Raw genomic sequence first — 144,179 nt, forward strand, 5'->3', positions numbered from 1 at the left:
AATCAATTGATTTCCTTTACGGCATCATTCGACTAACTTCATTCAGCCGTGTTGAGCATAGTTTGCCATTGAAACAAGCAGCAAACATAAAACAGCATACTACAGAGTCAACCCGAACTTTGGAAAACTGTAACAATGAAGGAATAACACAAGAGGATGATTCTATTAAATGTCCATTGCACTAAATGTTTATTCTCATGTGTTATATGAAATCTTTCGTTTTGCATGTTATGTGTGTAAATTACTAAAAAACTTAACTTCCTTCCAAGCCAGCGCGGTTGCCGGTGGATTCATTTCCTCTAGAATTCACAAACCAATTCATTCGTCTTCTGTACATGTTAACTTTGAGCACATTTTTAATGTTTTCAGTAGGTTTATTCCGTCTAGGTTTGTTTAGCTTTATGTTGTTTATGGGTTTAAATTTACCTTGCTTCAATAGGTGTTTCTCCTCTATCGATCCCCTTCGGTTGCGTCTCACGCGTCGCGAATTTATGTGTTTGTAAAACAACTTGATTTTTTTTGGCATGATTTTCTCGATTTTTTTCGTACGAAAATAATTAAAAATGTTAGTGTCAAATAAATTCGTGGGACGCGTGTCGTGTTACCTAATACAAATGTTCGCTATACCCCGATCGGTAGTTGATGGGGGAAAAATCTATGTACAGAGTTTATTTTTTGTTCGATTTTTGCGTTCTCATTTTTGTATAAAATGCATTTACTGTAATTAACCGTCACCTGTATATGACACAATGCAGAGCTGCCATGGCCATGCATTGGAAACTGTTCTTCTTATGGGGTAGAATTTATCGTACTTCTAACTTAGGTAGGACTTAACCTTCATTGACGGTGTTCACGTTGGATAGCCTTAAACGAGTGCTTTAAGATAAACATAACGTGTGGTGTGAATGCTAGGTTAGCTAACTGCTGGCAACAAGGCTGATTTATAATTAGGAAGGAAAAAAGTGGAAAATTATCTGTACAGCTAAAAAAAAATAGGTTGATCACGTATTTTCCCTGGAGTAAGGAAAGCGACTGAGGATGCTAAAATCACAATATAATGGGCGAAAAATCCTACTAAAGATGTAATCCAAAAACGATGCTTGAGCAATACGCAAAGACGCATGATCGAGTGGGAGTCGATAAACGTGTGAATGTGCAAGTTAAAGATCGAGAACCGGTTGTCGTGTTAAACATGAACACCCCTCGCTCCGGACAACAAATCGTTTCCCTATACATACTTCCATAATTATAGTATGTCTTCCCTTACACGTGATACATAGACAGTCTGCTAACCAAAGCAAGCCACTCTGTCTTAACTTTACCTTACCGCTATCCCTTCTCGCATGAACTGACGTAGTAGCAGGGGTATATCCGGTCTACTGTGGACCAGTTTTAAATGCAACATAAATTCCTTTCCCCTTCCTTCATGGGTCTGCAACCTGACGTGACAGGCGCCATTGTTGCCTAAAAATAGAAGATCACCTGAACTTGAATACTGAGGGTGTCTGTTACTCCCAAGCAATCATCTTTTTGGTTCCTTGTGTAAGTGCAACTGATCTGGCAATACTGGAGTAGTATCCAAGGGCGGCAATTCAAGCTCAAGCAGATCCAATGCAAGTATGATAGATGCCTATGCCCTAACGATAAAATCATCAACGTTAGGTCGGCCAGAAGGAGGAGTTCATATTTAACTCAAGAGCGGTCGCGCATTCAACCATTGTCGACACCACCTCGCTCAAGCTGTGCATGAAAAGCGAACTTTTCTCAGGGTGCGTGTACTCAGTACACGCATGCGACCGATCTTGGGTTAAAACTATTGAAAAGTTCAGTACCAAAATGTCGTCATTGCATATGAGGCATTGGAACCCCTGCTTGAGCACTGCTGAAGCATCCATAATCGATGAGGTGGAGAGCAATGTCGGGTGCAATCAGACTATGGACATGCCTTATATCAACTGTAGCAATTCGCAGTAGACAGGATGTGCTGGGCCCGATCCATCTGACAAGCCAATCGGGCCCTCTGCCACTATAGAAGATGGTGTCTCCATCCATGACGATAGCCTGGGTGCAATCAATCGAGTTGACGGAATGATTGACGGAATGAGATTTTGAAGGCCAACAATGCGAGTGATACTGGCCTGAAAAGGTGAGTGGGTTAATGGCGCACGCTGCTCCCGTCCCGTAAAACTGTGGCAGACCTTAAAGTACGTTCTAAAACCGTCGGCTGGTTGTTCCAACTAAGTGGGAGTAGGTCCAGATGCCTTTACGTAACTTGCGCCGATCCGCAAAGAAAGTAGGAGACCAACATAAACTTAAGTGAGAACAGTGTAGGCAAAAGCCTGTTCCGACGGCAGGCACTGGTTGCTCCAGTGCAACATGTGAGGTGATTGATGGCCTGGGACTAATCGAAGCCATGGATCGCAATAGGGAGTACATCCCGAAAATGCAGGTGCCTGCTGAGCAACTCGATATCATCATTGAGTTTTTTGAGTGCAAAAGTAATATCAGTAAGGACCCAAAAACAAGTCTGCTGAAATTGCGATAATCAGTCATAGCTGCAAAGCAAGACTATGAGAAAGCCAAGGTACAACTTTGCAAGGTATAAGGCAAAAAAGGCACTAAGTGGTGCCAGACTGAAGTGTTTTCAGTGACAGAAGACGGTGTCCGTGTCTTAAAAAAAGTGGACCTCGTGATCGTGCGGCTAATGTCGTGAGGCATTGTGTCATGGGGTGTAGGTTCTATTTCTACTTCAGACAATGAAACTTTTCGTCAAGAATGTTTCTCGGATCTGCCACTGGAGCATGCTTGTCCGTTGTCTAGTGTTAAGTTATAGCCTGTGCAGCTTAATGGTTGAGGACGGTGTTCGTGTCTTTTTTCCTTCACAGGCAACGCGAATTGATCAGATGATATTATTCGATACGCGATGCAAAAAAGAGGAATTCCGAGGATGGGCCAATACCACATACGGAAGGTGCGAACGGCCTATACAACCAGTTTGGATTCAGGAAAGGTAAATCTACTCTGGACGCTATCCAGTCGGTCGTTCAACAGCTGATGTGGCAATCGAGCATAAAAGAAGTGGCATCCGTTACTGCTCGGTTGTCACTCTGGATGTGAAAAATGCGTTCAACAGCGCAAGCCCACGCACTTCGTCGCCTCAAGGTATCGGGGCAGTTGTGTAAGCTTCTAGAAAGCTTTTTTGATGGTAGGATTCGACTGTATGACACAGCGGAGGGGCAAAAAGCGTTCAAATTACCGCGGGAGTACCTCAAGGTTCAACCCTGGGCCCGCTGTTATGGAATGCGATGTACGATGACGTACCGAGGCTGCCCCTCCCGACGGGTTTTAGGATTGTTGGCATCGCCGACGATATCACCTAGGTGTATATCGTCCCCTTAATGCTACAACTAGATAACTCGAAAATCAAAATTTTGAGATGTGCAACTTTGAAAGTATGACCGTTTAACAAGGTGATGGTTAATCGCAGAGATTATGATTGAAAAATAATCTTTAACTTGTGTATTTTGAATCACACGCTTAAGACCTGTGGATATTTTGCAGATCTAATTAAGAAAAATGTTTTGACATATTGAAGTCAAAAATTTCAAATTTCGAGTTATCTAGTTGTAGCATCAAGGGGACGATATGGTGAATCAATAGAGGAAGTAGAGTTGACAGCAGTGCACTCTATCTCCATAGCTGAGGAAAGGATGAAGTCTAGGAAATTAGGACTGGCTCGTCACAAGACTGAGGTGGTGGTGGTCAATAAACGCAAGTCCGAGCAAAGAACAATTATCTCGGTAGGTGATTGCACCATAGAGTCCAAGCGATCCCTTAGGCATCTTGGGGTAACGATTGATGATAAGGTCAGCTTTGCTAACCATATAATGGCGCTTTCGAAGATTAAGTCTAACAGCTATGCTGTAATTGCCAGCAAACGCAAGCTCCTGGCAGTCGTGGTACTATCCATACTAAGGTATGGAGGACCAATCTGGTTATAAGCGCTTAGAACGTGCAGAAACCGAAAATGGATGGAAAGCAGGTTTAGGATCATCTGCTTAAGAGTAGCAAGTGTATACCGAACGGTTTCTCAAGAGCCCATGTGCTTCATAGCCGGGATGACGCCCATCAGGCTCATCATCGAGGAAGATGTGCAATGATTCAACCAAAGAGGTAACAGAGGAATCCACGACGCGTGTTAAGAGGCAACGCTCAGAAGTTGGCAGGAGGAATTGGGTAACTCCACTAAAGGTAGATGGACCCATCGGCTAATACCAAATGTGTCAGATTAGTATAACAGAAGCTATGGGGAAGTGAACTTCCACCTGACGCAGTTGTTGTCAGGACAAGGTTGCTATAGACAGTACCCACATAGATTCGGGCACTCAGAATCTTCTGCACGCCCCAATTGTGCTGATATGGAGGAAACAATGGACCGACAATATAATAGAGAGAATGTGTTGCGGATGCCGAGTGCTGGAATGCAATAACTACGGCTGTCACTCACATTATGTTAGAATTTCAGCTTCTATGGCGCGCCGACCAAGATTTGGCAGCAGAGGCTGACCCCCTGTAGCATTGTTTGAATCGGCTAAAAGAAGCAGTTTACCTAAGCTACTTCTGCTACATATGTTAATGTGGTTCCGGGAAGACAAGGGTCTGAGGCCAAGGGAAATGTGTGCTCAACAAGTTATTCCAAATAGAGTACCCTTAAACATATGGTCATTGGCCCCTCAAAGCTAAATCCGACCCTGCAGACAATCCGGATCAATTGTGCATGCTCCTATGGAGGCAGTAACGAAATCAGAATCGTGTCCGGCTCGTGTATTGCGATTACGAGTAGAGTATCGCTCATCAAAAATGCTTATGCTCACGAGTTCATTTAACCAATTTAAGCCATTTTTTCCATATCCAAACTCCCAGTGTTTTCTTGTGGAAGTGCAGAGGACTCCTCGGCTTCCATAAAGCAAGTTACATGTCAACATTTCCCTCCCATCCCCAAATTGACCTGCATTCGGATGCAGCCGGCGCCGTTATTGTTTGTAATAAGGTGAGGGTACTTACAAATTGAGGATGCTGCTGATCCCGAGTAGCGTCTGTTGATACCCGGTGTAAGAACAGCTCTTCTTGCAATAACGGAGTAGCAACTGCGGGCGGTCAATCATGCTCCTGCTCAATTGTTGTAAGAGTATTTCCAAAGTAGTAATTGTCCAAGAATTCAGACAGAGTTTTGAAATAACAGATCTTCCATGAATGTACGTCATCCTTATTACCAGCAATTCACCTCCCCAAGCATAATGTCTGAGCAGTAGAGTGTCAACACAACTGTGCACGGGGTTTTGGGCAGTATTATGTGTGTAACTATTAGCTAGCTTTGCATTCTCACTTACTTCTACTGATTGTGAACATTTTTTGTTTTGCTATTGATTTTTCCTCGCCTTCGTCAGTGAACGAGATGAACGAGAAACCAAAGAGTAACCTGTCATTACCTAAACAAGTGTCGTACAAACTCAAACATCAACCAGAAATTTGATTTCACTAACCCATACAAGATATCGATAGTCACACTTGGCACCTGAGGTGGACCCTTCAAAGAGCCAATCATTTGAAGGGACTACCTCTCTGTGTGCTTCCGGTGGCCGGAGGTTTGTTTCCCAAAACTTCGCGCTTAGCAATACCGTTTCCTGGGAGGGGAACTTCAACAAAAGTCTACAACAGTAGTCTGTTGAGTGTGTGTGTCTGAGATATCAATTTCTCTATTATGGACTAACTTTGCTTGTTAACTATGAGAAGTTTCAGTTTTGTATGTTAAAGTTATTTTGTTTTGTAGTGTTTTGTTTCTTGCATTTCTTCCTAGTATTCGTTTCAATTGTTTGCGAAAAGTTCAGAAGTGAGTGTTTGTTATGTCTTTTTTTCTGGAGAACGTATTTCGACTCGGTTGCTTAAAACTTACCGTGTACTCCCTACAAATTAAGAAACTCTACACGTGATGTGAGTGTTTTACGATTTTGGAATCATCGAACCGTCCTATAAGGTCGTTGAGATTTCACGTTTTGCCTCTCTGAACTTTTTTGTGTGTTAATGTATGTGTAAGTTCGTGGCTTAAGCTTTTACCGTTGGTTTTAGTTCGAGTAAATTATTTTTAACTACACTCAGCAGTTGTTTGCTGTACTATTTGATACTTGCTTATTTCCACTTTACTTGTATTAGTTTAACTTCAATTCATTCAATGATATAAAATCTAACTACATATACACCTATAGTTTACGAAAATGTTCTCCTTCTCCAATATTGTGTCATATAAAATACATACACGCTTGTTATTTTTTTTTTCTCAGTTACTCTGTCATATTTATCTAGTGATTATAGGAAGTTTCCGATCGATCTATGAAGCTTGGCTAGAATGTTCGTCGCAGCCAAGTTCGAAGATGCAAGATTTCAGCAATCTTGCTAGCTGCTCTCACTGGATTTTGCTGCAGTATTTTAGCATTCACTTATTGGGAATTTTGGTAGAATTTCCTGTAGATAAGACACTTCATTATCAGACCGGTGCAAGCTGATTGTTCTTTTACTTAGTCTGCTTCAATTCGATTCTGCTTGATTTCTGATCATCGTTTTCCAGTACAATCCAATTTGTCTCTCTCACGCCGCTTATCTGTTGCGCATAGTGTTGCCCTAATACACTTAGTTAGGAAGATTTTGCATTTGCTTCTCAATTCCAAAATTAGATAGTTTAAAACGCTACCGTTTGATTTTGTTTGCTAAAGAAAGTTGACATCTTGCCGTTCGATTTCCTTTCCGGAAGAAGAATGCAGGAGATAAGATGTCTTGCAGTGGCACCGCCAACAACGCAATTTACTGGCCTAGAAAAGTACGGCAATTCATGTTTTGCAGTAAATAAACCAAATCTAATTTCTCTTAGTTTTGTAAGTGTATAAAAATGTTTGCAAATTTAATGTCTAACTAAATCTCGTTTTCTTCATTATGTCGCTTTAATCTCACTTAAAAATAACTATCATTTCAATTCATCCACTACTATCGTTAATAATATAAAAAATATTAACTATTTTGCAAGTTCGTTTGTCTTCTGAACTCCATCTTAAGGTTTAGCTTACCAAATTTCACTAGGACTGATTTCCAACAAAATTTATTTATATGTACACCAATTTGCTGCCATAATTTTGCATCAACAAACTACGCTACGTCTTAAGTTCTGATTTGCATCAATCACATTGCACTCGTATTTTTACTTTTTGCTTTTATTATCCAAAATCAAATGTCTTACCAAAAAAAAACTCCCTCCCTTTATGTACAACAGCAACGTTGTCGTCGAGACTGCATCCAGCCCCAAAAAACAAGCGGTTCTCGAAACAAACTTTTGTTTAAAAACTAACTTATTCCTTTGAAACCCCTCTTCCAGCCCCTTCGTTTGTCGTATAAAAAGTTTTCCTCTTTTAATAAAAACTACATTTTGTTACATGGTATTAACATTAATTTGATTGTTATTGACATTCTTTCCCTAGAGAAAACCGAAAATCAAATGGAAAACATAAAACGAACAATCAGTAGTACATAACGCTGTTGACTCACGTGATGGGTTCCGCCGAGAATACGCTCCTCTGCAGTATAACACACTGCTGGACTGCAGATGACGACGATGGCGTGTCCGTTTCTCCGGGGAGTTGAATTGAGCAATTGGCAAAAGCAGAACCGGACGAGGAAACCCTTTTTCCGCTCGAATGATCTGTCCGGACACGCAACGAGGTCAACCGCCACCGTCAGAGCTGTTTCCTCTGTTTTTATTTGACTGACACCATGCCGGGGAAGGTGTTGAGTTTCCGGCAGGCAAGGAGTCCACCACTGGAATAACCAACAAACGCGTTTGCTAGCTACTGAATGAGATGCGAGTGGAGCAACTTTGGTTTTGTTCGGATGTTGTCTGTTGTTTCTCTCTCACGATTTTTGTTTTACTCGGTTTGTTGAATGGGCGGTAGCGGCGAGATTCTACCATTTTTCTTTCAATTCAGTTTTCGGGGGGTCTGCTCGCGAGTTTGGTGAGGATTGGGTTTTTCTCTCTAATGGTCATCCTCGTTGACCAGGGTTCGCATCCAGTTCAGAATGTACTTCCAAACGGCGGATGCGAACCCGGGCGGATGCTATACATTCTCACTCCCCATTTTGAGCAACTCCATCTTCTTCTTGGCGATCTTGGAGTACATGGCGTCGATCGGTTGGGTGTTGTCGTACAAGCTAGGTGCCTGCAGGATAATCAGCGCTGTACCCATTACGCACGCTATCGTGAATATCCATAGGAACAGGCGATCCAGGACGAGTGCTACGTATTTCCAGTCTTCTTCTATCTGCAAGGAAAACGAGAAGGAATAATATGATACAGCTATCCTTTGATGTAGGACATAAATCATCTACGTGGTTTTGATGTAGGACGGTTTCGGAAGATTCCATACAGAATGGAACCGCGTAGATTATCCCTTTCGGGATGGACCATATATGAGTGATTATTTCAAAATTTACCTTATAAACTCATCATCTCGTAGAACAAAACTTTCTTTATTTTGGCTATTCTATCAATCTATGAACTATTTAGGGTCAAATTCAGACCAGCACAATTGTGCTGGTCCGTCCCCAGGGCGGTCGATGTTCGAAAAAAAAATAAGAAAATTATTTTCTTTTTAAATTGTTCCAGTCATACCTTTTTGAAAAATTTTTGACCCGTATTTTTTATTTCGTCATTAGGGTGCTCTTTCGTGGAATAGGGTGACCCAAAAGTTCAAAAATAATTTTGTTTTTTTTATGTGCATTAAAATTAAAAAAAAATTTAATTTTTTAATTACATGTGATTAATATATGATTTTTTTTATAAATGGATCGAAAACAATGTACGAGATATGAAAATACTTCATATTGTCTCTAAGATTCAAAGCATTAGGTGACGATGACGTTTCTCGCTTTAATTCAAGAACTAGTCTACGTCATACAAAAAAGGGTAAACATACATGTGTGAAAACTTATTGTCACAACCAAACCATCTTGGTTTTGCTATGTTTGTTTGTATCCTCAAAAATTGTATAAGATTTTCTCTCAAAAATAATATATGGAATAAAAATTGAAATTGAAAATAATTATAAAGCTCCGAATTGTTTAGTGGAATACTTATAAATAAATGAAAACTGAATTTAGTACTGTACCATTTAATTTCACCAGAGTTTGTATCTTTTGACAGATACGCGTTATTTGACCTCCACTATAAGGGTTCGTTCAAATATTACGTAACGCAACAGGGGGAGGGAGGGGGTCTTACATAGTGTTACGATCCATACAAAAAGTTAAAATTTTCCATACAAAAGCTGTTACGTGGGGGAGGGAGGGGGTCTAAAACAGGCAAATTTTGCGTTACGTAATATTTGAATGATCCCTAAGGCCGTTATCAGAGTCATGTACTAGACTCGAAAAGTAAGTTTATTTTTTTAGAGACATTTGGACCCTTGCCCGACAGCTTGGACGTTGATTACCAAGACGCATTTTTAAGCGCAAATAATTACCATCAAATTTCTTCTTCTTTCTGACGTTACAGAAGCCTGCTTCTCAACTACTTATGAGAACTTCCACAGTTATAAACTGACAGCTCTCTTTGTCAATCGACCAATTTTGCATGTGTATATCGTGTGACAGGTACGATCATACTCTACGCTCAGGGAAGTCGAGAAAATTTCCTTTACGAAAAGGTCCTCGATCGGCTTCAAAAACCCTTTTAAAAACGGATTGTCAAAATCAGGTGATTAACCATATTAAAGCATGAATTTCTTTTTGAAATTGTTACATATATTTCAACTATTTGAAAAATTAAATGATTTTTTTTTTCGAATGTATTCAATTATTTGGAAATTATCAGATTTTAGAATAAATAAACTGACAATGCACATTGGTCCACGGAACGAAATTAAGTGGAATAAATTAATAACTTGAAGAACAAAAGAGATAGAGTTTTGGTGTCTTCTGAACATTTGTTTGTCTGGTCATGGCGCGTTATATGCAAAAGTGTCCTAAGCGCCAAATTTCATAGCTATCGAAATTCGCTCTCAAACTTTTTTATTTCAAAAGATAGCGTGACAAAATGTTCTACAATATTGAAGATTATAGAAAATATGAAAACTTTGTAGAACATCATTTTTTTCTATATCTGATAGTTTTATAGATATAGGTCACTTTAGAACTTTTTGGTCAAAAATCGGTTTTTCCTCAATACTAACGAAAATATCAATTTTTCAAGCCTACTATGTTCTGAAGAGTTTTAGATATAAGCAAAATACACATTTTCTCTGAAGACGTCATACCTCTAAAATTTTCATATGAAAATATACAAGCGTTTTTGCAGTTTTTTCACCCACTTTTCCAAGCGTAACATTTCAAAATGGCGCAAGTGGAATCAAAAACTTTTCCCGTTACTTGAATAAGCATATTTTCAAGTGTATTTTAAGAAACTTCGGTGATAGTACATTTTGATTTTCTCTAATAAATGCGTTTTGAATTATTCTTCAATTTTACTTAGAAAACAGATTTTTTCTGACGTCTGTTGATACCTATGCAATTACAGTAGAATATTTTATAATATATTCATAAAAATGAAATATTTTAGGTGCAAACAAGAATATGTTTATCATGTCAATTTTTATGAATATCGGTAATAATTCAACTTTACAGAAAAGTTCGGCCTTTTAATTATCTTGACTTTTCATTATAGAATTCTGTTTACACTAAGTTTCATGGTAACGCCACAAATGCGGTCCAAATTATGCATATTGCATATGCATGCTCCTTCAAAGTGTGATAACATAAGGGTCATCCAAAAATGACGTCCATCAATTGGGGAGATGGAGGGGATCTATGAAAGTGTAACAGTGCATGCATAAGGTATTGAAAAAAGCGTGACAGCGGACGAAGGGGGGTCCGGAAATCCCGAAAAACGATGGACGTCATATTTGAATCGTCCCATACCGTGTGTGTCATCTAATCCTTATGGTGTATTCGGTGCACTTATTCCTTGTAATGTAATGTAACAAGTGCAGCGAATGAATCGGAATGATCTGATGCGGACGTGTAATTATGTCACACTTTTCTACACCCTGCAAATTGTGTGACCGTCCACCGTACGACGGGGAAGTACGCAATAATTTGTACAATCACGATCATTTATCAATAAATTACTGATTTGTAAGTATCGTGCCACTGCCTTTAAATTTCAAGTTAAGAAATATTCTACTTGCATCATCGTGATTTCAATCAACATCGTCAGTCTTAAACTTTTTTGGCTGAATGGTGTAAAATTGTATATACTAGAATATAAATTGCTATTTTGATCCTCTCCCACTTCTCTAATACATATGATTGGAACCATAAATAAAACTGCTTCTTTTCATGTTGGATAAATACAGTTTATACACTAAACGTCATTATCCCGCACTTAAATTCGCAAACATGCACTTAAACCACACTTATGATGTCACGTTTTATAAATTATTTATTGGTAAAGAAAATAAAATTTGAGTTTTAAAATTTTTAGTTCACTTTTTAATCATATAAGCTCAAAAATATTCAAAATCTATCATTATTTGCTTGTATCAGTCATGTTCGAAAGTTAATATTAAAATGATAATAAATCTTCGAGCTGTTTAGTTAATTAGATAAAAAAAAAACGAATTTGGTAGTATTCCATTTAATTAGACTAGTCGAGTCTAGTACACGACACTGAAGACGGCAGCTGAGGTCGAAATACACGTATCTGTCAAAGGATACAAACTCTAGTGGAATTAAATGCTACTTATTAAAAGCCAAACTTCGAATTTTAAAGTGCACAAGACAGGAGAATCTGACAACAGTTCGCGTTGAAAATCAATCAAATTACTTCCTTGCTGGTGGTGACCAGCAATGGGATAAGTTTTCAACGTGGAGTGCTGTTTGGCTCTCAAGTCTTGTGCTCTTGAAAATTTGAGGTGTGACTTCATTATATAATCACCTTAAATGCGGGATTAGTAAAGGTTGTATATAAACTTAAAAAGGTATCGAAAATAAGTAGTTTTTGATATTTTTGAGATTTTGATCAAAGTTTTATTTTCCAATGTTATATTTATACGGAGGCCGAGTGCATATAATTGACATAGTTAAGTATTGTCTAGTTCAAAAAACACTTATACAAATTAAAAAAAAAGGAATGCAACTGCATTTGCATTGTCCAATCTAGTGAAAGCTTCAGCTTATATTGGCAGGACTTCTTTCAATTTTTTTAAATTCGTCGGTATTTTATAGCAAAGAACGAATATTTTTGTAATTATTAATGATATGAATAAAAATACCAATACTAAACTACTTGTTCATCCCAAGAATGATTCAGTATTAATTTATGTATTAAAAAATGTTCGACTGTAATTGAATAAGAATCTCAAGAAGTTGAAAAATCTGTTTTCTAAGTAAAATTAAGGGATAATTCAAAACACATTTATTAGAAAAAAAAAAAAAAAACAAAATATACTATCACCAAATTTTCTTAAAATGCACTTTAAGATATGCTTATTCAAGTAACGGGAAAAGTTTTTGATTTCACTTGCGCCATTTTGAAATGTTACGCTTGGAAAAGTGGGTGAAAAAACTACAAAAACGCTTATATCTTTTCATATGAAAATTTTAGAGAAATGACGTCTTCAGAGAAAATGTGTATTTTGCTCATATCTAAAACTCTTCAGAACATAGTAGGCCTGAAAAATTGATATTTACTTTAGTATTGAGGTAAAACCCGATTTTTGACCATAAAGTTCTAAAGTGACCTATATCTCTAAAACTATCAGATATAGAAAAAAATGATGTTCTACAAAGTTTTCATATTTTCTATAATCTTCAATATTGTAGAACATTTTGTCGCGCTATCTTTTGAAATAAAAAAGTTTGAGAGCGAATTTCAAATGCTATGAAATTTGGCGCTTAGGACACTTTTGCGTATAACGCGCCTTGACCAGACAAATAAATGTTCAGAAGACACCAAAACCCTATCTCTTATATTTTTCAAGTTATTAATTTATTCCACTTAATTTCGTTCCGTGGACCAATGTGCAATGCTTCTAAAAAGACAATCCATACGACAGCTGCGATCAGCAGACTTTTTGGTTTGCAATGAATTTTTAAAGTTGCGCAATCGGTGTGATTAGGATGATAGGAAAATGTAGAGCTCAGAGGGACGATTCAAATATGACGTAAATTGTTTTTCAGGATTTCTAGACCACCCCTCCCCCATCTTTCACGCTTTTTGAATACTTAATTTTTTTAACCTAATACCTAACCACACTTTCATTGACCCCCCCTCCTCTAAATGATGAACGTAATTTTTTAATGACCCCTGGCCATACTCGTAAGTTTTTTTTTATAATTTCTTTATTAGTATCATTCCAAACATTACATTCATTTCTTATATCTAGGTGTTCTGTGTTATTAGACAACACTATCATCCTAATTTGGTAAAACAAATTTAAGATTTTATTAACATTTTGTTAACAACATATTATATTACATTTGCCGTAGCAGTTCAGATTTTTTAATGGTAAGTTGATTTCACCTGCTTATAAGAGAAAAAAACGCTTTGAATATACTTAACCTAACTTAACCTAAACATATAACGCATTAATCGTGGCTATAGAAGATTGTAACGATTTTTGCCTGAAATTATTTATTATTTTATTTGACATTTGTTCCAATGTTTCAACATTGGATATTCTATGTAACTCATTGGTACTATACCAGGGAGGAAGCCTCAAAATCATTTTCAAAATTTTATTTTGAATTCTCTGCAGAGCTTTCTTCCTGGTATTACAACAGCTAGTCCATATTGGTACAGCATACAACATGGCTGGCCTGAAAATTTGTTTGAATATCAAAAGCTTGTTCTTAAGACAAAATTTTGATTTTCTATTAATAAGGGAATAAAGACATTTTACATATTTATTACATTTGGCTTGAATGCCCTCAATGTGATTTTTGAAAGTTAAATTCTAATCAAGCATGAGCCCTAGATACTTAACTTCATCTGACAAATTTATTGGAATCCCTCTCATCGTGACAACATGTCTACTTGAAGGTTTCAAATAAAGAGCTTTTGGTTTATGTGGGAATATTATTAGTTGAGTTTTGGAAGCATTAGGAGAAATCTTCCATTTTTGCAAGTATGAAGAAAAAATATCCAAACTTTTTTGCAATCGACTACAGATGACACGCAGGCTTCGACCTTTGGCGGAGAGGCCTGTGTCATCCGCAAACAAAGATTTTTGACATCCCTGAGGTAACTCAAGTAAGTCAGATGTGAAAATATTGTATAATATTGGTCCCAAAATGCTGCCTTGAGGAACACCAGCTCTTACAGGAAGTCTTTCAGATCTGGAGTTCTGATAATTAACCTGAAGTGTACGATTTGACAGATAACTTTGAATTATTCTAACAATGTATGTTGGAAAATTAAAGTTTTTTTAATTTTACAATCAAACCTTCATGCCAAACACTGTCGAATGCTTTCTCTATGTCTAGAAGAGCAAGACCAGTAGAATAGCCTTCAGATTTGTTGGAACGGATCAAATTTGTTACACGTAAAAGTTGATGTTTGGTCGAATGTCCATGGCGGAATCCGAACTGTTCATTGGCAAAAATTGAATTTTCGTTGATGTGGGCCATCATTCTGTTCAAAATAACCTTTCAAAAAGTTTACTGATGGAGGAAAGCAATTTTTATCCGGTTTTAAAATTGGAATAACCTTAGCATTTTTCCATTTGTCAGGAAAATATGCTAATTGAAAACATTTGTTGAATATATCAATTAAAAATGATAAGCTACTTTCTGGAAGTTTCTTGATGAGGATGTAGAAAATTCCATCATCGCCAGGAGCTTTCATATTTTTGATTTTTTTAATAATAGTTCTCACTTCTTCCAAATCAGTATCCCAGGCATTTTCGAAAACGTTCTCTTGATTGAATATTTTCGAAGTCTTGAGTAACTTGATTTTCAATTGGACTAGTAAGTCCTAAATTAATATTGTGCGCGCTTTCAAACTGCATAGCAAGTTTTTGAGCTTTTCGCAATTAGTTAGTAATAATTTGTTTTTCTCTTTTAATGCCGGTATTGGCTTCTGAGGTTTTTTCAAGATTTTAGATAATTTCCAAAAGGGCTTAGAGCCAGGGTCCAATTGAGAAATTTTATTTTCAAAATTTTTGTTTCTTAATTGAGCAAAACGTTTCTTGATTTCTTTCTGTAAATCCTGCCATATAATTTTCATAACAGGATCACGAGTGCGTTGAAATTGCCTTCTCCTCACGTTTTTAAGACGGATCAAGAGTTCAAGATCATCGTCTATAATCACGGATTCAAATTTTTCACATTTTGCAATTGCAATGCTCCTGGCTTCAACAATGGAATTTGTTAAAGTTTCAAGAGCATTGTCAATATCAAGTTTAGTTTCTAAAGAAATGTTAACATCAAGATTAGAGTCAACATACGTTTCATATATATTCCAGTCGGCTCGTAAATAATTGAAAGTGGAGCTGATAGGATTGAGAATCGCTTCATGGGATATTTGAAATGTAACAGGGACATGATCAGAATCAAAATCAGCATGAGTAACTAATTGGCTACAAAGATGACTAGAGTCGGTTAGAAGAGGAAAAACATGTAGGGCTATCAGGGTATTGAATTGAGAAATATCCTGAAGAGCACTCATCAAATAAAATTCTGCCGTTGGAATTACTTTGAGAATTATTCCATGACCGATGTTTGGCATTAAAGTCACCAATGACAAATATTGACTTACTGCGAGTCAATTTTCGCAAGTCAGTTTGGAGCAAATTAACCTGCTGTCCAGGGCATGGAAAAGGCAAATAGGCAGCTATGAAAGTATATTTACCAAGCTGTGTTTCAACAGAAACACGTAAAGTTTCAAAAACTTTAGTTTGAAATGACGTAAACAGTTGATGTTTTATACGCCTATGAATGATGATTGCAACTCCCCCATATGCCCCACCAAGTCGATCGTTACAAACAAAAAAGTTAGGATCTTTTTTTAGTTTGGATCCAGGTTTTTAATAAGTTTCGGTAATAACTGCTATATGCACGTTATTAGCTGTAAGAAAATTAAACAGCTCGTCCTCTTTACCATTAAGAGAACGAGCATTCCAATTTAAAATATTTACATTATTATTTGGATCCATTAGAAAAACGTAATCCAACAACAATTTGATTTGTAAATTTTACACCTACTTGGACTGCTTTGCTTCAGTCATAGTGGTGGCTTTGAACATTGCATCAATCATTAGATTCAATTGTTCAGTTAAAAAATTAAAATCAGAGGCAGACATATCACTTGAAGTGGGTATATCTGATGATTTCCCATTGGAATTTTCTTGAGACGAAGAAGCGGAATAGGAGTTACCTGTGGCGGTAGGGTTTTTTTTTTCTATTAGATTTGAAACAAGTAGAATGGGTACTCATAGTACGAAAAGGGAGGAGTTCATATTACCTGCTACGATATCAGCAAAGGATTTACCGTGGGTAGATACATTCGAAATTGAAAGATTCGAACGGCTACCCGACGGATTAAAATTTGAGAGAATTCGTGTACGCACAGCACGAAGGTACGATGCGCACTTTTGATTGCCAATGATTTTCTGAAACCGGAGGTAGCAATTTTGCTACCATTAAACCATCTTAGATTCCAAAATTTTCTCGTGTACCAGAACCGTGTCTTACTCATAACCAAGATTTTGGAAAACATGGTCCTTGAGGTAATCCTGCAAGTAAACCTTCGAAACCGTTTTACATGTAAACTGCCCAGATGAAGTATGTCCCAAAAAGAAGAATTCCAGAACCGCGTTTGGATGCTGGACGAAAGGTCAAGGGTTCAACATCCTGACCTACCCTGTCATCGATATCATCCTATCCCGACCAAGGAAGTATCCGTTATTGTAGCCTCCAGCGGTATTCACACCCAAATTTGCCATCAAATTTATTTGCAGTTCATTTTTGGTTGACCCGACCCGAACCGCAATGCTGCGTTCCGTCGCCCATGTCAATAATGATGAACCCAAAGCTTATGTTTTATGAAAGGGGTGATAAATTGAACGCCTAATTGAATACGAAATCGGGTATATCGGGAAAAAGTGCTGTCGTAAGAATCGGTGTCCTTTATTTATTTACTCTTTTAGCGAACGCAATGAATTTCAGGTGTATGGGGGAAAAAAGTGCCGTGTACTCGTGTGCCTAGACGAGTGGAACGAAAGGCATTTTCTTGAATCGCATATTTTCCCGTCACGCCCACCTGGCTGCCAGAAGCGGCACAAAAGGATAAGTCAGAAAAAACGCATTAACCCGGGAAGAATATACAGGAAATCGAATTAAGACGGAAGTTCTATTATCGGTGTTGCTTTCATTCCTTCCACGGGAAATGGGAGTTGAAAAATTGAGATACACCGATCCCTTACGGATTTCTTCCTTTCCTACTCCCCCCCACCCGTCAATCCATAGTACATGAGCGTGTTAAGGGGAAGGGGGCCGTCGGAGAAAATCAAAATCAACATGTTTGCTTCAGAAGTGAATTAATGTTTAGATTTTTAGGAGATGGTTATTAGTATGGGACAAAATGTAGTTAATCGCTCCAGTCTAGTTTTTGGATTGCATTTGGGTCCCATAACAACTGTGCAAAATTTCAGTTGATCGATGAAACTATAATTTAGCGCCAACCATTCAATGTTTGTATGGGATTTACTTTGAGAAAACTTACTTTTACAAAGAAGAATCACCAGAGGTCGCCTATTGACCACTATAACAATTCTGAAAAAGACCTCGATAGATATTTTTACGATGAAGAATATTGACGAAGACCCCGAAGCAATCCGACACCTGTGAAAAAAGTTATTCAATGAAAACCAGTTGGCAAGGTGACGTTGATTAACATGTAAAGGAATAACAATAGTAACATAATTGGGCAAAATTTCCGATCACTGCTTAATAACTTTTTTTTTTTTTTTCAAAATCTTCGTCAATGTTGTTAATCGTAAAAATACCTATCGAGCTCTGTGTTCAGATTTTTAAAAGAGGTCAATGGACGAACTCTGATGATTCTTTAAAATACTTTCAAAAACGGTGGTTGCGAACACTATGAAAATTTTACATATAAAATCCATATGGTGGCCAAATTCAATATGGACGCCTAATATTTTTATTTTTGCAAATGAAGCTCCTCCACGTCCAAAACCATGTTATTGTGAAGGGATTGTTGAACAAATTTCTGAGTTATGGCAGTTTGAGTGAGCCATGAATTGTCAAAAATCGAGGGGTCCTCAAAAACTATTTTAATCATAACTACCGAGGGGTTTTTTCAATTGGATCAGTTAAATGCAGTTTCTTTACTTACTCGACAAGAGCTTTCAATTAGCATAAATTTGAACAAAAGACCAAGTGTATATAATGGGCCAGTTTCAGCGCGAATGACTCCTGGATGAATATTGGTGATGGTGAAGCTCGCTCGCCCTGATGGAAGTACTGTCAACGCCCATGCCCCAGTATACTTACACTCTCGAATTTATCCTTATTCCTAACGTGTTGAGCTACGAATCTCGATGCTTCTATCGTTTTCTCCATCTCCCGCAGCAAGGGTTTCTCGAACGTTGGGCTCACGTCACCGCAACAGTTCGGACTCATGTCCCCGTTGCTGGTTGGACTGAAGAGATCGTCATCTCCTCCGGGTAGTGGCAGTGCTGGTAGTGGTGGCTCGCCAAAACATGGCCCAACTCCACCCGATGCGGCCACGTCGAAACGTGACGGTGGCAGTGCTAGCGGAGAGGAAGGAATGGAAACTGTTTAACGTGCTGGATTAATAAATTTTGCTTCCGTTTGGGGTTTAATTGATTGTTAACGGTAGTTCATGGTTATGGGACGAGTTTTGTATGGAAAATGTGCTCAACTGCGTTACTAGCAGTTATTGTCACGAATATTTTATGGAAAAGGTATGGGAAATTTGTTGACATCGAAGAATACATTTCGTGAATTTTAATGTATAGTAGATTAATAGCATTTTAAAAATAAAACGAAAAATACGGAGCGTTATATACAAAAATTATGAACAAATTCTTGGTTGATTTCAACATGTTTTGTTTTTAATTATGAATCGTGGTTTACGGCTAACCAGCCGAGTGGAAGTTTAACAACTACCGAAAAGCTAAACATTACATATAACTTGCAATTGTTTAGCTTTTCGGTAGTTGTTAAACTTCCACTCGGCTGGTTAGCCGTAAACCACGATTCATAATTAAAAACAAGTATTTATCGAGCAACGGACTCATGTTCCGCAACCGGTCGTTTGAAAACGTCGCGACCCATTGGAAGCCCACACAATAGAAACCTAGAAACCTCAGCCAGCTAGTGCAGTGTGCTATTCCTATACCTAAAAAACAATGCGCTCTCGGGCTAGGCATATATATATATATATATATATATATATATATATATATATATATATATATATATATATATATATATATATATATCTATATATATATATATATATATATATATATATATATATATATATATATATATATATATATATATATATATATATATATATATAGAAAGCGTTGTGTTTGAATGGGCATCTAATTCTTCCGAAAGAGGTACACTTTGCGGAAAAGGACCACGTGATTATTGAGCTGAAATCGAATTCAGGTTAACTTCTGCGTTCATGAGTCCTCTCACGGCGTAGTGGTAACGCGCCCCAACTAGAGATCGGGGAGTCGTGAGTTCGATTCTCACTGAGAAGACGTGTAACTTTTTCGCAAATCTTCACATCAATTTGTCCATCTAATCCAATTGCAAATTATATGTAATGTTTAGCTTTTCGGTAGTTGTTTAATTCTAGCCCATCCACCAATTTGCGAAGTTCGGTTAAATTCCTTAAAAATGTTCAGCCCCCGACCAGTCGCCCTAACCTTTGGCAACACAAAAACAGCTGACGTTTTATTGCTTTTATACTGATATGTAACCTAATCTTTTCAAATCAGTTTGATCACGTTCATTTAGAATTTTCTAAAACAATGATCTGATTGACGTGAAAAATATTAATTATTGGTTGATTTGTCTACGTTGTATTATTTTTTTTTGTAATCGTTGAATCAGGCAAATTACGATCATTGGTGCCTGCCAGATTTGGCTAGACTTTTGATTTTAAATACGCCTGACATTTTCAAAACTGTAGTGGCAACCCTGCTTGCATGTTGAGCAGACTGCCTTTTCATCTTCCTCCGCTTCTCTGTCTCCTTCCGTCGTTCATCCTCTTCTTCCCTTCTCGCTTTCTTCTCCTCCTGACTTCCCCCGGTATCGGAGGTTGTCACCAGTACCGGTTGAGGAGACATCCGCACTAATGGTGCCACGACTACTGGCGGATATGGCAGGGCAGATCTTCGTCTTCTTTCTTTGTCAGGCTGACCCGAGTGCCGAGGTCGGTCAAACGATTCCGGTTGAGGGTTGACATCCGGTTCATTAGCGCCCGGACGATCCAATGCCTAGTACTGCTCTCTGCCTCTCGTTTTGCTACTCTTTACTTCAGTTTCTTTGCTTACGATTATGTCTGCCTTGAAGTCCTGAAGTCCTGTCCAGAAGCAGCCGCCGCCACGCTTCATTCCATGTTGAACCTCAGGCAGTCGAAGACAACGTGTTCCAGTGTTTCCTTTCTTTCACTACACACGGGACAGAGCGGGGACAGCGTGACGTGGCCAAACCGATGCAAATACTGTTCGAATCAACCGAGACCTGACATGAACTTCGTCAGGTGGAAGTTCCTTGTTTACCCAGGTCGACACATTCGGGATGAGTCTGTGGTTCCACCTAACTTTCTCAGAGGCATCCCATTCTTGCTGCCACTTGACCAGCGAGCCGATCCTCGCCAATTTCCTTACCTGTCTAGTGCATGTCCGCTGATAACACTTGATGTCTTCTTCCAGGGTGATGCAAATCGGAATCATCCCGGTGATCTCTGACGATATCGTTTTGTATGCGCTTGCTACTGTCATGGTCAGGAGCCGGAACGTGCTACTGAGCTTGTCCCGATTGCGCTTGATCTGTAGTGCCCACCCCAGGCCGGAACTCCGTATTTCACTAGCCTACTGCTTCTTGGGCCATGAGCGTTCGGCATGATCCTTGTAAGGTCGCATTTACCGCCTTCTTACATGCATAGTCGACGTGGCTGTTGAAGATTAGCTGATCGTCTATCATCACGCTCAGATGTCTGAGCGACCGCTGTGATGCTATGAAATGTCCCTCGACGGTAATCTCAACGTGTTGAACCGCTTTGCGATTGCTCACTAGTAACACCTCCGTGTTGTGGTGGGCTATCTTCAGCTGGACTCCAATCATCCCGTTCTCGACCATGACCATTGCCTCCGTGGCTAGCACTTCCACTTCTTGTTAGGACGACATCATCATGACGATCTCGACGCCCATGGGTAACTCCAATGACAGGACCCCGTCGTACATCCCATTCCACAGCCTTGGACCTAGTATGAACCCTTGCGGAACTCATGTTGTTACTGTTAACTCCTTTCGGCCGGCGTCGGTTACATACACCGATACCCGATTCTCGAAGTAGCTCTGCAGAATCCGGCACAGATAGTCAGGAATCCGCATTCTATGCAGCGCTGTGGCGGTATTGAAGGCGTTTTTAACGTCGTAACTACGGCGCAGTAACGATTTCCTCCATGTTTTTGCTTCGATGCCTTCTCGTCCTTCTCCAGGATCGTCCGAATTGCATCTAAAGTCGATTTTCCCTTCCGGAACCCGAACTGCCGTTCTGAGAGTCCATGCTCGCTATCCGTACATTAAGCCACCCTGTTTACGATGACCCGTTCGAAGAGTTTCCCCAGTGTATCCAGCAAGCATATAGGCCTGTATGATGATGAATCACCGGGTGATTTTCCTGGCTTTAGTAGCAGCTCCAGCTTCCCGATATCCGGGAAGTGGCCTTTGTGCAGACATTTCTGCATCACCTTCCGGAACATATCCGGGTACTGTAGGATCTCCGCTCTAAGTGCCACATTCGGTATTCCATCCGGCCCGGGCGTCTTTATTACCTTCAACACTTTCGACGCTGCTACAAGCTTGTCATTGGAGATCTGACGATCTTCAGCGTTTGCTCTTCCCTCGTCGACACATGATGTGGGTGACCACTACAGGTGTCAGATCATGCGTTGGGAAAAGACCCTCGGCAATAACCCTCAGCTTTTCAGCACACGTTTCATCCGGCATTGACAGACCCATGAATTTTGCCATGACCACTCCATAAGCGTTCCCCCAGGGGTTGGCGTCAGCCGCTTAGCACAGCTCTTTGTAGCACTCAAACTTTCTTAGCGTCATCTCGCGTTCGAAAGCAGCTCTGGCTTCTTGGAATACGACCTTTTGATCCTCTTCGATTCCTACGTTACTTGCTGTCTGGTCACGCCTCCTGGCTTTAAGACAAGCAGCGCGGAGGGCGTTAATTGCCTCGTTCCACCGGTACTCGTGACTTCGATCGTTGCGGGGCTTCCGTTTTCGTGGCATCGTTTTCGAATCACATGCCCTTGCCATCGCTGTTGTCAGCCCAACCGCATCCAAGTTCAGGGCACGCTGTCGGTGCGCCTCAACGAAGAGAACTTTGTCGAAAGCCTTCGTCTTTGTCGTTGCTTTGCTAGAGCCTCCAGTAGGTACATTCCATTCCATTACCCCACTCCAGAGCCCATGCATTGAAGTCACCTCCAACCAGCATTAGTTTTCGACCAACTAGCTCGTCGGTCAACTCTTCCAACATTAGACTTAATTCTTCGAGCATCCATCTTGGAGGCGCGTAGCAGCTGCAAAAGTAGGTTTTGGCGACCACGAACGTTTGAGCTGGCCCACTTCCTGGATTGGAAACCTACTCGTCACTCGTATCGCCGCTGTGCTTGTGGTATCCGCCAAACAATTGACGTTATTGAGGCGTACTCGATACGGTTCAGCTATTATCGCAACGTCGCACTTAGTTTCTGTTGTCGACTGTCACAACACTTGCTGTGCGGTGCCGCAGTGATTATGGTTGATCTGCGTCACCTCCGTTACTGTTAGGCTGCGATCGCCTTTTCGTACGCACGGCAATTGATGCTGCTCGTCGAATGGGTGTTTCCTCCTCCCGTTGAGCAGAGCAAGCACCTTGTTCAATTCTTGCAGTCTTTCCCAAAGTGACCTCTTTCTTTACATTTCCTGTACACGTGTGACGAGTCTCATTGGGCATATCAGCCAGCCAATTATCACCTTGCCTTTCTCCACCAGTTTGTTCGCCGTGTCAACTGGTAGCCGAATCGTCGCTGACAATGTGCTATCGTACGTAACCACTAGCATTATTATTGCTGGGAAAATGCGTTTAAGTGTTCCTAGCTGCATTTTTTAATCTTTCCAAATAAAATCTAAAGCTATAAAAGGGCTGTTCCAGATCATCTTCCGTCGTCTGTCACCCATATTAGGTCGGCTCGGCTCCATGAACAGACCTTGACAACAGACCAGATTTTTTTTAATACAAAAAATACTCCAAAAAATCCGGAAGCACCTGATAAATCAATTCAATTTTGATAATAACAAATAACTACTGTCAGTTCACCTATTAGACGCTGCCATCCACTATCCTATCACAGCATTTTCTCAGTCATTTTTAATGGATTGAAGCTGACTTTTTGTTCGCGTATGACACATAACATGAATTTATTGCCTATCGAATTTCACGTAAATCTTTTGAACGATGGCTGAGAAATTGCTGTGGGCTTAAAGTGGGTGGCAGTGTTTGATAGGATACCTAACTGTATTTGGAAACCGATTTTGAAAGGGCTTAAATTTTCATTATTATTGTTAATTTTTTCGAGCTCAAAGTGATAAATTTAATAAGGAGATAGCGTATTAGTTCAACTCAACCAAATGATACATAGATATGATTATTTTTCAACAAACGTTACCTTAAGGAAAAGTAAAATGTTTATATTGTAGAAACTTCATTTATGTTGTTTCCCACGGTCACTTACCAGGAATATCGAAATCCGTGGTGTACTCCTTCCCGCAGTAGCTGACGTATTTTTCCACATCCGGTGGCACCTGGAACACGTCCGTCAGCACTTCGGGCGCTTGCTCCTCGTTTTCGGATGGTTCGTCGTCTTTCTTTGGCCTCTCTATACATAACACCCTAGGCAATAGTTCTATAAAAACTCGATGCACCCATGGTGCCATTTTGTGCGTAACGGGTGACCTGTGGAATGATGGAAAAGTGGACAATGTCAGAGGTTGGCTAGCCAGCTAGCATTTCGTTGTTGACGCTTACCTAAAATTAACGTTCAGTACGGCGATGGTAACAACTACGGACAATGTGACTAGCATCATCGTGAATAATAAATATTTGCCTAGCAGTGGAACCGTTAGTGACGTTGGTGGAATGATTTCAGCCAGCAGTAGAAAAAACACAGTGAGCGACAGTAATATACTTATACATAATGATATCTTTTCGCCGGAGTCACTGGGCAAATAAAACACTAGTACGGAGAGAAACGATATCCCAACGCAAGGTATGATTAAGTTCACGGTGTAGAAAAGTGTCTTTCTTCTTAACGTTATATTAAATATAATATCCGGATATGGTTCTTCACAACAACTATAAAATTTTTCATTTCTAACGGCAGGCACCTTCATAATGTCCCATTCAACTGATATATAGTAGTCTTGCAGGTCTATTCCCACGTCTATGTTATCGGAGTCAGGCGTCTGCTGGAGATGGCGGAGATCCACCTGGCGAGGAGAAGCAAACGAAGTATGGATTAGCAGCAGAACAAATAAAATTTTCATTTTGAGGATAATATCCTGATAAATTGGTGCAGTTAACATCACGATTGCGTTACATGTGTTTTCAGTAATGTTGCTTATAATATTGATCACTGAGTATGGGCAGTATCCCTTGTAATGGTGTAAAATTAGAGACAAAACTTCGATATTTACGTCCATAAATTTGCCCAAAATTTCATGGCTGCTACAGAAAAACCTACTACGTTAGTGTTTCGTGAACTATCGAGAATATCGAGTTATGGAGAGTTGACTGTATGTACTGAGAGATCTATATTTAAAACATTATATCTGAGTAACGAAAAACCAAATTTTGTGCCCAGAATGTGTAGCGAAAGGTAAACCCATCATAATTTCTTCTTCAATAAAACTTAATTTTATTACAGTTTTACGAGGAATCTTTCATTTCACACCGTAGAAAAACAACTAAAAATAAAGATATCGATACAAACTTCTTTTCAAGCACATAGGGAAATTTACGGCTTCGGCACCATTCGACTATTCTCTGCTACTAAAACCGAATTCACAGCATTTTTCTAATCATAACACTTCAATATACATTCACATATATTTTCAGTTTATAAGCTCCCCTGATAAGATTTCCGAGACTAAAAAAATATTTTGCCAGGGTTGTCATTAATTGAAATAAATGCAGCTCAAATGCGGCTGATTTCAGCTTCCCGATAATAGAAAACCAGATTAACGCAGTTCTTATGAAAAAGTAAAAAATAAAATAATACTTTAAATTGTACTGTTTTTGATAATGAAAAAGTTTTAGGAGCTAGTGATTTAATTGTTTGTTATGAAAATAAGAGAGTAAAAAAGAAATCAACAAAGGTACAAATGATTCAAACTGCCATAGACGTAAATTACCCTTATTGCGGAGCATAATCTTGACTTGTAAAATATGTCCTGGTACTTGTTGTTCTCGATCAATTGTCCTCAATTAATGCCAAACACATCCGTATGTATAAATCATAACCCACCCATTTATATTTCTTGGTTTACCGTGGAACTCAAACGAACCAGATCGATATATGTCCAATAAATTATACTCACCAAATAACCATCGTACGTCCAGGATCCGAATTTCATAAAACATGTTTGCTCGTCAAATGGAAAGTACTCAACATCGATCTCACAAAATGATTTATAAATGGCAGGTGGTTTCCATACTACTTTACCCGTATGATGTAAAATTGCTTTTGTCATTATTGTCACCTCATAGTTTCCATCCGCACTGTTGGGAGTCGTCGGTTCGTGATGCAGGAAATTTTCCAGCGGAAAGGCACAGCATAGGAAGAAAGATTGAACAAACATTGGAATTAGAAGGGGCCCCGCTTTGATCATGACCGGTTTAATTAAAATCAACGTGGTGCCTAACAAGCTTCGGTAACGGTTGCCGTTACTCCCTCTGCTGGCAGCTAAGGATTACAGGGTGTATATATATGGTAGGAAGGAACTACACAGGTGCAAATACTCACTTATTATACAGTACAATATCTGGCAGCCAAATGTGTTCCGATGGTACGTGGAGCTGGTCCACCCCGCCATAGTCATCTGGGTTCCATTTGAGCTTGTAATCGTTCCATTCCTAGAAAAGAGAAAAAGTGTATCAGTGTATGAATTTTGGAAAGGTTTGTTTAAAGAGGCAGAAAATTGTAGAAATCCAAAGATGGTGGCATTTCCGAAAGCGTTGGTCACGTTATACAGAAAATTTATAATGTTCAAAATGCTACTCGCTGCAAACTTGTTGTAATGTAACCACGGTGTCCCGCCAGACCGCTACCATGAAAAAAAGTTGTCCATCAAAACTCAGTACATGGCTCGATTCCTGAGGTCATTCTGCACCACTGCTGGGCCAATTTTTAAAGAACCCTTAGGAGGAATCTAAAGAAGTCCAAATTAGAAAATTTTATTCTAAAATTAACCTTTCGGTTGTCGCGTGAATTTTTATAACGCGAGTAGTCGCGCGTTGTACTTTGTACAACACCCTAGGTTTTGTGAATATTCCAGGAGTATGACCACTAAGAAAGATAACGTCTTCGGCAAAATCGTTATCTTTCTTTCTTTTTTTTTTCTTTCGGCAAGGGTTATTCTGTAACTAGGAGGCGCTAGTGAGCATAAAACTTTTGTTTTGCAGATCTCAGGATCGTGATCACTTTGAAAAATGTCGTCTTCGGCCAAGTTGTTCGATAATCCAAGGACTTTCATTGTAAGAGCTAGTTGATTCAACATTTTAAATATCTCAGGAACCTGATCACTTAGAAAGATGGCGTCTTCGGCAGAGTTGTTCAGTAGTTCAAATGTTTTCTTTGTTTAATACATGAAGTTCGAGATTTGGTAAAATAATGATAGTTCCTGAGCTTCTGGACAATTTCATGCTCACTAGTGCCGCGTGGTGATAAAATATTCTATTTATTGGCTAATATAATGATAGTCCTTGAGCTACCGAACAACTTTGCCGAAGACGCCATCCTTCTAAATGGTCAGGATCCTGAAATATCTTCAAAACAAAAGTAAAAGTTCCATAACCACTAGTGCCACTTAGTGGTCAAATTTCGAATTAAATGAGGTGTCATCAGATAGCGCTGCACTGCACTGGAGCAAGTTGGTAGGGTTCCGTTTTTTCGGCACGTATAGCGTTCCGTAAAACCGTACTACACGCTTGCGGAGTGCTTGCCGTTACAACGCCATCTTCGATTGAATTGACAGCATACGAGCTAAAAGTAACATGTCACTCATTTTTAGGGAGTCCAGAAAGCAATTCTCTTGGAGAGAAAAAAATACGCTCCTCATTTTAATTACAAATAGATAATGAAATCATTCTCATTTTTTACTGAAAATTCATTATATTATGATTTAGAAAGATTAGAAGCAAAAGGGTTTAAGTGACAAAAACCTTATTTTAAGAAAATCGATTTTGATTTTTTTTTTCAGGAATATTTAATTTATATAAACTGTATGAGAACCAAATTCAAGCCAATCTTCTACGAGTTATGATACTTTTCCTACTGAACGGAAAAATCTCCTAATACTATATTGGAAAGCTTAAGAACGGTAAACTTTGCATTCGAATCTATGACAAAAGGTCGGGAGGACAGAAGGTCGAAAGACAAAAACTCGAAAGGACAAAAGGTCAAAGAACAAAAAAAGAAGAGACGAAAGGTTAAAAAATATTTTTTTAAAGCAGGAAATATGACCCACTTAATTAGGGTCCTAATAGCCGTAGCGGTAAACGCGCAGCTATACAGCATGACCATGCTGAGGATCGTGGGTTCGAATCCCGCTGGTCGAGGATCTTTTCGTAAAGGAAATTTTCTCGATTCTCAGGGCATAGAATATCTTCGTACCTGCCACACGATATACACATGCAAAAATGGTCAATCGGTAAAGAAAGCTCTCAGTTAATAACTGTGGAAGTGCTCATAAGAACACTAATCTGAGAAGCAGGTTTTGTTCCAGTTGGGACGTAACGCCATAAAAAAAATGTCTCACCAAGCAAATCACTTTCGACTTTTTGTTCTTTTGACTTATCGTCTTTCGACCTTTTGTCCATGAACCGTCTACTGCCCCTCAATTGGTCAAGTTGTTAGAATTAGAAATATTTACAATTAACTTAACTTTCTAAACAGGCTTAAGTATGTTTTTGCATGGTTTACGTTTAGTTTAAAGTTTTTTTTTTTTAATATTTTACCATTTTTAAGTAAAAAAATAGGTATTCTTCCTCACTAAATTTTTAAAATAAGACTACTCCTTATTTTTTTCAAATTTGTTAGAAAAAGAATATTGAACTGTAAAAATTCAATCTTCGTTTGAAATACAGTAGAAGCTCGTTATGTCGACAACTTTTATAGCGACAAAAGCTCTCTATAGCGACATTTTTCGGTCCCTCGGAAATAATTTAGATGATATAGCTATTCTCTATAACGACTTTTTCTCCATTACGACGATCCCTTGCGATGTCGTTATAACAAGCTTCAAATTAAAACAAGCTTCGACTGTAACAATATCTCCTCGTGTAGTAAACAGTCAGACACTCCCCAGACAACCAGAATGTACGCATAACAAAATCACCTTTTGCATTATGTGATGCTTTTATATGCAAAGTTTCACCTATAAAATATCACGAAAAGGCGTACAAAAGTGGAGGCGTTATATGTACATGCATATTTTATAAGACGAAAAACAACATATAATGCGAGTGCGTAGATTTTATTGCGAAACAAACTGTACTCTTATGCGACCTAATTTATGATAATAAAGTTTATTTGACAGCTGCTACGGATTGATTCGACTAACTTTGTGAAAGTATATAGGACGAAATGGAATGTAAAAATGGAATAGTGCGGGTTTGATGCAACTTGTATAAATAACCGACTTTGCTCGTACACTGTTACTTCTGGTTGTCTTTCCGGTATGGGCGTTTGATATTTAAAGCATAACGGTAACTAAACACTCACTTCCCTTCAAGTGTTACGTAATTTGTGTACGATGCCTTAGTGTTAGAGTTGTTATCTTGAAGAAAGTGACATCAGAATAAATGCAGCTAAATGATTTTTGTAGCTATTACCTTCTATTCTTTCTCTTCTTCATCGGAAAATCCTTACAGAAAAAGTACCTATTTCTGGAAACATATATCTCGCTAATTTTGATTTTTAACTAAAAAATTGTTGCGATGAATTTGTGGTGAAACTGGCAACACTGAGGTGTTTGCATATAGCTTTGTGAAAATGTATTGAATTGGATTAGTTGTAGATTGAAATAGAGTAAGAAAGGGTGGCTGGTTTAATCCTCGAGGGTAATTGTAGAAGAAATTCGAATGTAAGTTGTTTTGTATGAAATACGTATATTTTGTTAATAAATTTTAGCTTTAAAGCTGTGTACCATAAACACTGCTGTCGAAAGGTTTTTCATTCAAACCAGAGGTAACGACTCTGTTCCGTACGGAACGAGCCGTAAACATGTGCGACTCAAGGTGTATCCGAATGTGGCCCCTTCTCGACCCACCCTGACTACGCCACTGAGTGTACGAGTATCAACAATAAGCGTGAGTACCATGTGAGTTACCAACAGGAACTCAAATGCCGTGAGTTCCCTATGAGTGTATCCCCGACGAGAGTTCCAGTGAGTTCCGCCAATGAGTGCTGTTCCAGAAGCTTCGAGAATGAGCATCTTCGAGAATGAGAACCGTCGAAACTTCTAGAATACGAACGCACTGGTATAAATATGCGACCGCTCCACCATGTGAGTCAGTCTTGTTTCAACCCGCCGCGAAAGTACATCGAAGTGAAGTGGTCCAAAAGTGAAAGTACAGTGAACAGTAGTGTAAATAGTGAACAGTAGTGTAGTGTAGTGTAAATAAAGTGTACTGTGGACTAGCAGAATCAGTGGTGTTATTCCTTTCATTCCGAAAAATGCAGTCCACCCCGACCCGACCGGAGTTGGCCACGGTTAACGCGCCAACATAGTGGTCCTTCGAGCCGGATCCAGCGCCGCCCGCCGTAGGAAAGGAATCGACACATCCGCCGCTCGACGAGAGCTATTCCGGCACGCTTGCGTGGTGACCCAGACCAGAGCGTGTATTCCAAGGAAGATTCTACTAGTCATCGCCGCCGACACGTCCGCTTGGTGCCTTCACCAAGACGTGTACCACCCGCCCGAGGAAGTGATCAACCACCGCCACCGCTCATCGTGAGAATTTCCGGCACGTTTGCCTGGTTGTGCGCCCAAACGTGTATTTTCGTGAGGAGTTGGTTGTTCACTATTGCCGCCAAATCCGACACGTTCCCGTGGGTTCCAAACCACAACGTGTAGCTGTTCACTATCGTCGCCACTAATCCGACACGTCTGCGCGGTACCCATACCGGGACGTGTTCAACCGAGGATAGTAGTATCCGTTTCGTCGTCCAATCCGACACGTTCTCGTGGTGCTTTGACCACAACGTGTACTGCAAGAGGTACCCATACCGGGACGTGTTTCGCCGAGCAGAGTAGATTTGTCTCGCAGCCGCCAATAATCCGACACGTCTGCACGGTACCCATACCGAGACGTGTGTCGCCCAGGAGGGAGACATTCGTTCCGCTGCCCAATACAAATCACTGACACGTTTTGTGACACTTTCCCAAAGCGTGTAGTAATAGGAGGAACCGTAACCCGACCATTCGACACGTCTGCGTGGTGCTTGGACCAGGACGTGCATCCGTCACCGTGTTTGTTCGACACCCGCCAAACGCCGAAGAATCCTAGTACAGAGTGACTATTTCTACACGACATGAATCCCAACGCAATGGAGTTTCGAATTCCATCAGAAGGCGCTATGCAGCAGAGTATCACGCTGAAAATGAGATCCACTAAGCCGAACAACGCCGCTCTGATCGACCCAAACGCCGATTGGAAGACAACCGTTGATCCGAACACGTTGAAGGAGTTTTCGTCGCTATCACGCCTCCAAACTCACGTGAGCCTGAAGCTAGAGCGAGTACAAAGTGCACTTGCTGCCGTCACGGATCAGGTGAGCATACCTCGACTCAGGACATACTTAAAGAACGTTGAGGACGCTCACGCCGAGTTCTGCGCCGTACACAGCAAGGTGATAATGATAGTCTCAGACACCGCTCTACAACGCCAGGAGGAAGTATTCGCCGATTTCGAAGACCGATAAAATGTTGTACGCACGACGATCGAAGACCTGACAGTCGCCCAAGGAAAAAGTCCCGCCAGAGGTCCGAATCCACAACAACAACCGTTCAACGACCCGATCCGTGCTGTCGATGAATATCGCGCCGACTGGACGAAGCTTTACTTCCTAGCGCCCGTAGTACAGGAGAAGCCAAAGAAGATGAATTGTGAAAACCCGCAGGACAACCACGAACTAGCGAACCACGTACAACCGAGGAGCCATTTGATTGAGCACACAATTCGAAAGTCATCCGATCCACACCCGAAGCACTTCCAAACAACAGCTGAGGATTGTAATCGATACCAGGTTCCAGATACAAATTCACCAATTAAGGAAAAGCACGAAACTCAATCCAACCCAACCAACCAACAGATACTGAAGCCAGCAAACACACTGCAGTCATCGAGCAAGAGTCCAGAACAGCAACAGTTCCAATCCGAGACTATCCAGCTAGACTTCTGCCAATACGACCGACAGGAAAATGCACCAACTTCGAGCCAAGTTTCTGACGCATCGAACTCCAGCATAGAGCGTCCAACCTCTCCAACGATTGAGCAACATATCATAAGGAAAATACCAACCGACTCCGAGGAACCTGACCAACAGGATGTCCACTCAGCTGACAACCTCTCCGAACGAAAATTCCGCTCACCGAATCCCGTTCAATATCCACCTAGTAAGAGCGATGTGATAGAATTCCGACTTCTCCGACCCAGGTTCCACACGCCGAAGAGAACAAGCATGAAGCATCAGGAACACCTTCCCAAGCCCAACAACCTACTGTTGAAACTTCGTGTCAACCGGGGGGAGTATGTTCCGTACGGAACGAGCCGTAAACATGTGCGACTCAAGGTGTATCCGAATGTGGCCCCTTCTCGACCCACCCTGACTACGCCACTGAGTGTACGAGTGGCAACAATATGCGTGAGTACCATGTGAGTTACCAACAGGAACTCAAATGCCGTGAGTTCCCTATGAGTGTATCCCCGACGAGAGTTCCAGTGAGTTCCGCCAATGAGTGCTGTTCCAGAAGCTTCGAGAATGAGCATCTTCGAGAATGAGAACCGTCGAAACTTCTAGAATACGAACGCACTGGTATAAATATGCGACCGCTCCACCATGTGAGTCAGTCTTGTTTCAACCCGCCGCGAATGTACATCGAAGTGAAGTGATCCAAAAGTGAAAGTACAGTGAACAGTAGTGTAAATAGTGAACAGTAGTGTAGTGTAGTGTAAATAAAGTGTACTGTGGACTAGCAGAATCAGTGGTGTTATTCCTTTCATTCCGAAAAATACAGTCCACCCCGACCCGACCGGAGTTGGCCACGGTTAACGCGCCAACAGACTCCTCAACAATAATTGAATCAAATGATTGACGCAATGTTTAAAACCACCACTATGGCTGAAGTAGTCCATGTTGATGTAAAATTTACCAATATAATACAACGATAACATTTCTCTAATGGATTCAAATATGTTTTTTAAGATTTTCTTATTTGAATTTTTTTGAATACCGTAAAACATGGTAACTTTGATAGTTTTTTCGAAGAAAACTTCAATATTTGTGCAAGCTGTTTCAAAGAATTACAATTTATATATTTAAAACAAGTATTGACATCCTAGCTATCGATTGCACTTGACAGATTGCCAAAAGATTTATTCTGAATGGATATATTATTTTCCATATAGTCGAAAGTCGGTTTTCTGTTTTGGGGTAACTTTGATAATGTATAAATCGAACAAAATTGAATGAACTACGGGAAATTTATAGGGCGTTGCATACCTCTAGGCGTTTAATGCTATATGGGAATTTTTGACTTAGATTACAAAAATGGTTCCAGTTTGTAAACATTGTTTTCGCTAAGAGATTTGAGGCCTTCCTTAGCCGAGTGGTTAGAGTCCGCGGCTACAAAGCAAAGCCATGCTGAAGGTGTCTGGGTTCGATTCCCGGTCGGTCCAGGATCTTTTCGTAATGGAAATTTCCTTGACATCCCTGGGCTTAGAGTATAATCGTACCTGCCACACGATAAACGAATGCAAAAATGGCAACATTGGCAAAGAAAAGCTCTCAGTTAATAACTGTGGAAGTGCTCATAAGAACGTTAATGCCAAGTAGAAGAAGAAGAAGAAGAAGAGATTTGAGACCGAATTCATGTTCTACTATAACTAGGTTGTCATGGACAAGTGGCGAACTCATTATGACTTTATCAAATAGAGTAAGGTGGGGCAAAAGTTCGACCTTAGTGGTATAATCAAAGTTTCCAGGAAAACAATAGCAGTTAAAACAAAACAAATACCATACAGTGAACCTTCAACATATTGGCTATAATTTTGCTGAACAAACTTGTGTCAAAATATTTACTCATTTTTAGTTATAACAGTTTCAAAATTGATTGTCTTATTCGAACTTTTGCCCTACTGGTGGAGCAAGAGTTCGAATCTAGTGTGGGGCAAAAGTTCGCTGACTAAAACACAAAATATCGATCCTTTTATGACAGGCATACCTTACACCGGCCATAAACTTAAGTTTAACGAGAAATACATACTAAATTTCCTTAAAAAAACTGTCCAAACCCGAGCTAATTGTAATATACTCAAAAATAGCAGTTTTTCGAAAAACTAAGTGGAAATGTAAAATTTTGGTGACAATTTTCACACGATCAGACAAATTTAACTAAATTTGAAGATAATATGTGGATTTTAGGCAATTTGCAAATTTTTCCGTGATTTTATACATGGGTCGAACTTTTGCCCCGCTGATTCGAACTTTTGCCCCACTATGGGCCAAAAATTGTTTTCAAGCATTTATGCAAAAACTAATACACCTCAAAGCAACTCTATGATAGGCCTATAAATGCCCTTAAATAAAATATTCAAAAAGATTTTATCTTCAATTGGTTCCATGCCACGAAAGTTTGACCAAAAATACAATATTCACGTCAAAAAACAACAAATAGCCATAACTTTTCGAAATCTCAATCGATTTTTATGATATTTGGAGTGAAAGTCTCTTACTTGAATAGCATTCGAACCACCATGACATTTATAAGATTTGTTTTGAATTGAGCTAGAAATCTTAAAAAGAAACTTTTACCCCACTCGAACTTTTGCCCCACTTTACTCTAGTGATCGTAGAACAGATTGCTTGTAACCGTTGCAAAAATGCTAAAATCTTGTAAATCTTCTTAACTGATTAACAGAAACTTGGTTATTTCGTTCAATATGTTGTGGGTCTCGCACTATCAAAATTACCCGCATTATCATAGTTACCCCGTTTTACGATACTAAAGAAGATGAGCTGTTTTATTTTCTAACAGCTAAAATCATACACATCACATACATACAGTATAGCAGTTCTTACTGAAACATATTTGAAACCTGGATCTCAATTCGAAAGAAATCCATACTTTTTAGTTTATCGTAATGATCAACTAGATGGAGCATGTGTTTGTTCGTATTTTGAAACCAATGGTTCTGACACTCTGGTGTTCCCATTGAAACACAGCTTGGTAAATATAGTTTTAAAGCTGTTTATTCGCTCAAAGCAGCGATTAACGACACTGTCGGAAGCATTGTCAGATATGTTTAACGGAGGTCAAGAAGCGATTGGTTTGACAAGGAGTGCCAGGAGGTTTAAGGTGAAGATAAATCGAAGCCAAACCTCAAATTTTCAAGAGCACGCATCTGGAGAACCAAACATCCGTTTGAGCTGAAAACTTAATCGATTGGTCACTCACTGGTGGTGACCAATCGATAAGGTTTTCAGCTCAAACGGGTGTTTGGTTCTCCAGATCCGTGCTCTTGAAAATTTAAGGTTTGGCTTCGATTCATCTTCACCTTAAGAGGAGAAGAATGCCGAGAGACAGAGTTGCTGTAGCGTTTTCAAGAAACGCGGAAGTTCTATCAGAAGCCCAACGCAAAGACTTTGTGCCGCGAGCTGAAATGTGCCGAAGGAGCATCTTGACGGGCGGACGCGAGGCAGTGGTGCATTTTGAACTGAACGCGAGCCAAAAGTGAACCGAGCCCGAGCCAAATTTGCACTTGAACTTAGTAGTCAATGAACTTACGAGCAAGAGCTTGCCGTTGCTCAAGAACGGCCCGTTCAGTTCCCAATAATAATTGGAGCTCCCACTTGAGAAATGAATGTATTAATCGTCGTAATGTATCATGAATGTAGAAATCATACAGCCCTTGATATTATGCACATCAAAAACATAACTTTGACCTGGATTTTGTCATAAATCAGTCAAAACTGCTTGCGTTCATTTTTCGGATCGCACGGGTTCATATTTTTGAACTGCTCAATGTTCAAGCCTACTTGATCGCTGCGTTCAACAAAATGAACTGGAACGAGAACTGAACGCGTTCAAATGCATCACTGACGCGAGGTGATCGAAAGGTGGAAGCAGCACAACGATGAACACCTGACGGCGCTGAGAACACATTGGCCGCTTGTCTGCATCGGCTGATATTCAGAATCTGGGAAACGGAACAACCACCGGAGGAGTGGAAGCAAGGCGTTTCATGCCCTATCTACAAAAAAAGGCAACAAGCTGGAGTGTGAAAATTATCATCACCATCCTACACGCCATTCACAAAGTGCTATGCCAGATTCTCTTCCGTCGTCTATCACTTATAGCAAACGTGTTCGTGGGAAGTTATCAAGCAGGTTTCATCAATCATCAGCTCGACAACGGACCAGATCTTTTCCGTGCTGCAAATCCTCCAGAAATGCCGTCAGTACCAGGTCCTTACGCACCATTTGTTCATCGATTTCAAGGCGGCATACGACAGTATTGACCGTGTAGAGCTATGGAAGATCATGGACGAGAACAGCTTTCCCGGGAAGCTCACAAGATTGATTAGAGCAACGATGAACGGTGTGCTAAACTGTGTGAAGATCTCGGGCGAACACTCCAGTTTGTTCGAGTCTCGGCGGGGACTACGACAGGGCGATGGACTTTCGTGCCTGTTGTTCAATATTGCGCTTGAAGGTGTCATGCGGAGAGCCGGACTTAACAGTCGAGACACGATGTTCACGAGATCCAGACAATTTGTTTGCTTCGCGGGCGACATGGAAATTATTGGGAGAAAATTTGAAATGGTGTCAGATTTGTTCACCCGCCTTGAACGCAAAGCAACAAGAGTTGGGCTAATGCATCGAAAACAAAGTACAGGGGATAGGCAAAATGATTGAGATAGGCAAAATTTTGCCCAAATTCAAATGCTTATAACTTTATGAAAAATGGATGAAATTGGATGCATCTGGAAGCAGTCGACGGCATATTTGGTCCAGTTTTAGGAACTTCCTTGGCCATGCATATTGGCCACTGGACACCGAAGATGTTCCGGATTTTCTGAGGTCATGTCAAAATGTCATTTTTTCTGTCGCTTGTATTTTTGTGTGGTGTAAAGTTAGATAGATGTTTGCAATTTTCCTAGAAACTAGAACTAATAGGAAGTTGAATGCCACCGGACGCATTAAGATTGGTTGGAAATCTTCAGAAATATGATCATTTCCGTAAAACTGGTTCCGGAAAGCATGATCAGTCATGTTTGTATTTCCAATCATGTAAATATTATCCGGAGCTATATCCAAGCGGACACCAACCTTAAAAATGATGTTTCCTGCAGCGTATTCAGAACCATTCGATGCACAGACCACTCTATAGAACGTTCCAGGTGCCCTGGGGGAAGTGGTCAATTAGGAACATATCCGGAACCATATCAATATGGGCATCAAACTTCATTATTTTCAAAGGTTATGCTTTCCGACGCATTTCCAGCATCACCGGCTGCCATAACCACTTTATAGTAGGTTCCAGGTGCCCCGGGGGATGTGGTCAATTCGGAACATGTCCGTTCATCTGTTTAGAATCACATTCTACCATAAACAGTAAGATCCATGTGACTTGGAAAATGGCGAGCATTTTCAGAACCACAAGATATAATAATCACTCTATAGTATATTCCAGGGGCTCCTAGAGATGTGGCCAACTCGAAACATGACCTCATCCCCCAGGGCCCATGGAACCTACTATACAGTGGTCATATAAATAAGTTGCGCTGTAAATACTTCTATTAGCATCACCTTCAAAAATCTTGATGTTTATACCCATATTGATGTGTTTTCGGGCATGTTTTGAATTGGCCACATCCCCGGGGCACCTGGAATCTACTATAAAGTGGTCATGGCAGCCGGTGGTGCTGGAAATGCTTCGGAAAGCATAACCTTTGAAAATCATGAAGTTTGATGCCCATATTGATATGGTTCCGGATATGTTCCTAATTGACCACTTCCCCCAGGGCACCTGGAACCTTCTACAGAGTGGTCTGTGCATCTAATGGTTCTGAATACGCTGCAGGAAACATCATTTTTAATGTTGATGTCCACTTGGATATAGCTCCGGATAATATTTACATGATTGGAAATACAAACATGACTGACCATGCTTTCCGGAACCAGTTTTACGGAAATGGTCATATTTCTGAAGATTTCCAACCAATCTTAATGCGTCCGGTGGCATTCAACTTCCTATTAGTTCTAGTTTCTAGGAAAATTGCAAACATCTATCTAACTTTACACCGCACAAAAATACAAGCGACAGAAAAAATGACATTTGGACATGACCTCAGAAAATCCGGAACATCTCCGGTGTCCAGTGGCCAATATGCATGGCCAAGGAAGTTCCTAAAACTGGACCAAATTTGCCGTCGACTGCTTCCAGATGCATCCAATTTCATTCATTTTTCATAAAGTTATAAGCATTTGAATTTGGGCAAAATTTTGCCTATCTCAATCATTTTGCCTATCCCCTGTACATGCTGGTAGGCGAAATTGAGCGTGACAGAGCGCGCCTAGGAAGCAGTGTCACGAACGACGGGGATATCTTCGAGGTGGTAGACGAGTTCGTCTACCAGGGATCCTTGCTGACGGCTGGCAACAATGTTACTTGGGAAATACGAAGGCGCATCATCGGTGGAAGTCGTGCCAGTGGAAGTCGCTCAACTCTACGGTGAACCCGGTATCCTGATGGAAGCTAAATCTGGAAGGATACGCTGGGCAGGGCATGTTGCAAGAATGCCGGACAACAACCCTGTGAAGATGGTGTTCGCTACGAATTCGGTCGGAACAAGAAGGCGTGGAGCGCAGCGAGCTAGGTGGATTGACCAGGTGCACCAGGACCTGGAGAGCGTGGTTCGCAGTCGAGGATGGAGAGAAGCGGCCATGAACCGAGTGAATTGGCGAAATGTTGTTGGCGAGGTTTTATCAAGCTAATTTATGTAAAACCATAGAAATAAAATAAATATTTCATAACTGTGGAAGTGCTCATAAGAACACTAAGCTGAGAAGCAGGCTCTGTCCCCGTGAAGACGTAATGTCAAAAAGAAGAAGAATTTCTTCCGAAATCAAAATTCAATTTCTAAATTTTCATTAAACCAATTTCAAAAACCATGTAAAGTACCTTTTGTAACTCATGTTAATTTAGTTGATGGAAAATTGATAGCCCCACATAGATGATTTGCGGTTTCTTTCACTTTGAGCTCCCCAAACACACCCGGCGACCATTATGTGGCTTGTTTTGAGGTCAACGCATCATGCAAACAGAAGCAACGCATACGGCTGTCGAATAAATAAAGCAAAAATGGTAGTTCAGAGTTCAGAGGGCGAAAGGGAACAAGTGTAAATAAAAAAAATGTTGAAATTTACTGAATGGTCTTCAATATTCATGAACATATCGGAAACAACGAGTTGATGGCCGTGGGCGTTTCGTTGACACAATAAATAAAAATAAAAGAAATTGGCCAGAAGCAAGCGAACCTGGTCTACGGTAGTGGCTTATTTATTTGAATTTAATGCTCTATTGCATTTTCATTGTTCAGCAATTTCATTTCGAGCGTAGCTCGTTACGGTCTATTCATAAAAACGGTACACAATAACTATAAATTGACACAAAAAGATAGTTCATTAGAGCTTCCTGTGGGAAAATATAGTTTGCTGTAAAGGTTTACTATGGTCGGCAAAATTGAAAATTTTAGAAAATAAAAAAGGGAAATAGTGTGGAAACCGCTATTTCCTGACACATTCGTCAAGTGCTCATCAAATAAAACGTTGCCGTTCGAATTGCTTTGCGAAAGTTATGCATTAAAGTCACCAAAGACAAAAAAAAATGACTTATTGCGAGTCAATTTCCGCAAGTCAGATTAGAGCAAATTAACTTGTTGCTCAGTGCATTGAAAAGGCAAATAGACAGCTATGGAAGTATATTTACCAAATTGTGTTTAAACAGAAACAACCAAAGTTTCGAAATGTTTGGTTTCAAATGGCGAAAAAAGTGGATGTTTTATACGACTATGAATGATGATAGTCAATTACGATAAACAAAAAAGTTTGGATACTTCTCTATGTATGTTATTAGCTGTTAGAAAATTAAACAGCTCGTCCTCATCACCATTCAAATAACGAGCGGTACAATTCAAAATTTTAAATCTATGTGGGTATATTAGAGATACATAAAACGATAATAATTTTATTAGTAAATTTTACACCAATTTGGACTACTTCAGCCATAGCGGTGGTTTTAACATTGCATCAATCATTTGATTATATTGTTGAAAAAAAATAATATCAGAGACAGACATGGTATTAGATGTAGGAACATTTTTTGTTGATATTCTGTTAGGATTTTCCGTTGATGAAGAGGCGAAATAAGAGTGACCTGCGGCAGCATAAGCATTTGTTTCTATTTGATCCAAAAAAAAAAAATAGTACGACAACATGGACACAGGAAATTAATTGAGTATTTCCACTTGAACGGTTACTTGACGGAAAAATAGCTTTCGAATGATCATGATAATAATTCACCTGATGGGTATGATTATTAATAAACGATCGTTTATTGTAAGATGAGAATTCTGCTCTGCTACTACATAGCTTAGCTTAGCTTAGCTTAGACTGACTACACATATCAATGGTTGCTATTCCGTGATTGACCGAAGTCAGTGAAAATGCACAAAGAATCAACTAGAAGTTTGACTGGGATTGGCCATAATCTTCTTCAGTGTGCATAATTCAGTGCCTCTATTTATACAGGGTCAATAACGGCGCCGGCCACGTCCTTGCAGTCAGGTGGGATTGAGGGAAGGAATGTTAGTGTGTAACCTTTGCTATTTGGAGACCGTGTTTGCCTCTGCATCTCCACAAAGGTTACTGGGAGGGATATTTGTTAATGGGGAGGGTCGTTGGGTCACAGGATTCACTTTGATAAGCGATTAGACCATGATAAATAATTATTTGTGAGATATAAACATGATTATGCCGACACTTGAGGTGACGAACCATTCAAAGTTTGTTGAACAAATACCTAAATGTTACATTCCTAACACTCCTATTCTTATGCCGACACTTACAGTGACGAACCATCCAAAGTTTGTTGAATAAAGTGAACCTTTCGGAAGTCTACACTTGTAGTGTCGAACCATTCAAAGTTTTTTTTAATTACAAAAATAAAGGTAAAAAGAAAGGGGTGTTTTGAAAAAAAAAAAAGTTAAATATTAATAATTCATGAATCAGAGTTTATGTCGACACTCACAGTGACGAACCATTCATAGTTTGTTGAAAAATCATATATACATATAAGGACTAATCGAACGCGGCACTTTTTCACTTTACTCGTCCGACGCGCCACATATTTGATCCTGTCCTCATCGCTCGCCCCCGCAGGAGCAAGCGTCAAGGTCGAAGGATCAAACACTTCTAACGAACCAATCACTTTTTCACTCCTAGCAACCGACGCGCGACATGTTTGATCCTGCCCTCATTGCTCACCCCCGCAGGAGCAAGCGTCAAGGTCGAAGGATCAAACACTACTAACGAACCGATCACTTTTTCACTGCTTCACTACCGACGCGCGACATGTTTGATCCTGCCCTCATCGCTCGCCCCCGCAGGAGCAAGCGTCAAGGTCGAAGGATCAAACACTACTAACGGACCGCGCACTTTTTCACTCCTAGCAACCAACGCGCGACATGTTTGATCCTGCCCTCATCGCTCGCCCCCGCAGGAGCAAGCGTCAAGGTCGAAGGATCAAACACTACTAACGAACCGATCACTTTTTCACTGCTTCACTACCGACGCGCGACATGTTTGATCCTGCCCTCATCGCTCGCCCCCGCAGGAGCAAGCGTCAAGGTCGAAGGATCAAACACTACTAACGGACCGCGCACTTTTTCACTCCTAGCAACCAACGCGCGACATGTTTGATCCTGCCCTCATCGCTCGCCCCCGCAGGAGCAAGCGTCAAGGTCGAAGGATCAAACACTACTAACGAACCGATCACTTTTTCACTGCTTCACTACCGACGCGCGACATGTTTGATCCTGCCCTCATCGCTCGCCCCCGCAGGAGCAAGCGTCAAGGTCGAAGGATCAAACACTACTAACGGACCGCGCACTTTTTCACTCCTAGCAACCAACGCGCGACATGTTTGCTCCTGCCCTCATCGCTCGCCCCCGCAGGAGCAAGCGTCAAGGTCGAAGGATCAAACACTACTAACGAACCGATCACTTTTTCACTGCTTCACTACCGACGCGCGACATGTTTGATCCTGCCCTCATCGCTCGCCCCCGTAGGAGCAAGCGTCAAGGTCGAAGGATCAAACACTACTAACGAACCGATCACTTTTTCACTCCTAGCAACCAACGCGCGACATGTTTGATCCTGCCCTCATCACTCACCCCCGCAGGAGCAAGCGTCAAGGTCGAAGGATCAAACACTACTAACGAACCGATCACTTTTTCACTGCTTCACTACCGACGCGCGACATGTTTGATCCTGCCCTCATCGCTCGCCCCCGCAGGAGCAAGCGTCAAGGTCGAAGGATCAAACACTACTAACGGACCGCGCACTTTTTCACTCCTAGCAACCAACGCGCGACATGTTTGATCCTGCCCTCATCACTCACCCCCGCAGGAGCAAGCGTCAAGGTCGAAGGATCAAACACTACTAACGAACCGATCACTTTTTCACTGCTTCACTACCGACGCGCGACATGTTTGATCCTGCCCTCATCGCTCGCCCCCGCAGGAGCAAGCGTCAAGGTCGAAGGATCAAACACTACTAACGAACCGATCACTTTTTCACTCCTAGCAACCAACGCGCGACATGTTTGATCCTGCCCTCATCACTCACCCCCGCAGGAGCAAGCGTCAAGGTCGAAGGATCAAACACTACTAACGAACCGATCACTTTTTCACTGCTTCACTACCGACGCGCGACATGTTTGATCCTGCCCTCATCGCTCGCCCCCGCAGGAGCAAGCGTCAAGGTCGAAGGATCAAACACTACTAACGAACCGATCACTTTTTCACTGCTTCACTACCGACGCGCGACATGTTTGATCCTGCCCTCATCGCTCGCCCCCGCAGGAGCAAGCGTCAAGGTCGAAGGATCAAACACTACTAACGGACCGCGCACTTTTTCACTCCTAGCAACCAACGCGCGACATGTTTGATCCTGCCCTCATCACTCACCCCCGCAGGAGCAAGCGTCAAGGTCGAAGGATCAAACACTACTAACGAACCGATCACTTTTTCACTGCTTCACTACCGACGCGCGACATGTTTGATCCTGCCCTCATCGCTCGCCCCCGCAGGAGCAAGCGTCAAGGTCGAAGGATCAAACACTACTAACGGACCGCGCACTTTTTCACTCCTAGCAACCAACGCGCGACATGTTTGATCCTGCCCTCATCACTCACCCCCGCAGGAGCAAGCGTCAAGGTCGAAGGATCAAACACTACTAACGAACCGATCACTTTTTCACTGCTTCACTACCGACGCGCGACATGTTTGATCCTGCCCTCATCGCTCGCCCCCGCAGGAGCAAGCGTCAAGGTCGAAGGATCAAACACTACTAACGAACCGATCACTTTTTCACTGCTTCACTACCGACGCGCGACATGTTTGATCCTGCCCTCATCGCTCGCCCCCGCAGGAGCAAGCGTCAAGGTCGAAGGATCAAACACTACTAACGGACCGCGCACTTTTTCACTCCTAGCAACCAACGCGCGACATGTTTGATCCTGCCCTCATCACTCACCCCCGCAGGAGCAAGCGTCAAGGTCGAAGGATCAAACACTACTAACGAACCGATCACTTTTTCACTGCTTCACTACCGACGCGCGACATGTTTGATCTTGCCCTCATCGCTCGCCCCCGCAGGAGCAAGCGTCAAGGTCGAAGGATCAAACACTACTAACGGACCGCGCACTTTTTCACTCCTAGCAACCAACGCGCGACATGTTTGATCCTGCCCTCATCACTCACCCCCGCAGGAGCAAGCGTCAAGGTCGAAGGATCAAACACTACTAACGAACCGATCACTTTTTCACTCCTAGCAACCAACGCGCGACATGTTTGATCCTGCCCTCATCGCTCGCCCCCGCAGGAGCAAGCGTCAAGGTCGAAGGATCAAACACTACTAACGAACCGATCACTTTTTCACTGCTTCACTACCGACGCGCGACATGTTTGATCCTGCCCTCATCGCTCGCCCCCGCAGGAGCAAGCGTCAAGGTCGAAGGATCAAACACTACTAACGGACCGCGCACTTTTTCACTCCTAGCAACCAACGCGCGACATGTTTGATCCTGCCCTCATCACTCACCCCCGCAGGAGCAAGCGTCAAGGTCGAAGGATCAAACACTACTCAAGAATTCTGCTCTGCTACTACATAAGGGAAAAACTGAAAAAAAAGCGTTTTCTCTTAATCGATCCTCTCTTTCACTAATAACTTCGTTAAATTAAATAAATCTGTAAAAAATATTGACAATGAAGCAAGATATAGTGATTCTTCATCTTACAGCACGAAAATATGTTACGAAAAGAGAATCAGTTTTCTTCATTAAGGCAAAGAGAGCAACGATGAAGAGAAATCGATGAATACAGATAAATCCTTATGAATAAACAGTGCCGTGTTGGAGATTATGACTGGGTAATTCTGGCTACGAAAAAAATTGCCGTTCATCTGCATAGTGAGGGCAAAAGTTTGCACTGAATGAGCAGGAAGGTAATGACATGAAAATTAGTTGTGGCGGCTCTTTTTTTACTCATTTTCTGTCTATGGGACATTGAGAAGAAATTCTTGGCTATACGATCCAAAGGAGACACAAGCATAATTCATATTTCAGTTAAATATCGCTCTCGTAAAGTTTTTTTTTCTCAGTTTTGCATATTTCATAGTTTTTTTAGTGTTCTTTCTATATTATTGTGTCAAATTGAAGCTTCTAAGGAATTTTGATTGTTTTGCTTTGAAAATTTAGTGCGCTTGCAACCAACTACAATCTAAAATCTAAGAAAAAAACATATTTACATTTCATTTATTCATTTATTTAGTTAACATCTAAACAGATTACTGAATCAACAATTTCACGCCACAATACTCAGTTCGTGGCCGCATCTCTCCATCCTCGGTTATGCCCCATGCTCGCCAAATCGATACGCACTTGATCCACCCACCTATCTCGCTGCGCTCCACGCCTTCTTGTACCATCCGGATCCGAAGCAAACACCATCTTTACAGGGTTGTTGTCCGGCATTCTTGTAACATGCCCTGCCCATCGTATCCTTCCAGCTTTGGCCACCTTCTGGATACTGGGTTCGCCGTAGAGTTGGGCGAGCTCGTGGTTCATCCTTCGCCGCTACACACCGTTTCCAGCACACCGCCAAAAATCGTCCTAAGCACCCGACGTTTGAAGACTCCAAGTGCTTGCAAGTCCTCCTCGAGCATCGTCCACGTTTCATGCCCGTAGAGCACTACTCAAAGATCAAGGTTCCAGCAAATTTGGGATGGCAACAAAATCTTCTACAGGTGCTTAGTTTTGCTAGACCTCTTCCCATACCCCTTGGAACAGCATCTAATCAATTAGAGTAAAGTGGGGCAAAAGTTCGAGTGGGGCAAGAGTTTCTTTTTGAGATTTCTAGCTCAAATCAAATCAAAACTTAAAAATGTCATGGTGGTTCGAATGCTATTCAAGTCTCTGACACTCCAAATATCATAAAAATCGATTGAGATTTGGAAAAGTTATGGCTATCTGTTGTTTTTCGACGTAAATATTGTAATATTCGGTCAAACTTTCGATGCATGGAACCAAATGAAGATAAAGTATTCTTCAATATTTTATGTAAGGGCGTTTCTAGGCATCGTCATAACGATTCTTTGACGTGTATTAGTTTTTCTATAAATAGTTGGAATCAATTTTTGGTCCATAGCGGGGCAAAAGTTCGAATCTGCGAGGCAAAAGTTCGACTCATGTAGAAACCCACGGGAAATTTTTCAAATTTCCTGAAATCTACATAGTATCTTCAAATTTAGCAAAATTTGCCTGATCATGCGAAAAATGTCACAAAAATTTTACATTTTCACTTGGTTTTGCGAAACACTGCTATTTTTTGGGTGTATTACAATTAACCCAGTTTTGGGCATTTTTTGATGAAAATTTAGTGTGTATTTTTCGGCAAACATAAGTTTACGGCTGGTATAAAGTATGCCTGGCATAAAAGTATTGATATTTTGTGTTTTAGCCAACGAACTTTTGCCCCACACTAGATTCGAACTTTTGCCCCACCGGTGGGGCAAAAGTTCGTTTAAGACAATCAATTTTTAAACTGTTATAACTAAAAATGGGTAAATATTTTGACACAAGTTTATTCAGCAAAGTTAAAGCCAATATGTTGAGGGTTCGCTGTATGGTATTTGTTTTGTTTCATCTGCTATTATTTTCCTGGAAACTTTGATTATACCACTAAGGTCGAACTTTTGCCCCACCTTACTCTACTGTTTGCTATAATTTGTGCAATATCGAGTTTGAAAGATAGAAGATAATGTCCAAAATATGACAAGGTCGAGACAGTCTTATCAAGAATAAAATAAACTCGATCATGTTTCTTGCCGCTGCCCAAACATTCTTGAGTTCATTCCCAAGTGAAACCCTTATAAAAAAGAACTGAACATATATGGGATCGTCCATTAATCATTTAAGCGGTTAAAGGGGGAGGCAGGGGGATTTGAGTATCTTGTGTGCATTACAAATTATTTTTTATTTTCATACAACAAATCAATCTATAGGGGTATATACTCCATGTTTATTAAATTTACATAGAAAATTATTTTATGCCATTTATATAAGAAAAAGGAGAGGTCTCTGCAACTCTCTTAAGTACGTATTCAACTGAATACAAATTCCAGTTGTTCCTAGGACGTGGCCAGAACAACTCTCGATTGTTGAAGGATGGGCCAATCTTATCTAATTGACCATGCTAAGTTTGAAAACTCCAATTGAATAATTGCATAAGAAGGAGTCAAACCTTATTGAATGACTTGAAGCTCAATATTAAGAAAATGTCAAAAATTCAACTCTGAGGCTATTAAAAAGCATTCCAAATGCTTCAAAATAAGTATTTAGTTCATATTCGAAACATTTTGAAAATTAAAAAAAAAACAATACATATGTGTTTATAAAAACAGAATAATTTGTTGATGAAATCGGAACGTGACGAAATCGGAACGTGATTAAAACGGAACATACCTGTATAATTATTATTTTCATACAACAAATCAATCTATAGGGGTAAATACTCCATGTTTATTAAATTTACATAGAAAATTATTTTATGCCATTTATATAAGAAAAAGGAGAGGTCTTTGCAACTCTCTTAAGTACGTATTCAACTGAATACAAATTCCAGTTGTTCCTAGGACGTGGCCAGAACAACTCTCGATTGTTGAAGGATGGGCCAATCTTATCTAACAGACCATGCTAAGTTTGAAAACTCCAATTGAATAATTGCATAAGAAGGAGTCAAACCTTATTGAATGACTTGAAGCTCAATATTAAGAAAATGTCAAAAATTCAACTCTGAGGCTATTAAAAAGCATTCCAAATGCTTCAAAATATAAATACTTATTTCATATTCGAAACATTTTGAAAATTAAAAAAAAACAATACATATGTGTTTATAAAAACAGAATAATTTGTTGATGAAATCGGAACGTGATTAAAACGGAACATACCTGTATAACATATAATGTTATATTTTTGTTTTAATATTTTCTGTGGATAACAGTGTCTAACAAAATGATATCATAATTTGATATGTATATCATATTCTGATAAAATTTTATTTTATTTTTGTTATATGCCTCTAGTCGGGAACCTCTAAACGTTCGCACCATTGATCCCTTCCAACACACTTCTTGCAACGATACGATGCCAAATCCGCGGTCCTTCAGCACGTCGGCGAGTATGCGTGGGTTTCTTATATTTCTTGCTTATTTTTTATGAACGACTTTTAGAACTTAACAAAACCCATATTTTCATGTAAAAAGATTGTTGATATCTATTTGAGTTCAAAAGTTATTGAAATTTTTGTGATTTAAAATATTTGTTTTTCAATACATTATATTAGAGTTACAAAAATAACACATCTGTAATTTTTTGATATAATATACAATTTTATTTTGTCTTTTGAATGCCGTCAGGCGATATTTTTTATTTTTGCCCCAATCAGAGATATTCTCAGTCAAAGTAGGCATGTTTTGGAGAGAAAAACAACAATAACTCCCAATCGGATGGAGATAGCAAGTTTCTTCACTCACCAAATTACGCACTTTTTAAAGTTCTAAAAGTGTTTCATAGACTACTTTGATGAGACCACCCTATGTCACCGTAGGAAAATAGCTCTAAATCGATCAATTTAAGAGATACAAAAGAACTTTTTTGATAAAGTTGCTTAAAATTGAATGGTCTACAACGTTGCTCAAGCATGTATAATATAATTTCTACAAATAAGAAAGTAAGTTACACAATTACTATGAAAATGTGGTCTATCCTAATTTTCAATAACACCAAAAAAAGGACTTTACATACACAAACAACTTTGTAGGAGACCATTTTCGTCTAATGTTTTATTCTGAAGCTCAAAATGCATTTTTCTGCGTAAAACTGATTCCTGGCCCATAGTGCGCTATGGTCTTCGCCGATTGTCCCGGTACGTATTCTCTCCTTCATTATTCGTTGCTTGATTTTTTTACGGCTGGCTTGCAAGGCCTGACACCAATCCCTTTGATTTCCGGAGGATCATTCCCCGTAAATGTTCGGAGGACCATAGTGCGCAGTTTAGCTTAGAGTCCTTCTCTGGCACTCGGACGATGATCAGTCGCCCCTGACATGGGGAACAGACGCTGTTGTGAGCCGCTCCTAACATGGAGTACAGACGTTCCAGGTTTACAGTAGTTTGCCCCTTCCCTGTCAGCATACGGCCAAAGTTCCCACCGTGGTTGGTTACCCGATTTTCCCTAAGGCTACTCATACCCCGGCCAGTGCCGCGAGGAGTTAGAGATAGGAGTTGCTCGGCAAGAGGCTAAGGACCACACAAAGAGGTCTATTTTATTCCTTCAGGTACGAGAGGTACCAATGGTACGTCATGTCCAACCATTTATCAACCATCATACTTACATATGTTTCTCTATTTTAAGAAGCCAACAGCTTAAGGCTCAAGGATCCATAATGCTATCGTCAGTATTCATTGAAATGTTTAAACCAGTTTTTTATTCTTTTTCTAAGAAATCTTTATGAACACCGATATCAGTGCATTCCAAACAGGACTTGCAGTGTAATTCTACATAAATATTGATTTTGAGCGAATAAACTGGTATATTTTTTTTAAACTATGATGGCTATTTTCCTATTAGCCTTAAACATCTCGGAAACCAAAAATAGCCGTCATAATGACCTATTTGAATCCCTACTCACGTTTTCAAAGGCACCTTACTGAGGAGAACCATGGATTCCGATCTTATAATATTATGCTTTTATTCAAAAAGCCTGAACGAAAACTGTACTGTTGTTTGATGTTTTTTTTTTGTAAGATTTATATTTAATGTTTCGGTGTATTACTGAAATTTTATTCCAAGCTATTTAACCCTAAGACATGAATGTTTCCAACAAGTAACAAAATGAAAAATGGGTGTTTGTTTTCAAGTACAATCCTAAACACTAGCTTCCTAGAAGGTCCTTGTATGCAAAATGCTTCTGCTCAGACAACTTTTGTGCTTCCCGGAATCTCAAAATTGTGAAACATATGCTGCTGCTGTTTGATACTCACCTGTTCTACCCACACGTTAGTAGTCATGATTTGGTTTTTAAGGTTCTGTAAGGAAAAAGAAAAACAAAAGAGACAAATGTTACTCTCGGAGCCGATCTGAAAATCAATTTCATTTGGGAGGTGTAAATGCGGATGACTGTATTTAGTTATCCTAGGGGCTACGGAACAGGCACTCTCGACAAAGTCATTTGCATACAAATTGCCGATGATTTCTGCCCTGGAACGATCCGAGTAAAATACCATTATGGTGAGCTTCGCAGCGTGAATAGACAATGAATCAATATCAGGACCGATTTTTCTTCCCTCCGCCACCCGACGAAGTCAAAGGATTTGATACTAAATCAAACAAAGAACACAAAGAAAAATATCGGGAAGTTGGAAGGGCCAAAGAGAAGTCAAATGAGCAGCCCTGAATAAAGAACATGTTGGATCTATGAAGTTTCAGGGGGAGGGAGAATGATATCGAACAATCGGGACGAAGCGGGTGATGGTAATTTGCTGTTCCCTCTTTGGAACGTTGAGGTCAATCGGGAAATGAAAAGAAAGTTTAGTTGAGTGAAAACGAAGGAATAAGAACACAGCATCTGGTTAGTTACTTTTCGTACGGTTTCCTCTCCGTTTGGGATGAATTGCTGGTGTAGACAGTTTACTATCTGTCCTTTCTACGGCAACAGGATTTTGAATAATAAGAGTTTAATTACCCACGTTAAGTACTAAGGCTTCATTTCTGAATATAGTTATTACCGTAGAAATGTGAAATAGGTATATGATTCCTGATTGGCTTATAATTCAGGAGATACGAGAGTCTCCCGAAAGAAATCCTGGTGAAATATATCCAAAAATTTGTTATGATACATACCTTTAAAAAAATGCAAAAATAAATGCCTAATAAATTCTTGGAAACTTCTCGTAGGAGCAACTTTATTAATAAAGAAAGAAATTCCTTGAGGAGTTCTAAAAGAATTCTTAGAACAAATCATATACTAGAGTCGTATAAGACCACTTTCGGGTGTAATCCCAAGGTGCCCAATGTGTTTTAAAACACTGATGATGAGCTTGTTTCATTTTATCATGAAGATGAAGAAAAATTTGTGGCAATGTTCTGATGCATTTTGATACTGAATTCCTTCTGTTACGTATAGAGTATATAGTTCACATAAATAATTGAAACGGCCCTAAAATGAAACTGCAAATGATTTGTTGAACATGTTAACGTCTCATCATCCAAAATAAATAAAGAGTCATTTTTTGTTAACTTTACCAAGACATAATTTTCGTGAACAAGTATTTTTGTTCAATTTGGTTCCATGCTAAATCTCAAAAGAGCTTTGTCAAGTTTATTTTTCCAGCATAAAACTTGTAGCTGTCCTCGAGTCTGACCCTTTTGAGATTCTTTCAAATATCGGAAGTTCATTTTCCCGGGACATGACAGAAACGAAGCCGCCACTCAAACCGTCGGTCAACCCTTCCGCATGAATGCCGGCCGAAACGAAGATTAAACTGAGTCAATTTTCGATGTCATTTCTCTTCTTTGGAGCAGTATTAGCCGGGACGATGACGAAAAAACCCTAAACCACACAACGACACCACATTAGGTGAAGAAGAGCAACAGCAGCATGACGGTAGAATAATTTATGATACCAATTTATTTCCCACTGTTCAGGCGCCGGCCGCTCATTTTCCACAAGGAGCTAAAAACTACTGCCTGTACAGCATGTCCCTTTAAAAAATGTAAAAATAAGTTCAATCTGTCCAGACTCAGGTTATTGTTTCGAACATATTTTTTATTCAAAACTATTCGAGAGACGATTTGTATCATGTTCATAATCTTCGTGATTATAACATTTGAAACGTCAACGATGATATAAGATTCTTCACAGGCCTTGTCTTGAACTACTGAAACTTACATTTTGAACAATTCGAGAAAATTTTCGGAGGTGGAATAGTTGACCATAGCAATCGAAGCTTCTGACTCTTGAAGAACAAAACAATCTTTTTGCTTTAGGTAAGGTTTGTTAAAAATTGCCATACATGGTCAGGTTAGAATGAACTTCAGTATTTTTATGGGCCATACTGTATATTCTTCCTGGCAATTCCAGCAAACTCAGTCGCAGACCCGGTCCTACGTGCAGGTACTTAAATTTCACTATTTCGACCCTATTGGGGGAAAACAAACAGACAGGCGAAAAAAGCGTCCATTTAATGGCGCTTTTGTGCTGCTTTCGGCAAATCTTTACTGCTCCCGTAAAACCGTCTCATCATGAGCAGCGTCACTGGCAACACATAAAACATAGTTGTAAATTGTAGCCATTATTACAGGTGCAATCTTTTCTAGAGAAACATCCAGATCCGATTAAAAATAGCTATTTAAGCTTGACTAAGTCTTATCCTGGAACATTTTTTCAAAAATGAATTACAAAGTAAACAATCTCCGTTTTTATTTATTTATTTATTTCGTCAATCAATAGTAGACTACACATTTGCTTAATTCTATGTTGTATTATATCTTAAGGAATTAAAATATTGTCTTAGCTTTGTTCGCGACATGGTCAGATCAATTTCTGTGCAATGCTGATTATAAAGAGACATCATTCGATTCATTGGGCCGAATTTTGCATAGTTAGTTCGATGATTATTTGATGCAAACAAATTCCGATTTCTTAACTGTCTAGTGGGCGTGTAGAAATTCAAACATGATAAAAGATTGGTGGAATCAATACGCTGCGATACAATATCATTGATAAATGAAATCATGGCTATTTCGCGACGCTCATTTAAGGTTTGAATATCGATAAGCATGCATCGAGCCTCGTATGATGGCAGTGGAAACGTTGTCCAGCCTAATTTGCGTAACGCATATAAAAGAAATTGCTTCTGTACTGATTCGATTCTATCACCATGTATTTTTATATGCGGAGACCACACAATACTACAATATTCTAGAACTGATCTTACATAAGCAATGTACAAGGTTTTAATCGTATATGGATCCCGAAAATTGTAGCTAAAACGCTTAATAAAGCTCAACATATTGGTTGCTTTATGGATAATCGTATTATAATGATCAGTAAAGGTAAGTTTAGAATCTAATATGACACCTAAATCTCTAATCTTATCGCACTTTTGAACAATTTGATTTCCTAAAGAGACAGTAATCTGTGGTGTATTCCGTTTTCTGCTATATGTGATTAAATTACATTTTTTGACGTTCAATTGAAGTAAGCTTTTGCTACACCATTTATCAAATATACTTATTTCATTCAGATAAATGTCGCTATCTTTGTTGCTATTGATTTCCATATAAAGTTTCATATCGTCAGCATAAATCAGAATTTTAAAATGTTTAAGCACATATGAAATATCGTTAACAAATAATATAAATAACAATGGACCTAAATGCGAACCTTGGGGAACTCCTGATGTAACGTGAACAGGTTTAGACATTTTTCCCTCAAATCTAACTATTTGTTGGCGATCTGTTAAATAAGATTCAATCCAGTTGAGGAGTATCATCGCAATTCCCATTTTATTGAGCTTGAAAATCAACATAGGAATGTCTAGTCTGTCAAATGCCTTACTAAAATCGGTATAAAGTGCTTCGACGTGGTTACCTCTATCCATTGCATTCAAAGTGTAATTTACAAATTCCAAAAGGTTTGTTGTAGTAGAACGACCTTTATAGAAACCGTGTTGTGTATTCGTTATTCTATGTTTTATTTGGCTGAACACATTTTTATTTATAATTGATTCAAATAGTTTTGGAATGGATGTAATAATAGCAATTCCACGATAATTTCGAACATCAGATTTTCTACCAGACTTGTAAATGGGTATGAGATACGAACTTTTCCATTCTTTTGGAAATCTGCTCATCTCAAGTGACTTGTTGAATAGCCAAAATAATGGTGCTGTAAATTCATTAGCTAAGTTTTTCAGTAAAATAGGTGGGATTCCATCTGGCCCTGATCCTTTGGTGGAATCTAAATTCTTCAGTCCTGTTAAAATGTCCTGTAAAAGTATTTGACTTACACCGATATCGCTTGTAAAATCAGGAAAACTAGAGGAGCATGACAAAAAAAAACAACAGGGGAACATGACCCATGCAGTAAAATGGCCCGACTCATTAGATCATATCTAGAACGTTTCAGTTTGTATTCTTTGTCAAACGATGTTAAAATATTACCCAAGAGTTAACTCAACTACCCTTGAACATAAACTCATAGATTTTCCTTCAATTTCCTGGTAAAATTCATCATTTTCACTTTCTTTCTTATGTCTCAAGGTTTTCCGATGATTTTTATTAACGAAGAAGTGTTTCCATGCCACAGAGCAAACACATGGAGACACTTGATGATGCTGACTCTTCGTTCTCCGTACTAAATGGCATTCTACATCATCCACCCGGTCATTTTGAAATGGGGGTCGATTGCAAGAAGGAGAATGTTTGTTTAATGCGGAAAACTCGATTGTTAGTACATTTTCTGAAAATTAAACTGTTTACGCGTAACTAATGCTTGTAAATATATTTTAGTTGATTTTGTAACCAACATACTACAATAAATTTCCTTCGCATCCGGAGTAGCGAACCAAAACTATTGAAACAAAAACACTAAGAGAAAGAATAATAGTCAATCCTGAATTTAATATGTAGCCGATTTTCTAAAAACCACGAACTACAATTTTTTCCATCTAGCCCCAAGTTTTGCAATGCAAATGCTAGGTTATTAGGTCAAATTACTAAACTTATTCTTAAAAAATTCTAAAATCCAAACGATTGCACGGTATCTAAGGAAACATAATGTTTTCCATTGGAATTCAAAGTTCTTTCAAAAATTCTAAAATTAACACCTCAATCCCTGGATTTTCTCTGGAATTCAAAGGCATTACTTCTGCATTGGCAAATTTTTCTGTCTATTCTTTCTCCTTTTCAGAAATCTTACATGAATCTTGGAAATTGTTAATAATGGATAATGGCCCTACACTTAACCCTTCATTTACGTAATGGCTCCCCGACCAGACGGAAGAAACAAGATTATAACAGACTGTGTTCCCCTGATATGATTTTTTTATATCACCAGTTGTTATAAAACATGTACCGTTAGTAGTTAAAATAACAAAAAATCTAACAAAATTTGCACCATATTAAACTAAAATATAGCAAACCCAAACAATTATATCACAATTATTACAAAATACGTTGCAAGGATGTTATGATATAACAAAATTATTGCAAACTATGTTACTGTTTATGTTATTTGCAACAAACTTATAAATGCGATGTCAATAATATAACAAATGTTGTTATAAATGTGTTACCAAATATCTAACAAGTTGAGAACAAAACCATCTTGATAACAAAATTTTATGAACTTCTGTTATTTTTAACTGCTGCTGATAGGAATGTGTTATAATCTTGTTATGTGGTTCTTGTCGGGTCAGGGGTACGTAAATGGAATCATTACATGTATGTAAATTAAATTCCTGCCTTCGTAATCTAGTTTTTTTTTAAACTTTGTGGGGTTTTATATGTGATTGCGCCAAACTTTAATTAGAATATTGAAATTATGTAGCGAGAGCCACCCTACTGTGTGGTCACTCACCGCCAGAAGACCATACAACCGAACGCAATATATCACCGCACACTATTGTCTGTGTACGGTGCACGTAATAGGCCTTAGGTACCGATCGCCTCCCGATCGTGTGTTTTGGTCTAGCGAGGAGAAGCAATTAGTTAATATTAAATAAACCTTCGCCGCGTTCGGTCAGAACCCGCTTGTGCTTTGATTCCCAAATAAAGTGTGTTGTTTACTTACCGCAAAATTAGTAGTGATTATTAGTGAAAATATCATCGCGGTTGATTATACGAACCCTTCGCTCTATGTGCGTGAACATAATTGGTCCTTCGAGCCGGATATGAACCAGCGACCTATGGATATACAGACCAATCAAACACACAGCAACACACTGTAGCGCTTCCAACACAAAACAAACCCTTCCACACGTCAAGTCCTATTATCAAGGGAATCGGTGGTTCAGGAAGCGTTTCCCAGAAAGCTGTCTGCGCTACAGTTTGCCCTCGTTTTGCCAGTATTTCGGATTTCGAGGAAGTTATGCGATTCAACGTTTTGTCAAGGCTAACGATTCCGCTCCCATGTGAAGGGTTCGATACTTGCCAGTGGAACTTGCCGGACAACGTTGTACTAGCTGACCCCGAGTTTTACAAGACTTCGGACATCGATATGATCATCGGTGCCGAGTATTACTTGGATCTGTTGCAAGATGGGCGATTTAGACTCGACGAAGATGGTCCGACGTTCCAAAACACTGTGTTTGGATGGATCGTTTCCGGTCGCATTTCCAACAGTGCGATCTCCGCAGGTTCACCATCTGCGTCATTGTGTTCCATGTCCGAAATCCAAGAGCAACTTTCTCGGTTCTGGGAGCTAGAGAGCTGTCATCTAGCGAGCATCTATTCTGTGGAAGAGTCCACATGCGAGGAGTTCTTCAAGCAAACGACCGTTCGAGATGACGACGGACGCTTCGTCGTTTCTCTGCCCAAGAAAGAGCACATTATCGGGCACCTGGGAGATTCTCGATGCATAGCGGAGCGTCGATTCATGAGCTTAGAGAGGCGGTTCGCTACAAATCCAGGGCTGAAGAGGTTGTATTGCGAGTTCATGGAGGAATACGCGGCGATGGGCCACATGAAGAAGGTAAACGAGGAGGAACTGTCAGGGTCAGTGAATTACTTTCTACCGCACCATGCTGTATTGAAGCCGGATAGCACAACAACTGCGCGTTGTATTTGATGCTTCGTGCAAGACTACGTCCGGTGCTTCGCTTAACGATGGACTGATGGTAGGTCCCGTAGTCCAAGACGACTTGATTTCGATACATGCTCGTTTCCGCTTACACCGGATCGGTATCGTAGCCGACGTAGCGAAAATGTACAGGATGATCAACATGTGTCCACCTGATCAGAAGCTATAACTGATTTTGTGGAGAGCCACGCCAGATGAAGCAATCGAGGTATTCCAGCTGACGACCGTTACGTACGGTACCGCATCCGCTCCGTTTCTCGCTACACGTTGCTTTGTACAGCTAGCAGAAGACGGAGAATCCACGCATCCAGTCGCAGCGAAGGTAGTTCGGAAAGACTTTTACGTCGATGACATGATCACCGGCGTCGACAGCCCAGAGGAAGGCAAGGAGCTAGTTGAGGAAATGGTCAAGCTTACCGACTCTGCTGGAATGACGCTGCGAAAATGGAATTCGAATTGCGGAGAAGTCCTGAGCGAGCTACAATCGCATCTGCGAGACGATCGGGTCCTCTACGAAATGGATTCACCACCGCTAACAGCTACCGTAAAGACACTGGGCCTTGTATGGTGTCCGTCGTCCGATAATTTCTATTTCACGCTGCCCAAGTGGAATTCAGCGTCGGGGATTACTAAACGAATTGTGGTTTCCGATGCGTCCAAACTCTTTGATCCCTTGGGACTGATAGGACCGGTAGTCGTCGAAGCCAAAATCTTCATCCAGACTTTGTGGAAGCTGAATGCGAATTGGGATGATCCGCTCCCGGAGAACCTGCAAACTTTCTGGTTGGAGTATCGTAGGAACCTCAGCGCCCTAGAGTCCATCAGTATTCCTCGATGGGTCGGATATACCAAGGAGTGTGTCTCGACCGAATGGCATGGATTTTGCGACGCTTCCGATAGCGCATACGGCGCTTGCCTATACCTTCGATGTACCTACGCTGACGGTTCTGTGCGAATTCAGCTGATGATGTCGAAATCACGAGTTGCGCCACTGGAAGATCTGAAGAAGAAGAAACGTAAGCAATCGACGCCCCGACTAGAGCTTTCATCCGCCCTCCTTCTGAGCCATCTCTATGAGAAGACAAGCAAAGCGACCGCGTTGGCTATCCCGTCGTATTTCTGGACCGATTCCAACATCGTGAAGTTCTGGATTGCGTCAACACCGTCCCGATGGCAGACTTTCGTCGCGAACAGAGTGTCCGAGATCCAACACCTGACCAAAGGTGGAACCTGGAATCATGTCGCAGGGATAGAAAATCCAGCTGATGTGCTTTCGCGAGGTATATCTGCAACGCAGCTTGAATACCACTCTTTGTGGTTCAGTGGGCCTGTTTGGTTGCGTCAAAGTCGAGAGTTCTGGCCTGAGAATTCAGAAGTCGCCGCAGAGCAGCTTGATCCAGCTTTCCTCGAAGAAAGAAAGTCCGTCGCCTTACCGCTGCAAGTCGCAACTCCGAGCGAAATCTTCTCGCTTCGTTCCTCGCTGTTTTCATCAGTTCGACTCGTAGCGTTGATTCGTCGCTTTCGCCACAACTCCCAGAGAGCCAACCGGAATACAAGGAAGTTCGGTTGCATCAGCACGCAAGAATACGAAGACGCCCTTTTGCATTTAGTCCGCCTGTCGTAACAAGAATGTTTCCCGCAGGAGATAGCAAGTCTGTCCCGGGAGGATCAGGTGAAAGAATCCTCGAGAATCCTCGAGAATCCTCGAGAATCCTCGAGAAAATCGAAAACATCCGATGATACTCGATCACCGTCATCCCCTCGCCACGTTGGTAGTCCGCCATTACCATCTGAAGATGCTCCACTCCGGACAACAAGTCGTCATCGCAAGCACCAGAGAAAGGTTCTGGATTCCGAACATCCGTAACCTCGTTCGAAAGGTGTTACATGAGTGCGTCACCTGCTTCCGGATCAAGCCCAGATGTCAAGAACAGCTGATGGCAGAGCTGCCACCAGAAAGAGTGAATCCGGCACCACCATTTCTCAAGGTCGGTGTAGATTATTGCGGCCCGTTCCTGGTGTCCTATCCGCAGCGCCGTAGTGGTCCCGTTAAATGCTTCGTAGCAATATTCGTTTGCCTCGTTACCAAGGCCGTTCATGTCGAGTTAGTCGCCGATCTCACCACAGCGGCATTCCTGGCGGCATTACGACGATTCACTGCCCGTCGAGGTCGTCCAGCCGTGATCATGTGCGACAATGCCAAGAACTTCGTAGGAGCAAAGCGGGAACTACGACAGCTGTTGAATTTGTTCGAGCAGCAACAGTTCCAGAATGCCTTAGCCAGCAACGCCGCAGATGAAGGGATTGAATTTAAGTTCATCCCGGCCAGATCGCCCAATTTCGGTGGTCTATGGGAAGCTGCCGTGAAATGCTTCAAAAACAGCTTCAAGAAGATCGTCGGTAGTCGGACGCTTCTGTATGATGAAATGCAGACAGTGCTTCCGCAAATCGAAGCTGTGTTAAACTCCAGGCCTCTCACTCCACTAAGCAACGATCCTGGAGACTTCGAAGCACTCACGCCCGGACATTTTCTTGTTCAACGTCCACTGACAGCGATTGCTGAACCCGATCTGGAGAATGTTCCAGCAAACCGCCTAACCGTCTGGCAAAGGTCTCAGGACTACAGCCAGAAGCTCTGGAAGAAGTGGAGCACACTTTACCTGTCCGATTTGCACAACCGGACAAAATGGACTCGACAACGAGACAACATCACCGTCGGAACCATGGTTCTGTTGATGGACGAGCGGCTTCCGCCGCTGAAGTGGAACCTAGGTCGGGTCACCGAAGTATACCGAGGCTCTGACGATAACATCCGCGTGGTAGACGTACGCACTGCGAATGGGGTATTCCGAAGAGCGATATCGAAGATTTGCGTCCTTCCGATAAGGGATAACGCAACATCTACCAGCGATGAGGCATAATTCGCCTCCACCGGTGGTGCTTCGGCACCTGCGGAGGTCCCTAGGACCTCCGCATCCCAGTAAGTTTTGTATTTTATCAGTAATTCAAAAAGCTTAAGGAATTTTCATACCCCATAGTCATCGTGCTACCCGTCCTGGGTCTCCGGGACAGCGTATCGTTTGGAGCCAACCTTGATCTTCCATCCAAGACCCTGTCCGTTAGTCATCGTTCCGAGGTATAATCGTCCGTGGGTGAAGGTAGTTGTGAGCGTTCAGTCCAGTCAAGAAGTCCTGTCAATCCGTGCGAACCAACCCGTTTGTTTCCGAGTCCATCGGATACGTTACGTTGCGAAACTAATCCGTTCCATCTCGCCGAGGTACAACCTGCAACAATCCGCTGGTTTAGCAAGCTGTAGCGTCAGTCGGAGTTTGGCCAACTCTACGGCCGTCACTGTAGCAGCCCAATCAGCCCAAGAAGCGGTAAGAGCTCACCGCAACCGTTTGGTTTCATCCTTGGCAACCGATCTAGTCAGTAACGCACCGTATGTCATCCGTTTGGACACCGTCATCGCCGCTGGTAGCGGTCGCGGAGGCCACAAGGGCCTCCGCTCCAGGCAAGTTGTTGTATTGTACATAAATCCAAGTGAAAAAGCACCCTCTCATTTGCAGCAACGAATGAAGCCCTTCCCCGTCGTCAAGGACGACTGCAAGGCAATCGCCGGACAACCGCAGGACGACCGAATACCACCCCGAAGATGTCCCCTTAGCGATCGATGGTATCTCGCTCGGAGTATCGTCATCGCCATCCAAGAGAGGAATCGACCACAGCCCCGTATAAGTACCGGAATGGCACACCGCCGTTTGTTTCGTCGTCAGCAAGCAAGTCACAGACGCACCTGAAGATCAGATCCCGCAAGAAGCAACCACCAACCCCTTCGCGATGTGCCCAGAAGCCGTCGTATTCGTCACGAAGCAGCACCATCTCCCACGAGCCGTTTTGAGTACGGCATTCCAACAGTATCAGAAGATAAAATGAAATAAGATATCACTGAAGAATCGTCTAGTGACTAGAGCCATTGAATTGATTAGATTCGTATAGAAGATTAGGAACAAATTTAATTAGAATAACAAATTAGTTGAAATCTATAGGTTTCAAGGCGGCCGGCGTATGATTGCGTCAAACTTTAATTAGAATATTGAAATTATGTAGCGAGAGCCACCCTACTGTGTGGTCACTCACCGCCAGAAGACCATACAACCGAACACAATATATCACCGCACACTATTGTCTGTGTACGGTGCACGTAATAGGCCTTAGGTACCGATCGCCTCCCGATCGTGTGTTTTGGTCTAGCGAGGAGAAGCATTTAGTTAGTATTAAATAAACCTTCGCCGCGTTCGGTCAGAACCCGCTTGTGCTTTGATTCCCAAATAAAGTGTGTTGTTTACTTACCGCAAAATTAGTAGTGATTATTAGTGAAAATATCATCGCGCGAGTCCCCGTCGATACCGGGTTGATTATACGAACCCTTCGCTCTATGTGCGTGAACAATATGCAATAGATAAAATTGAGGCTTTTGTGACAAAGCTTGAGGAAAACTATGTATGTCAGTGGTCCTCAGCCTTAATTCAACATGACGCGGTCCGCAAAGAATGGATGCAATATTTTTGTCTAAGAATGCTTTATTACAATTGTTCTTTTAAGGTACAGTGGGGGAAGTGTAGTAGTGGGGTAAATGGTTCATTTGTCCATATTATATTAAGTATAAATACTTGAACACTTTGAAAGTTTCCGCACCATTGCTTCGTTTACGGTTATATTCTTACGTTCACACTGATACTACTGCAAAACTGGTACTACACGTACACTAACACAAGTAATCTTGTAAACTGCAAAAATCAATTCATTTCAAAATTGTTTTCTGTCAATCAAACATCCATTGTATCTCTGCCTAACATCGAATTCTACTAGTTTTTCAAACCCATGGTGAACATTTCAGTTCTAATTTTATATATCACATTGAAAAACATGTGATTTTTATAAATAAATTAGCATTATAGATATACTTTACATGTACACTTCTCCGTACCATCAAACGGGGTATCTTGCAACAGGGGTGAAACTTGCAACACATCGACATGTAACCGTATTGTCGTTTTGTTTAGCTTTGAGTTGAATTATTATAATTTATTTATCCGTTGATTGACCTTAGGTATACAACAGAAGATTTTGGGTATTGTTTATTTTTTTAGGTTGGTTTGCTTGATGTGAAATCATATTCCACGTTGGATTGTATGAAATTAATGCATAAAAACGTTCCTCGTTCCACACAATCGGTAGGAATATGCCATTCGAGACATTCGCTATCAGTTACATCAGTACTTAGTAGTGTATAAATTGACAATATAAAAGTTTTGATAATTTGATGCTTAGACACCATAAAAATTCAAAAACGTTTTTGACTCCCTTTGTGGGGTAACTTGCAACAGAAAATATGATCTCAATTGTTCAATATGTCTTGCCGTTTGTCAACGAAAATACACGAGTAGCCTGTTTCTGATTATTGTCATGCTTTTACCGCAAAAATTTTTTAAATGATCATAAGAACACGATATAGGTAAAGTCTAGTTAAGTTAGTTAGGTAGCAGGGTGTGCTGCATGTTGCCCCACATCAGGGGTAGCATTCAAATTTTTCATCCATATAGCTTTGAAGTTGAAAATTGTTGCAAGTTACCCCGTTTGACGGTACTTTTGAATGGTATGGAGTAAGTGGATCACGTATTCTTATCATATATTGACAGACTGCTCACGCAAATTTAAATAATTTTAAATATTCAAAAATGTTGTTTTCCTTTAACTTTCTTTCATTCCTAGCTTCTTCTGGCGTAACGTCCTCACTGGGACAAAGCCTGCTTCTCAGCTTAGTGTTCTTATGAGCACTTCCACAGTTATTAACTGAGAGCTTACTATGCCAATGACCATTTTTGCATGTGTATATCGTGTGGCAGGTACGAAAATACTTTATGCCCTGGGAAGTCGAGAAAATTTCCATCCCGAAAAGATCCTCGACCGGTGGCATTCGAACCCACGACCCTCAGCTTGGTCTTGCTGAATAGCTGCGCGTTTACCGCTACGGCTATCTGGGCCCCTATAAGGTTCATTCCTAGCTTAATCTTGTCAAATTGACCAGAGACAAATCTAATGAATCCACCTATTAGTTTTTATACTAGTTTTCATACAATTTCTTTGGTTAAAAACTATAAAAAATAAAAATCGCAAAATTTAAACAAAACTTTTGATGGTTTATCTAAGCTGAATTGCAAAAGAGCAAAACAAACAAATTCTCCAATTGAAATGATGTTATCGTATGTTTTTTGACCATATCAATTTTCTAGGCAGATGATACAAATATTTTCACAAATATATAAAAAAAGATTTCACTTTGTTAAACAAAACTTATTGTAGTCAATATTCTTAAACTACGAGTGTCTTTCGAAAATATCGGTTGTAATAATCCTCGAATACTTCTGTATCACATATGTGTAAAAGATGGACGAATTTTGTTTATAATATTCTAGCGTGTTTTTTTTATTGTTTGAACTAGTAAGAACTAATTTTTTATTATTTATTATAATATGTTGATAAAATAAAGATTTTTTTTTATTTTAAAGCTTTCAAAATATGTAACATATCACTGATAACAAGAATGAGAGTAATGTTATTCTTACTATACATTATTACATCTTATTTATTTGAGAACAGATTTTTTTCATTGGTTATCCACTTACCCCACCATGGTGGGGGAAAGGAAAATCGAAACAAATAGCGATTTGAAGTATATTAGTCCCTCATTCATTATCCATAGAAAAAAGTTACAATTACGTTATTCACGATAGTTGTACATAAAGATGAAGTTGAATATTGATTTTTCTGTATCCATTTACCCCACGGTACCTTATCTAAAAAAAATACTTTCAAATAATAACAAGTCCTGTAAAACATCGAGGCCAAAAATATTCCAAGAGATTCAATATATGAATTAGAAAAAAACATCTAAGATTTCATGAAATCTTCAACACAAACAGAAACATCTATGTAAGTTCTAATTATTATGGTAAATCCACGATTCAGTGAATTTTATGAGCGCCTATGAGTTAATAATATCGAACGGAAATATATTCAAGCATCATGAATTCTTCTTCAAAATAGATATGAGGTCAAATCTATTTTTAGATCTATCTTCAGAAAATCATCAATCAATCAATCAATCAATCAATCAATCCTGGGCAGTGCGTCAAGAAAGCCCGAGAAGTCATCAGTTGTTTTCCCTCGCGGGTCGCGCGCCTATTTTCTCTGAGTGCTTTTATATAGCCGAGCAAACGAGTGAAGCTGAAAGTGGATTGTTGCTGCTCAGTCAAGGATGACGGATCAATTGGTGAGCTCGTTACATGTTACTATTTCTAATCTATAAAATATGTATGACTGCACATTTAATCGCTACAACGGTGGGAGGTAAATATGATTTTTCAACAAACTATGAATGGTTCGTCACTGTGAGTGTCGACATAACCTCTGATTCATGAACTACACCGTGTCCAGTATATTCTCATACAAATTCGAGGTAACATTACTTCGCGCTTGTCTTATTTACATCATCGGTGATTATATTTTTTGAAAGGCGTTTTAATACTGATTCACAACAGGAAATATTTTGGAAATATTTCAATTATAAACTTATTTCATTAACTCAAGACTTTAGGAAAATTGTTTCCAGCGGCACGCTCATTGGCAGAGCCAAACTCAATCAGCAGTTATCGCACATCTATTTATCAAATTTTATTAATATTTTCTATTCAAAACGCAATATGATTAAATTAAAGTTTCTGAGTTTTTTTTTGCTAATGCTCTGGTTTTTACTTTATAAACCAGACCAATATAATCAAACACTCATTTTAATTACAAAACACGACTTCAATGGACATTCCATCGCATATCATAGCAATTCATTTTTCTACTTCATCAAACAAGCTATTCTACGTTAGTCTAATACTACCATATTACAATGAAATACTAAAGCATAGGATTATCCTGCATTCAGTAAAATTATACCATGGGAAAGAAAAAGTGTATGAGAATATATTGACCACGGTGTATTTATGTTTAACATTTTTTTTTTTTCAAAAGCAAACACGGTCTCCAAATAGCAAAGGTTACACACTAACATTCCTTCCCTCAATCCCACCTGACTGCAAGGACGTGGCCGGCACCGTTATTGAACCTATATAAATAGAGGCACTGAATTATGCATACAGAAGAAGATTATGACCAATCCCAGCCGAGCTTCTAGTTGATTCTTTGTGCATTTCCACTGACTTCGGTCAATCACGGAATAGCAACCTTTGATATGTGTAGTCAGTCTAAGCTAAGCTAAGCTATCTTAAGAAAATCATCAAACAGCTAAGATCATCAAACAGCTAAGATAAATTAATTTTCATAAAAAACTGTAAATTTAGCATCAATTTCTGACTTTGATAGTGTATATCTCAGAAACTAAAGCAAGTAGGATGTTCAAATTTTGGATTTTTCTTAATAAATATGTTACTAGTAACACAAAAATAACCAAAATTGATTTAGGACAAAAAACTTTTTCTATTTGTGACCGTCTGATACCCCATAGTGCGCAGCCCAATTATATAGGTACATATAGCATTTATACCTATAAATGCTCACGTAAATATGAGGTGACAAGTTTTGAGTTACACGACCGTTAAGGTTATAGAAGATCTTTTTTGAGTGGAAGTCGGTAGATCTTCAAGGGTAACCAGTGATATTTCGTAGGGTAATGGACATGGATGACACTCATATGGACTTTAAGTAACTGTATTCTACCAAGATATTAGTACAAAGCCGTGTGTGGTCTTTTTGATTCCGTTGCATGCTCCGCTGGGGTTAGCGACGAAATCAAGATCAGTCGTGTCCGGTTAGAGTTTTGCGAAAAGGTATTAATGTTAAGTCGATTATTGATTGCTAACTGGTTAACTCGCTTCATGCTTATGATTACACATTTTAATTGTGGCAACGTTATTTTTATGTAAATTTTGCCCTGCTTCGGATAGTTCGTACTACATGTGTCAACATTTACTCTTATTCCTTTTTCTCATAAAAGTCGAGTCTAGTACACGACACTGAAGAAGGCCTTACAGTTGAGGTCGAAAACGCGTATCTGTCAAAGGATACAAACTCTAGTGGAATTAATTTTTTTTTCCTTTTTTATTTATGTAAAATCATTCTCTACAAAACGTTATAATACTTCTTACAACTACTTACAGTACTATTTACTTTACAAAATATTTTGTAAGTAACCTACATAGTTTCCGTTTGTTCTCCCTCCAGAAAGACATTTTACCAAAATGCATTGAGAGCAGAACCAAATTGTTTTACTAAAAATTTTCTATTATTCCATCGAATGTTTCGTAATCGCCTGTGAAAGTCAAATAAACTTCCGTTTTTGAAATGTTTAATGTTGTAGCTAATGGCTTCTCCTACTATGAAAAGCAATGCCTTTTTATTATTACATTTATCTACTGTTTCATGTGTGTGTGTGTGTGTGTGTATACAATTCACCTCCCACTGACCGGCAGTGCTTTTATGGAAGAAAATTGTATGCATGTATATTTTGATACCCTTCGATATCTTTATATCTGCAGACAATTTTAGCCCGGGAGATGAAAGGTGATAGCTCTACTGAAATTCCAACGACCCATTTCAAGAATGGCAGTAAATACACACACATTCTGAGGTCATTTTCATATACAGTAAGCCCCGCATAAAAACACCCAGATATCAAATGGATATATGAAATGTTTTTACACTTCCCGAATCGAAAATTAAATTTTCGACCCTGGCACGTATTTAGTTTCAAATGGTAATAGGTGGTAATGGTAATGGTAATAGAACGATTTTACCTGGATGTAATGCTCTTTTTTTCCGCGCCACACTGAGCTTACCGCCAAATACTATACACTTTTTCACTACACTACGCGCATAACATGATCGCTTCACCCGCCCCCGCAGGAGCAAGCGTCACGGTCAAAGGATCACACACTACTAAATTATCACGCCACTTTTCTCCCCCTCCACTGCACTGCGCGCGTAACAAGATTAATCCTGTCTGACCGCTTCACCCGCCCGCGCAGGAGCAAGCGTCACGGTCAAAGGATCACACACTACTAAATTATCACGCCACTTTTCTCCCCCTCCACTGCACTACGCGCGTAACAAGATTAATCCTGTCTGACCGCTTCACCCGCCCGCGCAGGAGCAAGCGTCACGGTCAAAGGATCACACACTACTAAATTATCACGCCACTTTTCTCCCCCTCCACTGCACTACGCGCGTAACAAGATTAATCCTGTCTGACCGCTTCACCCGCCCGCGCAGGAGCAAGCGTCACGGTCAAAGGATCACACACTACTAAATTATCACGCCACTTTTCTCCCCCTCCACTGCACTACGCGCGTAACAAGATTAATCCTGTCTGACCGCTTCACCCGCCCGCGCAGGAGCAAGCGTCACGGTCAAAGGATCACACACTACTAAATTATCACGCCACTTTTCTCCCCCTCCACTGCACTGCGCGCGTAACAAGATTAATCCTGTCTGACCGCTTCACCCGCCCGCGCAGGAGCAAGCGTCACGGTCAAAGGATCACACACTACTAAATTATCACGCCACTTTTCTCCCCCTCCACTGCACTACGCGCGTAACAAGATTAATCCTGTCTGACCGCTTCACCCGCCCGCGCAGGAGCAAGCGTCACGGTCAAAGGATCAACACACTACTAAATTATCACGCCACTTTTCTCCCCCTCCACTGCACTACGGCGCGTAACAAGATTAATCCTGTCTGACCGCTTCACCCGCCCGCGCAGGAGCAAGCGTCACGGTCAAGGATCACACACTACTAAATTATCACGCCACTTTTCTCCCCCTCCCACTGCACTGCGCGCGTAACAAGATTAATCCTGTCTGACCGCTTCACCCGCCCGCGCAGGAGCAAGCGTCACGGTCAAAGGATCACACACTACTAAATTATCACGCCACTTTTCTCCCCCTCCACTGCACTACGCGCGTAACAAGATTAATCCTGTCTGACCGCTTCACCCGCCCGCGCAGGAGCAAGCGTCACGGTCAAAGGATCACACACTACTAAATTATCACGCCACTTTTCTCCCCCTCCACTGCACTACGCGCGTAACAAGATTAATCCTGTCTGACCGCTTCCACCCGCCCGCGCAGGAGCAAGCGTCACGGTCAAAGGATCACACACTACTAAATTATCACGCCACTTTTCTCCCCTCCACTGCACTACGCGCGTAACAAGATTAATCCTGTCTGACCGCTTCACCCGCCCGCGCAGGAGCAAGCGTCACGGTCAAAGGATCACACACTACTAAATTATCACGCCACTTTTCTCCCCTCCACTGCACTACGCGCGTAACAAGATTAATCCTGTCTGACCGCTTCACCCGCCCGCGCAGGAGCAAGCGTCACGGTCAAAGGATCACACACTACTAAATTATCACGCCACTTTTCTCCCCCTCCACTGCACTACGCGCGTAACAAGATTAATCCTGTCTGACCGCTTCACCCGCCCGCGCAGGAGCAAGCGTCACGGTCAAAGGATCACACACTACTAAATTATCACGCCACTTTTCTCCCCCTCCACTGCACTACGCGCGTAACAAGATTAATCCTGTCTGACCGCTTCACCCGCCCGCGCAGGAGCAAGCGTCACGGTCAAAGGATCACACACTACTAAATATTACGCCACTTTTTCTCCCCCTCCACTGCACTACGCGCGTAACAAGATTAATCCTGTCTGACCGCTTCACCCGCCCGCGCAGGAGCAAGCGTCACGGTCAAAGGATCACACACTACTAAATTATCACGCCACTTTTCTCCCCCTCCACTGCACTACGCGCGTAACAAGATTAATCCTGTCTGACCGCTTCACCCGCCCGCGCAGGAGCAAGCGTCACGGTCAAAGGATCACACACTACTAAATTATCACGCCACTTTTCTCCCCTCCACTGCACTACGCGCGTAACAAGATTAATCCTGTCTGACCGCTTCACCCGCCCGCGCAGGAGCAAGCGTCACGGTCAAAGGATCACACACTACTAAATTATCACGCCACTTTCTCCCCTCCACTGCACTACGCGCGTAACAAGATTAATCCTGTCTGACCGCTTCACCCGCCCGCGCAGGAGCAAGCGTCACGGTCAAAGGATCACACACTACTAAATTATCACGCCACTTTTCTCCCCTCCACTGCACTGCGCGCGTAACAAGATTAATCCCTGTCTGACCGCTTCACCCGCCCGCGCAGGAGCAAGCGTCACGGTCAAAGGATCACACACTACTAAATTATCACGCCACTTTTCTCCCCCTCCACTGCACTGCGCGCGTAACAAGATTAATCCTGTCTGACCGCTTCACCCGCCCGCGCAGGAGCAAGCGTCACGGTCAAAGGATCACACACTACTAAATTATCACGCCACTTTTCTCCCCCTCCACTGCACTACGCGCGTAACAAGATTAATCCTGTCTGACCGCTTCACCCGCCCGCGCAGGAGCAAGCGTCACGGTCAAAGGATCACACACTACTAAATTATCACGCCACTTTTCTCCCCCTCCACTGCACTACGCGCGTAACAAGATTAATCCTGTCTGACCGCTTCACCCGCCCGCGCAGGAGCAAGCGTCACGGTCAAAGGATCACACACTACTAAATTATCACGCCACTTTTCTCCCCTCCACTGCACTACGCGCGTAACAAGATTAATCCTGTCTGACCGCTTCACCCGCCCGCGCAGGAGCAAGCGTCACGGTCAAAGGATCACACACTACTAAATTATCACGCCACTTTTCTCCCCCTCCACTGCACTACGCGCGTAACAAGATTAATCCTGTCTGACCGCTTCACCCGCCCGCGCAGGAGCAAGCGTCACGGTCAAAGGATCACACACTACTAAATTATCACGCCACTTTTCTCCCCCTCCACTGCACTACGCGCGTAACAAGATTAATCCTGTCTGACCGCTTCACCCGCCCGCGCAGGAGCAAGCGTCACGGTCAAAGGATCACACACTACTAAATTATCACGCCACTTTTCTCCCCCTCCACTGCACTACGCGCGTAACAAGAATTAATCCTGTCTGACCGCTTCACCCGCCCCGCGCAGGAGCAAGCGTCACGGTCAAAGGATCACACACTACTAAATTATCACGCCACTTTTCTCCCCCTCCACTGCACTACGCGCGTAACAAGATTAATCCTGTCTGACCGCTTCACCCGCCCGCGCAGGAGCAAGCGTCACGGTCAAAGGATCACACACTACTAAATTATCACGCCACTTTTCTCCCCCTCCACTGCACTACGCGCGTAACAAGATTAATCCTGTCTGACCGCTTCACCCGCCCGCGCAGGAGCAAGCGTCACGGTCAAAGGATCACACACTACTAAATTATCACGCCACTTTTCTCCCCCTCCACTGCACTGCGCGCGTAACAAGATTAATCCTGTCTGACCGCTTCACCCGCCCGCGCAGGAGCAAGCGTCACGGTCAAAGGATCACACACTACTAAATTATCACGCCACTTTTCTCCCCCTCCACTGCACTACGCGCGTAACAAGATTAATCCTGTCTGACCGCTTCACCCGCCCGCGCAGGAGCAAGCGTCACGGTCAAAGGATCACACACTACTAAATTATCACGCCACTTTTCTCCCCCTCCACTGCACTACGCGCGTAACAAGATTAATCCTGTCTGACCGCTTCACCCGCCCGCGCAGGAGCAAGCGTCACGGTCAAAGGATCACACACTACTAAATTATCACGCCACTTTTCTCCCCCTCCACTGCACTACGCGCGTAACAAGATTAATCCTGTCTGACCGCTTCACCCGCCCGCGCAGGAGCAAGCGTCACGGTCAAAGGATCACACACTACTAAATTATCACGCCACTTTTCTCCCCCTCCACTGCACTGCGCGCGTAACAAGATTAATCCTGTCTGACCGCTTCACCCGCCCGCGCAGGAGCAAGCGTCACGGTCAAAGGATCACACACTACTAAATTATCACGCCACTTTTCTCCCCCTCCACTGCACTACGCGCGTAACAAGATTAATCCTGTCTGACCGCTTCACCCGCCCGCGCAGGAGCAAGCGTCACGGTCAAAGGATCACACACTACTAAATTATCACGCCACTTTTCTCCCCCTCCACTGCACTACGCGCGTAACAAGATTAATCCTGTCTGACCGCTTCACCCGCCCGCGCAGGAGCAAGCGTCACGGTCAAAGGATCACACACTACTAAATTATCACGCCACTTTTCTCCCCCTCCACTGCACTGCGCGCGTAACAAGATTAATCCTGTCTGACCGCTTCACCCGCCCGCGCAGGAGCAAGCGTCACGGTCAAAGGATCACACACTACTAAATTATCACGCCACTTTTCTCCCCCTCCACTGCACTACGCGCGTAACAAGATTAATCCTGTCTGACCGCTTCACCCGCCCGCGCAGGAGCAAGCGTCACGGTCAAAGGATCACACACTACTAAATTATCACGCCACTTTTCTCCCCCTCCACTGCACTACGCGCGTAACAAGATTAATCCTGTCTGACCGCTTCACCCGCCCGCGCAGGAGCAAGCGTCACGGTCAAAGGATCACACACTACTAAATTATCACGCCACTTTTCTCCCCCTCCACTGCACTACGCGCGTAACAAGATTAATCCTGTCTGACCGCTTCACCCGCCCGCGCAGGAGCAAGCGTCACGGTCAAAGGATCACACACTACTAAATTATCACGCCACTTTTCTCCCCCTCCACTGCACTACGCGCCGTAACAAGATTAATCCTGTCTGACCGCTTCACCCGCCCGCGCAGGAGCAAGCGTCACGGTCAAAGGATCACACACTACTAAATTATCACGCCACTTTTCTCCCCCTCCACTGCACTACGCGCGTAACAAGATTAATCCTGTCTGACCGCTTCACCCGCCCGCGCAGGAGCAAGCGTCACGGTCAAAGGATCACACACTACTAAATTATCACGCCACTTTTCTCCCCCTCCACTGCACTACGCGCGTAACAAGATTAATCCTGTCTGACCGCTTCACCCGCCCGCGCAGGAGCAAGCGTCACGGTCAAAGGATCACACACTACTAAATTATCACGCCACTTTTCTCCCCCTCCACTGCACTACGCGCGTAACAAGATTAATCCTGTCTGACCGCTTCACCCGCCCGCGCAGGAGCAAGCGTCACGGTCAAAGGATCACACACTACTAAATTATCACGCCACTTTTCTCCCCCTCCACTGCACTACGCGCGTAACAAGATTAATCCTGTCTGACCGCTTCACCCGCCCGCGCAGGAGCAAGCGTCACGGTCAAAGGATCACACACTACTAAATTATCACGCCACTTTTCTCCCCCTCCACTGCACTACGCGCGTAACAAGATTAATCCTGTCTGACCGCTTCACCCGCCCGCGCAGGAGCAAGCGTCACGGTCAAAGGATCACACACTACTAAATTATCACGCCACTTTTCTCCCCCTCCACTGCACTACGCGCGTAACAAGATTAATCCTGTCTGACCGCTTCACCCGCCCGCGCAGGAGCAAGCGTCACGGTCAAAGGATCACACACTACTAAATTATCACGCCACTTTTCTCCCCCTCCACTGCACTACGCGCGTAACAAGATTAATCCTGTCTGACCGCTTCACCCGCCCGCGCAGGAGCAAGCGTCACGGTCAAAGGATCACACACTACTAAATTATCACGCCACTTTTCTCCCCCTCCACTGCACTACGCGCGTAACAAGATTAATCCTGTCTGACCGCTTCACCCGCCCGCGCAGGAGCAAGCGTCACGGTCAAAGGATCACACACTACTAAATTATCACGCCACTTTTCTCCCCCTCCACTGCACTACGCGCGTAACAAGATTAATCCTGTCTGACCGCTTCACCCGCCCGCGCAGGAGCAAGCGTCACGGTCAAAGGATCACACACTACTAAATTATCACGCCACTTTTCTCCCCCTCCACTGCACTACGCGCGTAACAAGATTAATCCTGTCTGACCGCTTCACCCGCCCGCGCAGGAGCAAGCGTCACGGTCAAAGGATCACACACTACTAAATTATCACGCCACTTTTCTCCCCTCCACTGCACTTCGCGCCGTAACAAGATTAATCCTGTCTGACCGCTTCACCCGCCCGCGCAGGAGCAAGCGTCACGGTCAAAGGATCACACACTACTAAATTATCACGCCACTTTTCTCCCCCTCCACTGCACTGCGCGCGTAACAAGATTAATCCTGTCTGACCGCTTCACCCGCCCGCGCAGGAGCAAGCGTCACGGTCAAAGGATCACACACTACTAAATTATCACGCCACTTTTCTCCCCCTCCACTGCACTACGCGCGTAACAAGATTAATCCTGTCTGACCGCTTCACCCGCCCGCGCAGGAGCAAGCGTCACGGTCAAAGGATCACACACTACTAAATTATCACGCCACTTTTCTCCCCCTCCACTGCACTACGCGCGTAACAAGATTAATCCTGTCTGACCGCTTCACCCGCCCGCGCAGGAGCAAGCGTCACGGTCAAAGGATCACACACTACTAAATTATCACGCCACTTTTCTCCCCCTCCACTGCACTACGCGCGTAACAAGATTAATCCTGTCTGACCGCTTCACCCGCCCGCGCAGGAGCAAGCGTCACGGTCAAAGGATCACACACTACTAAATTATCACGCCACTTTTCTCCCCCTCCACTGCACTACGCGCGTAACAAGATTAATCCTGTCTGACCGCTTCACCCGCCCGCGCAGGAGCAAGCGTCACGGTCAAAGGATCACACACTACTAAATTATCACGCCACTTTTCTCCCCCTCCACTGCACTACGCGCGTAACAAGATTAATCCTGTCTGACCGCTTCACCCGCCCGCGCAGGAGCAAGCGTCACGGTCAAAGGATCACACACTACTAAATTATCACGCCACTTTTCTCCCCCTCCACTGCACTACGCGCGTAACAAGATTAATCCTGTCTGACCGCTTCACCCGCCCGCGCAGGAGCAAGCGTCACGGTCAAAGGATCACACACTACTAAATTATCACGCCACTTTTCTCCCCCTCCACTGCACTGCGCGCGTAACAAGATTAATCCTGTCTGACCGCTTCACCCGCCCGCGCAGGAGCAAGCGTCACGGTCAAAGGATCACACACTACTAAATTATCACGCCACTTTTCTCCCCCTCCACTGCACTACGCGCGTAACAAGATTAATCCTGTCTGACCGCTTCACCCGCCCGCGCAGGAGCAAGCGTCACGGTCAAAGGATCACACACTACTAAATTATCACGCCACTTTTCTCCCCCTCCACTGCACTACGCGCGTAACAAGATTAATCCTGTCTGACCGCTTCACCCGCCCGCGCAGGAGCAAGCGTCACGGTCAAAGGATCACACACTACTAAATTATCACGCCACTTTTCTCCCCCTCCACTGCACTACGCGCGTAACAAGATTAATCCTGTCTGACCGCTTCACCCGCCCGCGCAGGAGCAAGCGTCACGGTCAAAGGATCACACACTACTAAATTATCACGCCACTTTTCTCCCCCTCCACTGCACTACGCGCGTAACAAGATTAATCCTGTCTGACCGCTTCACCCGCCCGCGCAGGAGCAAGCGTCACGGTCAAAGGATCACACACTACTAAATTATCACGCCACTTTTCTCCCCCTCCACTGCACTACGCGCGTAACAAGATTAATCCTGTCTGACCGCTTCACCCGCCCGCGCAGGAGCAAGCGTCACGGTCAAAGGATCACACACTACTAAATTATCACGCCACTTTTCTCCCCCTCCACTGCACTACGCGCGTAACAAGATTAATCCTGTCTGACCGCTTCACCCGCCCGCGCAGGAGCAAGCGTCACGGTCAAAGGATCACACACTACTAAATTATCACGCCACTTTTCTCCCCCTCCACTGCACTGCGCGCGTAACAAGATTAATCCTGTCTGACCGCTTCACCCGCCCGCGCAGGAGCAAGCGTCACGGTCAAAGGATCACACACTACTAAATTATCACGCCACTTTTCTCCCCCTCCACTGCACTACGCGCGTAACAAGATTAATCCTGTCTGACCGCTTCACCCGCCCGCGCAGGAGCAAGCGTCACGGTCAAAGGATCACACACTACTAAATTATCACGCCACTTTTCTCCCCCTCCACTGCACTACGCGCGTAACAAGATTAATCCTGTCTGACCGCTTCACCCGCCCGCGCAGGAGCAAGCGTCACGGTCAAAGGATCACACACTACTAAATTATCACGCCACTTTTCTCCCCCTCCACTGCACTACGCGCGTAACAAGATTAATCCTGTCTGACCGCTTCACCCGCCCGCGCAGGAGCAAGCGTCACGGTCAAAGGATCACACACTACTAAATTATCACGCCACTTTTCTCCCCCTCCACTGCACTGCGCGCGTAACAAGATTAATCCTGTCTGACCGCTTCACCCGCCCGCGCAGGAGCAAGCGTCACGGTCAAAGGATCACACACTACTAAATTATCACGCCACTTTTCTCCCCCTCCACTGCACTACGCGCGTAACAAGATTAATCCTGTCTGACCGCTTCACCCGCCCGCGCAGGAGCAAGCGTCACGGTCAAAGGATCACACACTACTAAATTATCACGCCACTTTTCTCCCCCTCCACTGCACTGCGCGCGTAACAAGATTAATCCTGTCTGACCGCTTCACCCGCCCGCGCAGGAGCAAGCGTCACGGTCAAAGGATCACACACTACTAAATTATCACGCCACTTTTCTCCCCCTCCACTGCACTGCGCGCGTAACAAGATTAATCCTGTCTGACCGCTTCACTCGCCCGCGCAGGAGCAAGCGTCACGGTCAAAGGATCACACACTACTAAATTATCACGCCACTTTTCTCCCCCTCCACTGCACTGCGCGCGTAACAAGATTAATCCTGTCTGACCGCTTCACCCGCCCGCGCAGGAGCAAGCGTCACGGTCAAAGGATCACACACTACTAAATTATCACGCCACTTTTCTCCCCCTCCACTGCACTACGCGCGTAACAAGATTAATCCTGTCTGACCGCTTCACCCGCCCGCGCAGGAGCAAGCGTCACGGTCAAAGGATCACACACTACTAAATTATCACGCCACTTTTCTCCCCCTCCACTGCACTTCGCGCGTAACAAGATTAATCCTGTCTGACCGCTTCACCCGCCCGCGCAGGAGCAAGCGTCACGGTCAAAGGATCACACACTACTAAATTATCACGCCACTTTTCTCCCCCTCCACTGCACTGCGCGCGTAACAAGATTAATCCTGTCTGACCGCTTCACCCGCCCGCGCAGGAGCAAGCGTCACGGTCAAAGGATCACACACTACTAAATTATCACGCCACTTTTCTCCCCCTCCACTGCACTACGCGCGTAACAAGATTAATCCTGTCTGACCGCTTCACCCGCCCGCGCAGGAGCAAGCGTCACGGTCAAAGGATCACACACTACTCTACATTTATCTACTGTTTCATCCATCAAAACTTGTTCAGGAGCGCTATACTTTACTTGATTTTTTTCAGCTATATTCTCTATCCAACTCCAAATGTTTTTTGATTCAGTGCATTTTTTAATTCTATGAATGTTGTTATCAATTTGTCCACATTTTTCACACCAGTAGTTTTCTAACCCATTTATTCTATGATTGTATATTTTTACCTTATTGGGAATTATGTCATTAAACACTTCAAAGAGAACAGATATAGTCTCCGACGAAATATAATTTTTACTAATGTTTTCCCATACTTGATTCCACCTTTCACATGGATATTTCCTTTGTATTGTATTTATTTCATCCAACGTACTCAAAAATAAATTGTAAATTTTTTTACACGAATCATAAAAGGGATCATTCATTAATTCTTTTGCTGTTTGTATCAACCTATTAGTGTTACTTGTAACATTTTTCAAGCCGGAAGTTTGCAAGAGAAAATGGTTTTTACCACTTTCAGAATATGTCAAATTGATTAGACAATTTACAAATAAAGCTTTTGTTTTACTTTCAACATCCACCAGATTTAAACCACCTTTTTCTTGTGGTTTATATAGCTGATTTCTTGGTACTTTGTATATAGGATTCCTAGCCCAGAAAAACCTTCCAGTTATTATTCTGATTTTTGCTACATGTTTATTTTCAATTGGCAAAATTTGAGAAATGTACCATAATTTTGAAAGTATGAATACATTTAATATGTATTCTATGTTCTTTGAACTAAATTTAGGTTTCTAGAAAAATTTACTGCTAGAGAAGCCTGAATTTTCCTAATCAAATCTTCATAGTTACTAGAATTCATAGATTTATAATTGGTCTCAATAATCAATCCCAAAATCTTAATTTTCTCTTCTTTAATCTTCTTCAATCTTAATTTTCTCTTCTTTAATCTGACTTGGACCCATTTTACATCCATTGAATCTCAAAAATCCTGATTTTTTAAAATTCATCTTAATTTTTGCGAATATTGAAAAATCTTCAATCAATTTGAGAATCAAGTCTAGCTCCTGTTCGTTTCTGATTACTAAGGTTAGATCGTCCGCGTAACCAAATATTTTAAAAAATCTTTCTCCAATCAATATTCCATTTAAATTTTTGTATAACGTTCTTATCAGAGGCTCCAGATACAACGAAAACAAAATCATAGACATAGGACATCCTTGCCTCACGGATCGACTAATTTGAAAAGACTCTGACAAAAAACCATTCACCAGAACTCTGGATGATGCGTTTCTGTACATTGTTTTGATCATATAAATTACTTTTTCCGGAACTTTGAAAACATCGAGAATTTTCCATAAGCAACTGTGGCTTACTGAGTCGAAGGCCTTTTCTAAATCAATGGTCAAAAGTACGAACTTGCACTTCTTCGATTGTTGTGCTTTCACTACAAGACTCCTAATAGAATCCAAGTTATTAATGCATGACTGGTTTTGTTTTCCTGCCGTTTGTCCTACATCAAGTAGAAAATCCATAATTTTTGAAAATCTGCTTGCAATTATTTTCATTAAAATTTTATAATCCGTATTTAAAAGGCTAATAGGCCTAAAGTTGTCAAGATTTGAATGATTACCTTTTTTATGAATTAGAGTAATAATTCCTGAAGAAAAGTTATCCATTGGTCTCAATGAACCAGATAAAAGGCCGTTGAATAACTTCAATAAATCTCCTTTTAACATTTCAAAATGTGTTGCATAGAATTCGTAGTTGATCCCGTCCGGACCGGGGGATTTCTTCTTGGTGGCATTCGTAATAATCGTTTTTAATTCGTCTTCTTCGATGCTGTCAACTAAATTATTCCGCTTATCTTCATCTAAACATTTTTCGAGCGATTTCAATGCGTCAAACCCATCGTAATCGATGTGATGTTCTCCATTATCAGTGAAACTATTTTTGAAATATTCATAAGCTGCTTTTGTTGGTGAAACTTCCTTATTGCCATCAGTCCCTACCGTAAACGATGCTGAACTCTGATGTTTCATGTTTTTCGAAACTTGAAAAATACTAACTCTTTCTTCTTCTAATAACGCCGCTCCATCACATCGGGTTGCATAATATTGAAGACGGTTTTGCTCGATTTCTAAAATCCTCGATTTGATAACTCCTATTTCAGTATCTACATTTTCTCCAGCTTGTTGTTTTTCAATGCAACGCATAAGCTTCGTGTGTAAGCATTCCTTGATTATTGAAATATTTTTATTGAAACTGACAGATTTTGACTTATAAAACTGTCGTACTTTTGCTTTAAAATCAATACTCCACCATTCTGCAAAATTGTTAGTATAATTTTTCCTTAATTTTAATTTTTCATACTCTAGTTTAAAATCATTGGATACTACATCGTCCTGGAGAAATGCTGAATTAATTTTCCAATATCCACGTCCATGTGGCATTGGAGATTGATTGCTATCTATGCTGAACTGAAATCGTATTGCATGGTGATCGGAGAATGGAACCGGGACTGTCTCAAACTTCGATACTCTTTTAATAAAATCTTTATTTGAGTAGAAGCGATCCAACCGTGAGGCTGACTCGTTTCTCACAAAAGTGAATTTTCTGTTGGAGAATCCATTACATTCCAATTCCAAATCTTTCAAGTCGAAAAGTCCTACTAAAGAACGCAAGCCATGGCAAATATTGTATGCGCGGTTCTTAGTGTCTCGTTCATCTACTACACAATTAAAATCTCCCCCCAAAACATGATTCTTAGCTGTAGTTTTGTTGAAATGTACCGCAATCCTATTGCGGAAAAGGTCATCTCGTTCGGCACGATATTGGCTGCCTGAATGTCCATAAATATTTATGAAATTTACATCTCCAACTTCCACTGATGTGATTCTGCCAGTAGGGTCAAACAGTGGCACCGTTGGCCCTAAAGATTTTCGTACGAGTATTGCTGTTCCTTTGTTGAACTCACTAATGTTAACATACGCCACGTATTGTGGTAAAAACGAAAAATTTTCGAAGTGCACTTCCTGAATGAAAACAATGTCCAAATCAGAGGCAATCACAAAGTCTTTAAGCAGATGCTTTTTCGAAGCGATTTCCAATGCATTAATATTGATCGAGGCTACTTTCCTGATGTAGTTTATCGTCATACCAGTTTCAGCTTACCTTTTACCCCCTCGTTTCCCGTTCGGATTTTTTTGAGTGACCGTGCTCCATTCAGTCCGGTCTTTCCCATTCTTCCCTGCTTCCTTGTCCTTCGGTAGGTTTTGGATAACCTCCAAAATGCTCTCATTTTCGCTAGATCCCGCGCTATCATTCTTCTGTCGTTTCGGTAAGCTTTTCAGCTTATTCGCTCTCTCCTGCTCATCGTTTGATTCATCCGATGTCGACCGTAGCGCTCTCAAAGCACGTTTGGTTCCATTGCTTGCCTCGTCAGTGGTTCGTTCGAGCTCCATGTCGGTACTTTGCTGGTCATCTGTAGAACTGGTTCCTTCCTTGCACGCTGCTTCCGCTTTGTCATCTGGTTTGTCTGCTTCTTTCGCTGGATCGTTTGAGTCGTCGTGGGGAATAACCTCACTGCTTTCAATCTTCCTTGCCTGCTCGAGCCGTTGCGCCAAAAGGCTACTCGCACCCGCTGCCACATCTGAGTACGACGTATGCCCAGCCTCATTGGAACTGTTCCCCTTCCTGAGTTCCGCAGCAGCTCCCTTCTGCCCTTCCTGAAGCTGAGGGCAGTTGACTTTCAGGTGATCATCTGCCTTGCAGTGAAAACATCGATTCTTGAAACCCTCGTAATAAATTCTTGCCTTGCTGTTCCGGATGAACAGAGATGCTGGGATCGGCTTCTGAATATCCATATATACCCCGCGAATACCGGAGTAGACATCAAATTCACACTCTGGGGGAAATTTTTCCCTCACTTGCTTCCTGATTTTCCCATATCGTGCCAATACCCTTCCAATGTCATCATCGCTGACCTCCGGAGGGAGGTTGAAGATTCTTACGTACTTGTACATTCCTCCAGCTACCGCCATCTTTACCTGCACCGTCGAGCCGTCATTGTATTCGAATGTGTGTATCTCTCCATTGTACAACACTGCATCGTTGAAAGCCTCTGCTGTTTTGAATCTGATGTAAATGCTTTTTTCATCTGCATTCCTGTAGCACGTGTCCATCATCGTTCGGTCTGCGGTCAATTTTTTGCCAAATCGACTCATCTCAAACAGAGATGGTCCCATGGCATCCTTTGGGAACTCAAACACCAACGTATTTTTCTTTGTTGACTCCATTTCTTCAGCTCAATACACAATTGAGAGATCCGTTTTATTTTTATGAACAAAGACTATTGTTCACACTTTGCACAAAAAAAACTACCAGTGATTCGTCTATGCGTCCGCTTCTGATGAGATCTACTGGGCAACTGATGGTATAGTACTAAATTCGATTTTTTCATCTACTATAATATTTTATTTTTCGTCATAACTAAAAACAGTTCAACATTATGAATGCTGCTTTATTAATCTTTTACCATTATTTTTTTTATTGCAAGGCAAAAATTCAAAACTAGTTTTGTAAAAGTTGTATCTTTCTTTCTTAAACATTCATCGCATCGCCGACCAAAGGTAACTCCCAGATCTTTTTCCTCCCCTACTAATCGACGTTCTTCCCATGGTGATTGTGGAGATGCAGAAGTATTCTCAGTCTCTAGAAGCAACAATCACTACACATTATCATTCCTTCTCAACTGACTGTAAGGGTTTGTAGGACAAAACGTCGAAAGACAGAAGGTCGAATGACAAAAGGTCGAGGGACAAATGGTCGAATGGACGAACGGTCCAGATTGTACCGTTGAAAAGATTATCGTACACTCAGTTTCTTAACATTTTGACCGCAAATTTCTCCCACCTCATCAAAATTTTTACCTTCTTTTAAATGATAGCTGTTCTTTCGAACTATTAATTGAAGCAATAATTTGTATTTAGGCTATTATTTTCCAAACAAAAGATTTATTTTCTGATTGTTCGTTGTTATTATTTTAATACTTCAAAGCATGGAGTAATTATCATTAGCTTTTTATATGATACATTTCCAATATAGATTTGTCCTTCTTTTAAACATTGGTTGTTCTTTTGAGGTTAAACATTAAAGTGATTTTATACTGTTGTAGACACTTGTAGCGACAATTATTCCTTCTTTTGAACATCGGCTCTTCTTCGTAGATTTCACATTTATATCTTGCCTGTATTTTTTTTTCAATTGAATTATTGCATTCTAATAAATATCGGCTGTTCTTCATCCTTTAAAGTGTTTATGGGCATTTCAATTGAATTTTTTATAAAGGATTTTCCTTCTTTTGAAGTTTAGCTGTTTTAGGGATATGTATTAGAGTTTTATCTGACTGTTGGTTTCTACTGATTTCAATTAGCATCAGGGACTAATAATCCTCCTTTGCTGGAATTACGTCCCAACTACGGTAGAGTCTGCTTCTCAGCTACTCAAGCATTTACTGAGAGTTTTTCTAATCATTTGATCATTTTTCCATTGGTGCATCATGCTTTTCATTTCGAGATGATCTGCAACCCGAACTGTGAGAAGATAATTCAACAAATGATGGTGTTATGTCGCACCATCGACGACCTGAAATCTACCCATGCTCTGATTGAGGTTTACAGAAAACACATTACTCTTGGATTCAGACTCATTTCTCTTCGGAACCACCTGATGTAAAAAAATGTAGGTTGCTTCTCCTAGTCGTTACATTACATACAACATTGTGACAGAGAACCAGCCTCGGCAGAGCGAACCCTCTGCTCTGCAGTCGACTCATGCTCGCCACGCCATAGGTGCTGTAATTCCAGTATAATCTCAATGACAGCCGCAGTTACTGCATTACAGCACGTGGCATCCCAACAGATGGCATGCACCTTGATGCACTTAAAGTTACATATTTATCAGGAGAACATAAATGAACTAACGAATCTCCAACCAAACCGCCTTTCAACGCATCAGAATCGTAGCCGGAGGTTCACGAAAATTCTGAAAGCGTGCGCTAGGGGAGCTTCGTTACATGCGCTGCTCGGTGCTACGCTCGCCATCGGTATCGAAGTTGTAAAACAACTGCTTAGTAACGAAGAGTCTCTACAACTATTTTTTGCAATTTCCTGCACTGAAGTATGCAGTGCGGGAATAGTCATTACGCAACTGAACCTAGAGCTGTAATGATTCATTACGCAATGCTTTCTCATTACGCAGCTGTTATGAGTTCAATTACTCAATTTTTCAGTTGAATTACTACTATTTTCCAGAAATTGTAAAATAATGGTGAATGCATTCCGATATAATTTCTGATACCCTCAAGTGGTCTTCTATGAAATTGCAAAAAAAATTGTACGTAACTTGTTGCAGAACTCGATTTTTACAGCACTCGTCGTAATTATCCTACTCGGCAAGCCTCGTTGGATAAATTTACGACTTGTGCTGTAAAAATCATCATTCCGCAACTTGTTCCGTAATAGTAGTTTACGGAACAAGTTGCAGAATTATTATTATTTTTTTTAACTCTTTTATTAGTATCATTCCAAACATTACATTCATTTCTTATATCTAGGTGTTCTGTGTTATTAGACAACACTATCATCCTAATTTGGTAAAACAAATTTAAGATTTTATTAACATTTTGTTAACAACATATTACATTGCATTTGCCGTAGCAGTTCAGATTTTGTACAGGTGAGTTTATGTCACCTGCTTATAAGAGAAAAAAAAACGCTTTGAATATACTTAACCTAACTTTACCTAAACATATAACGCATTAATCGTGGCTATAGAAGATTGTAACGATTTTTGCCTGAAATTATTTATTATTTTATTTGACATTTGTTCCAATGTTTCAACATTGGATATTCTATGTAACTCATTGAAGTTGCAGAATTATGATTTTTACAGCCCGAGTCGTAAATTTATCCTACGAGGCTTGCCGAGAAGGATAATTACGACGAGTGCAGTAAAAATCGAGTTCTGCAACGAGTTACGTACAACATTTATTGCTATTTCGTAGAAGACCAGTTGAAGGTATCAGAAATTATACCAGAATGCATTCACCGTTATTTTACAATTTCTGAAAAAAAATTGTGTAATAATTCATTACGCAACTCAAAACAGTTACGCAACGAGAAAGCGTTGCGTAATGAATCATTGCAGCACTGGTTTCAGTTAGGTAATGACTATTCCCGCACTACATACTTCAGTACAGGAAAGTAGGCCGTTTCATGGCACATTTGCATGATTAAAAACAGCCTATTACGATGAGAAATTACAAAATTACAATTACTTTTACCTCACGATACGGTCAAAGACGTGCGATCCGTGGGTAACAATTTCGATTTTGCCTGTAGTGCTGAAAATGCTTCTAGAAGCGACACCTTTGAAAATCTTGAAGTTTGATGCTCTTATTGATATGGTTCCAAATATATTCCTAATAGGCCACATCCCCCAGGGCACCTGGAACCTACTATAAAGTGGTCAGTGCATCTAATGGTTCCAAATATATTGCTGGAAGCATCATTTTGAAGTTTGATGCCCACTTGGATATAGCTCTAGATATTATATACATGATTAACAATACAAACATGGATAACCGAAAATATGGAACCAGTTTTACAGAAATGGTCATATTTCGGCAGATTTTCAACGAATCTTAATGAATATACAAACGACAGAAAAAATGATATTTGGACATGACATCGGAAAATCCGGAACATCTCCGGTGTCCGGTGACCAATCTGCATGGCCGAGCAAGTTCATGAAACTAGGCCAAATTTGTCGTCAACTGTTCCCGGATGCATTTAATCAATTTTTCATAAAGTTATAAGCATTTGAATTTAGGCAAAATTTTGCCTATCTCAATCATTTGGCCTATCCCCTGAAGTCTTCACTTAAATTATTGCGCTTTTTTTGTACATCGCATGCGACGGAACGCATGAGACGCATTGAGAAATATCTCAAGAAAACCGAGGAACACCAACATAGATTACAAAATATACAGCCTGAAACGGATGTGGCTCTAGCACATAAGGATTTAGCACGTACACAGTAACTTTGGATGTACTACAACCTGAAAAGTCTAACGAATAATAATAATACAGTGACACCTCCATAAGTCGATATCTGAAGGGACCATCGACTCATGGAAATATCGAATTGTGGAAACAAATCCCTTGGAAAGCTGTTTGTAACCATCATCTTCTTCTTCTTTCTGGCGTTACGTCCCCACTGGGACAGAACCTGCTTCTCAGCTTAGTGTTCTTATGAGCACTTCCACAGCTATTAACTGAGAGCTTACTATGCCAATGACCATTTTTGCATGTGTATATCGTGTGGCAGGTAAGAAGATACTCTATGCCCTGGGAAGTCGAGAAAGTCTCCAACCCGAAAAGACCCTCGACCGGTGGGATTCGAACCCACTACCCTCAGCATGATCTTGCTGAACAGCTGCACGTTTACCGCTACGGCTATCTGGGCCCCCGACCATCATAGTAACCATGAAATTTTGTTTTTAATATGGTTCCATGAGTCGATATCGAGTCATGGAACATCGACTCATGGAGGTTTAACTGTAATAATAATAAGTCTAATCGTTGATCAGCTGAAATTGAACCTCCTTCAGCACGGTCTTCCTGAAAACATGCGCGTCGTCACGTGTATTTTAGCTGTAGCGCTTGTGTTCAGTGACAACTTGCTTTTTTATCTAGCCTTTTGTTCTTCCGAAATTTGTGTCCATTCGACCTTTTGTCCATTCGATCTTTTGTCATTCGACCGTTTGTCATAGATTCACTGTAAGGACTTGGCTGGAGGCGTTATCATACATATAAAATTCCAGAGTTGTCTGTCTGTCAACGAGAGGGGTGAACCAAAAAACACACACATACGTCCGCAATGACAGCGGAACCGGTTCGCCAGCATGAATCACACTATCTCGACAGAACTGTCAACGAATGAAAGTGAACCGACACTGAGTCGACAAGCATGTTATTGTTCCTGATGGTGAACCGGTTCCGCTTTCCGTTGTCGTTTCGCTATCATTGCGTTTGGGCCTTATGTATAATAGGTTTTTTTATGCCAGTATATTTTTAGTAGGGCAAAAGCACTAATTTTCGACTCATTCATACGATTTTGGCCTACTTTGTATGAAAATCCAAACATTGGCACAGAATTTTTGTAGGTCGAAAACTGGTGCTTTCCCGTACCAACATTGCTACATTATGAGAAAATCTTGCTTAAAATAATAAACGATGTCTTCTGAGCAATTACTTTCAGATTTACACAGGTTACAATACAGTTCACTCTAGATTCTATTACACTTACCACGTCGATGAGCTGTGAGAGCCGTAGACCCATTTTAACTGTTAGTCGATCGGAGTTGTTGCCCACGGGCCGTATCAATCGGTTGTAGTTGCTTAGCAGATCGTCATATAAACGCTTTGAATCTGGGTTGGCCAGGCCGGTAGCAAAATGTAACGCTATGAACACAGCCGTGAGTAGCACGCTCCCCATCTTAGGCCAGGTCCACCCCTGTGGAAAAAGAAGACAAAGAAACAATTATAAATTGTTGTTAAGCTATGGCAAGAGAGTAATTAAGATAATCAGACAGCGACCATGTTTGCAACTATTCAACGTCAGTAAAGTTTTGTGTGTGTGCGTTCACAAATGTAAAGCACCTTCCTCTCTATGGTGGTATTTAGAGCGTAGTAAAGGAGCATCTTCAGTTTCGGTTGACCATGGTTTCACTTCCGGTAGTTCTCTCTCAAGTGGGATGATAAACTTTTACCCTCCAGAGGAACACAGTGTTGGTGCAAAGTTGAATAAGCACAGAAAGTGAAAAACTCTTCGCCTCGGATTCTTCTTACCCAAGGATGCTACAAGAGTTTTGCTCGAGAGGTTATCTCCTAGCCCTTTTCGGAATAATCCTTCGCTGCACAACAGGAACATGCTCCGAAGAACATTCTTTCAACGATGAAACTTTTGTAAAGTTTTCTCCTTTTGGGCTGGAAACATTCTTCTGGGGCAAACCCAATGATGGCAATAGAAATAATATAAATACTGGTGCTGTCTGGGTAAACCCAATAGGATTTCTTTGGGCTGTTGGATGAATGTGTTATGCATTCAGGAAGTGGGTTGTAATGAAAATTCAAAAGTTAAAACAAGAAACCATTCCGGACAGCATCAACGGGAAAGTTTCACGCTCTTAGTTTTCCTGTTTTGATTTCTGAACGTTGGAGATTCGTTGGTGACTCTCATTTGGGGTAATAAAAAATGGTAACCCAAATTAGTTTCGAATTATCTTATGCTGGACATCGTATTTTGAATCTCCGTTATTGTTTGTGAATCAGCTATATGTCTATTTTAATTTAATCGATAGATATAAAATGAATCTGATGTATAATTTCGGGTGACATTCTTACAGTTTGTCAAGTCTTTTTTCTCATAAGTTATCAAGGGTATGCGATATGGATTTTTTCCATGTCGATACGAAACGAAACGATACGCGGAATATCTTGCGCTGATAATGACGAAACAAAATTTAAAAATTTTTCGTGTAACTCGATACGAAATCAAATATCTCACGGAATTTTTCGAAACGAAACGAAATTTTTGAGTTTGTTTCGCGGAATACACGTTTAAGTTTTTTTTCTTGACAAAAGCTGGAAATTTGACAAAAGGCTTAAAAAACGTATTTTTAAATCCTCTAGGGGGACATGGGGCAAGAGCGACACCTGGAGCAAAAGTGCCACCTCTAATTTCACGTAGTTCAAATCAATTTTTTGATGTTTAACGCAGGATAAGAATACATTGAGTACTAATTGAGGGTCGTGTAAATATTACAGTTAAAAATGTTTAGTACAAAAAATTAGAAAAATGTCTTTATCTCACCAACGCGAAAAATGCGAAATATTATAAGAATGTAAGACTGGAAAACAAGGTTTGACTCCCAATAAATACAAAACATATTGGTTTTTCCTCACAGTATTGATGATTTACAATTGTTTAATATAGCTGTGAGGAATTTTTTTCGCAAAAGTTTTTTTGACATTAAGTTTCACATATTTAAAACCATAATGTCTTATGGGACAAGAGGGACTCCGCAATTTTCTCATATAAAATCAAATGAACTTTTATTTTTCTTGTTTAATATTGCCATAAATCAATGTTTCCTACTAAATAAAATCAAAACAAACCATCTTGGACATTCAAAATGGTTTCTGACAATTTTTACTATTATTGTTACAGTGAAATAAGACGAGAACTAAATTAATTTCGTAAAATTACTGTTTAACTATAAGTCAACTTTTGTCCCTCAGTTTTTATCTTCACTTACTCTAGAATGTATCTTTTTTTTTTTTTTTTTTTTTCTTTATTTTAGTGTTTTTTAACTTACAGCTAGTTCAACACTCGTCAGGAGAGGTCACCGGAACGGTGTCTCTTAAAAATAGAAGAGGACCCTTAGGAGGTGCCCCTTTCGAGCCCAACCAAGGGGTCTCGCCATAATACAGTAAAGCTGTTTTAGCTACATTGCATGACAGTCGTCCCATCGTAGTAATACGTGTAACACCCACAGGCAGTCTTAATTTGAAAATCCTAATTGAAAATTTTGGCCGCAGCATGCGAAACCTCCCTATTTTGAAATAATTTGATAACCTAATTGTGTGTAACTACCGAGATTGTCGGTAGCCCTCATCCTAGTGATGTTCACATTCGAAAGCTCAATAGAACTGCGAAACCACGATGAAGTGGCTCTTGATTACTGGCTTGGGTTGTTGGCTCAGATTTGTTCGAACAGTTTGGTAGCTTTAAGGAAACCTATTAAAGTTGACACGGTGGCCGCATCATTTCCTAGGGCGCTGCGAATACTTCCTGAAATTGCGAATGATCTTCGGGCTGATTCGTATTGTGGGCATGCACATATAAAGTGCTCGACAGAGTTCTGAACGCCACAAATAGAACATATCCGTTTGAAAGGACCACGTCCCGCCATGTTATGCGAAACCCGTGTATGCCCGGTTCTCAAACGGGAGATGACTCGTTGATCGTGAAGAAACGGACAATCGGTCCAATTTTCGGTTGAGATTTTGATTTTCCGTATGTGTGGAGCGTAGGACTGAGCCCATTCAGCACCCCATACGGTCTTGAAGGTTTTCGAAATCCATCTTTTAACGTCATCGAAGGGAACCGTTTCATCGAAACGCGGAGAAGAATGGCCAGTACCGGCAAGGTTATCGGCAGCTACATTTCCGGGTATCCCACAATGTCCGGGAATCCATGCGTAGGTTGTGTTCGGCAGAGCATTCTCTAGCGTCCCCTGAATCCATGGATGTGTGGGCCTTTCAGATTGCAAGGCAGAAACCACGCTTGCTGAATCTGTAAGGATTACTACTGGCCGGTCGGATGGTATGGTGGCTGCTGTGAAAATAGCAGCGGCTTCCGCGGAGAAAACGGAGCATATAGGAGGTAGACTGAGGCTTAGTGAAATTTCGGGGGCCGAGACTCCCAGGCCGACGCCGAGATTGGAGAGTGACCCATCGGTGTAGCGTTTTTCGTGTCTAGGATACTTGGTATGTAGCCAGTCGAGGACGGTAGCCCTAAGGATCGATGAATTATCCCCTGCGCGAAACTGATTTGCGATCGTGTTGTCAATGTTTGGTTTCGATGAGTGCCAACAAATGTCTCCGTACCAATGAGCCTTGGCCACTGGGGGGAGCTCCACGTTGGCGGCCGTCCGAAGGATTCTGCACCCTTCAGATAAGATAAAGATCCTGTCGTCTCCAGATGTTTTTTCGGTAATAGCAGCAGCTTTTCTGCAGACAGTCGTGTAAATGAAAAAGCGGAAGGGGAGAAGACCTGCTTCAACGCAGCTTGAGTCCGCCGGAGTTGATGGGAGTAATCCTGATATTATACGTATGTACCCGTGGTATACAGGAGCGAGAGTGGTAATGAGTCGGTCTAACGCTATGCAAGTGAGTTCTAACCCGTATGTTAGCCTGCTATCAATTATGGCTTGCGCAACCCGGAAGCGTACCGCCCGATTGTTGGTTCTGTGGGGTCGTGAGATCGTCCGTATTATATTGAGGCGGGTTTGACAACTCTGCTTCACTGAGTCAAAGTGATGCCGGAAGGTGAGCCCATGGTCAACAGTGACTCCAAGCACCTTGACGGTTTTTTTGTTAGGAATAACTGCCCCGTTAACCACTATTGGGACGGGGTTTCGGTGGTTAGATGGACACACGTGACATCTAACGCTTTTCGATGCAGACAGCTCGAAGCCAACTGCAGAAGCCCACTTGTATACCGCGTTGACAGCTGCTTGGGTTTTGATTCTGACACGAACTGGTGTTTTCCCGCAAACGACAAGCAGAATATCGTCGGCGTATACAAATACGTATATGCCACCGGGAAGGTAACTAAATACTCCGTTCATTGCCACCAGAAATAAGGTGACGGCTATCACAGAGCCCTGTGGAACGCCGGTCTCTTCCCGATATGATTCTGATAGGAAGTCGCCAACAAGGACTCGGAAAGAACGCTTTTGCAGAAAATTCTGAACGAAACGCATAATGTGCCCCGATAAATTCCATTGGGCTAGTTGACGGAGCACTAATGGACCCCATGTCCGGTTGAACGCCTTCGATAGATCCAGGGAAATGATCTCGGTGTGCAAGCCGCTGGAGTAAGCCGTTTGTAGGACATCGCCGAGTTGGGAAAAATAGGTTGAAGTCCCGTGCCCTGCTCTAAAAGCATGTTGTCTATGATCCAAGAGGTCGTGAGATTCCAGGAACTGTTTCAGTCGACGGTTAACCATCCGCTCCATCACCTTTGACATACAGCACGTAAGTGCAACTGGTCGGAATTTTGATGGGCCACGGGAGTCACTGTTGGTTTTCGGTATGGGGACAATCAAGCTTTCGCTCCATTCTGACGGAAAAGTGTCCGTGAGCCATATTTTGTTGATGAGATCTAGGAGTTGTAGTTTGCCGGAGGGAGGGAGATTTTTAATGAGAGGATAACCGATCCCATCTGGGCCAGCAGATTTGCCGGTGCTACATTTGATTGCGAAAATTAGCTCACTGAGAGTAAACGGATTGTTGATTGGCGCGTTATCATCATCATCAGGAACGGAAAAATCGGCCACAGAACTGAGACTTGGTTGAATACGGCGCTTAAAGAAATCGCTGTAGCTATCGATGGCTGCTAGCTTTGCAAAATATACACCTAAAGCCGTTGCTACTGCTGGAGGATCCGATACATCGGAGCCTTCAATTTGAAGTGTTAGTGGTGTTGATTTACGCTTGCCACTGAGAGCATTTATTTTGCTCCAGAGGTCAAAGGAAGTTTGTGTTGGATTCATGCTGTCCAAGAAATTTTCCCAGCTGGCACGCTTGGCATCTGCAATTATCCTTTTACATTCCAGATGTCGCTGCCGATATAGGATCAGTGCATTCTCCTTGTTGGGGTGGCCAATGGGAATACGTTTAACCGCGCGTAGGGCTTTCCTCCGAGATTTAACTGCTTTCCTGGTGTCATCCGTCCACCAGTGTAGAGCCTTCCTGCCCGGACGATTACTTGTGCGAGGTATGGATGATTCTGCTGCATTGTGGATCACTTTGGCCAGATCGGTCAAATTGGTGGGTGCATGATTCCGGGAAAGATCGCAAAAACTTTGAGTGTACTCGTTCCAGTTAGCCTTCTCGTAGATCCATCTAGGACGACGGGCCAAAGCCGGCGAAGAGGCGCTGGTGCCTATACGAATGGGATAGTGATCACTGCCGTACATATCGGAGACAATACCCCACTGTAAGCGGTTGACGAAGGAGCGACTTACAGCGGCCACGTCGATGGCTGAGGAGGTATGTCCGTTGAAAAAGGTATTTGCACCGTTGTTAAGGACAATGAGGTCATGTTCCTCGAAAATATTTTGTAAGGAAATTCCTCTGGTGTCGGAACGCTGCCCACCCCAAATAGGGTGATGAGCGTTCATGTCGCCAACAAGAAGGGTAGGTCCGGGTGTCGCATCGAGGATTCGATCAATCCGTTCACGGAGGTTAGGAAGGGTTCCGCAAGGGAGATAGATGTTCAAAACGGAAATCCTGATAGGCCCGATGAGGCGTATTCCGACAGCGGGTAGGTCCGAGTCGAGCCTGAGGATCTCAAAAGGGATGGACGTCAATACACCCAGAGCGACTGAGTGTCTCAAGTTGTTACCACGGTACATAGTCCAACGATATTGGCCACGAAGCGAGCGGTTGAGTTGCTCGACCGATACCCTGTTCACTTCCTGCAGAGCTAGGCACCACGGTGGAGAATCATGGACTAGAAGTTCGAGGTTTGCGAGGTTATTGTAGAAACCAATCATGTTCCATTGAAGCAGAAAGGTTATCGGTTTTGGTAGAGTTGGCGTGGGAAAAGAAGTCCGGGAAATGGATGAGCTTCAAAAGAATGTAGAATGTATCGTTTAGGCGGGGAAATAACAATATACAAAGTGTTTGGCATTGTTTTTTGCTCTGGTGGTCTTCTTGCCCCATACGAGTGGCTCTCTTGCTCCGTGCCTCGTCGAAAAACCTCATAAGAAGGGTCATTTTCAAAAATCTAAAATCAACATCAACGCTAGGTAGCAATGCATTCTTGCGTCCTGAAGTGAAAATATGCTGACAAACCCGCATCTTGTCACCTTTATTCACAGAAGAGAGGCTCGATGAAGAGAAATCGATCATGCAACTTACGCCCTTATTCTAGCACACGCTTGAAATGAGCGTTTTTGGAAACTTTTCAACAGCAGTGCAGTTTAGCATATCCTGCGGACCAGTCAATACTACTACCCCACAGTTATGGATAGCACACAGATATGGATCAAAGTTGGATTAAACGAAGAATATCTCATCACATAGAGTTGCAATTACGCAGAACCCAATTTTACCTACGCGAAGCATAAATCTATACAGCATCGTAATCAACAATAACATGCTTAAACACATTTGTTCCGTTCGTAGGAAATAAAATGTCATACATATGCCTAGAAGCGTTGATTCATATCTGTGGGGCATTGAAACCCATACCACAGTTATGCATCTAAGATAAGACGATTCCTAAAGAAACGCCAAAACGTATGCTTTCACTAGCACACCATTCGTTTGCCTCGCAGATAAATTGCTTTTATAGTGTTCTGATCCATGATATGAGTCGATTTGATCCATAATACGGACCCATTTTTGACTATAGCTAGAACTAGAAGCGAGCGCTTTGCCTTTATTTGTTCGAAATTAAACTCGAATTTCGCGAAATTCCGTTTTATTCCGTTTGTTTTCAATTTTCCGTAGAAATATTTTAACAATTTGGCGAAACGAAACGAAATAGCAAAATACAAATTTCGCCTGTATGAATTCCGTGGAATTCCGCGGAATTTCGTTTCGAAGCGTTTTTGACGGAATCATTCGGTATTTCGCATACCCTTAGACAGACTAAAAGTCAAAAAACAAGTATGATAGCAAATCTGTTGAGGTCGTATCTAGCTTTTTTTTCTATCAAAAGCGTTTTGGATTTTTAAATTATTTTAAAAGTGGAAAATAAGAACAGTCCCACCAATATGAAGTGCAAAGTGAGAACTACCGGTCTTATGAGCGTTTTTACATGGTACATTTGGTGCGGTGACAGACGACGGAAGATGATCTGCGATAACACTTTGAAAATTATGATTACAATTACCTTAACTCAGAAGTGAGTCAGATGACTAAAAAATAATATCACATGATTTGAGAAGGAAAGAGTTATAGCACTAAAGTAATCAATCTGATAAGTCATACTGTTTCGATAACATGCCGACCTCGTGAATAACTATTTCCAAAATACAGATGCCTATTGAGGCATGGCATTGCTCACGGTCTATACAAAATGATAAACACTAGCTACGAGAATAGAAATTTGGTGGGAACCATCATACATCATTGAAGGCCGTCCAATCGCCCGCGTCCTTTCCGACAAATGTAATGAGATTTGGGCGGCCTATCTCCCTGTATGCGGAAACAGCGTTATGTAGAAATCGCAGCACAACAACGACACTCTGGGGAGTCGTACCGAATGAAGTGTAAAGATCCGGATAAAATTTTATTTATATCTCTCGTACAGTAGTAGTGAGAATATGCGACTACATGAGGTTGCAGGGAAATTAAATTCGGCTTCTCACTTCCAAAATTATGGCACGTCATTTTCATACGTATTTGTTAGCAATTGTTTTGCTTCGTGCGGATTTGCTATCGATATTGCACAAACATGCCAGGATACAGAGATGCATTCATATTGAACATGGAATCGTTCTGGGACAAAGAATAATGCGTTGCTATGAAGGGTGTTTTCGTTTCGTAGAAAAGATTTGGTGCTTCAAACTGACTTGCAAAAATTTACTCGCAATAAGTCATTTTTTTCTCATTGGTGACATTAATGCAAAACATCGCTCATGGAACAATTCGCTAAGCGATTCCAACGGTAGAATTTTATTAGATGAGTGCTCTTCAGGATATTTCTATACTATATTCTACGATTGATTTGGTCTTAACCGACTCTAGTCACCTTTGCAGCCAACTGATTACTCATGGTTATTTTGATTCTGATAATGTCCCTGTTACAGTTCAAATATCCCATGAAGCGATTCTCAATATCAGCACCACTTTCAATTATTTTTAGGGCGACTGGAATACATATAAAATTTATATCGAAAGTGATCTTGGTGTTGGCATTTCTTTACAAACAAAACTTGATATTGACAATGCTCTCGAAACTTTAAAAAAATCCATTGTTGAAGCCAAGATTGCAATTCCAAAATGTTAAGTAAAATTTGAATCCGTGATTAAAGACGATGATCTTGAACTCTTGAGCCGTCTTGAAAACGTGAGGAGAAGGCAATTTCAACACACTTGTGATCCTGCTATGAGAATTAGATGCCAGGATCTGCAAAAAGAAATAGTTAGAAATAATTTTACTCAAATAATAAACAAGAATTTTATAAATAAAATTTCAAAATTGGAGCCTTTCTAATCTAATCTAATCTAAGCCTTTTTGGAAGTAATCAAAAATTTTGAAAAACCTTACAAGCCAAATCTGGCATAAAAAGAAGAAAACAAATTATAACTAACTAATTGCGTAAAAGCTCAAAATCATGCTATGCAGAAAACCCGGAGTCTGAGGAAGAACTGGAGGATTCAAATACCAGCCCAAAAGCTGCAAGACGTTCATCGCGACCTAACAAAGGCCGGTGATGTGTCGTTGCAGGAAACCCGTTGGATGTCGTTGGGTATATAAGTTGAAAGGGAAGTCTGCCGGTGGTGACGAAATATAAGGAGCGACTAGTGGCTCAAGGTTTCAGCCAGAAATTTGGACAGAACTATGACGAGGTCTTTGCTCCTATAACCAAGCAAATAACGCTGAGGACCCTGCTGGCCGTCGCAAGCAAGAAGAAACTGACATTGAAGCATTTCGACGTGATGACTGATGGTGTACCGTCGATGGGGGTGAAAATGGGTCAAAAAGGGATATGTGCGATTTATTTTTTGAATAACTATCGCAATTTAACTCCAATAAACTTCAAATTTGGTGTGTAGGTACTTTGATGATACATTAACAACTGTTCAAAAAATTAAAGACAAATATTTATTCACAGCGGCACCACAAGTGAATGAAAAATGACCCAATCTCACCCCATAGAGGGGGTGACATTGGGTCACTGTGATTGAAATAACTTGTTTTTGAGAATATAATTTCAAAACCATTCACAACTGAAAAATATTGATTAAAAACGATGCAAACAAGACAAAAAGATATCTAAGATGTTTCACAAGTATGATAAACCCACTTAAAAGAAAGATTATACTGAAAATTGAAAAGCTATGAGAAAAAATATGTAAACCCAACATTTATCGTCAAGTTTACATAAATTTTCTTGGTGTTTCTCCCAAATTGTCTTCAAAGTCTCATCCCCATTGCTATAAAGCCCATTCAGTTTCCCCAAAGGTGTACTGAAACAGTGATTATTTTAAACCTTCGCAAATAGTTAAATTTCGGTGCGACATTCCACGATCAATAAATTTCAGGTAGAAGTTGACGTCAAAATCCCAGTATTTCAGCGATCCAACTCATTTGTACTTCCGTGAGATGTTTCTATAATATGAAAACACTGATAAATAATCAAATTAAGAAAAAAAAAACACCCTTTTGATAAAAATTTACGATGTTGCTGCGCACGAAACACAGTTGCTGGTTTGAGTAGCTGTCAAAATGCGTTGCATTGTTATTCAATGCACGGAATCCTCAACCAGACTTGTTTGATGTTTCAGAGATGCTGTATTTATAAAGAATAAACACATCTTAATAAAAAAGAGAACACCCGGCACCGTAAAATGTCAAAAAAAGTTGACTTGGAATTTCATTTACTACCGTTCTTGCTTGACCCAATCTCACCCCCATTTTCAATGTTTTAGACATCGTACCGAAAAAAATATTTTTTTTTTGTGGAAAAATCAAACAGATTCCGGAAAATACCTGTGATGTGTAATGAAAAGACTTTCAACATTCTACTAATACAACGATAGAGGCTAGAGTACATGCGTGATACTTTGTACAGCTGAAATTTAATGTTGTAAATTTTATCTAGTTTCAACATGCAAGTTTATTGATGTAGTAAACAAAAACTACTATTTCTAAAAATGTATATTGTTATGAATTATGTGTAATAATATGTTCCCTAACATATGAATTATTAATTTTAGTAATATCAGCGTAATTAGCTGAAATATTTCACAAAACATATTTTTCCGTTTTGACCCAATATCACCCCCTAGACCCATTGTCACCCCCATCGACGGTACCTGTATGGTGAGCTTGAAGAAGAGCTGTACATGAAGCAACCGCCGGGGTTTGAAATCAAAGGTAAGGAAGCATTGGTCTGTCGCTTGAGGAGGAGCATATACGGGCTGAAGCAGTCAGCCCGATGCTGGAACCACCAGCTACATTCCGTCCTCCTGGAGCTAGGGTTTGAACATACCACAGCGGATCCGTGTTTCTATACCATGGTCGTCAATGGAAAGAGTATCTATCTGCTAATTTAGAGATGGTAGCTGACGCATTAACCAAACCGCTGGGCAGGATCAAGTTGCAAAAGTTTTCTTCAATGATTGGTCTTGTAGCTGGCAATCGTTGAGGAGGAGTACCCGAGCAGAAGAAAATAACTACTGAATACCAAATTGAGGTATTCCATACCAGATAATTTCCAATACTTACAACCTGAATGAGGTATGAATGAGCCCTGCATAAGAGGTAAAATACCTCAAATAATACCTCAAGCATATTCTACGAACACCAAACTGATAACTAGATCAGGTATTGTAATACCTCAATAATACTTGATGGATTTTCATATAAAAATGAAATTTTTCAATTGTAGTTTAAAACCTCCAGCAGACCTCAATAGCTTTTTAATACCTCAATGAAGTATTCTTAATTGTTTTAAAGATTTTTTTCAATACCATTATAATACCAAATTGAGGTATTGACATCTGAACAATACCTGATTTTGGTATGATACCAAAATATGGTATGCATAAGTTATTGGGGAGTTATTTGTTCCTCCTCGGGTAGTGAGGCCGACAACAATTGCTGGATCATCGGCCAAACTGAACGAACCCCTTCACGTGTGCTGACATTCCAACATTTCCAACTGTATTATTATCAAGTTATCTCTCGTTGAGTGTAGAAGTGTTGCGTAAATTAGATCAGTACCGTTTTGTCTCAAATTTCGAACAGACTCATATTCCGAACACTCGGTTTTTGTATGACCATTTGGTTGATATGTTTCTCTGAAATATGTCACCACATTAGAAGGAAATGGCAGTCATTTGCAATTCAATTTAAACGTCTTTAAATCTATTTAATACCTCAGGGGTAGTGATGATTTTCTAGTTCGAGGTCAGTAGAACTAGCTCAGATAAATTTATTTGCAAAATTGTTCCCTTGAATACGATTTATTCATGCTGTTCGGAATTTGAATCAAGGTGTTCGGAATATGAGACAGAATGAACAATGCCGAGCATGGTCATTTGAATCATAATGTGGTTCCTAACTTTTACGTAAAAACAATACTAAACAAGTTCAAATAAATAATTTTAACGGCACACCCAACAGCTAACAGTTAGACTATGCGAAGAAATTAAATTTTACACAATATCAGCCAATTTTTGCCTTTCAGATGCATTTGAAGTCACTGTTGGCCTTAAGTGTACGTAATATGAGTCTAAATGTTTTTTAAACTTCAAATCTAATTCCTGCGTTATTATTTCATTGAGAACTCAGCCCAATAAGTGTTCCTCAAGGCAGCATTTTGGGACCAATGTTATACAATATTTTCAAAACTATTTTACCTAAGCTACCTCAGGGATGTCAAAAATGTTTGTTAGCGGATAACACAGGCCTCTCCGCCAAAGCACGAAGCCTGTGTGTCATTTGTAACAGATTGCAAAAAGTTTGGATATTTTTTCTTCATACATGTAAAAATGGAGGGTTTCATCAGATGCTTCCAAAATTCAACTTATAATATTTCCACATAAACCAAAAGATCTTTATTTGAAACTCTCAAGTAGACATGTGGTCACGATGAGAGGGATTCCAATAAATTGGTCAGATTAAGTAAAGTATCTATGAATCATGTCAGATAAAAATCTAAGTTTCCAAAATCACATTGAGCGCATTCAAGCCAAATGTAACAAACATATTAAATGTCTTTATCCACTTTGTCTTAAGAACAAGCTCTTGATTTTCAAACAAATTTTCAGACAAGCCATGTTGTACCAGTATGGACTGGCTGTTGTAATACCAGGAAGAAAGCTATTCTGAGGATTCAAAATGATGTTGAAGCTCCCTCCCTGGTATTGTACTAATGAGTTACATATAATATCCAATGTTGGAACATTGGAGCAAATGTCGAATAAAATTATTATATATCTAGGTTATATTAGGTTACGTTAATTGATAGTAATTTTGTCTCTTATAAGCAGGTGAAATAAACTTACCTGTAAAAATTCTGACCTGCTACGGCAAATGAAATGATACATGTTGCTAAGAAAATGTTTATGAAAGCTTGATTTGGTTGTACCAAATTAGGATGATGGTTTTTTGTAACACAGAAAAACTAGACATAAGAAATAATTATTATGTTTGGAATGCTACTAAACTTTGAAATTTTAAGCATTTTAAAGGAGCTTAAAAATTGTTGCAATATTTTCAATACCATTATAATACAAAATTAAGGTGTGAACAATACCTTGACTACTGAACAATACCTAAGTTAGGTATAATACCAAAAGATAATATGCATATAATCGGTACAAGTTATTCGTTACTACTCGGATAACGATGCACCACTGTATCTCAAAATGGATTTTCCAATTCATTTCTTTTAACTTACAGAGGATTTCATCGAACATTCCACTTCAGCGTGCAATTATTCGTAAGACACGGTTTACACCGAGTGCCGGTCTGCACAAATTCCGGAATCTGTTCGCATTCACCGCTTCCGATTCCGATACAGTTTAACCGGAACAAGTCATCGCCGATGAGAATAAATTTACATAACAATTACACTGTGTTTCCCATGCACAAACGTTCGCACTGTGTGTCTCCTCTTTCGGCATTTCGATTTCGTATCAAGGGATTAAGGAAGAACCGCGCCCACCTCGCTTGTATAACCCTGATGTAGGGGTTCCTGGGGTAATATGCGCTGTCGAGGCAAAACGTTCCTTGTTAATTTATTTGGGATAAAAGCTTTTAAGTATAGAATGTTACGTGGATACGCTGTAAATTTGAAACATTTCGAATCACTAATCAGAAATATAGAACAACAAATTTGAAAAGTGCGAATCTGATATAATCTAGTTTTATCTTTATTGAGGCACATCTTCCTTAAGGTGAAGATGAATCGAAGCCAAAGTTCAAATTTTAAAGAGCAAGGATCTGAAGAACCAAACTTCCGTTTAAGCTGAAAACTTAATCGATTGGTCACTAGCTGGTGGTCACCAATCGATTAGGTTTTCAGCTCAAACGGATGTTTGGTTCTCCAGATCCGTGCTCTTGAAAATTTGAACTTTGGCTTCGATTCATCTTCACCTTAACTGGTGCATTTTACCACAAATCTCCCTACGCTTTGTGCATTGGTTGGGACGTAAAATATAGGAATTAGAGATGGAGACCATGCTGTCTGTGTTAGGCGACGGTTTCGGAACTGAAACCTTGCCATTGAGCACGGAATTTGTAGGAGAAATTACTTTAGCATAGCAACGTACAGTACAAGCCCAAAAGCTTACGAACACAATTGTAGTAGCAGCTCTAGGTACAAGATAGCTGTCGTAAAGACCGTAAAGGTATTTTATTCACATTTGAGAAAAAGCTTTCCGGATTCAAACTGAAGCGGAACTTTTCGAGAGGCAGCCAACGATGACATTCTGAGACCGTATGAGTAGTAGTGCATAAATTGACAGATTATGCATGGAATAAATAATTATTCCGTGGACGGGTTCGATTCCGTTGAACATGGCTTCCGAAAGTTTCGAGTGTTGTTGCACAGAAGCATAAAGTGTGCCAACTGACACGCGCTTGTACTGTGCGTTCTGCCCTTGTGTAACGTGGCGATGGAGCATTTCGACTGCAGCTGACAGTTTTATGGCGAATAAAACATGACCGGCAGATGATGTGTGCCAATTACCCATTTTCAGCGCTTACGTGTGTTGCATTTTCAATGGACCCTTTTGAGCTAACTGTAACGATCACACAATTGAGAGTGTTGGAATGAAATGTAGGTTTCACGGCAGAAGTTTGACTTTTCTTAATGCTTGGTACCGTTTTGATTTATACTATGGACAGCTTCAAATTCCGGACACTCTACTTTGTATAAGAAACATTTCACACAAAATGTTTCAATTTTTGCCGTTCAAAAGTTCTCACTTTCGAGGCTCGTTGTAATAAGCTTTTTCCATAGATATCTATGGAAATTAACAATGCCCAACTGCCTTATACGTCTATTTAGTGGTTTCATGATTTCAATTAATTATTTGACTTTTCTTTTTGTGATTTTCATGGGCTGTCCGGAATTCGAACCAAAGTGTCCGAAATATAAGGCTAAAGTGTTGTAGCGTCCGGAATAAGAATCATGAAAATGCTGCACATTTCCATTTATTTAAAATTATTCACGTTGTGGAATCGATATCTTTACTCACCATTTGAAAGATAAGTGTTTTGAAGGCTCGATAACGCGAAGTAATCATACAGAATGATTTATTTTATTTGATTTTTGATGAGTTATATGTCACTAAGGCCTTAAACGTCCGTAATATGAATCAAAACGGTAGTTGGTAAACTTGGAAAAGCTCCAACGAATGAGAAAGTTAAACGTTTTCAGAATGCTAGTAATATTTATAAAAACATTCTTTAAACCTTCACTGATAAGTGTCGTATAAACGAGAATCGAACTCCCGACTTCTAGATCATAAATCTTCTCTACTACTCACTACTCCACTAGCTCTTCGAAAAACTGCCTCACCAATGCACTATAAGCGACCACATTACTTTGTTGCTTAGTACTTTTCTGCACCCTTCTGGATACAAGTTCATTATTGGCAAAATATGTATGGACACGCCCCATAGAGCTGAAGTTTTTACAAAAACTTTGGTGCAACATATGAGAAACACTATGTAAACAAACTGGTGCTAGAACATGGTTTCGTTGTTACATGATACCACGGTGCTCCCCTGACCGTTATTATCAGAAAAAAATCTCCATCAAATCTGTGCTCACCAGTCGATTTTTATAGCTAAGCTGCATGTCTGGGCAAAATTTCAAAAAAATCGTAGGGCCCGTTTTGCAGTTATGCCCTTTTTATTGTATAAGTCTACTAATTCAAAGGAAATCTGAGATATTCGAACGGATTTTCATTGGCCGTGATTACCAGAAGAAATATACCATCAAAATTTGGTTCAAAGTTGGTTTGTTTAGTTATTTGTAACCTATTAGTGGAGAAAATAGGCGAAATTTGAAGTTACGCCCTTGTTGAGGTGTAACCATTGAAAACACTAATTTTAAAAAGAATAATTAGGCATTCTAATACTGTTGAGCATGTTCAAATGTTTTCAATGACACATTGTGCCACAAAAGTCTTTCACTATCAACTGATTTTCAATAGGCTCAAGTGCTTTAAGGCATTACGGAGCTGATTTCATCATGCAACCAAATTAGTTCTTGTAGCACAATATTCTGGATTGGTTGGTGAACCAATGTACTCACGATTCAGATTATTTTAAATGCTACTGATTGCTACCTGTTGTATATCAAATTCGAAGCATACGTCAAGAAGTACATAAAGAATTAAGTTTTTCGTAATGGGTAGCAGTGTATGGAATAAAATCAACTACGCAGAAAGCAGTGATTCAAAATGGAAGAATGTAATGCAAAGTTTAGAACCTCCGTTATTATTTTGTTTAATTGATTTTTCTAAATCGTAGCATTTACAGAGTTTAATATTGACTGTTTGTCTTTGTCAGTTTGAAAAACTTTGTGTAGCTTCCAAAATATGATTTTTTTCGTTTGTAAAGGGTCATAGTAGCTGGTGTGTCATTACTTCACAAGCACAGCTAGCAATCAAAAAAAATAAAGTTAATATATAAATCTTCAGTTTGTGTAGGATTCAAACCATATTATGGTAGGTAGACCGGCAGGTAATAAACAGGGCCACAGAACAATTTACAATTTTCCGGTAACCAAAACTGGAATTTACGTAGAATCCATAAACAACTATATGTTAATCATATTTATTTTTTTTAAATATACCCCTTAACTTTGAGATCCATTAGCTCGAATACCTGAAGACCATCACCGTGAGTTCCAGTTCCAAGAATATCATTACTTCGAATTTCATTATCACGGGATAATATCGTTCAAGGTACCGTAATCCGGGGCATCATTGATCAGCGGGATAACATTGATCGCAATGACTCATCTCATAACAATATCGTATTATCATTTATTGATGGAACATTTCCAAATCATGAATGGTGTTCCTCTTTCTCACATTCATAAGCTAATGAAAGTGAAGATTTTTTAAAAAATTGCGTTTACCTTATGCGTAAATTTATCAACTTTTCGAAACAATGTTTTCAATGGTTAAGGATGACACGACCGAAGATTAATGTCTCACATAAGTTCTGCAAACGATATGAAAAAGGGAAATGCGGTTCCCACTAAAAATGGCATCGCCAAAAACGATTCCGTTGTCAAAACTTTGATAAGTATGCTCATTTGGGTAACATTAACGAATAACTGTTAAGAATGTAGAATTCCCATATGCAATTGCCTACCTTTAGGCGAATTCTGTGGTTCGAGGAGTTTTTAATTTTAAAATAACTCAAAAAGTAAATGACTTGTAAGCGTTTGGCCTTCATATTCGTCTTCAGGAGCCATGATTTAAGTAAGTAACGACATTTTCAACATTACCGAACGTTGTTTACATGGATGATCAATGTTACCCTATATCATCTAAATCAAAAAATCACTCAAAACATTTTTTTAAACATCTCAAATCTTTCTAAAAACAAAATACAGTATATAGTCCCGAGGTATGGGTGGCAGTACTTGTTTTAAAAATATAAAACACAGAACATTTGCATTTTTGAAATAAATATTTAAGAAACATCCTAAAAACTGATCAATGTTACCCCGGATTACGGTAATAATATATGCGGGACAATAGCATTCACCGTAACAGTGCGTTCAGTGTGAGGAAACTCGGGATAAATAAATTCCGTGAAATGAAACTCGGGGTTAAGGTTTAGAATATTCTAAAGAGAGTTTTGATACATAAGGAATATATGTAACATTAAGTTCTGCAAGTGTTGTGATTTTGAAATCAATGAAACCAAATAATAACGCATGTTTCTTACTTCACTTAAGCGTATTTCAAGTACTGATGCTTTCTCTTCGCGAGTTAGCCTGAGAATGAGTAAATTGATGTTTACATTTCTTTCACTATTGTATTTATCCTGGGCTCTTATCGGTTTGTGTAATCGAAAAGACCGGGAAACCCAAAGGAAACATTGTAGATTCGTGCAAAATCTAAGTGTAGTAATGTATGCTACAAATGATCACAAAAGTATTGACAGTGGTCTAGAGTTCCATAGTTTACCCAATAGTCCATTACTAAGCGATTGAAGCTCTAGTTCTAGCGCAGTATAATGTTAGCCGGAACAGCCAAAGGGGTGGCTAGTTGGGCTATAACAATATTTTTTGACTAATGATAATGTCACAAAAATTGCTCCGTAATGCCTTACAGCGCTTGAGCCTATGAAAAATTGATCAATTGTCAAATACTTTGGCGACATGTAGTTGCAATATGTCATTGAAATTATTTGAAAATGCTTATCGGTCTTCAATGGTTACACCTCAAAAAGGGCGTAACTTCAAATTTCGCCTATTTTCTCTTTCAAAACTCCACCAAGAGGTTACAAATAACTAAACAAACCAACTTTGAACCAAATTTTGATGGTATATTTCTTCTGGTAATCACGGCCAATGAAAATCCGTTCAAATATCTCAGATTTCCTTTGAATTAGTAAACTTATAAAATAAAAAGGGCGTAACTGCAAAAGGGGCCCTACGATTTTTTAGAAATTCTGCCCAGACATGCAGCTTAGCTATAGAAAACGACTGGTGAGCACAGATTTGATGGAGATTTTTTTCTGATAATAACGGTCAGGGGAGCACCGTGGATACGTGAGATGCAACTCAGCTATACTGCAACTTGATTGAAACAAAAAAAACTTTTAGCTGTCAAACACGTAATTTAGTGCAACTTTCACGCAACTGGGATAAATCTTCTTGAGTTGTGGTTATTTAAACGCAGCTTGCATGCAATGAAGTTATGTTGCGGATGCCGTAAATGAAATTATAATGAAACATAACGTAAAAATTGGCATTTATGGAGAAGTTGCAAGAGTTTGTTTTAAACGTTACAGAACACATCTTGATAAACTTGACTTCTTCGATGCTTGCAGATGACATTTTATAACCAATCTCGCCGTTTCAATAATGTTACACGTCAAACACGGGATGAAATGCAAGGAAGGTATATGAAACCTTATCAGCTTTTGATTGATATGCAACGGAACTAGAACTAGGTAAGGTACAGATGCCATTTTTGATAAGCATTTCTTTGAAAGATATTTCGCGTGCTACTGGGGTCGTGGCTTCACCACTTTTTTCTCTAGGAATTCAGAAATATCAGTGGATGTTTTACTGGATTCAGTGGTTATTACACATCTATCATCGAATTCCATGGAATCGATCACACATTAATCTTTCGTAATTGTAGCGTTGTGGTCCGACCCAACACTCGATACCTCTTCTTTACTTCAATGTCCTATCGCGAATGCCGTTCCTTATTACTTGGAGCCTTGCCCAAGATCATGTCTATTTATCACACTAATACTTATACATATTGACTAGCCAGAGATGTAGTCAGGGATAAGTACTCAATCTTTGATGCATGACTCTACATCCTTCCTTCACACCGTAATAAATAAAGAAAAGGTTAAAAAAATCAGTTTCTTCCATTTATTCAGACAAACTTATTTTCAAATGATAAAGAGAATACCCGACATTTGGATGTTAACATTAAAACCACATCTACGGGCTGAAGCGCGCAGGTACTCTTCTGGACCTAGCCGGACCTTTTCGCTCTGTAGCTAATTGCTCCGAAGTTTCCCCGTTCCAGAAGATCGGAGATGAGTTGTCACTTCCTCCAACTTTTCTTCGGTCATTTCTGATTGATCATTTGTGTGGGACAAAATTTAGATTCTCGCTGCAGTCCACTTTTTGAATTCCATTTTGGTCCCAAAACAACTGTGCAAAATTTAAGCTCGATCAGTGAAACTATATTTACGCGCCAGCCGTTCAAAGTTTGTATGGGATTTACTAAGGGAAAACTTACTTTTGCAAAGAAAAATCGCCAGAGGTCGTTGATTGACCTCTATAAAAATTCTGAACACAGACCTTGATAGGTATTTGCATAGAGCCTTTGCAATACTCAAGGCTTTTAGAAGGCCTTGGTTCTGTCTTTCGACAAGACCATTCATCTGAGGCCCCTACTTCGTATTTATCAACTTAATATTTTTGCTCTGGCAGAACTTTGAAAACTCCTGACTCGAAAATGGATGTCCATTATCGCAGCGAATTTTCTCCGGGTAGGATTGTTCAAAGAAGATCGTTTCAAGGGCTTCGATAGTTTTTGCAGCTATTGTGGTCTTCATTTCGATAACCTTCAAATATCGACTAAAGAAGTCTACTACCACAAGAAATGTCGCACATTCCTTCGCTGTAAAAAAATCAATGGCAATTTCCTGCCAAGCCCTCTCTGGCATCACTTTCCTGAGCATCGGTTCTATAGGAAACTGCCTAATTACCACTGTGCAGCCTAGGCACTCTTGCACCCTTTCAGTTACATCGCGATTCATGCATGGCCATCAAACTCTCTCCCTAAGGTTCCGTCTCATCGCTACGATTCCTGGATGGCCTCGAAGTGCTATGTCCAAGGCCTTTAATCGTAGCTTCTTTGGAAGAACAATTCTGTCGTTGCGTACTACAACACCCTATTCGCTCGCGAAAGTTTGATATCGGAAGAGTTTTTCAGGCCAATTGTTGTTTTCGAGGGCGGCAATCACTGTCGAAAGTATCTCGTCACTTGTCGTTTCGGATCTTATTTCTTCCAAAGAAATTGCTTGCGAGTGCTCCCCAATCGCAAACAAGAAATGTTCCGAATCTTCATCGAAAGATGGCTCTCCATGAGGGCATAGCCGAGATAGAATGTTGGATGTTCGGTTTTGGCTACATGTCGATCCCGATCGAATTTCAGAATTTCTCCGGATCCATATGACCAATGATCAAAATCTAATCAGAATCTAAACGGTGCAAAAATATCGAAAAACAAAAAAGTTATCGCGGTATAAAAACTTGTTGTAAAATATGATGTAGCTAGTAGAGGGATCAATTGATATTGATGCTCTATTTGTAAGAAATGAAATAACGTGCAACGGTGATCAATTTCACTCACTCTGTCTGTTCCAACCGAATTCACTGTACCGTAAACAGCTTTACAAAAATAGGATAAACCAAAACCATCCTAAAGACATATTCACAATGATTATTTTTCTTTGAAACATTGTTAATGTCTTTCCTTTATCTTCTATTGTTATACTGAAAAAATATAGATATTAAGCGAAAAACTAATTTGACGTATGTTGTTTGACTAAAAGTCTCTAATATACAAAAACATTAAAGTTTTGAAAATGAAATATTATAGCAACATCGATGACAAAATAACCAATGTTACCCCGAATTACGGTACATCGAACTGCGCCGCAAGGACCATGAGTTCAAATTCAAAATAACCCCTTGCCTTTAAATTTGGAGAGAACAGTCAACAGATCACTGGGGACACATAACCTACTGACACAGTAAGCACCACCGCATCGTCCCATTGCCTCGCATCATGCCCGTCGGCTATCCATTTGCTCACTGCTGTTTCCTTTGGTTTTCAAACATCACCGCAGATTATGTGCCCTTGCAGGGCACCGTGCGCTTTGTATGTAGGGGAACTGGGTGTAAAATGCACCGTGTAGGTAAGACGGACCACTGCAATATTTGCAAGGTAAAAGATATGTTGGTCCAATGCGATAATTTCGTACGATATCTCCATAATTTTCACGTCACTCACGGAAATACCTTTCTTAATTTCCACATGAAAAGTTTTAAAAGGATTTTGGTATCCCACGCGTTGGGCAAAATGCACCATACCTCATGGATTCTCAGAAACATCAGTGAATTTCAAACTAAACCACAAAGCAATCCAAACGAGACATAGAACTTCATAGTACCTGCTCTATACATAAATAAATCCATTTGGAACTGGATGGCGCGTTGTACCCCGCTGATTTGAAAATTTTTGGCTGTGGTTTCATTTCTTTTAAATCTAATTTCTCGGATCAGCTTGCCTCTATTCAGTTTTTGCCTCTGCATTTAAAACTTGTGGAATTCTTATCTTCAAAATCGTCACTGTTCGGAATATGAGTTATGTTCTGAGTATGACAAAAACGGTACCAATTAAAAAAAAGTTTTCGATGAAATTCGCAGTGAAAATTGAGTTTTCTATTAGGGGGCGCATACTATCCTATCTTCCCCTACGATCCGTTCGATATTCCAATTTAACAGAGTGGCAGTAGAAAAGTGTCCTTCCCCCTCCTGCAAGCTCCAACTCATCTCCTCCAGCCAGGAGTCGAACTGTCTGTGCTGTTCGGTAGATATGTGTGGTGCATGGGAGCAACCAGCAAAGAATCCAACCGGACTGAAATTGCATATGGTTGTCTGTTTCATCGTTGATTTGGTCCGTTTGAACATGGCCACCCGTGAAGCACCCGTTTGGGGATTTTCGACAAATTTTCTAATTCCACTTTTGAAATAACTTCCAGCAGTCGTGTTCTATATGAAAGTGAGATTTGGGTTATTTTGACACTTGATTGGAGAAGTTGGAATACCCGATTCCTAATGCAATTAATATAGTTTGCACTTATTTTCAAAGCTCTAGATTTGCCAACAGATAATTCAATGTAAGGAATGCATCGAAAAGTAGTCACACACTTTTAAATTGGTATATCTCAGAGCTGAGTTATTCTTTTCCAAAAACTATTTTAAGCAAACCTTCATTACAGAGTGTTAAGGCCCAAGTAAAAATGGTACAAAAGCCAAAGCTGTAAATGCAGTTTCTCGTTTTAAACAAACAAATCGAAGAAAATAAATAAAAACACGTCTATTTTATTCGCCAAATAAAACAGCTGTGCATTTTTATTTTCTTCAATTTCTTGGTTTAAAAGGAGAAAACTGCTATTTCAGTATTGACTTTTACATCACTTTTACTTGAGCCTTAATAACTATTCACAAAAAATAAAATTCATTGCAATCAATAATAATTAACTATAATAAAACACAAAAACAGTTATCACAAGTGAAACAAATAATCAATTATCAATCAATCGTTGAACAACAAATCAACAAATTTTACGACATTGTAGACTTTTGCATAAATAAAGTTACCGTTAAAAGACCCCACAGTAATCTTTTAATGAACTTTCCCGCAAATTCCTAAATGGTTCATTGTGGACCTTGTGTGACATAAAATCAATGAAACTTTCACTTCTTAGCAGCCGTTTCTTTCAATTGCCATTACATCACAACTGGAAGTCTAACTCTCAGCTTAGTATTCTATGAGCTCCTACACAGTTATAAACTAAAAACTGTATAAAGTAGGTGATAATTCTGACAAACTGTTGTCACAACGTTTTCGTTCATGTTTGGTGTTTGCAACCTAACATCGCCTGCAAATTCTTTTCGCACCAGTACTTTAAAACGGTCGTCACAAAGGCCGACTTATGATCTAACTCACGTTTCAAAATTCAGTAATCGTAAAACAAAGTAGTCCAAGCGTTCTTGATCTTCTTATCTTAAGCTTTCTGTGAGTACACAAAGTTAAAATAATAATAACACAGTTGTTTGTTTCTTCTTCCATGTGTCTTTGAAATTTTGATGCAATCTTGAAGTTGGATTCCAAATTGTTTCACCCTAAGTTAATCATGATCAAAAATTTGATTATTAAACAACAAATCATGCTGAAAGTTTTTCCATTCAGATTTTTTCCAAATCATTTTCAAGTGTGTAACATATTTGTTGCATAATTCAAGGCGTTAAGCAAATCTCTAAAATCATTGTTGTTATGATACATAATTGAATAAATTTAAATTATTGATTGGCTAATGTTCAAAAGCTCGAAAGTATGGACTAAGTGCTTTGAAGTATGCAAAAATCAGATTATACACTAGATAATGATGAGTATTTTTCATGATCAACGATAAAGTAGTCAACCTACGGACAGGGCCTGGGATTGAAACCATGATCGCCTGCTTAGGGGCGATCCATTAATTACGTTAGACAATTTTGGCAGTTTTTAGACCCCCCTCCCCCCATGATAAGATTTTTTGTATGAAAATTAAAAAATAATCTGTATGACGCGTAAGAAATTTCAATATTCTTATTGGTACCGTAATCCGGGGTAACATTGATTTTTTTTTAATATTTCCTAAATATTTCGTTCGAAAATGCAATTGTTGCAAATGTTTTATTTAATTTAAGCTTCTTTGTAACTATTGTAACCCTATTGTTGGGGGACGGACCTGGTGTAGTGGTTAGAACACTCGCCTCTCACGCCGAGGACCTGGGATCGAATCCCATCCCCGACATAGTCACTTATGACGTAAAAAGTTATAGTGACGACTTCCTTCGGAAGGGAAGTAAAGCCGTTGGTCCCGAGATGAACTAGCCCAGGGCTAAAAATCTCGTTAATAAAGTCAAACCAACCAACCCTATTGTTCCTGTAGTAGCACTACAGAGAGTAACTTTTATTTTATTTTATTAAATAATTAATGAATTAAATTCTTTTTTGTATCACCAAATCGCTGCGTACTTGACCCGCTCACCTAGCCTACGCTCCACGCCTTCTGGTACCAAACGGATCCGAAGCGAACATCATCTATGCAGCTGTCCGAAATTTTTAAACATGCCCTGCCTTTCGTATCCTTCCAGCTTCGGCCACCTTCTGGATATTGAGTCCGCCGTAGAGTTGGGTGAGGTCGTCCTAAGCAGCCGGCGTTCAAAGACTCCAAATGCTTGAAGGACGTTCACGTTTCTTGCCCGTAGAGGACTACTGGTCTTATGAGCGTTTTGTGCATGGTACATTTGGTATAGGAGTGAATATTTTTTGACCACAGCTTCTTGTGGAGGCCATAGAAGGCCTGAATTTTGCTGATGATGCGTTATTGTAAGCCGTCAGCAAGGATCCAAGCTAGACGAACTCGTCGACCACCTGGAACGTATCCCCGTTAAACGTTCCAGGCGAGTGTACAGTGTCTGCCACCTTTTCAAATAATAAAAAAAAGGCACGGATACCGTCTTCAGCCTTTCAGCTGCCCAGACTGTAACTTAACAGTAGACAACGGACAAGCATGCTCCAGTAGCACAGCCGAGAAACATTTCTGGCGAAAAGTTTCATTGGCTGAAGCGGGAATCGAACCCACACCCCATGACACGATGCGCTTAAATGTATGACGACACTAACCGCACGGCCACAAGGGGTGCAAAGGTGCGATAAGATTAGTGATTTAGGTGTCATATTAAATTCTAAACTTACATTTACTGACCATTATAATACTGTTGTCCATAAAGCAACCAATATGTTAAGCTTTATTAAGTGTTTTAGCTCCAATTTTCGGGATCCAAATACGATTAAAACCTTGTACATTGCTTATGTAAGATCAGTTTTGGAATATTGTAGTATTGTGTGGTCCCCACATATGAAAACACATGAGGATAGAATCGAATCAGTACAGAAGCAATTTATTTTATATGCCTTACGCAAATTAGGCTGGACAACGTTTCCACTGTCATCATACGAGGCTCGATGCATGCTTATTGACATCCAAACTTTAAAGGAGCGTCGCGTATTAGCCATGATTTCATTTGTCAATGATATAGTATCGCATCGTATTGATTCCACCAATCTCTTATCTAGTTTGAATTTCTACACGTCCGTCAGACAGTTGAGGAATTTGTTAGCATCAAACAATCATCGAACTAATTATGCCAAATTCGGCCCAATAAATCAAATGATGTCTCTTTATAACCAGCATTATACAGAAATTGATTTGACCATGTCGTGAACGAAGCTTAGGCAATATTTTAATTCCCTGAGATATAACACAACATAGTATTAAGCTAACATGTAGTCTACAATTGATTGACGAAATAAATAAATAAATGTTAAACCCGACTCTCCGCATGACACCTTCAAGCACAATACACAATTTTGCACACCTTCCATCGTTGCTCTTGATAATTATATGGCTTCTTTTAAATGTTACCTGTTCTTTTATGAAAATTTTTTATGCGAATTGTCCATTATGCCAAACGTACGTATGCGAAACGTCCTTATGCGAAATGGGTTACCCCCGTGCCAACTAAGATTCGGCTTCAGAGGGTTCGCCCTGTGGTTGCCAGCTCTTCTAAATCAGTTAAGATGATCAGTTTTCCAAGGCTTTTTCTGCTATTTCTAGTTAAGTGCAAAATACACTAGCCCTACCGGGTATTCATACCGTAGTATGAGGATTAAAGGATCTGGAGCCACATCAAACATTGAAATAGGTGATAAATTGTTGTCGAAGAATAACAGTTCTTCATTGATGTATGATGATGCTGCATTAATATTTTTTTCAATGATATAAAAATATGAAAGTATCTCATCACATTACACCATGATGAAACTGCAGGCCCTCTCAAAGCGTCCACAATTCCGTGTCTCATTGCCCTCAGCGTCAACAGCATGGTTCTAGACATACCAATTTCTCCCGGTAAGTCTATTCGAACAATGAACAAATTTCTCAAGTTCTCCCCAAGGACTGTTTGTCGATGCCACTGTTTAATAGTTTCACTTTATTTTCTCAATGGTAATATTGATGCATACCAAATTCGTCGTAGTGCAGTGTAGCACCTCCCGATGGCGTTTCTTCGCCATCGGTTGCAGCGTAGGTTTCACTGCCACTGCTGCTAGATGTGGAAATTTGCATGTGCAATCTAGGTCACAATCATCCAGTATTGGAAGAGCTGAGCGGCATCAAATATTTAGTGGGCACAAATAAAAGAAAATTTCTCCGCGATTCTATCGTTAGCGCCTTTACGACGGCCGCGCTTTGAGACATGGTGGTCCGAAAGGAGTGATATTTTAATTTGTTGTTATAGATTTTGAAATGTATTTATCTAGACTAATTGGTCAGTGTTAAGTCATGCCAGACTGAGTGTTTTAAGAAAAACAAGTTTTACAAGTTAAGCACAAAATATCATCTAATCCGGTACCAATTGATTGTATAGGAAATGAAACAAAATTATTTGTTTGAATGTTTAATCTTTGCAAAAGACTTCTCCAGGAGCAATTCACAAATCAGTGTTAATCTATGTTAAATATGTCCCTCAAAAATAACGAAATAAATTGAAAACTATTTGCAAGCTGCGATATGCTATTTATGGACAACGATGGATTTTCAAACCACTGTGCACTACTGTCATCTTCCTCATCTTCTGCCGAATAAAAGCGATGGCGAGCATTTTAGTCTTTTACCTTTTTATTGAACTTAAGTTTTCCATCTCTTTGTTCGACATTTTCTCGGAACGGTTCCCCGTCGTAAGTTATTGTATTACGGTATGTATCTGCATTGCAGCAACCATTTTTTTTGCACTTCTCTTCCGCAATAGTTGTTCTTTCATCGTCACTTTGAATCCGACATCGAACCTAAGGAAGGACATAAAAATGAACTTTTGTTTGGTGGCTGGTTACAATTGCTGCACATGGCGAAAGGATCTTCTGTTCGCTCGGAAGTTCGCCCCTCTGAGTGGAATGTGTTTCTAGAAACAAAGAAAATGGTACATTATCTGAAATAATAATGACAACAATAAAAATCAGTTACCTTCCGTCGGTTTGAAAATCCTCGGGAAGCCATTCAAGGGCAGTGGGGATGTGGGACGACAGCTTCGTAGGTTTTAAACTGCCATTAGAGGAGTTCATACGGAACAGAGACGTTGCTGGTATTCTTTTCACTTTAATTGATGCTACAATAAAAAGCTGCCTTGTTGTGCTTGCATAATTTATGGTGGACAGATGAAGATCACAAACCAGATTGAATGGGGGATGTGAAAGCCAGTGGATTGGCAAATTTTTAAGTCAATTTCAGTCACCGTTTGACATCAAGCATAATTTCCAGTCATTTTTGTCAATTTATCCAAATTTGAAAGGCAATAATCTACCAAGAAGAGATTAATACACTAAGCAGATTAAGAATTTTCATTCTAGCATTACATTCTAACTAAATGATTCACATTATGAATTTTTACATAGTACCTTTTAAGATCATGACACGAAAACTGCTTATTCTCTTTAGTTTTCATTTTCTTGTCTCTTCATTTTTGCATTCGTTTATCGTGTGGCAGGTACAAGAACATACTCTGCAAGCATTTCCTATACGGAGAGATCCTCGACCGGTGGGTTTCTAACCCACGACTCTCAGCTTGGTCTTGCTGAATAGCTGCGCGTTTCCGGTATTCCAACATAGAAATGAATTTATAATATTTTTTTTTCTTAACTTGAAGGCTTATTTATACTTATGACTGTCACGATTCTAAGAGTCAAGTATTATATTACGGTCTATTCCATTGCATCTAATACCCACCGAAAATCAGTGACACACTCACTACACTTAAAAACGTTGGTTAGATGGTCTGAAGCATATCCATCTAATCATCTCAGAACCCTATAAACACTCTTTCCGGCAAATTACACAAACCGCTTTGGTTGGCGTCACCACAATTAGCAGATATCGACATGACACTGGTTGGTATGCGTTGCACAGATTGATTACACGGGGACGATACAAATTAGATTTACTCCAGCCAAACATCTAACTAGGATAATCTTATTTTGCTAATTAAATCCGATGAAACCGTGATGTTTACTCTTTTACAGCACGAATCTGTACATATACCTAGGTATGCTCGTTATCTTGGCAAAAAGCCTAGATGGAGGTTGGCGATTGTTTTTGCTAGATGAACAGATTTGATCTAGTTATATATTCTATTCCACCGCCGCATCTAATTTCGGCTCATTATGCTCATGGGAATAAAGCTCTTGGTGGTTAGAAAACAAGTGCAAGAGAAATTTACATTTTCAATGCATAGTTAATTGAATTTATTTTAAATCAATTTTGCAATTACTTATCCATATTTTTCATAATGCCTAGAATTTGCGTGCAAAATTTTGAATGCCCGTGAATATTTTGAAGTTTTAGGTTAAGCTCAATTGAAGCCGCTCGCTTTTCGGTTTTTTTCTAGAAGTTTTTCTTTCAAGACGCTGTCAAAAAAGGGTAACAATAGTAAACAAAAACTCGAAGGCACATGCTCAAACAAGAACCGAAAAGCGAACAAAAGGTGTACAAAGTTGCACTGAAAAGTAAGATGCGTACTAATTGGCTCAAAATTAGTTCATTCTTACTCATAAACAACAATTTATAAGGCCATTAGTTTCTACTAAACCATGAATGCATGCCATATCTTGCCGTTAGCTACAAGCTTATGACTCAAAATTTTCAATCCGAACTGATAGACCATTCACCGAGTACGATAGCCTGACAATACAAACCGCACACATGATGTTGATAGGTAATCATAAAGATGAATTAGTTTTCTCAATCCCAAGCCTTTCCGCTCAGACCTTGGGGTAAGAATGCTCTGGTTCAATTCTCTGTTGGAGACAGTCTTCGACACAACGATGGGTAAACTGTGTGGGATCAGAGTTGCTTGGGGCCGGGGGAGGATAAGCTTTCCATATGATTGATGGAAACGCTGTGCAACGAACCCCGAGCTTGATGGGCTATGTGGATGTGTATGTAGTCGCGCTTGATTGACGCAATGTGTATGGAAAACGATGCTAGTTATGTAGGGTAATAGTTGTCTTCAGAGGTTGTAATTTTGTGGAATAAAATCCGTTTGAAACCAGTATTCGTGAATTAAAGGCATCAGCATAGCACGGCTATATTTAGAAAAATAATGAATGTTATGCAAGGTGATTAATGGCTGAAAATATACCACATACCCCATATTGTCACTTTCATCTACTGAATAGCTCGTTTATGCAAAGCACGTTTCAGAAAAGAGTACGGTCATACTTTACCCACATAGAATGTGGATGAAACACAGTTGTTTCTTTGCAAAAAAATGGGTACCTATTCTAATTTTTTTTTTCATCCTGGCGTGGTTCATCATAACTTGAAAAGAGACTACTAATCAATTTATTGTTCCTATGAGAACTATGTTAGTGCCCGAGTATTCATTGCAAAAGTATACACTTTTATAAATAAGCCTAAGCATAAGGATTCTACCCCATTACCCCGAATGCCATTTCCCAGAATGCCACCACCCCGAATTCCATTACCCCCAATGTACCATTACCCCGAATTCCATCACCCCGAATGCTTTTTCCCCGAATTTACAATTATCTTCATATGATGATATTGATGACATTTCCCCATGATATTGGAATTCGGGGTAATGTCATTCGGGGTGATGGATCATTCGGGGTTTTGGAATTCGGGGTAATTGCGTTCGGGTTAATGGCATTCGGGGTAATGGGATTCGGGGTAATGGGGTAGAATCAAGCATAAGCATTGATGACCGTCCAATTCGTAATTGCTACTCCGTGATTGACAAGAATAATCGAAATTGCACTAGGAACCAACAGATGTAGCTTGGGAATAGCTTTCCATCTTCAATGTACACTTCCGAGAACCCCAAAAATTATAAAGTCAATAACGGCGCCGGCCACGTCCTTACGGTAATCGGGGAAAGGGAGGGTAATGAGTGTGACATCGATTGTTACTAGAGACCGAGATGGTTGTCACAGAAAGGAATTGGTGGGGAGGGTTTAAAAGCTACATAATCAGGATTCACCTTGGTAAGTGATGCGATTCATGCAGCCTCAGTTCAAAAAGTCACTCATAAGACATTAAAGACAACGTGAACCTAATTTAAGTCGACATTTTCAATGTCGAACCATTCTAAGTAATTTCTGTAATGACAAGAAACAAAGTTTAAAAGAAAGTCTATGTCATGTTAAACATGAACAAGAGTTTTTGTCACTTATAGTGACGAACCATTCATATTTTGTTGTTTAAATACATAAAAAGTGACATTCATATCGTTGTCATGATACAAATTTTTTTGCTTATTCCGCACGGCATGAGAATCGAGACGAGTCGCTCTCACCTCAAGTGACGTGAGACAACTAATGTTAACCAAATGGGAGCGAGTCGACAATTATCATCTCACTCATTTCGTCTAACCTCACACGCCGCACATTTGCTTCATAGTAATTAACCATTTAAGATAAAAGCATGTAAGGGGCCAAGATAGCCATAGCGGTAAAGGCGCAGCTATTCAGCAAGACCAAGCTGAGGGTCGTGGGTTCGAATCCCACCGGTCGAGGATCTTTTCGGATTGGAATTTTTTTTGACTTCCCAGGGCATAGAGTATCTTCGTACCTGCCACACGATATACGCATGCAAAAATAGTCATTTTCACAGTAATAACTGTGGAAGTGCTCATAAAAACACTAAGCTGAGAAGCAGGCTCTGTCCCAGTGGGGACATAATGCCTTTAAAAAGCATTCTTTTACGGACGTAAATCTTATTAGGAAGGCAAAGGAACAAAACGCAATCCGAATCACAATCAGCCTAAATTCACTCAAATAATTATCAACATCAGCAAAAAAAAACACACAAGCGAAAATTTTTGACGTCCTTATGTACGCGCGGGTTACTACGATTCCGAACGATCTCATCGATAAATTGTTTGAAAAAAAAACTATACAGTTTTATAAATAAACAAAAACCCAATTTTGTACTATACCATTTATTTCTACTAGTGTTTGTATCCTTTGGCAGATACGCGTTTTTCGACTTCAACTGTAAGTGCTAGATTCGACTCGAGCTTCATACATCAAGTCTAGTCTAGAACACGACACTGAAGACGGCCTTACAGTTGAGATCGAAATACGCGTATCTATCAAGGATACTAATTCTTGTTTCCACTAGCGTTCCAGTAGCGATGAAATGCTACTCTCGAGTCTCGACGATAATCGGACTGTACGTAAAACATTGTTTCCACTACCTAGACTGGATTAAATGTTCTTTCGACGAAATGTCGGTTCGATCAAATGTCAATCATATGCTTTCTAATTAAGATTAAACGTTTCCGATCAAACCTTTTCGACGAAATGTCCGTTCGACCAAATGCACTTTCGACTAAATGACATTCAACAAGTGGTCATTAGATCGAATGTCTTTCGACCACATGTCATAGATGTAACTGGCCTTTAGGATAGTAGTTCGAATGACATTTTGTCAAATGATGTCAAATGATGTTCAGAATGACATTTGGTCGAAGGGTCATTTGATCGAATGGACATTGGGTGGAAAATCTTAGGAACATTTTGTCGAATGGCAATCGGTCGAATGAAGTTTGATGAAACGGAAATCATTCATTGCAACCATTTGTTATATATTTCATTATACATCTATATCAAAAAAGCATCGGAAAAATCTGAAATATAAATTAGTCATTAACGTATCTCTACAACGTCAAAATATCATCTAGTCGGGTCTGTCTGAACACTGACCAACTGGTTTAGTAGAATAAAATTGTTGCAACAAGAACATATGAGGATAATGTCTGTGGTGCTGCGTGTTGGTTGACAATTGATTTACTGAGCAGAATTTATACTTTTGCGCAATGGAATGCATGATTTGAACTTAATGGTTGTGGAAGTATATTTTTTGTAGTGTTGTTGAGGCAAACAGGGAAGGGAACTCCTCGGAACTTTAGCAACATCAACACGATCCATGATGTTTGGTGAAGCTTCAATATGCAAGTAAGTTTTTATTAATCTCATGAAGCAACAAATTTTTAACAATAGTTCTGGAACTTTCGGTGTTCATTTACATTTCAATATGCCGTTAGCACCGACACGTTAATGCTTACAGTGGACGATTAGCCCTTTGAAGGAAGCACCACACTAGACAACGGACTAGCATGCAACGCCCAGTGGCACAGTCAAAATACTGACGAAAAGTTTTCAGGACTGAAGCGGAAATCGAACCCACACTCCTTGGAACGATGCGGCTAAATACTTGGTAACACTAACCGCACGGCCACGAAGCCCACAAAACGTCAATCTTTGCAACTTTTTCAATCGTCATTTGGATCGTCATTTTTTTCTATCTTTGTTCGCAAGATTTTTAGCCCTTGGCTAGTTCATCTCGGGACCAACGGATTTACTTCCCATCCGAAGGAAGCCGTCATTATAACTTTAGGGCCATAAGTGACTATCTCGGGAATGGGATTCGATTCCAGGTTCTCGGTGTAAAAGGCGTGTGTTCTAACCACTACACCAGGTCCGTCCCTGTCCTTTTTCTTATTTTTTAACTTTGAAAACTGCAAAAACCTACGACTAAGAAGATAATGGATAATTTTTCGCCTCCATGCTTTCAGTTGGCGTATTTTCCTGTTAATGCAAAAATTACAAGATTATTCCAATTGTAAAACCAGAAAAACTTGCTGAAGCTTTTGTCTATAGTTCATTCAGCTTGCTTTTCTTTATCAGTTAACATCTTGAATATGTTTTTTTTTTTGAGCATAAAGATGTTCCACATCAACGAAAATTCAATTTATTCCCATATTGATTCAGGCAAAAACACTTATTAACTTCAACGTGTAACGAATTTATTTTGTTACCAAAAAACCAAAGTCAACTGGTTTTGCTCTTCTAGACATAGAAATGTAAGGAGTGTTATTCAATGTTGAAGCATTTCCTGAAAATACTCTCTGATAAGCAGGTTATTTTTGTTTGCGTTGACTTTGCTATTATTATCTAGCTATCAGCTTCTTTATAAATGTTTCTCAAAATAGTTTTTAAAGCAATAACTTAATATCCTCAAGTGATACTCGATCATTTTATCTTCGCTCAGTCTGCCAAATTAATTGAACTTTCGTTTCAGCGCACCGCAGCTCTTCTACACGAAACTCAATTTATCATTAAAAAACCCTCCACCTATAACCCGATTTGCATACTAAATCTTGAAGGGATCACAAACAACATACCATTCGTCCCGAAGGATGTGATGCCGCAGTGCTGTCCATCGTAAATAAATCCATACCCAACAACGAGGACGATGACGACTAGGCTGACGGCGACGGATCAAATAGGAAACGTTTTTCCGCTTCAATTAACATTATTACCTTATTCTTTCATCCGATTTCAATTTATATTCCCACCTTAAAAAGAGCCCACACTATATCCGTCGGTCGTGGAAAAACAGAATTAAGGGTATTCCATTTCTCATTCAACTAGGTAGGTACCATGGAGCATGGAGCAACAGCCAGTAGTCGTTGCCATCACCGAATGAAACAAGCTACCAGCCAGAAGCAAACGATTCACACAGGAAGCACCTGCAACAGTCCGATATAGGGACGGACCGTAAAACGGGGTATATTTGATAATGCGGATAATGTTGATAATGGAAGACCCACGACACACTACATCATATAACACAATTTTTGTTAATCATTTGAACAAAACAAATGCAACAATAAAAAGTATTAGTATGAAACATATCCGAGCTATTTTCGTTGGTATCAAGAACATTTGAAATAAAAAAAAGACCACGTGGATAATGGACAGCCCCCATTCAAAATGAATCGTTATCAACTTTTTATCCATTTTTCTTATTCTTGACATTACGTCTTCACTGGAACAAAGCTTGCTTCTCAACTTAGCGTTCAATGAGCACTTCCACAGTTATTAGCTGAGAGCTTCCTTTGCAAAGTTGCAATTTTCGCATTTGTATATCGTGTGGCAGGTACGATGATACTCTTCTTCTTCTTCTTTCTGGCGTTACGTCCCAACTGGGACAAAGCCTGCATCTCAGATTAGTGTTCTTATGAGCACTTCCACAGTTATTAACTGAGAGCTTTTCTTTGCCGACTGACCATTTTTGCATGTGTATATCGTGTGGCAGGTACGAAGATACTCTATGCCCTGGGAATCGAGAAAATTTCCTTTACGAAAAGATCCTCGACCGATGGGATTCGAACCCACGACCCTCAGCATGGTCATGCTGGGTAGCTGCGCGTTTACCGCTACGGCTATCTGGGCCCCTACTCTATGATGATACTCTATGCCCAGGAAATTCAAGGAAATCTCTATTATGAAAAGATCCTGAACCGACCGGTAATCGAACCCAGACATCTTCAGCATGGCTTTGCTTTGTAGCCGTGGACTCTAACCACTCGGCTAAGGAAGGTCCTCATCTATAGTCTCTAAAAAAGAAATCCATAAAAAAATAAAATACATATTTTCATAAAATATGAATTACATCTGAACCATGATCACAATAATTAATCTTTGAAATTGAAAGATTTCCTTCCAAAAACCTATAAAAGTTACTCCGTTTCACGGTACCTAAAACCAGTGAGAGCGAGCGGCGGGAGCAATTTCTGGCAAAGGACACTACCGGGGTGATGATGGTGATGATGATGGGCGAGCCACTCACTGCTAGAATAAAACAAAGTGCTACCGCGTTGAGCCATTTATTCGTTCAACTGTGCGTCTCTCATTGCTCCAGCGGTGATCTAATGGGGCATTGCTGGAAAAGCTACATCACATCATGCCCTCCTGCTGCCGGCCGAGGGAAATGAAATTGAATTTCAGTCAACGATGCGGAAATCTAAAGTTATGAAGGTTGATTGAATGGCCCAAAATGCTGATCAATCTCGGATGAAGCAAAGCACTCAAAATAAAATATATTAACTTACGACGTGCTGGAATGAACGTGTTAGACTTATTCAAGTTGTCTCATTTCATTAATATTCGAGCGTGATTTTGGTAGATTTTCATCTCACGTTCAGTGTCATAACGATCTATAATCATCAATTAGCAATAATAAAAAGCTAGTCTAATAATGTATTGCAATCAAAACTTTAAGCTTTTTTTCTATCTGTTTTAACGAGATTGTCAGCCCTGGGCTAGTTCATCTCGGGACCAATGGCTTTACTTCCCTTCCGAAGGAAGTCGTCACTATAGCCTTAGTGTCATAAGTGACTATCTCGGGGATGGGATTCAATCCCAGGTCGTCGGCGTGAGAGGCGTGTGTCCTAACCACTACACTAGGTCCGTCCCACCAGCTTTTGGCTTTCAATAATTTAAATTTTTATATAAAAATGGTTGTTGAAATAATAAACTCAAATGCTTGGATTTAGTAAAACATGATTTGTTAACCATGTCCAACAAGTTTTTCGATTCGTGTGAAAATTATGCGTATTTCAAAGCATGTATTTATTCATTCAAACTTACTAATTATATGGTGTGGACGATTGATTTAACCCCACAATTGTTACTTCAAAAATATTCCAATCATTACAAATTTTTCTAGGCACAATGACACAAGGACACCTAGAATCTGTTTCAGACGGAACTGGTACATATCATATTCAGTAGTTTATACGCATGTATGGAACGACGGTTCAAGTTAAAGGATTACACATTGCGGAATACGTTTTTGTCTCAAGCACCAAAATACCACTATTTGCTAAAGTAAGGGTTTCTGAATCCATTGTCGTTTTCAAAAATATCATAGCACGTCTAGTTTTCGAGATATTTAATGTTGAAAATGCAAAATTTGACTGTTTCAGCCAACTTGCATGCAAGTTTTCTAGCTTTTATGGCAACTTATTCGCTTAATTTGTCTTAGAATTTAAACTTCTTGTGCATAAAAGTTATTATCAATAAAGTTCATAATACTTTCGATTCCCAAAAATATTTTTTTAATTGTTCCATAAATAATTGTATTTTTTCATATAAGAGATACGAAGAATTATGTGGCAAGTTTGTTGAAAAATTCGAATTAGGCTAAATTTAGGGGTAGTCGGGGCGGTTTGGCCAATGGGGTGAAATGAGCACCCCCTTAAAACTGCATAAATTCTTTAAATTTCATCTGAAATAACATGCAACCCCAAAGCTAATGAGGAAATGAAGCAATAGGCATGTTATAAGTCAATGTTCGAAACTCAAATAAAAATAAATAAATGATGTTCGAAAAAACTGCCCATATTGCCCCGAATGACTCTTTTAATTTTCATCATTTCACAATGATGATATTTGACTGTTAAAATGGTTTAAAAAAATTATACCTTCTTGCACGGAGTATTTATAAATACTAATAACCTTCAAGTGTTGTAACAAAATATTTGAATTTTTAGATTATATGAGATTATTTTGCAATCAAAAATGGGGTGCTCATATCACCCCATCAGTAAAAAATCGACTCGAGAAATGAGAAATTTTGAAAAATCAATCATTTATTCGTGAATTTTATGAGACAAAGAAAATCATGCGGATCTAGTGTATTCATCTAAAAATTGTTGGAAATCATGCAAATATTCGAAAAATTCATAATATTTCCAGCACTTTCATCGACTTTTCCTTAAGGTGGCCAAACTGCCCCATTTTCCCCTATGAGTGCAATTTCAACCAAATTTTATCTCAACTGAAAGTTGAAATCCTAATTAAAATGCTTGGTAGTTCAGATCACTTAAAATTTTGATAAATTATACTTTAAATTCCTTATAAACATTAATGAAAACAGTGTTTTATACAACTTTGGAGACCTGTAGCTTTAAATTGTGACTTGTAGGAATCCCAAATCTACTACGGACACATAATTTGATCCTTGAGAGGGGACGGGCCTGGTGTAGTGGTTAGAACTCACGCCTCTCACGCCAAGGACCTGGGATCGAATCCCATCCCCGAGAGAGTCACTTATGACGTTAAAGTTATAGTGACGACTTCCTTCGGAAGGGAAGCAAAGCCGTTGGTCCCGAGATAAACTAGCCCAGGGCTAAAAATCTCGTTAATAAAGAAAGAAAAAAAAAATTGATCCTTGAGACACACAAAACTGTAATTTTTGTTACGCTGTGTTACTTATGATATGTCTCTAGTAATTTTTCCTGTATTATTCAGAGTAATTCAGAGGAATTACTTCGAAACATTCCAAAGATTTTTCCGGGTTTCTTCCACGAGTCGAACCAAGGATTAAACTAGAAATTCCTCCAAGTGTTCTACAACTCACGAATTTGTCAAGGGATTCCTCAAGAATTTTATCCAGGATACCTCCCAGAGTTACCACAAGGAAAATCGCTAAATGGCTTGCTCCAAAAACCGCTCCAGATAATCCTACATCCTAATTGGCAATAACAGAAATTTAATTCATTTCTAACATTTCATGTTTGGGGGGACTTCCTTAGCGGAGTGGTTACAATGCAAAGCCATGCAAAGGTGTCTGTTGGCGAATCTACGCCAGCGCGCCTCTATAGTATCGGTGTCTACAGACGACCGATAGATTATCCATCGTTAGGTAAGGTACAGATGGTATGGACAGGAATGAAAGATTCGCACTGGTGACTCGATCTTATGATAGAAAGAAGAGTCAAATCACGATCATGCAAATTTGATCAAAGCTCTCTGAGGCGAAACACACAGTGAAAATTAAAGTTAATTAAAATGTACAGCTGCCTTCACATTTATACAATTTGAAATCTTTAAGGTAGTATATGTATGTTAAATAGGTGAATTTTCATAATCTATAATGTGAATTCCTAGAAATTTGTCGACTAATTTGCTACAGTGCTCTAACCTGAATGGTTTACTGAACTTACGAGCTAAAGTGCTAAAATGTAATAACTAAAACGTAAACAAATACTTAAATCTAACTAAATGTTACAGTACGGCTTAGAAGTACGGATGAACCACGATTACTAGCGAATCTCAAAGATTTACATCAGACTGCTTCACAAACTAGACATTGACTAGACTCAGGACAGAAAAGGGACTAAACGTAAGTTAAAACTATGACCATGACCTATGACTGTATGATAACACAATCAATTATTGCATCTAAACGATATGATTACTTAAATCAAATATTATATATACAATGATTCGATATGCTTTGCAGGAAAATAATAATCCTTTCATCAGTAAATCCCATTCAACGGTCATTTCATTCTAGGATTATTATTTCGGAATTTTCCCCGGTTGGTAACTTCCAACAGTGTCTGTGTTCAACTTCCGATCGGTCTAGGATCTTTTCGTAATGGAAATTTCCTTGATTTTCCTGGACAAAGAGTATCGTCGTATCTGCCACACGATATACGAATGTAAAAATGGCAACCTTGGCAATGAAAGCTCTCAGTTAATAATTATGGAAGTGCTCATTGAACACTAAGCTGAGAAGCAGGCTCTGTCCCAGTGAGGACGTAATGCAAAGAAGAAGAATAAGTAAAAGAAGAAGGAGAAGAAGAAGAAAAAGAGGAGGAAGAAGAGAAAAAAAATTATAATAAGAAGGATACCTCCCAGAGTTAACACAAGGAAAATCGCTAAATGGCTTGCTCCAAAAACCGCTCCAGATAATCCTACAAGGATTCCTCAGAGATTTCTCGCAAGATTCGTTTTGGGCCTCCAAAAATCATCCAGAAGTCCTGCAGGAATTTCATTGGAAATTTAAAAAAAGACACGGACACTGTCTTCAGCCATTTAGCTGCACAGACTGTAATTTAACTCTAGACAATGGACACGCAGGCTCCAATGGCATAGCCGAGAAACATTCTGAACGAAAAGTTCCAATAGCTGAAGTGGGAATAGAACCCATACCCCATGACACGATGCACTCATTGCATGACGACACTAACCACACGGCCATAAAACCCACTATTCTATTTTTTAAGGCTCGAAAACCGTCATTCATTATCATAAAAATATCTCTAGGAATCACTTTAGGAAAATGTCTACAGAAATGTCTCCAGTTAAATCTCTACGTTAACTTCTATTTAGATATCTCTTCATGGATTCTTCCAAAGATTTCACCTGGGATTCCTAAAAAAGTTTCTTCAATGGTTCCTCCAAGGATAATTCCAGCGATTTCTTAAGAAAATTCTCTTCAGGGGGGTTTCCCGGGATTTACTTAGGGATTCCATTAGCAAGATCTCTAGAGTGACTTTTCCTGGAATACCTTCAAGGATTCTCCAGGAGTTCCTCCAGAGATGCCTCCAAGAGTCCGTCAGTAATTAACTTGGGTAATTCTTCCTATACATTTTTCCAGAGGCTCATCTATGGATTACTCTGGGAAAGTTTCTGCAGGAATTCCTGCAGAGATTTCTCCAGCTTTTTCTTGAGGAAGGACTGCCCCAGAAAATGTCTAATGGTTTTCTCTAGAAATTGCTCCAGAGATGAACTGGTAGAGATTGTATATCCTTATGGAATATGTATTTCGTATACACAGTCTTTATTATATAAAAGCTGTTGCAAAAATAACGACTGCGTACTCAAAAAGCATATTTTCTATTCCAGGAATTTCGTCAGGAATTCTTCCAGTGATATTCTCCGAAATCCCTCCATCATTGGAAATTCCTCTGGAAATTACTCTAGATTTTTTCAAAAGGCTCCTCCTGGGGTTGCTACAGAAATCCCTCCAGGAGCTTACCCAGGGATTTCTCAGAAAAGAAGTTCCTAGAGAAATCTCTAAATCGAGATAGAAACCTTAGAGGACTTCTTATTCTTCTTAAGGAAAACCCAGGAGAAAATTATGGGTGAATTTCTGTAGCAATTCTTAGAGGAATCCCCCGAGGGCTTTTAGAGGCCCAAAACGAATCTGAAGAAATTTCAAAGGGAAACGTTTTGGCGTTTGTTTCGGAATCGTCTTATCCTTGATTCATAACTGTGGTACGGTTTTCAATGCCCCATAGTTATGAATCAACGCTTCTTGGATTACGATTAACTTTTTATTTCCTATGGATGGAAAACATATGCTGAGGCATATTATACTTTAGGGGGCCTTCCTTAGCCGAGTGGTTAGAGTCCGCGGCTACAAAGCAAAGCCATGCTGAAGGTGTCTGGGTTCGAATCCCGGTCGGTCCAGGATCTTTTCGTAAAGGAAATTTTCTTGACTTCCCTGGACATAGAGTATCATCGTACCTGCCACACGATATATGAATGCGAAAATGGCAACTTTGGCAAAGAAAGCTCTCAGTTAAAAACTGTGGAAGTGCTCATAAGAACACTAAGCTGAGAAGCAGGCTCTGTCCCAATGAGGACGTAAATGCCAAGAAGAAGAAGAAGAAGAAGAAGAATTATACTTGATTGCGATGCTGTTCTGATTTATGATTCACATAGGTAAAATGTGTGCTGCGTAATGGTAACTCTGTTTGATGAGATATTCCCGTTTTAATCCAACTCTAATCCATATCTGTGTGCTATCCATAACTGTGGGGTGACTGTAAGTTCTCTGAATTTATTTTTAGTTTTTCTCTGGGAAAAACTTGATTCCTCCTTGATCAGCGCTTATAAAAAGTCATAAAGCACAGCAAACACAATTACAACTCGAATAACATTCGATATGGATCGAAATATAAAAAAAAAAATATTTTTTTCCATTACTCGCAAAAATTTGAGAAAGGTAAAATAGAAAAAAACATAACATGATTGAAATAAAAAAAAAAAACTCGTAGAATCTTGTTATTTTATCAAATATAGCAATGGCTCTATGTATGTTTTAGCATGATTCCACTATGATTTTTTCTCCCAGTTTTTTTTTTCTGATAGCCCTTGTTATTCCCTGTAACTTCTTAGAAGACACTATTTTAATCAAAAGCAATTTTTAAAAATCTTCTTTTTTGATATACCCTTTCAAAATGTATTTAGTGGATGACATCAACAGACAAAAACCAATGAATAAATAAATGTAGTCTAGATGCACAAAGTTTCATTAGGATGGAAAACATTCGGCCTATAAATTTTAATTTTGCATTTACATTTGCATATTTAACCCGGAAATACTCTATTTATTAAACAGAAATCATCGGCCGCTACAAACAAAAGTGCTTGAAACATTCTATCAACATAGGAAAAGCTTATTTTGCCATGCAAATTCCCATACATCGCTAAATGAAGATGCCATGGAAGGGATGACCATAGGTAGGCTTACAAGTATCATGATCGATGATAAAAAGATTAAAGTCCCTCGGGTAACATTCTAGTAGAGCGTGGAGCAAAAAGCGAACCGAAGAAAAACCGTAAAACCAACGACAATAATGTAATCCAGATTTCATAAAACAAAGCGAAAAGAGTGTCTTCTTTTGTTCCCAGTAGATCCGCCATTCGTTCACTGAAGTGGAAACTCTTTTCGGCGACGGAACCCATTTCGGTCAGCGAGAACGACGCCATCGTGGATTATAGAGGGTTGGAATGGGCTAAAAACTCGGTTGAAAGAAACCATAGCTAGATGGATACATTCCGAAGCACAGGCAGTGGATCGACTTGCTTCCTAGTTGGTGAATAACCGGGAATTCTTCTGCCATTCATGATTGATGTTTCTTTTATTTGACGTTCGTGCCACAGAGAATCTAATGAGATAAGTGCTTGATTGATCGTTGATTATTCGCTTTCATGGCACTGTCTGCTACATCTGGCATCTCCGAAGTCCCCACGCCACGCCAGCGAACAGTCGGTAGATGCTGCTGTGCTTCCGATTGACTTTGTTGCCCTTCATCTCGGGCCAGCTGCTGCCGGTATGTGTTATGGAAGCGCAAAAACTTTTGCGCCCCATGAAGAACAAATTGAATCCATTCCGGAAGTCAATCAAGGGTCGAAACTCCGTTGAAATTGTTGCACGACAACTTCGTCATGGTTGTTTATTTTTTGTACGTAGGTGTTGAAGAATGTTCGCCCTGGGTTGCAATCAAGAGGTTATAAATGGGATAAAATAACTATCTACGAAAAAATACGTCTTATTTGTTATGTTCCATAGAACAGTAATGTAATCGATAGGGACAATTGAAATTCGCGATTTCGCGGAAGCCGCGAATTCCGCGAAATTTGGGCTTCGCCGCGAAATTCAGGAAATCCCACGTAATGCCGCGAAAATAGTTAAATTTGAAGAATGTGTATGATAATCAAGGTAAATTCCAGTTTATTGCTTCTGAAAATGGTTTATTCATCTTGGAGTCGAAGTTCCATAAAAAATTTATAACTGTTAAGTTTTAACTTCGACGTTGTCCTGCTAGTTATTTTCATTTTAAATTTTGCAAAAACCACCCTTATTTCAAATATATAATCTAAATTTGTAATAAAAAACGATTGATTGAAATTCCATGAAATTTACACATACAAAGGCTTTTTCTTTTACTGAAAATGTGTATTTTTGTGTAAAGTATGGTCAAAAATACGGGGCCGCGACAAAGCCGCGAAATTTGTAATTTATCGCCTGAGTCACTCGCGAAATTTCAAGAATTTTGCCGCGAATTTCCATTGTCCCTAGTAATCGAATAAGCAATGAACTGAACTAAACGCTGAAACAATTACTTTCATACATTAATATTTTCGGAGTACACAGGGACATTTCAGCCAATTTTTCCAATTGAACTTCTCCCATGGACTATTTCCAGTAATTGGACATGAATATGGAATAACAACCACGGCACTCTGTGGCATAATGAAATTACAGTCAACTTTCGTTCGTTGCACTAAATTTGTAGACCACTTAGTAAAAGACTTTCACTAATCGGGCTGAGTTTCTAGCTGTCAAATAGCATAGAACATAAGAAAAACAGAGCTACCAACATTGCGTCTTATGTCAGAAAATGACGTTTGCCTTCGTTTAAGGTGGGCGAGAGCCCAACTAACGGGAGCCTAATTAAAACGAAGCTCACCTAAAGATAGTGCATTGAACGAAATTCGACTGTACTAACTAGTTGTCTCGGTAAAAGGACTGTTCATAAACCAGTTTATTTCAGGTTATTTCAAATTATATTATTACCAGGTTATTTCAAAAAGTTTGAGATGTCGTATGCCTAGATTTGAGCTTTACCCATGTTTGACTCCGGGGAACCGAAAATTCTTACACTTGTATGTAACGTTAAATAATAAACCGATCCGTTTCATTGGAATGTCAGGACACTAATATCTTTCTATTTGCGGCAATATTATCCCGGACATGTACAAACATGACTAACAAGCAGCATTTCAATTAAACCCATGTTGAAAATTGAAGCTTTTTATTAACAAATCACTGCGCTTTGTCGGTGACCTGATTTAAATTTATGCAAATTTTCTGCTGCCGTGCTTCTGTATACCTGCTGCAATAAGGTTGAATGTATATCTATGTTTTTTGCCATCTAGTCCAAGCCGAGGGATGCGACTAACTATCGAGAGGATGCCCAACCCAGGGTGTGTTATGCTATCAAATCAAATTGTGCCCTGCTGCAGCTGATTGTCGTTCGTGTGCTTTGCCAGCAGCGGGGACGCTTTATGAATTATTTAAGAATTTCGATTTCACCTGAGGGATGGGTAAGGGGGTTTAGCTTGCATCTCACCCAAGCTGATATTACCATGATTGATAATATCTATTGTTTCTGCTCTGATTAAAAAGCATAATATTGCAGCAGAATATCAACGTCTGTGTACAGCAGTGAAAACGTTAGGTAGGATGTGCGTGCTCTGAAAAACACTTTAAAGCAGGGTAGACAATCGTCATCTTCAAATGGAAAAATTCGTCGACGAAAAAAAAAAAATCTTCATCGTCACTCAACCATTTGCTGCAGTGGTCCGCCGCAAAATCATGTCATGTCCGGAATTGAACAAACGATCATGTCTGGAATTGAACAAACGATCTCTGAATCGTCAACATCACGCGCTTACCAACAGAGCTATTGTTGAAGCTTGAGGTGTACGGGTTAAATCGCCAATACAAGCAATTCAGTGATGGCATTCGCTGTTTTGAACATAGCAAGTGAATATAGGGAGTCGATGCCAGTTATGGACCCTTTGCGTGTTATGGACCCCCTACAGAAAAATATAAAATTTACGCTCAAAGCAACCTTAATCCTATGAAAATCCACCGGGGGAATTTCGATTGCATTGCTAGTCAGCAGTTTCAGACAAAAAATTTGGTATACGAGTATTTGAACAGTTTTGTAAATGAAACCACACAAGAGGGTCCATAATACGCATTTCCAGGTTGGTCCATAATAGGCACGTCGGAAGCGATCCGGATTACATGGGAATCAAATGGAGGGTTCATAATAGGAAACCTCAAATTTGTAAACATTCCTATTATGGACCCCGGGAGGGTTCATAATAGGCATTCGGACAACAGTTACATTCTTTCTTCGATGACGAGACGACGACCTGCCAGAGTTATTGTACTGGATGACGATGTCTTTTTTTATTTCTTTATTAGTCGGTGACGAATCTGACGATTGTCTGCCCTGCTTTAAAAATTGTTTCTTTCATGATATAAAACAAGTTTAGTTGGAGTCAGTTAGGTAAATTATAAAGTTACATCAAGATCGGGCTTTTCGAGTTTATTGCTCTATCTCACTGTTAAGTTTTTCAAAATGTTTCAAATTCTCAGGGTGTCAACAATTTGCAACGTTTCATCAATTCGCATAACGTTTTTCTCTCAAAACTCGTTTATTTCAGAAAAAATGACAAGGTTTGTTTTGCCCCGGCAGTGCATATTACCCCAGGAACCCCTATTTGAAATTTGAAATTCCCAAAATTCATGTTTTTATTTATGCATAATGCAAACAATTCTTTTTTCAATGTTTCAGCATAAAGCTATGTTTTCTCATGGTTCTGGAGGATATATCCTGCTCGAGGTGTCTGGTGATGATGATTTCCCTAATTAGAATTCACTTAAAAAAAAAACATACATCAACTACCATTCGCATAACATCCGACATTGATTGTTAAATAAATAATCAAAATTAATAAAGAAGTTTCTTGGACAGGTGTTTTACAAGGAATTTTAACCTAACGAATGTTTTTTTTTACAGATGGATGGAAAAAAATTATGCTGGAGTGAAAAAGTCCAACAAAATGGACCATAGTTTTTATTCAAACAATGTATACCTTCTTTGATTTTGCTTCATTCTTTGAAGCATTTTTTCATGAATGATTTCAAAATCCTAACTATTTTTTTCCAAAAACACTTATCATGTTTTAAATTCATAAGAAGTTCCAAGAAATAATTGACTAGTTGCCAACAGATTTGAAACAAAATTTTTAAAGCCATCCTTTAATATTCATGAGAGAGTTCTAGTATAACCAAATTTCTCAAGGAATACCGAAAGGGAGTATCGAAGCTTTTGCCCGTTAAATCTTATACTAAGATATTTCGCTAAAAGTTAATTGATGTATTTCGCGTCAGTATTTCTTAATTATTATTTTTTTATAAATTTTCCTTCGAACCCCCGGTTTACACAAGAATTATCTACGATAAGTGTTTTTTAATGTCTCTTGCCTTAGAAGGAATTTTGTTGAAAAACCAGTAATACATTTGCTTCCCAAATAAGCATAGCAGAAACTGTTCAAAAATATTCTGCAAAATGACTGGGAAGGGAAAAGGGATTTTATAAATTTGGAAAGAGCTTCTTTAGAACATTTCTCTTTACATAATTTTATCAATTATTGGCAGAATTCAGATACTAGGATTAAATTCTTGTGTAATTCCAGGGTGGAGTTGCTAGAGGTTTTCTGGCAGAATTCTGGGGAGTTCTAGAATTCAAGAAAGGAATACTGCTAGATTTCAATGATGATTTTTAAAAAGGATTCTTCAATCAGAATTCTTGTTTTTTTTTCAAATTGGTAAAGATGCTTTATTTATCCTGTATTCATTCTCCTTAAATAATATGATTATAAAAAATCATTTATTTTTCGTTGATCTGTTGTCCATTTATTGTTTATGCGGAATTTTGTTTAAAAATCTTTTCATATTCAAAAAAGCAACATAAGATAAAAGGGTAATTCCAAAAATTAAAAAAAAGCTTTACAGTTCTAATACTTATGATGCCCAAAAATGTACCAGGTCCAGGCGAAGCTCCATCAGAAGTTCCTCAACAAATAATCAAAGTAATGCAAATTTCCTTGCAAGATTCAAATTCAGTATAATTGCAAGTAAAGATTTTTTCCTTGCGATATTTCTGGTAATGTTTTACAAAATTCCACCAATATTTTCGCGTTTCACTTCTACAGTTCTTCCATAATAATAAAAAAAATCTCTCCAAAAAAGTTGTTAGGAATTTCTGCAAGAAGGAAAAAATGTAAAACAATATGTGTGCCATAGTATCATTAAACTTCGAACCTTCAGTAGAAATTGATTTGAAAAATATAAAAAGGAAACAAGGATTTTTGTAACAAATTTTATTTGACGTATACCCAAGTAACCATAAGCACTAATAGTAAGCCCTTAATCAGCATCATAGATGCGTACATGCATTATAATAGCACCACAAATACAAATGCTTACACACCTTATAACAGCACTTCCGATGTATATAAACCCTATTACAGCATCATTAATGCTTCTAAGCCTGATGCATACAGGCATTAAATAAGCACTATATTGGCTTTATATTCGAATACAGGGCATGTTTAAATGCCATCCAGTGTTTTGACAGATATACCACGTGCTTTGTGTTTGCATATAGTGGTAAGAGGGAGTCAAACATAAATCTTCTCACTACTACAATTGCAGGTTTTATGACGGGGAAAAGTGATGGTTTAAATTCGTCACTTTTATTTCCAATACTAGACGTCTTATGTGGCCGTAGGAACAAAGGAGCAGGACAACAACTCAACAATACGGGTGTCGCAGGTTCGAGACGCAAAATGAGGAATTTCATCATCATAAAACGAGGATCAAAATATGGCAATTGCAAGTCCTCAAAAGGATGAAAACTACCAAAACGAATATGTCTGATACGGAGAAGTACTATCTGTATCATTTTATTACATTTTTTGCATACTATTAGAGGTTTCCGTTTTCATTCATTCATTTATTTACCTCGTGTACCAGTTGCTTGGCCGCATACGCGAAAACTCTCTGGCTGCGTACGTGAAAGCACAAAATATTCGCCCTAAAAACCTGGCGAAAACAACTGACGTTTCTCACGTGGTCTTATATCAGCATTAGTGGTGCAGAGAAGCACGGTTATATCTTGGCAATATAATGGCACGCTATTTCGCCTTTTCTGGCATTATAATAGCATTATATGCGTATATAAAACTGACATGCATCAAATGATTCCCCTATATGCGCATATAATGCTGTTACCGTGCCGCATTATCGTGCTTACTGGTTACTTGGGTATCGACAGGAATTACGTCAAACAATTCAGAAACTCTACGTTGAGTTGTTAAATTTTCCAACAGGAATTTAGCAAATCGTCTCGAATGCAATTTTAGCTGAAATTATCCAACAAATTCCTTAAGAAATTTTTCCAAACCTTCTTTTGTATGTGTTATTCTAGATGTCTAAATAGATATGTATATGGACTGATTTGTTAAGTTATTTGTAAAGACATCTCTGAACAATACATTGCGGTATTCCTGAAGTATTTTTTAACCAGAAATGGAAAGTGGATAGATTTGTACATGTTATTTATGAAAGAATCGCGGAAATAACATTCAAAAAAAAAAAAAATACAAGGTAATTTATAGAACCCAATGGACTCCTGAAGATTTTTTAAGAAGTACTAAAATGAATTGCAAAATGCTTCAGTAAAACTTTGAAAAATTTCTTTAAAAAGCACTAGTGCTGTTTAAAGAAATAATTCTTTGCAAAATAATTTGGAAAATCCCTAGGGAAACAATAATAAAAATTAATTATTCTGCAGAAATTTTGATTAATTTTCTCGGGGAGCTTATGATTATTTTCACGGAAGAGTTTTTGAAAGATCTTCTCAACGTAATGTGCTAGAAACTGTATAGGAATGTTTCAATTTCTCAATATTCTCAAGCGGACATTTTTTAACAAATTCGTTTTGAAGGGATGCGGTGTTGATTGATTTTAGGAGATATCTAAAGACACACTAGAATAATTTTCTGCGAAGAAAAATGCAGACAGGTCTGTGGGAACATCTCTGAGAAATCTCTCAGAACTTTTTCCTAATTAAATCCTGTATTATCCCTTATGAAAATTTTGTAAAACTTTGGGAGGAATTCTGAAAGTAATATTTAAAAGTATTTTTACAGGAAGTCTTGGATAATTTTTACTTTATTTTACAAGCAATCGTGTATGAATTTCCGAGATATTTTCTGAAAAAAATTGTTGAAAGAATCTGAAGAGAAAGTTTAGAAGAACCTCGAAAGTAAAGTTAGAAAATTTGTTAGTGAACTCTGGCTGGTGAAATTCTTAGAATTTCTTGTAGAAAAGGAACCCTAAACAAATTATTATTGAATAACTGGATGATATTTTAAGCTAACAATTGTAATTTACAAAATATAAGCATGTAGAGAACCTTCCTAGAAAACTGTTTGGAAGAGTTTCTAAAGTATTCTCGGTAGAGATTTTTCGAGATTTTTTTTTGTTAAGCTCAGAAAGCTCAGAAACTACGGAATATTTCACAAAAAAATTCTTGTGGAAATTTTCAGAAGAATCGCTTAAAAACACATGATTGTATACCTGGAAACTTCAATGAAGAATCAAAAAGAATATTCACTGTGAGTTCTTTGGAAAAAAAACTCTTGAAGGATTTTTTCACTAGATTAGACAAAGAAGGAATAATTTTCGTAGTGAACATAAAAATTTACAAATATCACTGATGTGCAGCGATGTCAGACAAAATTGCAAACAAATAAAATCTATGTAAGCTACGAATTTTGTGAGAATCGTAATTCTTCTTCTTCTTTTCTGGCGTTACGTCCCCACTGGGACAGAGCCTGCTTCTCAGCTTAGTGTTCTTATGAGCACTTCCACAGTTATTAACTGAGAGCTTACTATGTCAATGACCATTTTTGCATGCGTATATCGTGTGGCAGGTACGAAGATACTCTATGCCCTGGGAAGTCGAGAAAATTTCCAACCCGAAAAGATCCTCGACCGGTGGAATTCGAACCCACGACCCTCAGCTTGGTCTTGCTGAATAGCTGTGCGTTTACCGCTACGGATATTTGGGCCCCTCGAGAATCGTAATTATTGCGACTGAAATTTGGGGCCGTGAGCTGTGGGGATTTGAATTCAAAATTGTAACCAACTGAGTTATTGGGTCACCAAGTGGCTCGGTAGCTTAGTTGGTAAAGCGCTCGTCTAGCATACAAGGGTTCAAATCCCAGCCGAGCACGTGGATTTTTTTCATAATTTCTCCCATAATTTGTCCATCTTTACGCGTAATGAGTTAATTAATTTAATATTTTTGTGTGAACAACAAACTATCTTTCTTGAAATTGATGCCAAACCTGAAGTTTCACCATTTGTTGTTGGGTTCACCATTCCAGCGCGCCCATTCTCAACGGACAACACCAGAAACGAGGACCATCAATTCGACCGAACCTTCTGGATCTGACACAAAGAGGATGGTCGAAAATGAAACCCAACGATAACTTTTGTCCACTCCAAAGCCTCTCTCTCCAGACAGCAATTCTCGGCACCGATTTCCATAGTTATTGTATGAACTTTTTTTTTCGCCTACCTACCTACCTTTCTGCCTTCAAAACAAACACAAATTCAACGGAAAACCGAACAAAACTTTCTGCAGGTTGTCATTTAATTCCTGCTGGTGCCAGCTTTCCCGGAATACGCTGCTACAACTTTTAGCCGTTCGTCATAAGGGTATGCGATATTTCGTAGGGTTCTGTTCAACATCTTTCGAAACGAAATACAACGGAAACCAATAATGCGAACTTAATAATTCTTAAATTGCCACATAGAAAAATGTGTCTATAATAAACGGAATAAAACGAAATATCACAGAATGGTTAATAATATCCAAGTTATTTGTCGGGTCAGAAAACTCAGATATTTTGTGAGTCGTATCCAACTTAATAAAAAAATATTTTAGCGAGTGATCAGTAACTTGTGGGATATGAATGTAGTTTGTCTTAATTTGTGAAGTTTTGTGTGTTAAAAATGTTTATATCTTTTAAGGATTGCGAATTTCCCTACACTTTGTTTTATAAGTTGCCTAGATAGTATCCTTGAAATCAAATATTCGTTTGAAATATCTAAATGTTGAGAATTCAGCATTGTGTGCCAAAAAAATCGCTATATGTATCGTATTTCGTATTACATGAAACGAAACCTTTTTCATATTTCATTTCATCACTATTAGTGCTTAACATTCCGTGTATCATTTCATTTCGTATTGCCATGCAAAAATTTATATCGCATACCTTTAGTTCGTTGGTTTTCGCCCGGAGAGATAAAGTCGTGGAAACGATGGTAATCTCTCACCTGTTAATTATAATCCGAGGCCCGGAACGGCTGCCATGGTAAAACTTAGGAACCCCGTGTCATTTTCGTTCTTACTATACGTTGTTCCAAATATCACTTTTACGACTTTCTTTGCTGTTGCTGCTGAAACCGTGGCTTGTTTTGTGACGCAGAGTGGAAGGGAACGACTCATCGACACGGTGGTGACTGTGTGGTTCGACTGTCGATCACGACGAGGAGGCGAGGTGATGGTGAACGTGACACACGAAAGTCCCGGCCGTGTAAAGTCAAGTGCGTGTCGTAAAGCTAAAACTTTAATGTTATGGTTGACACATTTTGTCACAGGTGGATGTTAATTGTTTCTTAAGCTGTGTTAGCTCCGTGCAAGAACGGTTTCGTCTTCGTATAGTGTTCAAACCATACAAAAAATGTATATATCGAATACTAGCGCAACGAGTTGAAGTACAGCAATATACGATATTATTAACAATGTTTGAGTTGTGTTGGAATTCCATAAAACGTTTATTGATATACCAAAATTAAAATTAAATTCATCGATCGATTCGTTGAACTTTGCATTCCTAACAGAAGCAGGTGGCAAACGTATGCCATTCAAATGATATAAATTTGAAGACCAGCATGATAAAGAATACGTGAGGTATTAATGAGAAACACAATCAGAGCCGGATTTGCAAATGTGGGGGCCCTGGAGCCATTGTCTTGTGGGGGCCCTTTTACCAGAAAAACATTTTGGTACATTAGAATAGATAAGATATTTTTAATGTTTGTGAAAGTTTTTCTTTGTCAGAAGTCATGTTTCTATGTTTACAGGTTATATCTAATGTTTTTGGTAGTTTTTCGTCTACAATAAAAATTATTTGATGATTCCTTTCTTATTGGGACCTTAATTCAAATTATGCTTATTCTAAACCTGTCGAATATGAACTTGAATATTGAAGTAGTTGAACATATAGATTTATTTAACAGTTTTGAGTTGAAGAAATTGATTTGGGGCTGGTAGCAGGCCTTTTTCTAGAAACTTGGTTTCTTTTTTATGCAAGTCTCTAAAAAGTCTTTATTTTTAATGGAAGGCCTCTAGTTTAATCAAAACGGTATCCGAAGTCTCTTTTTTCTTATTCTAGTAACAGTAAATCCTGATGCTAATCAGCAGGTTCTTCAAGAATTTCGTCTCACATGAGCATGAGCATGAGCACTGATGACCGTACAATTCGTAGTTGCTACTCCGTGATGGACAAGAATAATCGAAATTGTACAGGACCATGAAACGAGCTCACCTGTTAGTAATCCATCTTTGACTGAACAGTTACAATCGCAGCGTCAACACATATATGCAGGAATAGCACGCAAATGAAGTGCTAACTGAAAAAAAAAAACAACACTCCGAGCGCGTGAAAAATGAATCGGACAACATGGGCCTTCGCAAAGCACTAAGCAACCGAGCGAAGCCAGCGAAAACACACTTCGAGCGCGCGAAAATCTAATCGGACAGCTTGGGCCTTCGCAAAGCACTCTCAAGAATTTCGTCTCACATGTCTCGAGGAAAAACTTCAATATACGTTTAGTCCCTCGACAGGGATCTCTTTAGAAATTCTTTAAGAGATTCCTTTACCAATTCTCCCCGATATGCATCCAGTGATTTGTCAAAGAATGCTTAGAGGATTTTCTCCATAATTTTCTCCAGGGAATCCTTGAGCACTCCAAAGAGATTACCTTCAGTATTTTTTTTAGAGACGCTATCCTAGGAGTTCCTTTAGATATTCTCCAGTTGTTACTGTGGAAGATCTTACAGATTTTTTAAAGATGTTCCAAACGTAAATCTTGGAAGGTATACTAAGGAAATCGATGTTAAATCGATCACCGGAAAATTCTTTGTGATTTAGGACCCATAAAATATCTGAGAATATTTGGAGAAATTCCTGATGGAACCTCTAAAGTATTTTTTATGGTTATCCTTGAACAAATTCAGGATATATTTTTGAAATATCCGAAACAAAATGCTTGGAAAAATTCCTTAGAGGTCATGCACAAATAACATCACGCTCCAAGGGGGGAAGTGGTCAAGCCAAACGTGACAAGCCTTACAAAATTATCGAAGGACTCATACAAAAAACGTGGCAAAGGGGGGAGGGGGTCAAAAAAGTTGAAATTAAGCGTGACATAAGTTGTGTACCATCCCTTATGAATGTTTTTCCATTCTTAATGTTCGAATATTTTGTTTAAGTAATTTAATTTGAACTCATAAATGTTGCATAAATTTTGCCCATTATTCCGGATTTCTCAAAATAAAATTGAATCTTTCAAATCATATGATGTGGTTTAAAAAAGTATGTACTATTGCATTGATTCTAATAACATATTCGTAAAAGTTTAACTACAAATATGTTTGTCAAGTTTTGTGGGGGGCCCTAAAATGTGGGGGCACGAGCGTCATGGCCCCCTCGGACCCCCCATAAATGCGGCCCTGAACACAACAAATATCATACATTTATATGATTTACATCTGTATAATGGCAACCAATATCAAATTAATATGAAACGATCAAAACTGTTTTGAAGTGCCGTTTTGATTCACATTACAGACGGCTTCATATTTCGAACACTTTGCTTTGTATGAAATTTCACACGAAATGTTTCATTTTTTACCGTTCAAATGTTCTCATACTCGAGGCACGTTCGAATAAGTATATTCCAAAAATAACTATGCAAATTTATAATGCCCAACTGCTTTAAAGTCTCTTTCGTGAGTTGACAACTTTAATGAGACTTTTCTATTCATGATTTTCATGATCTATCTGAAATTCGAATCATAGTGTCCGGTTCCGGTATATCCCTTTCGAGACGAACCAGCACAATTAGGCTTTTCGGCACCCATGACATTTGATGATTCTTTTAGCCAATAAATCATTGTTTTACTAAACGTTTTTGATTCCGATTATTGAATTATTATTAATACTTGTAATTAAGCACAACAGCTTTTGTTTACATCGTGTTTAGAAGACAAGCTTAGGGTAAACAAAATGTAAACAGACACCGTAAGAATTGAAAAAATTTTATCTGTCGCTACTTTTCAACTAATCGTTTTTTCTAGGTATACACAGGTATGAATCGAAAGTGAAAGAGTCATTCTTTGAAATGGTGAAGATCACATGTGAATTGATTTAAACAGCAACCATTTCTGGAGGGGCGAAGTGGGACCAGCACAATTGTGCTGGTGCTGGCACTTATCCGGTCGATGTTCGTTGTGGACTACAAATTTTTATTTTCAGTATTTTGATCAAGTTAAGTGGCTGAATCTGGTTATTATGTCAACAATAGTGCATAGTATTGCATTAAAACATGAATGAGTGATTACATACAAACCATGAAAACTATGTACCGTACCGTAAAATATGTTACAGAAACCCATAGCTTTGGCTTAAAACCTTTTATTTTTGATATGTCCATATTTAAAATAGTTTGGGAATCACATTAAATGTTTAAAATTTCCTATAGGACAGTTAAAGAAGAAGTAAAATTTTTGGAGAACGATATAAAATTACGTACGATACAATGGACGTAATTTTTGAATCTCCCTTTGCTTTAATAATCCATCTGTCAATAGCATGTTGACGCGATAATCCATTTTGGTGTTCTACATTACATGCTGGTTTAATATCTGCTATTATATTGTCCAACAACTGGAGCTGGAAAATCTTTACATACTATATGCTTCTGAATTGCAGAGTCTTTTGAATGGCATACTATCGATTTATCCAGCCCATGTTGGTATAAGTCGCAAAAATGTTGTTTATGATGTTGATGTACGAAATGCTTTTTAAACTGGGAAACTTTTGACTTTTGCAGTATCATGAAATACTTTACTAAACTATTAAACAATGTTTGAAGTTCTGGAGTCTTGATTATCCGCTAATATAAAAAATATAGTTTCATTTCTTTTACTTTTAAAAATAGACTATCCAAATTTTGAGACTCACATAAGTTTAAATATATTAATAAATCAAAATCTGAACTTTATTGCCGTGCGTATAGTGTTGCAAAGTATCTATCAAAGAAGTGTGGGTTCAGTTCCCGCTTCAACCCGGGTATTTTTTTCGTCAGGAATGTATTACGACTGTGCTATGAGTTGCATGCTAGTCCATTGAATCGTGTGATGCTCTCTTCAAAGGTCACTATCGTGCATAATGCTACCGAATCACTTCTTCTTCACGCGTCGTGTTGTTGTTGGTTGGCTTTTCTGTGCCCGTTCTAAAACTCACTTTCAGTTGTTTGTCTTCTCACCGTAGCAACTCAAATACTTTAAGCAGTTCTATTTTCCTCACACCGTGCTCTTGGGAGCAATTCACTGAGCAAACATTGTTTATGAATGCGGTGCGCAACTCTCACTGATTGTAAGTGATATCAGTTTTTATGTTTGTAATTTAAATTGTTTGGATATTCATACATTTGTTTCAACCCCGTATTCAACTATTTTAAAACATTTAGAACGTGCACAATGTCACAAGTGTTGCAAAACATTTCAATAGGTGAGAAAATAATATACAGTCACCCCACAGTTATGGATCAACTAAGGGTCATTTTTCAGAATCTATGATATTTGGTCGAAAGACATTTGGTCGAATAACATTTATTCGAATGACGTTTGGTCGAATTTGTTAGAAAAGGTTTAGTTGCAACAGAAAGAATATGATATTTGGTCAAATCGACTTTTCATGGAAAGGATGTTGGTCGAACCTAAATAGTGTGGAAACGAAGTTTTACGTTTAGTCTGATTATCGTCAAGAGTATCATTTTGTCGCTAATACAAGTGTGATTGATCAATTAAAAAAGTATCAGCTATTCTACCAACAATCTGAATGCGATTAGTAAAACTTTGTTATTTGATGGAATGTTAATCAATTTGTTGAACAACCTCTTGCGTTTTTGACGTTTCATGCTGCTTTTTCGTTCAGGCATGTTCTGCGATTCGAAATAAGCTGATCTTAAATGGAAGCAAGCCAACTTTTTCGCCTCAGTCTACTTGTCTTCTACTGCAAAATCTTTTATTCACCCGAGGTTATCAACACTATCAACAAAGCCATATATTTTCTTGAGGAATGTTATTACGCTGGAAGTCACAATAAATCAATAAGCCATAAGAAAAATTACCGACAATTAACATTCACTTCGCCATGAAGTTTTTCCCTCAAGCAAGTCTTAATTGTGATTTCCGCATTAAAAAAACCTTACCCACGTCCGTAAGCTGCAAGATCCAGAGCCTTTAATAGTGAATTAGTATTAGAATAACTTCTTAGGCAGTTTTTCAAAGAATGATGATATTTACATATTTCAATCAATGTACAAAAAAAAAACTACTTCTAAGAAGTCCATTTCAATGCTCATCGAAATCCAAGATTTTGGCATAATTTAAATTTACAAAAAAAAAGATGGATGAAATTTGAAAATAAGACTACATGAAATATCCCATTTTCATTCAACAATAGTCAATGATTCATATTATTCAAAAGAATACGTTATCTTACCAACTTTGTAAAACTTAGAAAACAATAATCAATGTTACCAAATAATCTTTCAATGAACCATTTCAAAGTATGCTTTCAACCAAATCTCCGTTGAACTAAACGTCATTCGATCAAAATAAATGTTCAAAAGCAATTCGACCAAATGTCATTTCGACCATACGTCATTCGACGAAATGTTTTAAAGCCCATTTTTAGAACAAAATATGCTCATAAATCTTGGTGACGCTATACAAAACAAAATTACTTTTCAGATACTGCAGAATTTTGTTGTTTTTGGAAAAAAAAATGAACATTTTTGATTATTTACAAAAAAGTGTCGATTTCAATGGAATTTCCAAACGTTGTCCATACCACAAATGTATTTCAGTGGAAGAGAAGGCTCTTTATTATGGATATCACTATAACAGCGATTTATCTGCGGGGTAAACTAATGGCGTGTTAGTGAAAGCATACGTTTTGGCGTTTCTTTCGGAATTGTCTTATCATTGGTTCTTAACTGTGGTATGATTTTCAATACCCCACAGTTATGAGTCAACGCTTCTAGGAACAAGGTTGACTTTTTATTTTCTACGGACGGAAAAATATATGCTTAAGCATATTATTATTGATTGCGATGCTGTATAGATATATGTTTCACGTAGGTAAAATGTGTTTTGCGTGATTGCAACTCTATTTGATGAGATATTCACCGTTTAATCCAATTTCGATCCATATCTGTGTGCTATCCATAACCGTGGAGTGACTGTAAAAGGCTATGTAACAGCAAAAATTAATATATGGTATTATTGACCGTACAATTCAAATGCATACTAATGGCAACTTTTTCCGTCTATGAGAAGCGAGAGAAGTGAGGAGTAAAGTGCCAAAACTGTAAACAAAACACACATGATGTGAAAAATGCTTATAATTTTGATCAAAAAACATATTTCGACTACAAAATGATATAAATTGCTTTTGAGCTTTTAAGAATGTATTGAAAAATTCATGTCGACAGTAATACCTTTGTGTAGAACGTGTGCAAGTTATACTGCCTACTGAATTCTATGGATGGAGGTATACATGGAACATGATGATTTATTTTTGGCCTTCGTGTTATGCTCCGTCTTGCTGGGTGGCTCGAGTGGCTTTGTGATAGTTCCTCACCACACACTATATTTTTTTGCCGGCCCCATAGTGGCGTTGGTGGTGTAGTGGTAAACGTGATTGCGTCTCACCCCAGTCGATCGGGTATCAATTCCCGTCGACACCGTCGGGAATTTCTGATGCATAAATTGTCTGATCACGTCTTCCTTCGGAAAGGGTCCCGGCCCATGTGTTGATGGGTTCGATATGTAGGGTCTCAGGTGTGTGTGGAGGCCTCCCTAAGCGTCCGTGTTACCAGAAATTGACGGACGTAAAACTACTCGGTGGGGAGAGAAACTATATTCTTTCATGCTAAATGGGTGCGCCTTATATGGGTTCTCAGTACGAACATCCACAATACACCATTCATTTCCCACGCACGCTTCTCTTCGTAATTTAGCGCGTTGTTGAATTGAAGAAGCTGCACGCTGAACAGCTATGACCTCGTCTGTGATGAGCGCGGACACCTATTCAGATTCTGTGTACAGAATTTAGCCAACATCATGCAGATTTATTCAAATATTTGAGTAAAAACGAAAATATATCTATGAAAACCTTAAAATTCAAAGTGAAAGGCGTAATTCTGCGTTGCAGAAACAATTGATTGGTTTTTCTGTGAATTTCTCGAGTAATTGTCGTTTCTATCTCCATTATTTAGAAATGAGATTTAAAATACAGACATTTTGCTCCAGGATACAAACGTATAGATAAATAAGAAGAAGCAACATATTCGAACATGGAAATCCTGAATGTTACAACCGAAAACAACAGATAGCTTTAAATATGCAACAAGTTAGATGAGTGTTTCAGATAGACTATTGTCTTATAGCATATTGCCTTCAGTTGAAAGATAATTTGGAGTGGAGTTTAGAAAGCATACAGAAATGTAAGGTTACTGAATTGTGTTGAATAGGGTTTAAAATTAATTACAAATATATTGCAGCACAGAAATTGTTTAGTCAATCAGCTCCTGGACTCTGTCGACATCCAACTCACTCCAACAATATTATTTCCTTGATAAGAATTGTTCATTTATCACGTTGATGAATTTAGCTAATCAATTGTCATGTAACACATGTACCTATAGTAGCACTTTTTCTAATTTCTGTTCCTAAAGTAAAAAGTTCTTAATTCATCAATTCTTGTGTTAAAAATAGTTTTTCTAAGTATTTTTACTATAGGAACAATAGGTTTACTATTGATTGAGCTATGAATCAATGGTACTTAGATAAATAGCTTCTGGACTTCATGTCAAAAAATATTTTGCAACGATTGATAGCACAACGGCCGTAAAAAGCCACTAGTTCGACTATGGGGCACTGCCTAGTAAGGAAACACC

General features: G+C 39.8%; 1 protein-coding gene across 1 annotated transcript; it reads right to left on the reverse strand.

The window, feature by feature from the left end:
• Positions 1-5,908: 5,908 nt before the first annotated feature.
• Positions 5,909-85,661, reverse strand: LOC5563980 (acetylcholine receptor subunit alpha-like 1). Its single transcript, XM_021851259.1, has 8 exons — positions 85,461-85,661; positions 49,763-49,807; positions 26,400-26,509; positions 25,975-26,155; positions 24,404-24,864; positions 24,111-24,331; positions 18,610-18,869; positions 5,909-8,360 (listed from the first exon to the last, which is right to left on the reverse strand). The coding sequence occupies exons 1-8, from the start codon at positions 85,647-85,649 to the stop codon at positions 8,157-8,159; spliced, it is 1,671 nt and encodes a 556-aa protein (XP_021706951.1). The 5' UTR covers positions 85,650-85,661; the 3' UTR covers positions 5,909-8,156.
• Positions 85,662-144,179: the final 58,518 nt, after the last annotated feature.

The sequence above is a fragment of the Aedes aegypti genome, chromosome 3 (assembly GCF_002204515.2).
Source record: "Aedes aegypti strain LVP_AGWG chromosome 3, AaegL5.0 Primary Assembly, whole genome shotgun sequence".
NCBI lineage: Eukaryota > Metazoa > Arthropoda > Insecta > Diptera > Culicidae > Aedes > Aedes aegypti.

Bases quoted from the DNA above. Each gene is read 5' to 3' on its own strand.
- LOC5563980 (XM_021851259.1), bottom strand. From the start codon at position 85,649: ATGGGGAGCGTGCTACTCACGGCTGTGTTCATAGCGTTACATTTTGCT. The intron at 24,332-24,403 runs GTAAGCGTCAAC...ATCATTCCACAG, and splicing joins GTACTGAACGTTAATTTTAG to GTCACCCGTTACGCACAAAA. The intron at 18,870-24,110 runs GTAAGTGACCGT...CCTCTCCGCTAG, and splicing joins CACGGATTTCGATATTCCTG to CACTGCCACCGTCACGTTTC.